The sequence below is a fragment of the Drosophila subpulchrella genome, unplaced genomic scaffold, assembly GCF_014743375.2.
Source record: "Drosophila subpulchrella strain 33 F10 #4 breed RU33 unplaced genomic scaffold, RU_Dsub_v1.1 Primary Assembly Seq16, whole genome shotgun sequence".
NCBI lineage: Eukaryota > Metazoa > Arthropoda > Insecta > Diptera > Drosophilidae > Drosophila > Drosophila subpulchrella.
The window spans coordinates 1286677-1430855 of NW_023665498.1; the positions used below are offsets into that span (position 1 = coordinate 1286677).

The following is a 144179-nucleotide window of genomic DNA, read 5'->3' on the forward strand; positions in this document are numbered from 1 at the left end:
AGCTTGCAATGCAGTGAACGAGACGTTTCCGACCCCATAAAGTATATATATTATTGATCAGCATCACTAGACGAGTCGATCTAGCCATGTACGTCTATCCGTCTGTCCGTCCGTTTCTACGCAAGCTAGTTTCTCAGTTTTACAGCTATGGGGCTGAAAATTTCCAAAAAGTCCTCTATCTTTTGCAGGTAGTATATATATACAACTATGTCTTATAGCTCCCATAAGAATAATCGGAAAAAAAATTTTAAGAAATTATATCTTTGGTGTTTTTAACATATAACCTCCTAAGCTTGGAAATAACATTTTTTCATTAGCTCTGAACTTCGAATTTAATTTTATCAGAATCGGACGACTATATCATACAGTCGAACGGAAAAGTGGTGGGAAAAAAATATGAAACAAATTATAGCTTCGGTGTTTTTTGACATATTATCTTATACTATTGGGAATATAATTGTTCGTACCCAAGGGCGCTCAACATGACCAGCACCCAACAAATCAAGAAGTAGCCAAGTTGGGATCAGTACCAGGCGCTCAGTAGCACCCACTGCAGATGAGAATTGCTGATCAGCATATTATATGTCTCACTTACTCACCGTCTTACCGAATCAACCCGCCAATGCAGTCAGCACATTTTGCAGTGTCAGCCGAGCCAACTACGCAAACTGTTACCATAACCATAATTCCCTGACCTACTTTAGAATATAGCTTATTTCACTAATCATTAGACTAAACTTCCGTGTTCCAAGTAGTATATAAGTATGTAGCAAATGAAGAATGAATCAGTTATCAACGCACCTCATAATTCAGCGGTTCTACTTCCTACCTCTGGGAATAGGGCTCGTAATACATTATCTCAACTAGCAGCTAACCACGTTAGCTCAACCTCAGCGCAACTCCAGCATCGCCTGTGGTCCGGCATCTCACTAACCATCGTTACCATTGCCGCGACGCGATCGTCCTGCAAGCAAAGCGACAAGTGCTCATTACCCCTTGTTCCGCGGTGTGACCCAAAAGTGTCTACTTCGGTTAGGCACAAACAATATTTTTTTGTATTTTCAGGAATTTCGAATTAAATTTATTAAGAATCGGACGACTCTAACATATAGCTGTCAAAGAAACGGTCAGAGAAATAATGAAATAATTATATTTAAAAAATATTGCTTTGTTGATTTTGATCGTATTTTGTTTTACTCTGGGATATAGAATATTTTAACTTTTCAGCATTGCGACTTTAATTTTACAAAAATATCACTGAAGCTAGCAACAATCCTTAAAAATTTAACATGGTGTTACTAACATCGATTATTATTTATAACTGCAAGGGTATACAAACTTCGGCTTGCCGAAGTTTACTTATCATCTCAGTAACGGTTGGTACTCCTGTATCACGAAATAAAACGCTACCCCAAGCATCCTACGTAGGGCTCCTATGATGCAAGTTTGTACTCTTCTTAACGAAGTGTCGCAAACGGTGCCCCAGCATGTTATTCCCCAATTAAGGATCGGGAGAGCAAAGGTTTTGAATGGCACTATCTGGTTGAAGTAGCCAGTCCATTTTGTCCAGTTTCGTCCTAGCTGACCCACAGACTCGGACGATCTGACTCTTCCAGCACAGACGGCGGTCTAGGGTAACACCGAGGTACGTTACTTTCTACTCATGCTTAAGTCTATCACCATCTAAGTAAAGGCTACGGGAGCGGCCAAGTCGCGTGTTGCGTTTTATCAACGTTCAGCGCAATATTCCATCGAGAGGCCCAACATTCGAAATCATTCAAGTAAGTTTGGGCACGCCACGAGGTCGAGGATGGGGTGCTTCCAGTGGCTAGGAATTGCATTCCTATCATCTGCGTAGGTGGCCAGAAGAGTACCAAGAGCTACTGGGCTTGGAAGATCCGAAGTGTAAATTGTGTACAGAACCGGGCCATGGACGCTTCCCTGTGGGACACCAGCTCGAATTTGACGTAGTCCAGAAAGATGTCCACGAATATCAACGGAAAACATCCTATTGTCCAGAAATAACAAAACGAGCTTCCAAAGTCCCTCAGGCAATAGTGCCATTAGCTTGTAGAAAAGCCCTTCATGCCAAACCCTATCAAATGCCTGTCTGACATCAAGAAAAACGGCCCAGCAGTATTTATGACCTTTTAAAGCATCTAAAATGTGGTTCACGACTCAGTGAACCTGTTCAAAAGCTGAGTGGCGACTACGGAAACCAAATTGATGGTTTGCTAGAGCATCATTAAACGTGTCAATATCCAGGAGCCTATTAAGTACGATCCGCTCAAAAATCTTGGAGAACGTGAACAGAAGACTTATTGGCCTTTAGGACTCAGGCGAGCACGAATCTTTACACTTTATGGGGACCAATGTCACTAGAGCGCGGTTCCAAGGGGATGGAAAATGACCAAAGTTCAGTGAAGCATTGAAGAGAGGGCAGAGCTGCGCAATGACAGAGTTAGGGAGTGACTTTGGAACTTTACCATCAATCTTATCCATGCCAGGAGCTTTTGTGGGGGCCAATCATCCAATCATCCACTGGTCGCACAGCAACGAGAGGACCGAATGAGATTTCAAACCTAGAAATTCTGGTTCGTACTTCCTGTGAATTTAATTTTACATAAATATCACTGAAGGTAGCAACAATCCTTAAAAATTTAACATGGTGTTAGGCTCACAGTTCAGGCCCACTGTTCAGGCCCACTGTCCGGCGAATCTGGACCCTGGCCCCGCCATGATACAATTACTGAAGGTAGTCCCGTCGGCAAAATCTCGTCTCTACAATGAGTGCGAGTGAGAGGGACTCGCCCAGTAAGTGCGAGCGAATCGATAATTGAGTGTGTGGATTAACCCTTAGATGGTGCGTGGGGCTTTAAGTTGCGTGTTGTAATAAAAAGAGTTGAAGGTTTTTTTTATAGTTTAATTTTTAATAATTTAGAATTTGACAACAGGCGTTGTTTTTGTTTTTGGCTTGCAAGCCGCTTGTTGAGGTTCTTAATTCTAAAATATATTCTAATCTTAAAATAAAACTTTTTTATATCTAAATTAATATTTACATTTTCCGCTGATCTTAATAATATTTGCTTAACATTTTTGGTTTTTTGAAAATCATCATTAACAAAGACTAAAAATAGTTGCTCCAATTTTTTTAGTTTTTCTATAAACTGGACAGACGGTCATTTTTGCACAAGGGTTAAAATTGCCAAGAAAATGGTCCGCAGACGTGCTCTCGCGTCAAGCAACGAACATGCACTGAAGCCGAACACGACCGCTTCGTGAGCCGACGGGACTACCTTGTATAATTCTACCATGGACGGGACTACCTTGTATAATTCCACCATGGGCCCCGCTATCCAACTGCATCGCTCTCCCGCTCTTTCGCGCTGTCGCGCTCCCGCTCTCCCGCTCTGTTCCCAGCTCCCCTCCGTGAAGTCTCCGCTGCGCTTTGGACCGCGGAACTGAGCTTTGACTTAAGTAGTTCGATTTTGGCATTAATATGGAATAAACCGCGGTCGCACCCCCGCCTATTGTACAAAGTGAACTTTTGCGTGACTACTTTTCGGTCAAGGGGCACTTAGCGTATCGAGTGATTTTCTTCACTACAGCCTAGACGCAGATCGCCGCATCCGACGCCCTACAGCCGCACCAGCAGCAAGCCGCCGAAGACCAGCGCATCAGTTCCCGCCGACGCCGCCAATTCCCGCCGTCGCCTCCCACGCCATTCTACCAGCGCCTAGGGTACCCCGCTACCCCCCGGCGTACATTTTGGTTCTTCGAGCCGGATAAGAGCTTTTTCGTCTTTTAATTGCCGGTCTGCAGTCAGCCACTCGAAAAAATAATTCGTTTGACTTTCTGTACGATTTGTCCAAAACCCAAGTCCGATTAAATCCGACAACGGCAATTAATAAATTACTTCGCCATTTTTTTCTTCGATTTTCCTTTTGCTACGTGCGGCCATATTGCCAATTTTTCCTACCCCTTTTTAATTGCATTTTGTCGCTCATCCATACATACATACACTTATATACAATCGAGGAAAAAATTCCAAGCTTAGAAAAAATATTGTGCAAATATAAGCCAAGCATACAGTGAGATTTATTTAATTTCCAGTGTTCTGCCAATTCAGGCCCCCAAAACTTTCCAAGATTTTCTCACTGTATATCCGCAGCCGTAAAGTACTTGTACATATTTTTTCGTTTTTCCAAATACAGTCCACATACAAATAAATCGAAAACGTCCACCACATACATACACATACCCCGCCGGCAATAATTATTTAATGAATTTTAAACCGGCGAACATTCCTTATACTCATTTTTCTTATGGCCTGTCACGTGCAGGTGACACTTCCCAAGTGAAATCACTTGTGAAAATCAGAATTTTTCCATGAGTTTTCACTTATGAAATCACTTGCAAGTGACACGTCCTAAGTGAAATCACTTGTGAAAATCAAATTTTTCCATAAGTTTTCACTAATGAAAATATAGAATTTAAAATACAGACAATTTTAATTACATTTTAATTCATTTTAATTAAATCGTTTAATTCAGATTTTCAATAAGGGGACAATTATTGTTAGTACTTCTGTTTTTTTGTTTTGTTAGTTTGTTTTTCACGTTCGTCATCGCCTTTCTCAAGCATGTGTCCGGGTTCTAGGAGTCCTTGGTCAACGAGGCTGAAAAAATGTATGGGCACTTGATTAAAACATGCGTTTTACTTTTCAATTTGTATATTTACCTTTTAGAGCTGTGTATAAACCCTTTGCGGGATTTTTTTTTTGGCACAAAACATTTCATTATCCACTTTCGGCTAACGGAACCCATTGAATACCTTCAAAATTTACGTACTTTAAAATAAGATCAATGCACAACATCTTAAACTTAATGTAGCACTTACCTGATTATATTATATTAACTATATAGAACGATTAAAGTAACTCTGCTGCGCACAATTAAAATGGATGCTTCCCTTTCAATCACTCAAACAGAATGCACAAAGTTTTCTCACCCCTTAACTTGATTTCTTTTGTTTTCTCTTCGCTGTTAACCACTGCTCTTATACCCTCTCTAAAGCGAAAAATATCCGACTACATAATTTTTACTTCTTGAGTAAAAAACACAATGTGAATTTTTAAAAAAATGTTAATTCCAAATTGTTTTAAATATTTAAATCAAATAAATAAGTAAACATAACATTATAAGTAAATTCAATTTACTTAATTTTACTATAATCAAATAATTTAATTTTATAAAACAATATTATTGGTTTTTTTTCGAAATATTAGTTGCTAGCCGAACATAACGGAGAGACGCAAAAAAAATAACGGACAGGCCGAAGTTTGTCTCTGCGAGCGCGGAGTGCAGGCAGATTATAAGACAAAGAAAGAGAGGGAACTTCCGAATATCTGCCTCTCTTTGTTGCACGGTCGTTTTCGTAGGCAGTCTTCTACGCTGCGTTGACTGCTCTGCTGACGTCAACAGCGGCACAGCGTTTTAGGCACAAAAAGAAAAACAAAAAAGCTTTTTGCCTTGAGCCATGTCACCGCGTCCCTACTGCTGAACTGAAGGGTATCTACACACATACAAATATCTACGTACATACAAATATTTACATACATACAAATATCTACATACATTCACATATAATTTTAACTCCACCATCCCGTTCCGACTAATTAAAGTTTTCCGTCGGTCATCCGGTTAAAAATAATAAAATAAAAATTACACTAACCGACGTGAAAATTTTTTGGTCAAACTTTTTAGTATTTTTTTCGGTATTTATCATCCATCCACCAATTTGTTTCGGTATATTCTAGTATTTTTTCCCTCGGAATATTAAATTAAATTAAAACAATACTCTAATACTATATAATCAAAAAATAGCATTCTCCGGCCAACAACTTATTGCCATATTTTGGTATTTTTCTTCATTCAGAAGTTTAAATAAAGGCGAAATAATATAATTACTCCACCGGGGACTACAGATGAACACATATTTGGTATTTTTTCCCCATTAATTTATTTCAAACGCAAATTCTGACCCAAAAAAGGTAATTATTTTAAATCCGCCCACACCCGATCTAACCGCTAAGTCCTCGTCGCTCCGAAAAAGGGTCACCCGTGGAAACGTCAAAATGGCACTAACACCTTCCCAAATTGCTCTAAGCAAATTTATTGAGGTCTCAGATCGGCTGAGTGAGTTTGAATCCAGAACAAACACTCCTTCGCCGATCCCTCCTACTCTGTCCATGCTAAACATCCGCCGCGAAGAAATACGCGCGTTATGGGACCGCATCAAGGCAGAATACGATGAATGCACCGGGTGCGTAGCACAAGCCGGAGACAGTGCAGCTGATAGTTTGCCAGTTCTCAAAGCTAAATACGGGTACTGCTATTCCGTTTACGAGAGATGTAGGGCTCAGATCGCGGATATGATAGCCCAGGCTCCCCAAGTTCAAGCTGTTCCTACCCAGACTTACACTTCCTCTGGCTGTCGGCTGCCTCCGTGCGATACCGAGGTTTTCACCGGAGATTATCTGCGGTGGCCGACCTTTAAGGATCTGTTTACGGCCATTTATATAAACAATCCAAGGCTGACGCCAGTCGAAAAACTGTTTCACCTAAATGCCAAAACAAGTGGCGATGCACACATGATAGTGTCGACCTCCCTCCTTACTAACGATGGCTTTCACTCAGCTTGGGCTAACCTAACTGAGCGTTTCGAAAACAAGCGGTTGTTAGTAAATAGCCAATTAAAAATACTTTTCAATGTGCAGTCCGTTAATCAGGAATCTGGGTCACCTATCCGAGAACTTCAACGCACTATCCAAGGTTGCCTCACGGCTTTAGAAATGTCCGGAATTGAAACCGAAAATTGGGATTGCCTCTTAGTGTACATGTGCTCCTCCAAACTTCAGAAGCTCACGCTATCCTTGTGGGAACAGTCCCTGCACAACAAGGCCGAGATTCCGACGTGGCAGGAGCTGAACGCCTTCCTTACGGAGCGTCACCGGACCTTAGAAGCCATAGACGACATACGTCCGTCAGGCTCGAGTCAATCTCTGCCAAAAACATCCGCCCCCACTGCAGCGCCTCGAAGAAAAAATTCTTACGAGACAAGGGTAGCACCCAAGCCCAAAGGATGTGACCTTTGTAAGAAGGAAAACCATCCTGTCCGCAAATGTGCACGATTTCTCCAGATGACGGTCGACGAGCGGTCGGCATATATAAAGAGAAACAGCTGTGTCTGAACAGCTTCGCACGAGGGCATCAGCTGCGTGATTGTAAAACCAGTTGCGTTACGTCGCCTTCGAGTCCCTCCCCGAGACCCAGATCAAGACCAAATACACCAGTTGCCACCGCTTCCGGGTCCAAGGGCTCTACAGTCCAAAATTACTTCGCGACGGGGTATAGATCCGTCTTGCTGGGCACCGCCATAATCGACATATGTCACCTGGGGTCGAATTTTAAAGCCCGTGCCTTGATAGATTCAGGATCAGAGGCAACCTTTATTTCTGAGCGGTTGCTCAAATTAATTAAGTTGCCTCACCAGGTAATCCGAGCCCAAGTATCAGGCTTAAACCAGACAGTATCCGCTGAATCCAAAAAGCTCTGTCAGTTTACCATCCGTTCTCCGACCAGGCCTGGCTTGCAAATGATCACGACAGCGTATATTATTCCTCAATTAGCTGGAAACCTTCCATCTTGTCCGATTCCGCAACAGTTTCTACGGGATCTTCCCGAACTGCCACTAGCGGATCCAAAGTTCTACGAGAGCGCACAGATAGATATTCTGGTCGGGGCCGACGTACTGCCATCCATTCTCCTAAGCGGCACCCGGCCGAATATTTGTGGCTCTCTCCTCGGTCAAGAAACCATTTTCGGGTGGATCCTAACAGGTCCCGTTCCTGCTCCAAGGGAAAAATAGTTTTCCGTTTTTTCCACACGGTTGACACGTCCCTGGATAGGCTTCTCACCAAATTTTGGGAGGTGGAGGATCTGCCAGTAAAAGTGACAAAATCATTCGATTTGACGTGCGAGGAAAATTTTCTCCGGACGACTACGAGAGACGAAAACGGCAGGTATGTCGTTAGTCTTCCGTTTCGTGATCCCGAAAACGTAAAATCCGCCCTCGGTCACTCCAGATCCTCCGCGTTGTCGCAGTTCCTAAGAACCGAGCAAAGCTGCGTGTGGTTTTCAATGCCTCCACCCCTTCAGAGAATGGGGTCAGTTTAAATGATATCATTCATGCTGGCCCAGTCTTACAGTCCGATCTAACTATCCAGATCCTGAATTGGCGATATTTAAGATACGTCTACAGTGCCGATATCGAGAAAATGTATTGACAGATATGGGTAGATCCGAAGCATTCCCCGTTCCAGCGCATCTTATTCCTCAACAGAGCGGGGCACATTCGAGATTTTGAATTACAGACGGTAACTTTTGGAGTCAATTGAATTCATATGTATGTAGACGATGTCCTTTCGGGAGCTGACTCCTCCGAGGCCGCTAAGCTCATTGTTCGCGAGCTACAAAGTGCTCTATATTCCGCGGGCTGTCCATTGAGAAAATGGACCTCCAACCACAAAGATTTGGCTGCAACATCGACCGGCCGGTGACCGAGATCGAAAAGCGTGCTGTCAAAGCCCATGTGGCGTCTATGCCGACAGAAGATTTCCTGGATCGCTTTTCCAAATTAGAGCACTGCGGGTCCTCGCGTAAGTCCATCGATTTGTCCAGCGATGTCGAAGACAATCACCGCTTTCCGGGGTCCGTCTAGAGGCCCAGCAACAGCTCATGATAATTTGCACTCAGCGCAGGTATTTTTCTGAGGAATACCGCTGCTTGAGTCAGAAGCGTCCTGTGCCCGCGGCAAGTTCGATTCTCTCCCTGCACCCCTTTCTAGAAAAGAAAGGGCTAATCAGGGCATGCGGCCGCCTAACGGCCCTTGACAGTTTGGAGTATGATGAACGACATCCTATAATCCTACCGTACGAATGTGCACTCTCGCGGCTTCTGGTAAAATGCACGCATCTCAATTTATTACATGGTGGTAATCAGTTAGTGGTGCGTCTCACCCGGTCCAGATACTGGGTTCCGAGAATAAAGAACTTGGTTAAGGCAGTGGTTATCCACAAAAAGAGATTGCACGTCCAGATGATGGGAAGTTTTCCAAAAGAGCGAGTGTCTTTTTCCCGTCCGTTCACGTACACAGGGATGGACTACGCCGGCCCTTTTGATATAAAAAACAAGGAAGAACGCTATAGTCGAGTACCTCGAATATCAGATACCCGTTACTTAGCTAAAGGGGCCAAAGGGAAATGGAGATATGCAAGCAGCAATACGAGATTGAAATGTGCCACCTACCGGCGGTAGACAGATTTAAGCGTTATGGGCGTTAAAAAAAAAAAAAAATTTTTTAATTTTTATTCTAGCATCAAAACTGTAGGAGCCACTGTTTTGGGCGGTTTGTGGGCGTTAGAGTGGGCGTGGCACTCTGCTGAAACAAACTTGCGCTGCGTAAGAAGCTCAGGAATCTGCACGCCAAATCTCAATAGCCTAGCTCTTAGTTTCCAAGATCTCAACGTTCATCCGGACAGACAGGCAGACGGACAGACGGACAGACGGACATGGCTAGATCGACTCGGCTAGTGATCCCTTTTACTCTACGAGTAACGTGTATAATTAACGGCTATAATAACGGGTATAATCATTATAAAAGGGTATGTGTTGGTTTTCGTTTGTTTTTCTACAAAGGCCATCCATCTAGAGCCTACATCCGACTTAACGACTGAAAAGTTTCTTGCCGCTTTCGTTCGTTTCGTATCTAGAAGAGGGTGTCCTCGCCAAGTCCAGTCCGACAATGGAAAGACCTTCGTCGGCGCTTCCACCGTGCTTTCCCGAGACTTCCTGCAAGCCGTTAAGGAGTCTGTGACCGATGCGTATAGTCATCAGCAGCTCACCTGGCAATTCATTCCTCCTGGGGCACTCCATATGGGAGGCCTATGGGAAGCTGGTGTCAAGAGCTTCACGACCTTGTTTTACAAGTCCACCGCTACACGGAAGTACACCTTTGAAGAGCTGTATACCCTCCTAGCGAGAATCGAAGCTTGCTGAATTCCAGACCGCTATCTCCCATATCCGAGGATCCAACTGATCTCTTAGCGTTGACACCAGGGCACTTTCTTGTTGGTGGACCTCTTCTATCCATAGTGGAATCTGAAGTAAAGGGCGAATCCAAGTCCATTCTGAACCGGTGGCAGCACTTACAGTCTCTCCATCAGCAATTACGCACTCGATGGAAGGACGAGTACCTTAAGGAGCTCCACAAGCGTGTCTGCGTGTCGGCGACACGGTCGTCATTAAGGAAGAAAATTTGCCCACAAATGAGTGGCGACTCGGAAGAATAGACTCAGTTTTTCCGGGAACCTATGGCAATGTCCGCGTAGCCGACATTCGTACGGCGCGCGGCATTGTCAAACGTCCAGTGACCAAGGTGATTCTGCTTCCAAGAGAGCCGTCCAAAACTACCTAGTAACGAGCCGCGTTTCTTATACACCTTATTCCGTAGCCATTATCCACGTCATTGCTAATCAGCCCTGTTTGTTTTTTCCTTATCCACACTCTAACCAGGAAAATGGCTCCCCGTCCACGTAGCGCTCAGGCATTGGATAACAGACGTACGAGAGGTACTCAGTCCTACCTATGCCGAGTCTGCCGCGGCACTTCTCCAGCGTCATAGCGTCAACGTCCTCCCGTCGGGACCGGGGAGGAGACGTTCGACACCGCCGCACTCATCGATCCGTGCACCCCGACAAGCTCCATCGATGCATCCCTGGCAGCCGCGTTTCTTTTGCCGACAACGAACGTGGGTGATGAGAGCATCTGCACGGTGACGATTCGGTCGAAGGTCGACGAGGCCATCAAGCTGGAGGTGGTCTTCAAGATCGAGCCGAACGTGCGCATCCGCCCCCCCATCCGTGCGCTCAGTGAGAGTGTAGTCAAGAAGTTTAAGGAGCTACCGCTCGCGGATAAGTGTTTCCATCGGCCAGCCATCATTTCCTTAATCCTGGGCGCGGACGTCTACCCGAAGGTGATACAGCCGGGCTTCCACATGGTCGACGAGGGACTGCCAGTAGCCCAGAAGACGGTGTTCGGGTGGATCCTCTCCGGCGCCTGTACGCAGGCTTAAGGCGTAGGCGACTGGCCGGTGTTCCGTCTCTTTTTGCAACGCTAGCGATTGCAAGGGGGGCGGAATGTTCAGGCCCACTGTCCGGCGAATCTGGACCCTGGCCCCGCTATCCAACTGCACCGCTCTTCCGCTCTCTCGCGCTCTCGCGCTCCCGCTCTGTTCCCAGCTCCCCTCCGTGAAGTCTCCGCTGCGCTTTGGAGCGCGGAACTGAGCTTAGACTTAGGTAGTTCGATTTTGGCATTCATATGGAATAAACCGCGGTGCACCCCCGCCTATTGAACAAAGTGAACTTTTGCGTGACTACTTTTCGGTCAAGGGGCACTTCGCATATCGAGTCGACTTTTCTGAGTTCTGACACGGCAGCCCTCCACCTTGCCAAGTCCAGGGTATGCCTGGTCCTCATCCAAACGCCGCGAAGTGTACGACCTTTTCTGGCCAAGACTGCAATTTCAGATTTCGAAGAAGCCCATGTTGGCGGCGGAATAGGTTTTGGCAATGACTTGATAGGCAGCAACAGAGAAATATATCAGGATCAGGAGCGGAATATGATCAGAGAAAAGGCCCGAACACTCAGAGATGGAAAGGTTGAGGCACGGGATACCTCTATACACTGCAAAATCAATGGCAGTCGGAAGATGATCATTGATTCAGGGAAAATGCGTGGGCTCCCCAGTGGCCAGAATCTGCATGGTTGAGCTGGAGACAACAGACAAACGATTGTTTCCACAAGGGCAGGACCGCCTGCAACCCCAGAAGCTATGGTGTGCATTCCAGCCACCTCCAATAATAAAGCGGCTGCCCACAGAACCCAAACGGCGGCGAAATCCTCAGCTGGCCACGAATGACGATGACCAGGAGGACAGTAGACAGCGCATAACGAAATTCTTCCAAATGACTTGGCCAAATTGATAGCAATGGCTTGCAGGTGATGTTCAGTTATTGTGGTGCTTAGGCTATAGTCCAGGGACGATTTGTTATGACAGCAGCACCACCACGACTTCTATCATCAGAGTGATTGGCGCAGTGCACAGCATATCCATGGATTCGAAAGAAAGAACGGCTGGTAAAATGTGTCTCTGACACTATGTCTCTGACTCTGAGATTAACAAAATGTCAATGTTACGTTCCTGGAGGAGATGCTCAACCTCCAAGGATTTGCTAACTAAACTGTTAGCGATCCCAATAACGATATTTAAAACGTAGTTAGTCATTGCGGCGCGTTGAATCAATGGCGTGCTTAGACATCACGCTCTGTAACATTTGCAGAGTCGTCGGCATCACTGACATAATTTGATCAAAGCGTTCCAATAGTTTTTCAATTGCCGCCGCTTGGCCATTCATAGCAGCCTCTTGCTGCTTTCGTAAGGTATTAATAAATTCCAAGAGCCTGTCCTGAGTAGGTTGTTCTACCACAGAGGTCTTAGTAGCGTACTTTATGTTAGGCTGACTTAGCGGTCGCAACACATTTTTAAACGAATTTGATACCATCAATGGCTGACTTGGGGAAATAGGAGGAGGCAAAGGAAACCAAGCATTCTGGCTCGGGAAAGAATTATGCCAACTTCTTAATGCCCCTCTTATAGAAGCTCGCAATCCTACTGGCAGAAAATCCGGAGAGCCAATTTTCACAGGACTCTGCTGCTCTTGACCGATGCTACGGCTGCTACTATGCCGGTCTCTTTCGACCAATTCAGCGGTTGTATCGCAATTTTCGACGACAGGCCTTTCGGAGCGTGGCTCATCTTCGACCACCTCAACACCAGAACGAAAACGTTGAAACCGTCCTTGTGCAATGGAAATGGAAACTGTATCGGGTCCATAAACTGCACAAATTTAATTGACGGCTTGGTGTACGTTTTTGCCTTTATCGTAGCAATACTGTAAAATATGCCGTATTTTCTCTTTATTTCGCACCATGTTTGCGACGCTATAACTCACGAACGACTAAAACGAAACTACAATAAATCAATCAAAATATCTTTCCAAAAAGTTTTAGCACGACCCGACGCGACGAATAAAACTAACTAACTCTTCAAAACAAATAAAATCATTTTTAGGCCTTTGTGGTTTTTATCGTAAATTTATAAAAGATTTCGCAAAAATTGCCAAACCAATGACTCTCTGCTTAAAGAAAGGAGCAAAAATAAATAAAAACGATCCTAGTTACAATGAAGCGTTTGAAAAATTAAAAACTTTAATAAGTAACGATCCAATTCTCATACATCCAGATTTTGAAATGAAGTTTGATCTAACTACAGATCCAAGCAATTATGCATTAGGGGCTGTACTATCCCAAGAAGGGAAACCCATTTGTTTTGCCAGTAGAACTTTAAATGAACATGAGTTAAATTATGCAGCTATTGAAAAAGAATTTTTAGCTATTGTATGGGCGACTAAGTATTTCCGCCCCTATCTCTTTGGAAGAAGTTTTAAAATATGCTCTGACCATAAACCACTTGTTTGGTTACACAATATAAAGGAACCTAATATGAAATTACATCGTTGGAAAATAAAGCTTAGAGAGTTTGATTATGAAATAAAGTACATCAAAGGAAAAGAGAATCACGTAGCAGATGCTCTATCCAGGATTACAAAAAAGGAATCAAAAGATAACAAAATTGAAGAAGTATTTCAAAATGAAGACGATGTAGATACTACTGCAGCAACATTGCATAGTGCACAAGAAGATAATGGCGATTGCATACAAATTACCGAACGACCAGTTAACGTTTTTAATCACCAACTTATATTTGAAAAGGGAAATCAAGACACTAACGAACTTACTCACTACTTTAACAAAAATATAAATAAAATTATTTACAGTGACATGACTGAGACTTTGGCGAAAGACATAATTATAAAATTTATATGTGGACACAATTTTGTTATGTACATTAATAATGACGAAGATTTTGCAATTTTTCAACGAGCCTATATGAAATTAATTAAACCAAATACTGGTACGAAATTAATGAAAACTTCAGTAGTACTTCCCAACTTGGCCACATATGCAGACATTCATGAAAAAATATTAGAAATACATGAGAAAACAATACACCAAGGTATTAAAAAGACTTATGACACTTTTAAAACGAAATACTACTTCCCAGACGCACAAAAACTTATTCAAAACATTATTAATAAATGTGAAATTTGTAATTTATGCAAAGCAGATCACAGAAAAGTTGCTCTTCCGTTTGAAAAAACTCCAGAAACCAAAAATATTCGCGATAAATATGTTATAGACTATTACTTTATTGACCAACGTAAATTTTTAACATGCTTCGACATTCATTCAAAATTCATTTCTATTATTGAAACAAAAACCACAGATTGGATTGAAAGTAAAAAAGCTCTTCTTAAAATCTTTAATATGATAGGTAAACCGAAAACAATTAAAATGGATCAAGATCCTGGCCTAGTATCTAAATCATTACAAAATTGGTTACAAAAGGAAAATATTAACATTGAAATTACAACTAGCAAGAATGGTATAGCCGATATAGAAAGGGTACATAAAACAATCAATGAAAAACTTAGAATTATTAATACACTTACGGACGCTGAAGATAAGTTAATGAACATAGAAAAGGCAACATACGTTTATAATCACGAAATAACCCACGATGCCACAGGTAAAACTCCTGCTGAAATATTTCTTTATGGAATAAAACCAAGCAAAAATATGCAAAAACAAAAAGAACATAAGATAGATAAACTTAATAAAGACCGCGAGGAACATGAAGTAGATCTGGAATACACTAAAGTTGAAAAAGAAATGAAACGTAAAGCTAAATTAGTAAACCCATTCAAAAAGACAGGAGCGTTAGAACAAAAAGACGAAAAGCACTGGCAAGAAACTAATAGGGGTCATAAAGTAGTAAAACACATAAGTAAATTTAAAAAAGCTAAAATACAAAATCTCTCTCCTCATTCCAGGGAAACTGACAGTACTGATTCTGATAATGAAAATGATCATGATAGTGACATGGACGAAAATACCATTGACAACAGCTCAACAAATTAGCATTACACCCATTACTTTGAACAACGGTTATTTACTTCTGAACACAGGGAAGTATGAACATCATATGATTAAAATAAATCAAACTAAAATATTTGAAACATATCAGGAATTTATAAAATACGAAAACCAATTTAAAAACGTACCAGACATTGCATTAACATTGAAACAATTAAAACATGAAATCAAGGAAAATACTTCGTCATCGAGACAAAAACGGGGATTAATTGACTTTTTAGGGACAGCTCACAAGTATCTATTTGGAACATTAACTGAAGATGATAAAAAAGAGTTGGAAGATTAACTACAAAACTTACAAGAAATGTTAATTGAAAACAAAGAATTTAATGAAATAATTCAAATAATAAATATACAATCAAAAGATATAAACAAACTCGTAAAAGATAAGCAAGAAGAAAAAGCTTTGCACATTTTTAGATATTCCTTAAATATATTCCTAGAATACATTGAAGATTTACAAATGAGTTTACAATTAACAAGAGTTGGAATATTTAATCCTAAAATATTAAAACATGAAGAGTTGGAGAACATAAACGAAGAAAAATTACTAACAATCAAAACTTCAGCTTGGTTAAGGAGTCAAACTAAAGACACTTTTATTCTGGCCCATATACCCACTTCATTTAAAGATACACAAAAATATAGAATTATTAAATATCCAGATAATATGGGCCGACGAATTGATATAAATGATAATTATGATTATTTTGTAAATGACGAAAATAAAGTATTTTACTTGGAAAATTCACCAAATTCATTAGGAAATATTTTAGACCAAAAATTTATGATCACTGATCAATGTATCTTTCAAATCCTTACTAATCAATTTGCGAAATGTCAACACACTGTTTTATCAGAAAATGAATCTGTAAAATATATTGAGCCTAACATCATTATTACTTATAATTTAAAAGAGACACAAATTAATCAAGATTGCGAAATGTTCAACAAAACAATTCAGGGTAACAATATAATACAATTAAGTCAATGTACTTTAGAATTAAGAGATATTAAAATTACAACATCAAAGAATATAAAAGAATATAAAATTATATTATCCAGCACTAATATTACTTTATATGGACCAATACGATTGTTAAAACTTAAAAACTCTCTTACCTATCAACAAAGACAAGAATCAATTTATAAGTGGATTGTTTTTACAATATTAATAATTATACTTTTAAGCATTACTACTTACATCATATTTACCTATAGGCGCCTAGCCAACAAAAAAGAAATTTTGTTTAAATTCAACAAGGATGCTGAATCTTCTAAAGGAGGGGCGATTGACGTATACGTAAATACCCTGAATACCAAACCCAACATACAACCTGTACATCCCGAGATACCCATTATTCCAATTGTCAATAACATAAGTCCAGAGCCTACTATCGCAGTTATTCAAATCAATCCGACATTTAACCCCTCAGACACAAATCTTTCCCACGCCTTCAATCGGCAGCACCACAATTATAAACACTTCTCACGCCTTTATCGACGACGGTAGACATAAACAATATTCAAACATTTAAACAAAGGGTCCAGCCTAAGAACCCATTCGTCAGCATAAAAGCTTTGGCCAATCCAAATTAATTAAAGAAAAGATGCAGCCAATCAAAATTCTCAATCAAAGTCCACTTTCGCTGCTCGCTTCGCTGTCACGGCTAAAAGCCATAGTTATAAGAATAATGCATTTTGTAAAATCAGTTTAAGATTGGGGAACTAACTTAAAAGAACTTTACCAATAAAAACTCCGCTGTATATTAAAATAAAAATCGCTTTTTTTAATATATCCCGAAGCAAAAAACATAATATATAAATCTTGATCTGATATGATATGATGATATCTTGATCAGCATCACTAGCCGAGGCGATCTAGCCATGACCGTCTGTCCGTATGAACGCTGTGATCTCGGAAACTATAAAAGCTACAATACTGGAATTAGACATTAGTCACTCTAACGCAAACAAACCACCCAAAACTGAGGCTCATACAGTTTTAATGCTGGAATAAAAATTTTAACTGAAATTTATTGTTCTCATTTCGGCTGAGGAACTTGTGAGATGGTTCCAAAGTCGCATAGCTGGGGCAACCGAGCGGGTCGCAGGTTGCGGATAGCGGACGACCTCTCTCGAGGCCAACTGTGAATAAGCTGGTGGGAGAAGTCAAACACGGAATCGTGGGCGAAAACCCCAGTAAATAAACAGTCCCGGACAGCCAGCGGGTATTTTGCAACGAAGCAATACCGACGATGCGAGTTGTTCAGCCGCATCTAAATAGTTGCTTTACACAAACCCACTCCCAACACAACACCTACCCATCTCCCCTCCCAAGCAACATCTCACTCCGGGCCGGACTACGGTGTAATACGGACCGTGCCAAGAGTCAGCCTGGCTGGGGGCCCGGATCAAAAACTAGCCCAGTCTCAAACGGTGTGCTCAGGGACATGGCGACCCCCTGTTCTAACTATCGCCTTACCCGGGCAGAGATCCGCGATGCCCGGGTAAGGCGATAGTTAGAACAGGGGGTCGCCATGTACGGACTTTTCCCCTTCTCCGCAACTCGTGGGACCAAATTATGGAACATACTAAGAAAACCAATAACACAACACAAAACACAGAGACGGGTACTCTCAAAAAACCCATGGATAAGCTGAACACTGGTTCCACCATCCATACCAGCACGGTCCAGAAAGGGCCGCATCCCAAACTGGGGATGATGGGTGGCAGAAAGCCAGCCGCAAACGCCTCCGCCACGTGCGCATCTGCGCCGAAAGCAGCGGTAGGCACTGCCAAGGCGCTCGGGCCACCCGCTGGAGCTAACAAATACACATACGCAGAAAGGCGGACTGCCGCCCAGACTCTGCGCTCACACACTAGGATCACCGTTGCCACACCTTCGCCTGAATGGCTAAAAGAGGTAGAGTGGGCAAGGAAGGTGCTTCCTAACTACGGGCAGGATAAGCCCACTCAAGAAGTTACTCAGGCGAAAAGGCAGCGATCCCTCGAACTACCCGGGCCATCGGCGAAGAGATCTAAGATCCAGCCATCGGTCTCTTTCGCCGAAATCACGAAGAACCGTGTACTACTCGGCCTGATTGACAGGGGAAGTCCGGAGGGCAGGATCCCCAGGAACAAGTGGAAGGCAGTGGAGTCCCACCTTTCCCTCATTTGCCTGCGCATGGTACGGGAGAAGCCAGGCACCTCGCCCTGCTGCATGGATGCGGGCTGGTACCAGGGCAGCGTCAAGGTGGTGGCCTGCGACAGTTAGCGGTCGGCTGACATGTATAAACAGGCGACGAGCAAGCTCGGCGAGGTCTACGAAGGGGCGAACTTCGTCGCGCTAGACTGGTGCGATGTCCCCAGTAGACCCCGAGCCAGGATCTGGCTTTCAGCAGCGATCAAGGCGCCGGAGGACATCCTCTTCATATTGCAAGAATGCAACCCGCACCTCCCCACGAAGGACTGGAAAGTCGTCAAGGTGGAGGAGCATGAAGGGGACGTCAACCAGGCGGTGTTGGTCCTGAACAAGGAGTCAGTTGCTCCGATCAAGACTGCTCGAGGAGTGCTGAACTTTGGGTTCAGTGCGATACACATCAAGGTGTATAAGGGCGACTCCAACGCCGCTAGTAGCTCTGCCGGCAACCCAGCCGAGCAGGTGCTTGCTGAGGAGTTGGAGGCATCTGGTGGGCTGGAGGATGGCTACTCTACCGATTCGTCGCTAAGCAGAGAGATGCGAGCGCTCGGACCGGCTATCGAGGACGTAGACCTCAGCGATACAGAGGAGGCCGACGTCACTGTGGTGGAGGTTGAAGCTGTAGATTTCACTAAGACTTCTACAAATAAACCTTCACCACAGTAAAGCAGCGTCCGCTGCACTTCTGCTTCGCCTGACCGATGGCGGAGCCGACCTAGTCCTTGTACAGGAACCTTGGGTAGTAGGAGGCAAGGTTGCTGGACTAGGAACAAAGGAATACAAGCTTATGCTTGACCACAAAGAAGGTAAAGTTCGAACCTGCATATTAGCCAAAAGGCATCTTAGTATATTTCTACTTCGCAATTACAGCAACGGAGACAACACCGCAGTAATCCTGGAGCTGCAAAGTGGCTCTATAAGGGTTCTATCGGCCTACTTGGCCTTTGAAAAGGAAAACCCCCCAGATGCGCTGGTCAGAGGACTGGCAGAGGAATGCGAAAAGCTCAAGCAAGGTTTCGTAATAGGCTGTGACGCCAACGCCCATCACACCCAGTGGGGTTGCCCAAGCAACAACGACAGAGGTGAGTCTCTTTTTGATTTTATTCTAAATACGAACCTATTCTTATGCAATGTCCCTACTTTCATAACTAAAGCTTGCCAAACGACCATAGATCTAACTTTGGTATCAGATTCACTCGTAGGCGCAGTCAAAAACTGGGCAGTCTCTGACGAGCACTCCTTTTCGGACCATAGATTCATAGGAACTGTATAAACTGAAGTTCTGACGAATATCCTCCCCATGGAACCGTCAGAAAGCATCACAAACACACAGGAGCTGGACGGAACAGTATATAAATTCACAGAGGCATGCAACACTTTCTTCAAAGTGGCATGCCCCACAGGGAAACGTAGGGGAAGGAAAAAAACCCCCCTGTTGGACCCAACAACTATCAATTCCAGCAAAGGCGGGAAATGAGGACACTAATTGGCTGAACTACAAGTATGAACTAGCCTCTTACAAAAAGGCCATTAGAAGAGCAAAACGAACGGCTTGGCAGACCTTCTGCTCTGACATAGAAAAAACAACTGATGCCGCAAAGCTCAGGAAAATACTCTCTAAGACAGCCGCGCCTTTGGGCTATCTTCAAAAAGCAAATGGATCATGGTCAGACTCCAGTAAAGAGTCCTTGGACCTGCTCCTAGACGCTCACTTCCCGGGGAGCCAACATGCAGGTCATCCTTCTGAAAGAGGAGCAGGAGAGGGAATCGAATTAGATCCACTCCTATCAGACCGCAACATGAAATGGTCCATTCATAGTTTCAAACCATACAAATCGCCGGGACCGGACGGGATAACACCGGCTCACATCCAACAAGCAGAACAAATAGCCATAAACTGGTTGAAAAAAATCTTCCAATCCATCCTGGCGGTAGGAGAACTACCATCAGCATGGCAAGGGACAAAGGTGGTTTTCATTCCCAAGGCAGGGAAGGCCACTCACACCACAGCAAAGGATTTTAGGCCAATAAGCCTAACATCATTCCTGCTTAAGAGCTTTGAAAGAATGATATGCCTACACATAAGGGCCACCGTAGACCCGACACAAATATCAGAAGCACAGCACGCTTACACCAAAGGTAAGTCAACCGAATCGGCGCTACACTTGGTGGTAAGCAGCATCGAAAAATCACTCAGCATCAAGGAATACACACTGATCGTCTTCCTGGATATAGAGGGAGCCTTCAATAACGTGCTCCCCACTGCTATAACAGAATCTCTCACAGAACTAGGGGTTGAGCCGCCAATGGTGAGGCCAATCCATAAATTGCTGATAAGCAGAATGGTCACAGCCACACTAGGGACCTCAACCAAGACTAGACTAGTGAACAGAGGCACCCCGCAAGGAGGTGTACTATCACCCCTCTTGTGGAATATCGCAGTAAGTAAGCTACTGCGGATTCTGGAGGGAGGAGGTTGTAAGGTCGTGGCATACGCGGACGACGTTGCCCTCATCTTTAATGGAAAATACCCACAAACACTTTGCGATCTTATGACCGCAGAACTTAAAATACTATCGGAATGGACGATAGCGAACGGACTCGGGGTAAATCCCTCGAAAACGGAACTTGTTCTATTTACAAATAGGTACAAAATTCCACAACTTAACCATTCCATTCTAAACAATTGTAATCTCTCCTTTAGCGATCACGCCAGGTACTTGGGGTTAGTACTAGATAAGCGCCTCGAATGGGGCTTAAACAACCAAGAGAGAACCAAAAAAGCGACCATTGCACTTTACTCCTGTAAAAAAGCAATTGGGCCAAGATGGGGCATGTCCCCTAGAATAGTCAACTGGATATACACAGCGGTAGTCAAGCCAATCCTACTGTACGGAGTGGCTCTGTGGTGGACCGCCTTGCACAAACAATGCATACTGACTTCTCTAAACAAAGTACAGCGAATGGCGGCTTTGTGTATTAGTGGAGCCCTTCGAACCACCCCGAATGAAGCGCTGAATGCGATCTTGAACCTCCCTAGCCTGGACTTAGCAGGCATGGAAAGGGCCAAATCGGCAGCTATTCGACTGAGGGACACAAGGCAGTGGAAAGCCCAATTTTATGGCCATGCTAAAATTCTCCAGCATGATAAATCGATTCCGAAGATCACGGATCTATGCAAATCCATCGAATATAGTCACACACCCTTTGAGGCCCTGATTCCTGATAGAGAGGAATGGGAGCAGGGCCGACCGGGCACGACGGACGCAATCTGTTTATATACACATGGCTCCAAATTAGAAGGACACGTTGGCGGAGGTGTATACTCCGAACAACTAGATATCAGGAAGTCATTCAGGCTCCCGGACCACTGTAGCGTCTTTCAGGCGGAGGTCCACGCTATAAAAGAAGCACTAACCTGTTTAGGGAACTTTAGCCTCCAGAGAGGACACCTAAACATATAAAGTGACAGCCAAGCGGCTATTAAATCGATCTACTCGACAAACACCAACTCCCGTACAATAGCAGACTGTCGCAGATCTCTCCACGAGATGGCAAATCAGTTTACTATCAGCCTAATATGGGTTCCGGGTCACCGGGACATCGTAGGCAACTGCATAGCGGACGAACTAGACAGGCAGGGCACTACCAAGCCTCTCCTTCCAGGAGAGGAGAATGTCGGTATGGCCATGGCTACTTGCAAGCTAAATGTAAAAAACTACTTTAACACACTAGCCAAAACCCATTGGCAAAACGCACCACAGTGTCGTATCTCTCACCAGACATGGCCTGTGATAAACAACAAAAAAACCTCGGAGTTACTCAAACTCAGCCGCACAGAGTGTAGCATGTTGATTCGAGCTCTTACAGGCCACTGGCTTGTTGGCGCACATGCCGGCAGGCTAAAAGCACCGCAAAATGATTTCTGCAGAAGCTGTAGGGATGAGGAAGATGTGGAAACGGTAGTACACCTTCTCCGCTTCTGCCCAGCCCTATGCAGACTCAGACTGAAACACTTATGAAGCCCCTTCATCGACGATCTTACCGAAATATCGGAGATTAATCTCAAAAACATAACTGCCTTTGTTAAATCTTTCGGGTGGAAGACATGCTGATCAGCTTAACACAGGCTGAAACTTCTAGAAACGGGACCCTAGAGATGGAAAAGACGAGTCTAAGTGTGTCGGACCGACAGCCGCCCTAACCTAACCTAACCTAACCTATTGTTCTCATACCTATCATATTCAATACCTATCGATTTGCAAGCCGCCCAATCCTGTGGCTTCAGAAATTGCATGTTCGAAAAAGAATTTTACTGGAATGTATTAGTCCCGTCAACAACTTCCGATTGACTCAAAAGAAGCTTGCCACGCCCAGTCTAACGCCCATAACGCTTAAATCTGTCAGCCGCCCACATAACCATATATTGAAATCGCGGGTAGGCGACTCATTACCAACTCGCTTTGCTGCTTGCATATCTGCCTTTGGTCCCTTTAGCTTAGTAACGGGCATCTGATAGTCGAGGACTATAAAGTTCTTCCTTGTTTTTTTTTTATATTTTTAAAATTTTTTTTTTAAACAAAATGTATCTTTTTTTAGTGAAATGCTTAGAGCCACAAATGTGATATCCTGATAAGGCAATAGCATTTGGCCTTGGGGCTAAAGAAGCAGCGATGCTTACACGCTAAACCCAGAGTAATTAAATAAACAAGATTTGCTTCAGTACCAATTTTATTAGGGCATATGTAAGGATTAGTTGGCTAGTTAAAAATACATTGCATTGCTGTAGACCTAACATTTTATAAATACAAAGTCAATATATTTGTGTCCCACACAGATTATGTACCTAAAGATAGAGCAGGTTGAGCTGCTGCTGCCTGTGGTCGCCGTCGGCATTTGAGGAAAATCCGGTCGATAACAAAAATATTGTGTTCGTTGACAAAAAGAACATGTACGTTTAAAGAAATTGGGGGTAATGAGCACATGTCGCCGGCACGGGGACGCTTTGCTGGCAGGATAATCGCGTCACGGCAATGTAATTACTGTAATGCCGGACCACAGGCGGTGCGGGAGCTGCGATGAGGTTGAGCTAACATGGTTAGCTGCTAGTTGAGATAGTGTATTACGAGCCCTATTCCCAGAGGTAGGAAGTAGAACCGCGGAGTTATGAGGTGCGTTGATGACTGATTTATTCTTCATTTGATACATGCTTATATACTACTTGGAACACGGAAGATTAGTGTAATGATTAGTGAAATAAGCTATATTCTAAAAAAGGTCAGGGAATTATAATTATGGTAACAGTTTGCGTAGTTGGCTCGGCTGACACTGCAATATGTGCTGACTGCATTGGCGAATCAGTGTGCCGTTAGGTCGGTGAGACGGTGAGTTAGTGAGACATATAATGTGCTGATCAGCAGTTCTCATCTGCAATGAGTGCTACTGAGCGCCTGGTACTGTTCCCAACTTGGCTACTGCTTGATTTGTTGAGTGTGGTCATGTTGAGTACCTTTGGGTACGAACATTGAACATTTAGTGTATAACAATCTTAATAGTTATGTGTATCTTCTTTACATTGACCTGAACAATGTTCCTTAACGGATGGAAGGAAAGTATCTGCAGAAGGTTGCCTGCAATTAAATACAATGATTAAAATTCAAGATTTTAAATAAATTAAGGTTTCTATACCTATCCGTTGATATGTGATATGAGCCAGGGGCTGAATTAGATCGACCTGCTCGGACAAATCTGTCTATCCGCATACAACTTGGTTCTAGGGATTTTCCAAAAGATTCTTTTACAAAAGGATTACCAAAAGAATGTTTTTTTTAACATTGTTTTAATCAATATTAGTGTGTCTAATTTGGGAATGCTGCGAGCGACGGAGTCTATGTCTTTGTCATCAACTTGTACCAAACAACAATTTTCTTCCTCTGTCGGCAAGGGAAAGTCCCCACCAGAGGTTACCCATTTGTTCACCTAAAAATTAAAAAATTTAATGTGTATAATATGCAACAATTAATATTTTTATGTTTACCAGTGGAATTGTGATTCTGTGCTTTGAATCTTTTTCCAACATTTGATCTATGCAACTTTTCAAATTTGGAGTAATTAAGTGGTTTTCTGGAAAGATTACACAATCTTGTTTTATTTTCTCGTACAGTACAGGCACGGAATCTGCTAGGAACGGCACATTTCCAAATATTAAAGAATATAGAGTTGCGCCTAGTGCCCAGACATCTGCTGCTCTTCCACAATATTCGTTCTAAATAGGAAAATTTAATTCATAAAGATTTAATTTCGAAAACTATTAAGGGGTTATATACCTTTTTTTAATTCAAAAAACGAAAATTTTTTTTTTTATGAATCCTAAAGTATATCCCCTAGAGAACATTTTCCCAAATTTTCATAGAGGTCCGCATAATAGTTCGATAGAAAAACAGCGTTTTGAGGCGCGGTTCGTCACGGCTGCGGACAGCGTCAAGCAACTTTGAATGCGATTATCTCAAAGTCGTGTTTTTCCAAAAGTGCCTTTGCTGTGGCCGCGATTGCACAAGAACTATTTGTTCGATCTTCTTCATTTTTTTTTTAAATTATTCGTAATAATTGTGCCGAGTTCGTGAACGATTCAGTTTTTATGCGCCAATTTTGATTTTGCAGATCAGAATTTTTTAATAAAATTTTTAGAACTCGAAAAATCAACTTTTTGGAAAAATTGTTACTGTATGCAGAAAAACCAAATAATTTTGAAAATAATCGTTCACGAACTGGATATAATACTATACTAATAACATTTTTTTGGTTTTTTGATTTCAGTTGACCTGCTGGACTTCCATCGTGGCCACCGCAAGCCGCTATAAAAAAAAGGGTTCCGAGAGAATTGCCATAACTTCGTAAATTATTTATATTTTTTTAAGAACAAACGCTTATTGTTTCGATAAAAACATGTACTATCAATAAATAATAACTTCAGTGTCATAAAATATTTGCTACACACCTGAAAAAAAATTCAAAGTTCCCTCAATTTTTTCGCTCAAAAAGGTATATAACCCCTTAGGAAACGCTATACCTTTCCTAGGACTAGAGTTTCAGGTGATCTAAAGGCTGGAGTTCCAGCCGTCGATCCATTGCTTATTTTAGCATCTTCTCCGAGAAATTCGTTGCACGCACCAAGATCTTCTATTTTGACATGTCCACATTCGGTTAATAATAAATTTCCAGGCTTTATGTCGGCATGGATAATTTTTTGGTGGTGTACTATTTGGGAAAATATATTTATGTATAAGTATTGTTTCTATGTATAAATTAGCAGTTATCTTCGACCATATAAACATTAACCGTGCAGCTGGTATTCAAGCTTGTGTCAGAAGTTTGGAACGCATTGAGAACACATTGTAGTGTGCATGCAAATGAATTATTTCACTTGCGAATAATTTAAAAAAAATTATTTTTATTTTTTATTCACTAAGTTACAACTGTACAACTATTCCTTAATACCGACTTTTATTTTACTGTTCACAATATATCTTCTATTGAACCGATCTTCTCGGATGCAAAAACGGACTCCCTGGCCAAGGGCCGATTATCTGGTAAACAAACCTCGGTTTAAGAGAATTGGGGAGCTCATTAAGAGTTGGTCAAGGGTTGGACTCAAGAGAGTCGGGAAATCGGATGATCAAATTCTCTGCTCGATTGCTAAACGGATTACGCTGCCGTTTTGGGGCTCGCCGGGTGTTGACCGGATGCTTGTGTTTACATTAGCTGGACCCAGCTTAGTTTATGTTAGGAGAACCGCGGCGCAATTGAATCTTAATAATGAACTTCGATTGAAGTGGGGGAGCTAATTGGGATTCTCCGGGATCGCTGAGTAAGGGGTTCCCAGCTAAGAATTGTTATAAGAAATTGTTTACGACTTGGGTAAGGCGGCTGGGCGCTCAAGCTGGAAGGCGTTCTCAGCTAAGAATTGTATATGAAGAGTTTGTTTATAAATTGGGCAAGGAGGCTGGGATCATGAGCTGGATAACCCTCCCCCTTCTAAATTGAATCGTCCCGATTCATTGGAAGTGTCGGATAAACTGAATTTAGATGATTTGTCAATTCGACTATAATTTCATCCTCAGTGGTATTTTCATTTTCGGACATATTATTTTCGGGGGTTATTTCAATATGAATTTGCCGTGCTTTGAATATTAGATATTTTTTGAACTTAAATACAAGCGTGATAATTACATATATTAAAGTTAATTTGATCAGTATTAACGTTATTGGAGTTTGTGTTTGTTTAATTTGAATAAATGGGTTTAATATGTTAATGTTATCGAATGAAAGTTCAGAATCATTTGATATAAGATATTCGGATACTAAAAAATCATTATACTGTTTAGCAGTGATATATTATATTATCTTATGGTCAAGATTAGAGTAGGGTATATTATTTATTGTAGTAGTACTATTAAAAGTAATTAAAAATGACCCATTTAAATGAGTATCATTAACAGTACTATAACCATTTATAAAAATGGGTCCTTCTTGGATTACGTCAATTTTTTTATTATATTCCCTGATTTTATTACAAAGGGATTTTTCTCCATTTAGTAGCCTAGTAAAACAAGTACTTTCTGGGCTTAAAGTGCCATAATTATTAAATATTTCTGTCTTAACATTAGAAGTTACATAATATCTATTGTTACATTTAGCGACATGATTATCAATTAACAGTTTTCCTTCATTGTGTGAGATGGATCTTGCGTTATACACTTCGCAACGGTTTGTTATGATGGGGTATTTTATAAAATTTACAATTTATTCTTGGTGTATGGCGATTTTATATTTTGATATATCTAATATGTCAGTAATTACTAAAGGTTTCTGTTCGTGTTTATATATTTCTTGGATTTCTTCAGCGCTTAGAATTTTAGTGTTGAAAACATCTATTTTTGCTAATGTAATTGTATCCATTAAATTCATCAGATCGTAAGTTAGTAAGCGAAGACGGTGTTTTCTGAATGGAAATTATTGGTTTAAAAGAACTGGTTGAAGATTCTCAGATAAAGTTTTTATTTCATTAAATAATTTAGAATTAATAACAAATTGATTGTTATTATTTTGGATTAAATCATCAATTTTATTTTAAACCGTTCTCAAATCATCATGATGGGGAGTACCTGCTATCCATTTCCAAAGGGTGCCTAATTCATTGATTCCTCTTTTTGCCCTACTTGGTAAAATTTGTGAGAGAAATCATAGGAAATTTCACACTGTAAATTCTGATTACTTTTGTTTATGTGTGTTGATTCGAGCTTGATCTTTAAATAAACTTAAATTAGTTATATGAAATAGGTCAGCGTATGAATCATAAATAAGAATGTCTTTTGTATCCTTGTAGAAGAAAAAATCATGGTTCGTGTAATCCGTTATTTCGGAATTGGTGGCCGCTACTATCAATAATACAAATATTATTGAATTCATTTTCTGTAATTTAAGACAAACTGTGTTTAAGATTTGATGTTATCTTTATGAATCGTACGATTTCTATTATTTATGATAACCTTATTGTGTAAATTCTCCTAAACTACTTGTTTTTTATATCTAGAGTAAAGCTTATTCCTTTCCCCGTGTTTTTTCTCATAAATGACTTCCCCTCGAGATAGTCCTTTTCCTTTCTACCTTTGTTGTGAGAACTTAACATTTTCTCTTGTGCCTGTTTTAATAACTGTGGAATTGTATCATGTTCGATTTTATTGTATAATATATCGTACGGTCGTTGGTTGGTAATGGAATGTATAGTCATGTTATATTTCTGATCTGCTCTAATTATAACTTCAGAATAATCAACTAAGTTAAGTTCATCTTTAATGCAACGAGCAATTTCTGTAAGGGTTGAATGAGCCCTTTCTATCTGTCCATTGGACGTACTATGGCGAGGATCCGCGAAATATAAATTAATACCGCATCTTTGTGCGAAGGATTTAAATTGTGTTGATGAAAAACTAGGCTCGTTATCCATCATTAAAGTTTTGGCAAGTGGAAATTGTTGCAATATTTCTGCAATTTTGGTTTTTATGTTGAGTTTTTTTTGGATCTCCTTTACAACTATGTATTTTGAATAAGAATCAATACAAGTAATGAACATTAAATTCTGAGCGTAAAAAATGTCAATATGCTGATTTTCTCCTTCTTTATTTGGGATGGGTGCTTGACCAATAGGAATTAGTACTGGGTGTCTATTATATTTGTTACTATTACAAATTGTACAGTTTTTTATGTACTCCTGTAGTTTTTTGTTCAAATTTGGCCAATAGTATAGTCTGTTAATTTGTTTGTAATTTTCGTCCAGTCCCCTGTGTGCTCTACAATGAGTTTCTTCGATTATTAATGCTCTGTCTTCAGGGTTTTCTACATCTTGGACAAATATTTTTGTATTTAGGAATTTATTTGTGAAATTTTCTTTAAGTGGATTTTGAATTTTGTATAAGTCTTCTAAAGTACAGTGAACACCTATAGTTACATTAGGAGGAATATATTCCCTTAAAATTGATACCAAATTTTCCGGGGTATCAAATTCTATTATATGTCTTGTATTTCCGAATATATTAACCATCTCATGTATTGTATACCTCCCCGTTGCTATTAGCAATTGTTGCTTAAACTGGTTTAAGGGTTTTCGGGTTTCTTGTATAACATTCTCAAAACAACTCTCTGCTGAATGCTGAGTGTTTTGATCTGAGACCGTCCCGTTACTGTCAGTTAGGTTGTTCATTTAAATTCTTGATAAGGCGTCAGCAACTACATTGGTAGATCCTGGTTAATAAATTATTTTGGGAGAGTAACTTTCGATGAATAAGTACCATCTTTTCATCTCGATGTTTGAATTTTTTTTGAGAGATCGAGAAAGACAGGAGTTGATGATTTGTATAGACTTCTATGTTGTTAACGCCGTAAAAATAGTTTCGCAAATTTGTAAATGCCCAAACTATTGCTAAAAGTTCTTTCTTATTGGTTGCATATATTTGTTCGGCATTAGTTAGAGTTTTTGAAATAAAGGTTATTGGTTTTCCTTCCTGAGAAAGAACAGCACCAATAGCTAGATCGGACGCATCGGTCGTTAAAGTGAATTTTTTATTATAATCAGGTTGTACCAATTCGATTTGTGCAGTTTTACGGGACATTTTATTGGATACCTTACCATTTTGACCTTCCAAATACTTTGTCAGAGGTTTTGCAATTTTGGCGTAGTTTTGCACAAATTTTCTGTAATAGCCGGTAAGGCCTAGGAAGCTTCTAAGCTCTCGAATGTTTTTTGGAATTGGATATTTTAAAATTGTAGATATTTTTTCGGGGTCTGTTTTGATTACATTATGAGAAACAACGTAACCCAGAAATGTGGTTTCTAATTTGAAGAACTTTGATTTTTCAATTGAAATTTTCGTATTTGCGTTCAGCAATATATTAATTATGACGATTAAGTCCTTGTAGTATTGTTCTATTGTTTTAGAAAATATAATAATGTCATCCATATAAACATGACATGTTTTTACTACTTGTTCTTTCAAAATGTCATCCACTGTACGTTGGAATATTCTGGGAGCGTTCGTTAGCCCAAATGGCATTCTCAAGAATTCATATTTTCCGATATTTATAGAAAATTAGGTTTTTTCAATGTCTGTTTCTTTCATTAAAATCTGGTGAAACCCAGATGGCATTCTCAAGAATTCATATTTTCCATTATTTATAGAAAATTAAGTTTTTTCGATATCTGTCTCTTTCATGAGGATCTGGTGAAACCCAGACTCCAAGTCGATCGTGGAAAAGTATTTAGCTTTCCCAAGGTTTGACAAAATCACCGAAGGATCTTGCATTGGATATCTGTCCGGAATGGTGTTTTCATTTAGTTTTTTTATAGTGTAACGAATTGATTTTGTGTGTCTGCTCGCTACGAGATTCGTGTGGCTAGCTCAGAAGATTGTGTGTTCGTCCCACCAAATTTATATGACGTGACTGCCCCGTAGATCAGTGAGAAAACAAAGGGTTCAAATGGTAACAGTGGGATTTATTCTCGTGGTATTAGTACAGCGGGTGTGTGGCTGGGCTGGCTTCGGTATCTCCTTGCTCTGGTTCTGCCGGCTGCTGGTGCTCTTCTTTCTGGCTTGTCGACGCGTTGACTCGGCTTCTGCTGGCTCCTTGGTTTCGGGACGCTCGTAGTGGCCGCCTCTGCTTGCTTGCCGACGCGCTGCCTCGGGGTCGCTTGTTGCGCCTTAGACTCGCAGAGAGTTCGGCCTTGTGGGCTTAGGAAAGCGTCACTGTTCTCAGACTAGGGTGAACAAGCCTTGCTCTCCAGGCCGACGCCTTTCGAGGCAATATCTGTCCCTTGCTCTGTCCCGGACGGTCCCGCTTGGTTCTTGCTCAGATCGCGCTGACAGTCAAGGCTGCCGCCAGGAAGCTGCCTAGCAGTTCACTTTGCTTTACGCCTAGCGCAGACGAACGTTCCACCCGGCTTCACCCTAATGCTTGACGTCCGCGACGCACCTGCGCTCCCCAATGAGCTCCGCGAGGCGTTGGTAGCGTGGCTGCCGGAAATGTCTGCTGGCGTCGCTGCACTCGTTCTGGCACTCGGGGAGTTGGGCAGTTCGGGAACTTCCCCGGTAATCTCAGGGCTCTACAGGCGACCGCCTCTTGAAGCCGCAAATCGATCTACCGCTCGTCCGTCACGCCAGGTCCTGCTTGGTCGGGCAAGGTACGCTGGGTCTCAGACAACTTCCCTCCCCAAGCTGACGGTTCTTCGTCGTAGGACTCTTCCGCTTGTCTCTGACAGACCCGCCGGGCGACTCGCCAGGGTGTGGTCGTGCCAAAGTTGGAAAACAAACGCCTTGACCTAGCCGTGTGATGCCTTCCGGAACTCAGCCACTTGTGTCTCAATTCGGAGATTCCTGATGTCCCAATCCCGAACGTCTCGACGTGGCGATCTTGCTCCTTGTATGCTTCCCACGGCGCTGTTTCCGACGATTCGCTTGGTTGTGGCTCCCCCGTAGATTACTTGCTTGACTGACTGTTTACTTGGTACTTTAACTGATCTTGAAGGTTTGACTCCTCGTGATCGACTGATCCAGCTGCCAGCGCTCTGCGTCCTTATATAGGGCCTCCGGGAACCGTTATTTCCCTTTTGCGCACGGCCCGCTGGATCTCTCCACTCCGGGTCCAAAGTCCGTGCCTCCTGGTTGACCCACTTGTCCTTCACGTACCGCTCCCAACCGATGCTCTGCCCACAGCTGCCGTCCCGCTAATTCCCGTGATGCTTGTGGCACGCCTGTGTGCCGCTCCACTGCCGAGATGTGGCACTTCTTCTCCCGGTCCAAAGTTCACGGGAGAGTCCAAAGTCCGGTGGAGTTCCGTTATCCGCTTTCGCACACGGAACTCTTGCCTTGCCCGTGAAGTCTCCATTCTCTCTCGATCTCCATCCTTGGTCTCCAAACTCTCTCGCTCTCCTTCATTGGTCTCCAAACTCTCTCGCTTTCCTTCGTTGGTCTCCAAACTCTCTCGCTCTCCTCGCCGCGCCTTTACTACGCGAATTCGCCGCGTATCTGGCAAGCGGCCGGCCATCTGCTGCTGTTTCTATTTGTGGGGAGTTATTCAACTCCTCACATTCCCCCCTTACTTCGGGAAACATTTTAAACTTGTTCCTACTCTCCGGCGTTTTCTTGTTTATCCTAGCCTTCGAGTTCTTGTGATTCCCGCGGTGCTCCCTCGTTGCTCCCTCGATGCTCCCACGACGCTCTTAACTCCGTTGAGTTTCTACAGCGCTGGTCATCCTCCTCGTAGCAACTTGAATCTCCCGCGCCGATATCTTTCCTGACTCCACTGGGACATCGATACTCGTGTGCTATCGATCCCCAGCTCGCTGCTCATCGCTGCGTTCTACTCCTTTTATTTGCTTTCTCCGCCTGGTCACACCATACGACGGTGCGGCGTTGCCACCTGCTCGTTGCGATATTTCCACCTTTGGCCGATATTACCATTTGACGTGTACCCATCGATCGCACTTTCATCTAGTGCCAATCGATCGCCTATCGAGGCGCCCCCTTCCCTGGCTCATGGTGATTTTGCAACTTTCTAGGTAAGTTTCCGAATTTCTTTACAATTTGTTTCCTCTCATCTTTTTTTTTCTCCCTCCCGGCCTTCACTCGTCAGCCTGATCATCGCGCATGAGTCGCTGGAAGGCGCTATTGACGCCATTGCCGACTGCGCCCCAGGCTTCAGATTCAACGCTGTCTTGGCGTTCTCCTCCTCCACAAGGCACAACTGGCCAGCACAGCTGGCGCACATCCTCACAGCCGGCCATTAGGGAGTACATGATCGTATCGATGGCCTCGTTTTCCAATAGCAGAGTGAACATCTCAGGGGACACCGACATGCCCCACACCTCGCTCCGATCGTCCTCCAGCTGCTGTTCCAGTGGCGATTCCGGCTGCGGTTCTACCAATTTTGACACCGTCTGCAGGATGAACCGATTGCTGAACATCGTGTTGCCCAATGCTCCAGCCGTTCCACCTCCTCGGCGTCATCGTGGGTGGGCGGGGCGTGGTCGAGGCGCTGCTGGCGCTGGCCGAGGCTGTGGCAGAGACGTCGCTTACCTTGTGGATCGCAATTTCCGCGGGGCACATCGACCGGCAGTGGGCGATAATCAAGTTTTTATTTCCTTCGGCCTCCCCTTCTTCCTACGGATCTACGGATCTACGGTACAGCTCTCTGATCTGTGCCGTCTTCCCCCTTCCCTGGCAGACTGTTGATGCGTATTTTTCTTTCCTCCAATCAGTCCCAATCGAGTCCTTGGACGCTCTGGTTTGCTCCCTTTGTGTTCTTGACGTTCTCCTGATGTCCTTTATGTGTTTCATTGCGCCTTTGTAGTTGCCCTGTAGTATCCCTGGAGTCGGTTTGTAGTATCCCTTTCGAATCCTTGGAGGTATCCTTGAAATTTGTTCTTAGTATCCTTTGGGAATCCTTGCAGGTATCCCTGGACTCTTTCCGTAGTATCTTTTGGGAACCCTTGGACGTATCCTTTGACTCCTTTCGTAGTATCCTTTGGGCGTCCTTGGAGGTATCCTTTTACTCCTTTCGCAGTATCCTTTGGGCATCCTTGGAGGTATCCTTGGACTCCTTTCGTAGCATCCTTTGGACATCCTTGGAGGTATCCTTGGACTTTCAATGTTGTTTTGCGTCGGTTGTGTCTGCTTGCTGTAGCCGCTCGCTTGTGTTTTCCGTTTGTTGCTGTTTTAGCTCGCTTATGTGGATGGTCCGCTCTTTCTTTGCGTTTATGTGTCGTATTTTGCAGATTACTGGTGACGCAAAACCTATGACTTGGTAAGGTCCGTCGTATCTTGGGGCCAATTTTGCTGCAAACCCCTCGGCCGCTTTTGATAAGTGGTGTTCCTTGGCCCACACGACGTCACCCACCTTTGGCGTCCATTGCCTCCTCCTTAGGTTATAATGCCTAGCCTGGTCCTGGGATGCTTTCTCCAGGTTCCGCCTTACAATCTCGAAGATTTCCCTGAGTTTGTCTGCATTCTCTTCCGGGGTCTCTGTCGGTCGTCCGCTCCCTACGGTTTCTCTGTCGTATAGGGCGCTCGGTAGTCTTGGTTCTCTGCCTTGGGTAATGAACGACGGTGTGTAACCTGTGGATTCTAAAACGCTCGTGTTTACTGCCAGCATGATTTCTGGCCATTTTTCGTCCCAGTCTCTTTGGTTCTGCCCTGCGAACTGCGCAATCATTGTTTTCACCGTCCTATTGGCTCTCTCAGTCGGGTTCTCCTGTGGGGTGTATGGAGCTGTGAACTGTTGCCTGGCTCCCAATTCGGCCAGGAAACTCTTGAAAGTTTTGCTGGTAAACTGGACTCCGTTGTCCGTTATGACTATTTTGGGGACCCCATACCTCGCGATTATGCGTTCTTTAAAAGCTTTCTTTAGGGATTCGGCCGTCGCGCTTCGCAGCGGCACCAACTCAGTCCACTTGGAGAACCGGTCTATCAATACCAGCAGCATTTGGTTGCCGTGCTTCGAACGCGGCAGGGGTCCGACGAAGTCCGCACATACCGTAGCCCATGGTTCCTCTGACACCTGCGTAAGCATTTTCCCAGCCATTTGCATCTGATTCGGCTTGAATCTCATGCATGTCTCGCATACTCGCACGTGGGCTCGGGCGTCTCTGTGCATTCCTGGCCAGTAGTACCGGGCTGCCAGACGTGCTATTGTCTTTCGGCTTCCTACATGGCCAGCCGCCGGTGAGTCGTGGTTCTCCTTCAGCACCGTTTTCCGTAGAGCTTTCGGGACGCACATCTTCCATGTTGCAACATCTTCGCTGCCCGCTCTATGAGGTATATTCCTGTACAGGGTGTTACGCTCCATCACGTAGTCTGGATACTTTTGCGGCTGGGTCCTTATCTTTTCGCGCATTTCCAGAATCCAGCTGCATGCTGCAGAAGCTTCCGCCGCCGAAGTCTCCTTGATCCCTCGAAGCGTTTCCGGCAGTGGCTGCCTTGACAAAGCGTCTGCCACCACGTTGAGTTGCCCTTTCCTGTACGCTATTTCGAAGTCGTACTGCTGCAACTCCAGGGCCCATCTGGCGATCCTCCCTGAAGGGCTCTCTATGCTGTTGAGCCACTTCAGTGCCACTTCCAGATACGGCTTGAGCTTTCGGATTGCCCAGACAATTGCCAAGCACTCCTTCTCGGTCGTTGAGTAATTCTTCTCAGCGCCGTTGAGCGTTCGGCTTGAGTAAGAGATTACCTTTTCGCCTCTTTCAGTTTCCTGGGTCAAGATTGCCCCGATGCCGTAGTCGCTTGCGTCAGTTTGCAAGATGAATGGTTTGTCGAAGTCCGGGCATGCCAGTACGGGGTCTGCGACGAGTCTTGCCTTCACCTCTTCGAACTCCGTCTGATGTTTCTGTGTCCACACCCATTTATTGCCCTTGCGTAGCAGATCGTTGAGAGGTTTGACTATTTTTGCGAAGTCAGGTACAAACCGGCGGTACCATGATGCTACGCCCAGGTACTGTCGGAGCTCTCTTACTGTCGATGGTGGTTCTAGTTCGGCGATGGCTGCTACCTTTTCCGGATCCGTGCCTATTCCTTCGCTAGTCACTCGATGACCGAGATATAACAGCTCTTTCTTGAAAAATTGGCACTTCTCCGGGTTTAATCTCAGATTTGCCTCCTTTAGTCGTCGGAACACTTCCTTTAGGTTGGCCTTGTGTTCTTCCAGCGAGCGACCGATCACTATTATGTCATCCTGGTAAGCGAATGCGTGAGGTGACATCTCGGGTGAAGTCCGAACGGCATTACCCTCCACTGAAACAGACCTTTGCCTGGTACCGTGAACGCCGTATATTGCCTGCTACTCTCTTCCAGTGGGATCTGCCAGTATCCATCCTTCAGGTCCAAACTGCTGATGTACCGCGCTTCCCTTAGTTGATCTAGGATGTAGTTTATGCGAGGCATCGGGTAGGCATACTTCACTGACTTCGCGTTGATCTGTATGAAGTCGACACACAGTCTTCACTTGCCTGTCTTCTTTTTCACCATCACGATGGGGGAGCTGTATGGGCTCTTTGAATGCTCTATGAACCCCATTTGGAGAAGCACGTCCACCTTTGTGTTGATTTCCCCTTGAATTTATGGGTTCTTGGGGTAGTATCTCAGCTTGATTGGCTTGACATCCTTCATTTCGATCTGGTGTTCTGCCATATTCGATGTTCCCGTCATTGTGCTGAAGTCTGCCAGCTCTGCTTCAAGGAACGCTCCAACTCGTTTACTTGTTGAACGACTGCTACTGATAGCTTCTCCTCGAGCCATCCGTTGTGTCGGTTCCTGGCTGGTATTATTATCTCGTGTCCAGCACACCTTATCTCGGTTCCGACTTGTTTCAGGAAGTTCCATCCCAACACTAATGGATCCACTACTCCGGGTAAAATCAACAGGCTCATGGTCACTTGTTTGTTGCCGAATTTGATCTCCACCTTGAGCTGCGCATCAATTCCGCCGCACCTTCCATCTGCCAACCTTTTTTTTTTTTTTTTAAATGCTTTGGTATTTATTTATTGAATCTTCTCTCTTTGGATACTAACAATAAATCAATATCAAATCTTAGACTAATTAATCTAAGTCACAGTCATTTGACTGATGTTGTGCTAAAGGGGCCCGAAAGTTATAGCTGGCTTGGCAGGTCGTTGCGTTGTAGACGGGATTGGCTGGAAACCCAAGTCAAGACTCTTGCGAGGCGATTGGGGTGCACAGAGAGTTTTTCGTTGTAGGACGCTTTTTGTTTGTCTATTTCATATTTTACGGTAAGAATGCTTAGGTCCCTGTGGATGTTTTGGTTGCGAATATACCATGGTGCCCCAGTGATAGTTCGCAGGATTTTCGATTGAACGCGCTGTATAATGTCTATGTTGCTTCTGCTGGCGTTTCCCCATAGCTGGGAGCCATATGTCCAGATGGGCTTGAGAGTGGAGTTGTAGAGCAAAACCTTGTAGTCCAGACGCAGGGGCGAACGAGCGTTAAGAATCCAGTGGAAGCTGCTGGCCTTTAGTTTTAGATGTACTTTCTTGCGTTCGATGTGTCTTCTCCAGGTTAGTCGTCTGTCAAGGTGGACGCCGAGATACGTTACATCGTTGACTTGGGGAATCTGCGTATTATTCAATAATAGTGGAGGGCATGTTTGCCTGTTGAGAGTAAACGTTATGTGTTTACATTTTTGTTCATTTATTTTAATCCGCCAATCAGATAGCCACCTATCTACTACGAGGAGGTGGTTTGCTAGCTGTGTTGTGGCTCGGCCTGGGCACCTCGAGCGACTTAAAATTGCGGTGTCGTCAGCGAACGTAGATGTTGTTAGCTGCTCGTTCGTGGGAATATCCGCTGTGTATAGGAGGAACAGGGTAGGCCCTAGCGCGCTTCCTTGCGGGACTCCAGCTTTGATAATGTAGTCGTCGGATGTTGTTGTGTTGCACCTTACTGCGAAGGTCCTGTTGTATAGATACGACTCAAGAAGCTTGTGAGTGTAATTAGGCATGTGTGTTTTGATTTTGTGCATGAGGCCATCTAGCCATACTCGATCGAAGGCTTGAGATACTTCGAGGAATATTGCGCTGCAGTATTCCCGATGCTCAAAGGCTGTGCGTATTTCTGATGTTATACTGTTAACTTGTTCGATTGTTCCATGGTTTTGACGAAATCCAAATTGATGAGCAGGGATAACATTGTGTGCTCCTAGATATGGTGTTATGCGAGTTAGAAGGCATTTTTCGAACAGCTTAGACAGACACGATAATAAACTAATTGGCCTGTAGGATGACGGAATTGTGTGGTCTTTTCCGGGCTTCGGTATCATAATGATAATAGATTTTTTTCATTTTGTCGGATAGTAGCCGAGAGTTATAATCCCATTGAAGAGCTTACAAATAACCTCAATGGCAGAGTTTGGAAGTTCAATAACCATTTTTGGGGTTATTTGGTCACCGCCAGGGGCCTTTTTCGGTTTCAGTTCCCCAATGACTTTCGCGATCTCCTTTGGCTGAAACAATGGTGGTAGGGAAATAGATTCAGATTCGATTTGTGGTAGGAAAAATGAACCAGTGGCAAGGTTCGGCTGGAAGACGTTTCTGAGATGTAAAGCAAAAGTTTCGGCACTATCTTCGTCGCTGCGGACCCAGATGCCAGATGAGTTTATTATCGGAGTGACTGTTTCGAGAGCTCAGATTTGGGTGATCCTCCACAGAGGATGTTTTGTACTGGTTGGCGAAAGTTTTTTAATGTACTGCAGCTGTGCATTTTCTGTTTCTTGCTTTAGAGCTCGATTTAGTGTGCGAGTGGCTTCCTTAAGACGTTGTTTTGATAACGGAGATCTGTTGGTTTGCCAGGCACGTCGCAGGCGCCTCTTTTCTAGGACTAACCGTTCAATTTGCAGATTAGTTTTGAAGTGGTTGGTTTGCACGTCCCTGCCTTGTGGTGTTGAGATAGTGGCTGCCTCCACGAATACTTCTTCAAGAGCATCGGTAGAGCAGTCGATGTCCGCTTCGATATTGAAGTGAGGGGTTAATTTGATGTGTGAGCTTACATACTTTTTATATTTTAACCAGTTGGTTCTGTGCGACGTCAGCCTGAGGGGGTGATCTGTAGTTTTTGTGCTTTGAAGAAGAGTTATTAGCACTGGCGAATGGTCTGACGACAGGTCCGAAAGCGCTTTGGCGCTTATTATATTGCGGGGAATGTTTTTTGTCACCGCAAAGTCTGTTAGGTCTGTAACTTTCCTGGGGTCTGTTGGCCAGTATGTGGGGCTGCCAGGGGAAACATAGTCTAATTTGTTGTTCGGTTTTATGATTGCATTGTATAATTGCCTTCCTTTGGGAGTCACAAGGCGTGATCCCCAGTGCGTGTGTTTGGCATTATAGTCCCCTGCAGCTATAAAGCGATCTCCAAGCAAGTTTTAGAAGTCCATGAATTGTCCTTCAGAAATTGTAAAGGAGGCGGGCAGTAGACAGCGGCTATGGCGATGTTTCCGTTTCCTGACTGCACTTTGATAGACGTGGCTTGCAAGTAATTAGTTGAAAACCTTTGGTGAAAGTGGTGCTTGATGCGTTCCCTGATTAGGATGCCGGTTCCGCCGTGGGCTTTACCATCTGGATGGTCTGTGCGGTAGAAAGTGTAGCCTCTTATTTGGAAGTTGTATTTCTTTGTGAGGTGCGTCTCTACCAGTAGCATAATGTCGATATGATTTTCATTCAGGAACTGTGTTACTTCAAGGTTGTGCCGTGAAACGCCATTGGCGTTCCACATTGTTATTCGTAGATTTGCCATCTGATTATTTGGACTGCTTAGCTGCAAGTAGCTGTAACACCATGTTCTGGTTTTGAACCAGTGTTTGCATGGTCGTTTTCATGAATGACATGAGTTCCATCATACTTTGTTGCATGGTGACCATCATAGTTTCCAGAGTGCTTTGCGACTGTACTTGGATCTGCTGAGCGTTTCCTAGATTAGACTGGAGTGGGTTTTCCGTCCCCGATCGAAGGGCATCGGCGTATGAGAATCCCTTCTGGGTATTTAGTTGACCAAATTATGATCTTGCAGCCGTGCCGAAAAATACTTGTAATCCTTTCTAGAGCAGCAATATTGTCCGCCAATTCTTCGCTAACGAAGCTCGCCGTTGTTCCGGTGTCGATTGTGGCTTTGTAGCAGTTCCCACCAATCATCACAGCTGCGGACAACTGCTGCTCCTCCTCGATTAGCTTGCCCGTTAGTTTGGAGAGGTTGCATTGTGCGATCCGCGCTCGCCTCTCTGCGGCTGAGATCGCTGGCCATTTCCCGATCGTTGGCAGCAATCGACGCTCCTAACACCCACCGTGCCGCATATCCAGCAAAACAGCAGCCGCTGGTTTCGACACCCTCTAGCCCAGTGTCCGTTCCCACCGCTTTTCCGACAGGCCTCCTGCGGGTCTGTGATATGGGTGGCATCTTGTGGCCTCTGTGTGTTGCTTGGCGGCCTCCACAAGGTATTGTTTGGCTGTCTCTGTTGCTGTGGGGGTGGTGCCCAATGGCCTCCGCGTGGTGCGTCTGTTGCCTGCTGTCGTCTGGCTTGGTGTGGTGGTGACCATTGGTCGTTTCCTCGTGTGTCCTGGTTATCTGTCTCCTCGCATCTTCTGCATGTAACCTGTGTTGGTGATGCCGACTTGGTCTTTGAGAACTTGTTCTCCTGTGCGAAAACTTCCCGTTCCTTTTCAAGTTCTTCGTACTCATCGGCTAGGATCATTAGCGTATCCAGGTACGACACTTTGTATGCTCTTAAGAAAATCCGTAGGCTTGGGGTGCAGTTCTCTTTAATGACCCTTAACGTCTCTTTCGTAGAATAGTTAAATGTAGTCATGTAGTCCTTGAACGACTCTCTGAAGCCTTGCTTCCGTTGCCGGACCTGGTCCGCCAGCCTGGTGAAGAAATCTCTTGGCAGAAAATAGGTGTGAAAGCTTTCTATGAGCTCTGCCCAGGTTCTCCATTGCTTGTTATTGGCGATGAACCATTTCAAAGCCCTTCCTTTAAGCAACTCCGGCATCGCTCGAGGGATCATATCAAGGTCCAAGCCGTACGTGTTGGCGGACCATTCTTCCTGCTCCAGGAACTCAATTGGTTTTTCCGCCCCGTCGAACCTGAACGACCATTCGCGGACCTGTTTAGCGACCTTTGCATAGTCCGACTGGCTTGGTCTCGGGGTCAGCGCTGCTGTTTTCTTTTCTTGGATTGATTCTCGCCTGTGGGCCTCTTTTTGCATGTTGTCAATGCTCAGGCTTGCCACCAGGTTGCCCCTTCAGCGTTCGTTAACGTAATACTTGGGCCGGCTCTGTCGTGGTATATCGCCTCCAGCTCGGCCCAGATGTCGACGAGTTGTGGATCGTTCTCTGTTTCTGAGTAGTATTCCGATAGTGCCTTCCTCATGTCGTCTAGCCTGCCCTCCAGGGCGACATTAAGCCTTTGTGCGACATGGGAGAAGTCCTCCTTCTTGAGGCGGTAAATCCACTTCTTGCCTTGCTCTCCAGGCCGACGCCTTTCGAGGCAATACCTGTCCCTTGCTCTGTCCCGGACGGTCCCGCCAGGGTGTGGTCGTGTCAAAGTTGGAAAACGAACGCCTTGACTTACTTGTGTCTCAATTCGGAGATTCCTGATGTCCCAATCCCGAACGTCTCGACGTGGCGATCTTGCTCCTTGTATGCTTCCCACGGCGCTGTTTCCGACGACTCGCTTGGTTGTGGCTCCCCCGTAGATTACTTGCTTGACTGACTGTTTACTTGGTATTTTAACTGATCTTGAAGGTTTGACTCCTCGTGATCGACTGATCCAGCTGCCAGCGCTCTGCGTCCTTATATAGGGCCTCCGGGAACAGTTATTTCCCTTTTGCGCACGGCCCGCTGGATCTCTCCATTCCGGGTCCAAAGTCCGTGCCTCCGGGTTGACCCACTTGTCCTCCCCGTACCGCTTTCAACCGATGCTCTGCCCACAGCTGCCGTCCCCCTGATTCCCGTGATGCTTGTGGCACGCCTGTGTGCCGCTCCACTGCCGAGATGTGGCACTTCTTCTCCCGGTCCAAAGTTCACGGGACAGTCCAAAGTCCGGTGGAGTTCCGTTATCCGCTTTCGCACACGGAACTCTTGCCTTGCCCGTGAAGTCTCCATTCTCTCTCGATCTCCATCCTTGGTCTCCAAACTCTCTCGCTCTCCCTCCTTGGTCTCCAAACTCTTTCGATCTCCATCCTTGGTCTCCAAACTCTCTCGCCCTCCCTCCTTGGTCTCCAAACTCTCTCGATCTCCATCCTTGGTCTCCAAACTCTCTTGTTCTCCATCCAAGTCTCCAAACTCTCTTCGCCGCGCCGTTACTACGCGAATTCGCCGCGTATCTGGTAAGCGGCCGGCCATCTGCTGCTGCTTCTATTTGTGGGGAGTTATTCAACTCCTCACATTCCCCCCTTACTTCGGGAAACATTTAAAATTTGTTCCTACTCTCCGGCGTTTCCATGTTTATCCTAGCCTTCGAGTCCTTGTGATTCCCGCGGCGCTCCCTCGTTGCTGCCCCGATGCTCTCACGACGCTCTTAACTCCGTTGAGCTTCTACAGCGCTGGTCGTCCTCCTCGTAGCAACTTGAATATTCCGCGCCGATATTCTCTCTGACTCCACTGGGACATCGATACTCATGGGGTATCGATCCCCAGCTCGCTGCTCATTGCTGCGTTCTACTCCTTCTATTTGTTCCTCCGCCTGGTCACACCATTCGTGCGTGATCGATGTTTATTCGCATATCGATACCGACGGTGCGGCGTTGCCACCTGATCGTCTGTATCGTCTAGTGCCAATCGATCGCCTATCGAGGCGCCCCCTTCCCTGGCTCGTGGTGATTTTGCAACTTTTGATCTTCCCGCACAGCTTCTGGCTGATCTGGCTTTTCCATTTTATCTTCTCAGCTCCTTCCAGCCTATGCCGTTCGTTGCCCTCAACCTCAAGTACAATGGCCCCAGCGTCCTTGAATAACGTCTGGCCTTCGTTTGTAGCAGAGCTTTTCTGCCCGTGGTGAGTTGCATTTTTGGTTGAACCGGCATTTACTTTTCTTTCCTTTTAGGGTTTGCCCGTGTTTTTTTTTCTGTTAACTGTTGGTGCGCTGCGTGTTCCTATCTCTTGTGACCAACGGTGTAGATACGGTGTAGATCTAATTCTGCACCGTCCTCCCCCTTTCCTCGGGTAACAACTAGACGAGCTCGTCCGGTGCTCCGTATAGAATCTCCGGATGCTACGGTGTATGTCTGGACTGCGCGCCTTGTTTTGCTTGTCTCCCTCCGCGCATACTCTCTCTACGTGGCGTAATCGGTTGACTCTGGCTCGCGCCCGACGCTAAAACCTGTTGCCTTGCGGGTGGATCCCTTATCGTTACTCGTGTCTTTGTGTCGTCCTCGTAAGTGTCCTTTCCGCCTGGCGTAATCTCGGATAACTCTGGCAACTGCCCGACGCTGAATCCTGTTGCTTTGCGGTCGGGATCACCATCCATCCTTATCCACGTCCTTGTGACCTATCCTTGTATTTGTCCTTTCTGCGTGGCGTGTGGATGACTCTCGCTTAGCCTGACGCATAATCCTGTGGCCTCGCAGTCTGGATCAACGTGAAATCCTTATCCATGTCCTTGTGCTATCCTGATTGTCCTTTCCGTGTGGCGTATGGATGACTCTCGCTTCGGCCTGACGCCTAATCCTGTCGCCTCGTACCTGTCGTTAAACATCTGACGTTTCTGCTGTCTGCTCGTTTTGTTGTTGCTTGAGCTCGCCAACGTGAACTGTCCTTTCTTCCTTCGACTGTGTGTGGCGAATTTTGCAGATCACTGGAGAGACGAAATCTACATCCTGGTAAGGTGATGCTCCTTGGCCCACACTATGTCGCCCACCGCTGGTGACCATTGCCTTCTTCTCAGATTGTAGTGTCTGGCTTGGTCCTGGGACGCCTTTTCCATATTTCGCCTCACGATCTCGAATACCTCCCTCAGTTTGTTGGCATTTTCCTCAGGGGTCTCCGTAGCTCGTCCAGTGCCTAGGGTTTCCTTATCATATAAGCTGCTGGGTAGACGTGGTTCCCTGCCCTGGGTAAGAAACGCCGGTGTGTGGCCGGTGGATTCCGATGTGCTCGTGTTCACTGCTAGCATAATCTCCGGCCACTTCTCGTCCCAGTTTCTCTGGTCCTGCCCTGCGAATTGCGCAATCATGGTCTTGACCGTTCTGTTTGCTCGTTCGGTCGGATTCTCTTGTGGTGTGTATGGTGCGGTGAACTATTGTCTGATACCCATATCAGCCAGGAAATTTTTAAATATGCGGCTTGCAAACTGTACTCCATTGTCCGTTATGACCACCTTCGGGACCCCGTACCTTGTGATTATGCGCTCCCTAAACGCCTTCTTGAGCGAATCTGCTGTCGCACTGCGTAGGGGCACCAGTTCCGTCCATTTCGAAAACCTGTCTATCATGACCAGCAGCATTTGGTTCCCGTGCTTAGATCTTGGTAGGGGTCCAACGAAGTCTGCACATACCGTGGCCCATGGTTCCTCCGGCACTTGGGTCAACATCTTCCCGGTCGCCTGCATCTGATTGGGCTTAAACCGCATGCAAGTCTCGCATTTTCGTACGTGGGCTCGGGCGTCTCTATGCATGCCTGGCCAGTAGTATCGGGCTGCCAACCGTGCAATTGTCCTCCGGCTTCCTACGTGTCCCGCAGACGGTGCGTCGTGGTTTTCCCTCAACACTGTTTCTCGTAGCGACTTTGGGACGCACATCTTCCATGACGCGACGTCTTCACTGCCTGCTCGGTGAGGTATGTTTCTGTATAGTGTCTCACCCTCAATAACATAGCCCGGGTACTTCTGCGGTTGGGTCCTTATCTTTTCGCCCATGTGCTTGATCCAGCTGCTCCCTCCTGAAGCTAATGTTGCCGATGCCTCTTTCAATCCTCGTAGCGTTTCCGGTAGTGGTTGTCTTGATAATGCGTCGGCCATCACGTTTAGCTGACCCTTTCTGTACGCTATCTCAAAGTCGTACTGTTGTATCTCCAGGGCCCATCTGGCGATCCTTCCTGAAGGGCTTTCGATGCTGTTGAGCCACTTCAGGGCCATGTGGTTGGTTACTACCTTAAAGTGGTAACCTTCCAGATATGGTCTGAGCTTCCGGATCGCCCAGACGATCGCCAAACACTCCTTCTCCGTTGTTGAATAGTTCTTTTCCGCGCCGTTCAGTGTTCGGCTCGAGTAGGAGATTATTCTTTCGCCCTTTTCGGTGTCCTGGGTCAGTATCGCTCCGATGCCGTAGTCGCTGGCGTCTGTTTGCAGGATGAAAGTTCTACTGAACTGGATCTGCCACGAGTCTTGCCTTAACTTCCTCAAACGCCATCTGGTGCTCTGGTGTCCACTCCCACTTACTGCCTTTGCGCAGCAGGTCGTTCAGGGGTTTGACGATTCTGGAAAAATCTGGTACAAATCGGCGGTACCACGACGCTACTCCTAGGTATTGCCGGAGCTCTTTGACAGTCGACGGCGGTTCTAGTTCGGCGATGGCGGCTACTTTTTCTGGATCTGTTCCTATTCCCTCGCTAGTCACTCGATGTCCCAGGTACAGCAGTTCCTTTTTGAAGAATTGGCATTTTTCTATTTTCAGCCTCAGGTTTGCCTCCTTTAGACTCAGGTTTCCCTCAGGTTTCTTTTGTGTTCTTCCAGCGTGCGACCGATCACTATTATGTCATCCTGGTAAGCGAATGCGTGAGGTGACATCTCGGGGCCAATTACTTGGTCCAAGACTCGCTGAAACGTTGCCGACGCCGAGTGGAGTCCGAACGGCAATACCCTCCACTGAAACAGACCTTTGCCTGGTACCGTAAACGCCGTATATTGCCTGCTACTCTCTCCCAGTGGGATCTGCCAGTATCCATCCTTCAGGTCCAAACTGCTGATGTACCGCACTACCCTTAGTTGATCTAGGATGTAGTTTATGCGGGGTATTGGGTAGGCATCCTTCACTGACTTCGCGTTGATCTGCCTGAAGTCGACACACAGTCTCCACTTGCCTGTCTTCTTTTTCACCATCAAGATGGGGGAGCTGTATTGGCTCCTTGAATGCTTTATGAACCCCATTTGGAGAAGCTCGTCCACCTTTTCGTTGATTTCCCCTTGAACTTTTAGGTTCTTTGGGTAGTATCTCTGCTTAATTGGCTTGTCGTCCTTCATTTTGATCTGGTGTTCTGCCATATTCGATGTTCCCGTCATTGTGCTGAAGTCTGCCAGCTCTGTTTCAAGGAACGCTGTAGTATCATCCAACTCGTTTACTTGTTGAACGACTGCTACTGATAGCTTCTCCTCGAGCCATCCATTGTGTCGGTTCCTGGCTGGTATTATTATCTCGTGTCCAGCACACCTTATCTCGGTTCCGACTTGTTTCAGGAAGTTCCATCCCAACACTAATGGATCCACTATGCCGGGTAAAATCAACAGGCTCATGGTCACTTGTTTGTTGCCGAATTTGACCTCCACCTCGAGCTGCGCATCAATTCCGCCGCACCTCCTATCTGCCAACCTAACTTGCCGTCTCGTCCTGGTAATCTTTCCTAGAGCAGCAATATTGTCCGCCAATTCTTCGCTAACGAAGCTTGCCATTGTTACGGTGTGGATTGTGGCTTTCTAGCTTTTCCCACCAATCATCACAGCTGCGGACAACTGCTGCTCCTCCTCGATTAGCTTGCCCGTTAGTTTGGAGAGGTGGCATTGTGCGATCCCCGCTCGCCTCTCTGCGGCTGAGATCGCTGGCCATTTCCCTATCGTTGGCAGCAATCGACGCTCCTAACACCCACCGTGCCGCATATCCAGCAAAACAGCAGCCGCTGGTTTCGACACCCTCTAGCCCAGTGTCCGTTCCCACCGCATTTCCGACAGGCCTCCTGCGGGTCTGTGATATGGGTGGCATCTTGTGGCCTCTGTGTGTTGCTTGGCGGCCTCCACAAGGTATTGTTTGGCTGTCTCTGTTGCTGTGGGGGTGGTGCCCAATGGCCTCCGCGTGGTGCGTCTGTTGCCTGCTGTCGTCTGGCTTGGTGTGGTGGTGACCATTGGTCGTTTCCTCGTGTGTCCTGGTTATCTGTCTCCTCGCATCTTCTGCATGTAACCTGTGTTGGTGACGCCGACTTGGTCTTTGAGAACTTGTTCTCCTGTGCGAAAACTTCCCGTTCCTTTTCAAGTTCTTCGTACTCATCTGCTAGGATCATTAGCGTGTCCAGGTCCGACACTTTGTATGCTCTTAAGAAAATACGTAGGCTTGGGGTGCAGTTCTCTTTAATGACCCTTAACGTCTCTTTCGTAGAATAGTTAAGTGGTCTCAGCATCGTCTGCATGTCGATCATGTAGTCCTTGAACGACTCGCTGAAGCCTTGCTTCCTTTGCCGGACCTGGTCCGCCAGCCTGGTGAAGAAATCTCTTGGCAGAAAATATGTGTGGAAGCTTTCAATGAATTCTGCCCAAGTTCTCCATTGCTTGTTGTTGGCGATGAACCATTTCAAAGCCCTTCCTTTTAGCAACTCCGGCATCGCTCGAGGGATCATATCAAGCTCCAAACCGTACGTGTTGGCGGACCATTCTACCTGCTCCAGGAACTCGAATGGTTTTTCCGCCCCGTCGAACCTGAACGACCATTCGCGGACCTGTTTAGCGACCTTTGCATAGTCCGACTGGCTTGGTCTCGGGGTCAGCGCTGCTGTTTTCTTTTCTTGGATTGATTCTCGCCTGTGGGCCTCTTTTTGCATGTTGTCAATGCTCAGGCTTGCCACCAGGTTGCCCCTTCAGCGTTCGTTAACGTAATACTTGGGCCGGCTCTGTCGTGGTATATCGCCTCCAGCTCGGCCCAGATGTCGACGAGTTGTGGATCGTTCTCTGTTTCTGAGTAGTATTCCGATAGTGCCTTCCTCATGTCGTCTAGCCTGCCCTCCAGGGCGACATTAAGCCTTTGTGCGACATGGGAGAAGTCCTCCTTCTTGAGGCGGTAAATCCACTTCTTGCCTTGCTCTCCAGGCCGACGCCTTTCGAGGCAATACCTGTCCCTTGCTCTGTCCCGGACGGTCCCGCCAGGGTGTGGTCGTGTCAAAGTTGGAAAACGAACGCCTTGACTTACTTGTGTCTCAATTCGGAGATTCCTGATGTCCCAATCCCGAACGTCTCGACGTGGCGATCTTGCTCCTTGTATGCTTCCCACGGCGCTGTTTCCGACGACTCGCTTGGTTGTGGCTCCCCCGTAGATTACTTGCTTGACTGACTGTTTACTTGGTATTTTAACTGATCTTGAAGGTTTGACTCCTCGTGATCGACTGATCCAGCTGCCAGCGCTCTGCGTCCTTATATAGGGCCTCCGGGAACAGTTATTTCCCTTTTGCGCACGGCCCGCTGGATCTCTCCATTCCGGGTCCAAAGTCCGTGCCTCCGGGTTGACCCACTTGTCCTCCCCGTACCGCTTTCAACCGATGCTCTGCCCACAGCTGCCGTCCCCCTGATTCCCGTGATGCTTGTGGCACGCCTGTGTGCCGCTCCACTGCCGAGATGTGGCACTTCTTCTCCCGGTCCAAAGTTCACGGGACAGTCCAAAGTCCGGTGGAGTTCCGTTATCCGCTTTCGCACACGGAACTCTTGCCTTGCCCGTGAAGTCTCCATTCTCTCTCGATCTCCATCCTTGGTCTCCAAACTCTCTCGCTCTCCCTCCTTGGTCTCCAAACTCTTTCGATCTCCATCCTTGGTCTCCAAACTCTCTCGCCCTCCCTCCTTGGTCTCCAAACTCTCTCGATCTCCATCCTTGGTCTCCAAACTCTCTTGTTCTCCATCCAAGTCTCCAAACTCTCTTCGCCGCGCCGTTACTACGCGAATTCGCCGCGTATCTGGTAAGCGGCCGGCCATCTGCTGCTGCTTCTTTTTGTGGGGAGTTATTGAACTCCTCACAATAGTCTATAACTAATCTGAGTTTTGCGGTACCATCTTGATTAAAACCCTTTTTTGGTACCACTAAAACTGGAGAATTATAAGGGCTTTTGCTTGGTCTTATAATTCCTTCTTTCATCATGCGACTAACTTATGAGTTTACGAAATCTATAGCTGATAGAGCATAGGGATACTGTTTGCTATAAATAGCTCTATCGTTGTCGGTGTTTATTTCACCGCGAATATCAGTCCTGAAAGGGACCGACATGTTTATCTTCGAGTGCTCTTTATTGATAGTATTTATTATCTCATTTTCCAAATCCATTCTTTGGTTCGCCATTGTTTCACTCATATTATTTATTTCATTGTTGTCGGATAATTCAACGACGGCGTGTTCAGGATTTTTTAATCCCAAACTTGTAATTTTGTCGGATACTTCGACGACGGCGTGTTCAGGATTTTTGAATCCCAAACTTGTCTTGCTTAGATTTGCCTCTTCAGACTCAGTTCTGATTTTGGCCTTTTCATCAAAGTATTTTCGTATAATAAATTCCTTTAATGGAAGAATTGTTTTTTCTTCAGATAAGGAAAGTTGGTTAAAAGAACTGTCATTATCAAAAATAAATTTTTCTTCTTTTCCCCCATATCTTATTACTTCTTTTTCTGTGTCTATTACAGCTCCTATTTTTTTCAATAGGTTGTAACCTATTAGAAAGTCTGATTTTAACCCATCTATTTCATAAAATGTGTAACGCGTATCGAAGATCGTTACCATGTGATAATATTTAATTATAGAATATCCATTAACCGTAGATACTCTTTTATATATAGGAAGCTCGTTTTTGTTTTTATAAATCCCTGTTCTGATATAGCAGGAGGTTGCTCCTGTGTCAATTAAAATTTTAAGTTTTTTATTTATCTTGCTATCATATCTTGTTAAGTAGGGTAATCCTACTCCGGATTCTGGCCTAAAAAATGGTCCTCTTCGATATTATTTAATCGCATAGCTTTTTTAGCAGGTTGGTTAACCGTACCTGTTGGTTCTCTTTTGTTCTCCTGCTTTTTATTTTGATTCCATTTTTTCTGGTTATAGTTGTTGTTGCTATAATTGTTATAACCCTGATTGTACTTTGGCCTATTCTGAATCTGTAAAGATTCATCTACTTCCATTGGTTCTGGCTTGTTTTTTTGAGCTTTATTGGAATTCCATTGATTATGGGAATTATATTGAGGATTATACTGTCTGCCCTGATTCCAATTATGATTTTTATTCTGATTATTATTGTTTCTATTTTGGCTATCGGGTTGGTTAAACCTCAAATTGTTAGTATTCCTCTGATTACTATTATAGTTATTATGGTTACCTTGCCTAAGATTTTTATTTGAGTTTTGGTACCCGAATAAATTTGACTCATAATTCTTGCGCTGTGATGATGTAAAGTTGTTTGCGAATTGGGCCCTCAAATTATTGCTTTCTAATTCGTACTATTACCATAGCGTTCGGTAAGTCTGGTGGATTCATAGAAAATATAACGTCTGAGATATGGCCGTTGTGGCCTGTTATGAATACCCTTAGTGCTGTCTTTTTGTCTTTTTCGTTCATTTCAGCAGTTTGTGAGGAGTTGAATAACTCCCCACAAATAGAAACAGCAGCAGATGGCCGGCCGCTTGCCAGATACGCGGCGAATTCGCGTAGTAACGGCGCGGCGAGGAGAGCGAGAGAGTTTGGAGACCAACGAAGGAGAGCGAGAGAGTTTGGAGACCAATGAAGGAGAGCGAGAGAGTTTGGAGACCAAGGATGGAGATCGAGAGAGAGTGGAGACTTCGCGGGCAAGGCAAGAGTGCCGTGTGCAAAAGCGGGTAACGGGACTCCACCGGACTTTGGACTCTCCCGTGAACTTTGGACCGGGAGAGGAACTGCCACATCTCGGCGGTGGAGCGGCACACAGGCGTGCCACAAGCATCACGGGAATCAGCGGGATGGCAGCAGTGGGCGGAGCATCGATTGGAAGCGGTACGGGAACGACAAGTGGGTCATCCAGGAGGCACGGACTTTGGACCCAGAGTGGGGAGATCCAGCGGGCCGTGCGCAAAAGGGAAATAACGGTTCCCGGAGGCCCTATATAAGGCCGCAGAGCGCTGGCAGCGGGATCAGTCGATCACAAGGAGTCAAACCGTCAAGATCACTCAGATACCAAAGTGAGCAATCAAACAACCAGACAATCTACAAGGGAGCAGCAGCAAGTCGAGTCGCCAGAGAAGCAGCGCCGTGGGAGCCTACAAGGAGCGAGATTGCTACGTCGAGACGTTCGGGATTGGGATACCAGGAATCTCCGAATTGAGACGCAGGTAGCTGAGATCCAGAGGACATCACACGGCTAGGTCAAGGCGGGCGATTAACCCTGTCCACAAAGTCCTGGCGTTACGCCTGGAAAGAGTATAACAAGCCAGAAGGGAGAGCGGTCGATCGGTAAGGTCTCGAGTGGAATTGTCCAGGAGAGCCCTACGGATTCGACTTGCGAGGTTCCGGAGCGGCGTGCCCGAACCACGAGTATAACAAGCCAGAAGGGAGAGCGGTCGATCGGTACGGTCTCGAGTGGAATTATCCAGGAGAGCCCTACGGATTCGACTTGCGAGGTCCCGGAGCGGCGTGCCCGAACCCCGAGTACCAAAAGCCACACGGAAACGTTCCGGACAAAAAGCAAAAGGGTGAGGCTAGGGTGGAACGTTCGTTTACACTAGGCGTGGAAGCGAAGTAAGGCGCGAGGCAGCTTCCTGGCGTTCCGCCTTGACTGTCCGCGCGGGGTGAGCAGAAACCCCAGTGGGAGCATCCGGGACAGAGCAAGGGACAGGCGGCGGTGTGTCGAAAGGAGCGATCCTGGAGAGCGCAGCTTCTGTTCACCCTAGTCTGAGAACGGTGACGCTTCCCTAAGCCCGTACGGCCGATACCCCTCGCGATTCCGAGTCGTTACCAGCAGTCACCAAGTCACGCGTGAGAAGTGAACAGCGAGCGAGCGTCTTCAGGGAGCTGCGAGGATCTTCAGGGAGCGGCGAGGATCTTCAGGGAGCTGCGAGTATCTTCAGGGAGCTACAGGACTGGAGCACCGAGTCGTCAAGGCGAGAGGTCGTCGAGTCAATCCGGACCGTCGGAAGCACCGAAGGTCACAAGCAACGAGTCAAGGCCAACCAAGCGACTAAGACACTTGTAATAATATACCCGCAATAAAACCCAATACGAACCCGTGAATTCTGTGCTTTCTCACTGAGCTACTGGGCGGTCACGTTAATATAAATTTGGTGGGACGAACACACAATATACTGAGCTAGCCGCACGAATCTCGTAGCGAGCAGACCATAAAAATCAGTTCGTTACATCTGGCGCCCAACGTGATTGTCCCAGCAGTGAAAGCAATTTAAACAGAATGGGGAAGAAGTGGATCTACCGGCTTAAAAAGGAGGATTTTGCCAATATCGCACAGAGGCTTAATGTCACCCTGGACGGCAGATTAGAGGACATGAGAAAAGCATTATCCGAGTATTACTCAGAAACGGATAATGACCAACAACTCGTTGACATCTGGGCCGATTTGGAAGCCACATACCACGACAAAGCCGGCCCCAGCATCACGTTAACAACCGCCGAAGGGGACAACTTAGTGGCAAGCCTGAGCGTTGACAACCTACAAAAGGAGGCAAACAGGAGAGAATCAAGCCAAGACAGGAAAACAACAGCGCTGATCTCGAGACCCAATCAATCAGACTATGCAAGGATCGCTAAACAGGTCCGCGAATGGTCGTTCAGGTTCGACGGGGCGGAAAAACCATTCGAGTTCCTGGAGCAGGTGGAATGGTCCGCCAACACATACGGCTTGGAGTTTGACATGATTCCCCGAGCGATGCCTGAATTGCTGAAGGGAAGGGCTTTGAAGTGGTTCATCGCCAACAACAAACAATGGAAAACCTGGTTTTCCACACATACTTTCTACCGAGAGACTTCTTCACCAGGCTGGCGGATCAGGTCAGGCAACGGAAGCAGGGCTTCAGCGAGTCGTTCAAAGACTACATGATCGGCATGCAGGCGATGGTGAGGCCACTTAATTACTCAGCTATAGAGACCCTAAGGATCATCAAGGAAAACTGCACCCCCAGTCTAAGGATCTTCCTAAGGGCATACAAAGTGTCGGACCTGGACACGCTGATGATATTAGCAGACGATTATGAAGAACTCGAAAAGGAGCGGGAAGCGTTCGCGCAGGAGAACAAATTCTCTATGAACAAGTCGGCATCGCCAGCGCAAGTAACATACAGAAGATGCGAAGAGACAGGAATCCAGGAGACACGGGGAAACGACCGATGGTCGCGACCTAACCGAGTACCACGGCAGCAGGCAACAGGAGCACCACGCGGAGGCCAATGGACACCACCACAACAGCAACAGATGCAACCAGCAAACAATGTTTGGAGGCCACCAAGTACAACACAAAGGCCTCGTGAAACGACACACATCACAGACCCCCAGGAGGCCTGCCGAAAGTGCGGCGGTCATGGACACTGGGCGCGGGGATGTCGGCACCAACGCCTGTTGTTCTGCTGGGTGTGCGGGAGAGTAGGCGTCAGGAGCGTTGAATGCTGCCAGCAGGCGGGAAGTGCCCAGCGATCTCAGCCGCAGAGAGGCGAGCGGGGGTCGCAAGATGCTACCTCTCCAAACTAACGGGAAAGCTGATCGAGGAGGAGCAGCAGTTGTCCGCAGCGGTGATGGGGGCACATACAAGGCCACAATCGACACCGGGGCAACAGCAAGCTTTATAAGCAAAGAGCTGGCGGACGACCTGGCTGCCCTCGGAAAGATTACGAGGATACGACGGCAAGTTAGGTTGGCAGACGGAAGATGTGGCGGAATCGATGAGCAGCTGGAGGTGGAAATCGCGTTCGGGAACAAGCGACTGAGCATGAGCCTGCTGATACTACCAGGGGTAGTGGATTCATTGGTGTTGGGATGGAACTTTCTAACACAAGTCGGTACCGAAATTAAGTGCGCTGGACACGAAGTGATAATACCGGCCAGGAATCGTCACAAGGGATGGCTTGAGGAAAAGTTGTCGGTGGCAGTCGTACAACGGGCAAGCGAAGATGACGACACGACGAAATTGCTGGAGGCAGAGCTATCGACTTTCAGCAGCATGAAGGGAGCATCAAACATGGCAGAGCATCAGATCACGATGAAAGACGACAAACCAATAAAGCAGCGATACTATCCCAAGAATCCGAAAGTTCAAGGGGAGATCAATGCGAAGGTGGACGAGCTTCTCCAAATGGGATACATAGAACACTCAACAAGCCCATACAGTTCTCCCATCGTGATGGTTAGAAAAAAGACGGGCAAATGGAGACTGTGCGTCGACTTTAGGCAAATAAACACCAAATCTGTAAAGGATGCCTACCCGATGCCCCGAATAAATTATATTCTCGACCAACTGAGGGAAGCACGGTACATCAGCAGCTTGGACCTAAAGGATGGGTACTGGCAAATCCCACTGAAAGCGGACAGCAGGCAGTATACGGCATTTACAGTGCCGGGGAAAGGTTTATTCCAATGGAAAGTAATGCCATTCGGACTTCATTCGGCGTCTGCGACCTTTCAAGGGGTGCTGGACCGGGTGATCGGCCCAGAAATGTCGCCGCACGCATTTGCTTACCAGGACGACATCATAGTGATCGGGCGCTCGCTGGAAGAACACAAGGCCAACCTAAAGGAAGTGTTCCGACGACTAAAAGAGGCAAATCTGAGATTAAACCCGGAGAAGTGCCAATTTTTCAAGAAAGAGCTGTTATATCTCGGTCATCGAGTGACTAGCGAAGGAATAGGCACGGATCCGGAAAAGGTAGCAGCCATCGCCGAACTAGAACCATCATCGACAGTAAGAGAGCTCCGACAGTACCTGGGTGTAGCATCATGGTACCGCCGGTTTGTACCTGACTTCGCAAAAATAGTCAAACCTCTCAACGATCTGCTACGCAAGGGCAATAAATGGGTGTGGACACAGAAACATCAGACGGCGTTCGAAGAGGTGAAGGCAAGACTCGTCGCAGACCCCGTACTGGCATGCCCGGACTTCGACAAACCATTCATCTTGCAAACTGACGCAAGCGACTACGGCATCGGGGCAATCTTGACCCAGGAAACTGAACGAGGCGAGAAGGTAATCTCTTACTCAAGCCGAACGCTCAACGGCGTGAGAAGGAGTGCTTGGCAATCGTCTGGGCAATCCGAAAGCTCAAGCCGTATCTGGAAGGTTACCACTTTAAAGTAGTAACCGACCACATGGCACTGAAGTGGCTCAACAGCAGAGAGAGCCCTTCAGGGAGGATCGCCAGATGGGCCCTGGAGTTGCAGCAGTACGACTTCGAAATAGCGTACAGGAAAGGGCAACTCAACGTGGTGGCAGACGCTTTGTCAAGGCAGTCACTGCCGGAAACGCTTCGAGGGATCAAGGAGACGTCGGCGGCGGAAGCTTCTGCAGCATGCAGCTGGATTCTGAAAATGCGCGAAAAGATAAGGACCCAGCCGCAAAAGTATCCAGACTACGTGATGGAGGGTAACACCCTGTACAGGAATATACCTCATAGAGCGGGCAGCGAAGATGTTGCAACATGGAAGATGTGCGTCCCGAAAGCTCTACGGGAAACGGTGCTGAAGGAGAACCACGACTCACCGGCGGCTGGCCATGTAGGAAGCCGAAAGACAATAGCACGTCTGGCAGCCCGGTACTACTGGCCAGGAATGCACAGAGACGCCCGAGCCCACGTGCGAGTATGCGAGACATGCATGAGATTCAAGCCGAATCAGATGCAAATGGCTGGGAAAATGCTTACGCAGGTGCCAGAGGAACCATGGGCTAGGGTATGTGCGGACTTCGTCGGACCCCTGCCGCGTTCGAAGCACGGCAACCAAATGCTGCTGGTATTGATAGACCGGTTCTCCAAGTAGACTGAGTTGGTGCCGCTGCGAAGCGCGACGGCCGAATCCCTAAAGAAAGCTTTTAAAGAACGCATAATCGCGAGGTATGGGGTCCCCAAAATAGTCATAACGGACAACGGAGTCCAGTTTACCAGCAAAACTTTCAAGAGTTTCCTGGCCGAAATGGGAGCCAGGCAACAGTTCACAGCTCCATACACCCCACAGGAGAACCCGACTGAGAGAGCCAATAGGACGGTGAAAACAATGATTGCGCAGTTCGCAGGGCAGAACCAAAGAGACTGGGACGAAAAATGGCCAGAAATCATGCTGGCAGTAAACACGAGCGTTTCAGAATCCACAGGTTACACACCGTCGTTCATTACCCAAGGCAGAGAACCAAGACTACCGAGCGCCCTATACGACAGAGAAACCGTAGGGAGCGGACGACCGACAGAGACCCCGGAAGAGAATGCAGACAAACTCAGGGAAATCTTCGAGATTGTAAGGCGGAACCTGGAGAAAGCATCCCAGGACCAGGCTAGGCATTATAACCTAAGGAGGAGGCAATGGACGCCAAAGGTGGGTGACGTCGTGTGGGCCAAGGAACACCACTTATCAAAAGCGGCCGAGGGGTTTGCAGCAAAATTGGCCCCAAGATACGACGGACCTTACCAAGTCATAGGTTTTGCGTCACCAGTAATTTGCAAAATACGACACATAAACGCAAAGAAAGAGCGGACCATCCACATAAGCGAGCTAAAACAGCAACAAACGGAAAACACAAGCGAGCGGCTACAGCAAGCAGACACAACCGACGCAAAACAACATTGAAAGTCCAAGGATACCTCCAAGGATGTCCAAAGGATGCTACGAAAGGAGTCCAAGGATACCTCCAAGGATGCCCAAAGGATACTGCGAAAGGAGTAAAAGGATACCTCCAAGGACGCCCAAAGGATACTACGAAAGGAGTCAAAGGATACGTCCAAGGGTTCCCAAAAGATACTACGGAAAGAGTCCAGGGATACCTGCAAGGATTCCCAAAGGATACTAAGAACAAATTCCAAGGATACATCCAAGGATTCGAAAGGGATACTACAAACCGACTCCAGGGATACTACAGGGCAACTACAAAGGCGCAATGAAACACATAAAGGACATCAGGAGAACGTCAAGAACACAAAGGGAGCAAACCAGAGCGTCCAAGGACTCGATTGGGACTGATTGGAGGAAAGAAAAATACGCATCAACAGTCTGCCAGGGAAGGGGGAAGACGGCACAGATCAGAGAGCTGTACCGTAGATCCGTAGATCCGTAGGAAGAAGGGGAGGCCGAAGGAAATAAAAACTTGATTATCGCCCACTGCCGGTCGATGTGCCCCGCGGAAATTGCGATCCACAAGGTAAGCGACGTCTCTGCCACAGCCTCGGCCAGCGCCAGCAGCGCCTCGACCACGCCCCGCCCACCCACGATGACGCCGAGGAGGTGGAACGGCTGGAGCATTGGGCAACACGATGTTCAGCAATCGGTTCATCCTGCAGACGGTGTCAAAATTGGTAGAACCGCAGCCGGAATCGCCACTGGAACAGCAGCTGGAGGACGATCGGAGCGAGGTGTGGGGCATGTCGGTGTCCCCTGAGATGTTCACTCTGCTATTGGAAAACGAGGCCATCGATACGATCATGTACTCCCTAATGGCCGGCTGTGAGGATGTGCGCCAGCTGTGCTGGCCAGTTGTGCCTCGTGGAGGAGGAGAACGCCAAGACAGCGTTGAATCTGAAGCCTGGGGCGCAGTCGGCGATGGCGTCAATAGCGCCTTCCAGCGACTCATGCGCGATGATCAGGCTGACGAGTGAAGGCCGGGAGGGAGAAAAAAAAAGATGAGAGGAAACAAATTGTAAAGAAATTCGGAAACTTACCTAGAAAGTTGCAAAATCACCATGAGCCAGGGAAGGGGGCGCCTCGATAGGCGATCGATTGGCACTAGATGAAAGTGCGATCGATGGGTACACGTCAAATGGTAATATCGGCCAAAGGTGGAAATATCGCAACGAGCAGGTGGCAACGCCGCACCGTCGTATGGTGTGACCAGGCGGAGAAAGCAAATAAAAGGAGTAGAACGCAGCGATGAGCAGCGAGCTGGGGATCGATAGCACACGAGTATCGATGTCCCAGTGGAGTCAGGAAAGATATCGGCGCGGGAGATTCAAGTTGCTACGAGGAGGATGACCAGCGCTGTAGAAACTCAACGGAGTTAAGAGCGTCGTGGGAGCATCGAGGGAGCAACGAGGGAGCACCGCGGGAATCACAAGAACTCGAAGGCTAGGATAAACAAGAAAACGCCGGAGAGTAGGAACAAGTTTAAAATGTTTCCCGAAGTAAGGGGGGAATGTGAGGAGTTAAATAACTCCCCACAGATACGCGGCGAATTCGCGTAGTAACGGCGCGGCGAGGAGAGCGAGAGAGTTTGGAGACCAACGAAGGAGAGCGAGAGAGTTTGGAGACCAAGGATGGAGATCAAGAGAGAGTGGAGACTTCGCGGGCAAGGCAAGAGTGCCGTGTGCAAAAGCGGGTAACGGGACTCCACCGGACTTTGGACTCTCCCGTGAACTTTGGACCGGGAGAGGAAGTGCCACATCTCGGCGGTGGAGCGGCACACAGGCGTGCCACAAGCATCACGGGAATCAGCGGGATGGCAGCAGTGGGCGGAGCATCGATTGGAAGCGGTACGGGAACGACAAGTGGGTCATCCAGGAGGCACGGACTTTGGACCCAGAGTGGAGAGATCCAGGCCGCAGAGCGCTGGCAGCTGGATCAGTCGATCACAAGGAGTCAAACCGTCAAGATCACTCAGATACCAAAGTGAACAATCAAACAACCAGATAATCTACAAGGGAGCAGCAGCAAGTCGAGTCGCCAGAGAAGCAGCGCCGTGGGAGCCTACAAGGAGCGAGATTGCTACGTCGAGACGTTCGGGATTGGGATACCAGGAATCTCCGAATTGAGACGCAGGTAGCTGAGATCCAGAGGGCATCACACGGCTAGGTCAAGGCGGTCGATTAACCCTGTCCACAAAGTCCTGGCGTTACGCCTGGAAAGAGTATAACAAGCCAGAAGGGAGAGCGGTCGATCGGTAAGGTCTCGAGTGGAATTATCCAGGAGAGCCCTACGGATTCGACTTGCGAGGTCCCGGAGCGGCGTGCCCGAACCCCGAGTACCAAAAGCCACACGGAAACGTCCCGGACAAAAAGCAAAAGGGTGAGGCTAGGGTGGAACGTTCGTTTACACTAGGCGTGGAAGCGAAGTAAGGCGCGAGGCAGCTTCCTGGCGTTCCGCCTTGACTGTCCGCGCGGGCTGAGCAGAAACCCCAGTGGGAGCATCCGGGACAGAGCAAGGGACAGGCGGCGGTGTGTCGAAAGGAGCGATCCTGGAGAGCGCAGCTTCTGTTCACCCTAGTCTGAGAACGATGACGCTTCCCTAAGCCCGTACGGCCGATACCCCTCGCGATTCCGAGTCGTTACCAGCAGTCACCAAGTCACGCGTGAGAAGTGAACAGCGAGCGAGCGTCTTCAGGGAGCTGCGAGGATCTTCAGGGAGCGGCGAGGATCTTCAGGGAGCTGCGAGTATCTTCAGGGAGCTACAGGACTGGAGCACCGAGTCGTCAAGGCGAGAGGTCGTCGAGTCAATCCGGACCGTCGGAAGCACCGAAGGTCACAAGCAACGAGTCAAGGCCAACCAAGCGACTAAGACACTTGTAATAATATACCCGCAATAAAACCCAATACGAACCCGTGAATTCTGTGCTTTCTCACTGAGCTACTGTGCGGTCACGTTAATATAAATTTGGTGGGACGAACACACAATATACTGAGCTAGCCGCACGAATCTCGTAGCGAGCAGTCCATAAAAATCAGTTCGTTACAAGTTAATGGTTTATTTCTGCCGTAAGTCATAATGGTTTTATTTATTAGAAGAGTTTGTTTTTTATTAACTAACCCATAATATTCCATTATGGACAGTTTCCCTTGACTTAGCACTCCTAAGTCTTGTTCAATTATATGGATTGGACGTTTGTCGCTAAAAACAAAGTACAACCTTGCCATTATGGCGTCAAAATTTAATACTGTCCCATTGTGTGTTAGGGCATCGTTTGCTGTACCAGTTACTTTGTTTCTTAAGATTGACAATGCAGAAAAGAATCTTTCGCTACCTCTAGCAAATTGCCCCATGGCTATTTCTGCTGAGTCTCCCAACTCACATATTTGTCTTCTTCTCCTTTAAATTCCCTGACTGATTTGATAATTTCGAATGAAGTTTCACATTTAATATTCGGGTCAATGACTTCTACTTGAAAATCTTCAACCTTTTTTATATTTTGATTTAGTTGTGCTTTTAAGCTCATGATCTCATTTCTCAATGGATTCAACTCGTTATTTACAATATGTGCAATTAAATCGCTCACTTGGCTATTAGCTTGACTGCTAGAAGCCATTGCAGGTTGGGGTAGAGGCATTGTGAGAATTCTTTCAAAATCGTTAATTAGGTCTTCCACCTTGTTTGATTTTATTTAAAAATTTTGTTGCTTTTAGTACTTAAATGAAATATAAAAACATAACATATACGCTCACTAATTGTCTACTTTTCTTCCTGGGATTAATATGATGTCTTCTGTTTTCCTTTGATGATCCTGCTGGGGTCGTCTTTCTTGGTTGTTTTAGCGAGGGATGGCCCTCAGCTCTTCCTTCAATTTATTTTTTGGTTGTTAATTTTTAGCGATGGATTTGCCCTCAGCTCTTCCTCCGGTTTGTTTTCTGATCGTCACTGTTTAGCTAGGGATCGCCCTCAGCTCTTCCTTCTTGTTGAATTTGTATTTTTTAGATTTGTTATTGTATTTGGTTTAGTTTAGTTTTTTTTTGTTGAACAGTAGGTTTATCTTGCCGATTATTAATTAGCTGATTTTTGTAAGCAAAGGGGATTATTTCATTTATTAAAAAAAAAATTTTTTTATTTTTTATTCACTAAGTTACAACTTTACAACTATTCCTTAATACCGACTTTTATTTTACTGTTCACAATATATCTTCATTTAAAGCGATCTTCTCGGATGCAAAAAGGGACTCCCTGGCCAAGGGCCGATTATCTGATAAACAAACCTCGGTTTAAGAGAATTGGGGAGCTCATTAAGAGTTGGACAAGGGTTGGACTCAAGAGAGTCGGGAAATCGGATTATCAAATTCTCTGCTCGATTGCTAAACGGATTACGCTGCAGTTTTGGGGTGTTGACCGGATGCTTGTGTTTACATTAGCTGGACCCAGCTTAGTTTATGTTAGGAGAACCGCGGCGCAATTGAATCTTAATAATGAAGTGGGGAAGCTAATTGGGATTCTGTGGGAACGCTGAGTAAGGGGTTCCCAGCTAAAAATTGTTTATAAGAAATTGTTTACGACTTGGGTAAGGCGGCTGGGCGCTCAAGCTGGAAGGCGTTCTCAGCTAAGAATTTTATATAAAGAGTTTGTTTATAAATTGGGTAAGGAGGCTGGGATCATGAGCTGGATAACTTGCATGCAGAGTACACACTGCACTATGGGGACCTTGGACTGTTTTTTGGCATTAATTCTAAGTTTACAAGTGCTCACATTTTTATAAGCTTTGATGGAATCGAATTATCAAGATCAAGAAGTAATGTCATATACTAAAACAAGAGAGAACTCTATAGTCGATGCGATTGACTATCAAGGTGCCGTTATTTTTTTGTGCTTGCATCCATTCATTTTTGAGCAACGCGTGCCGGCCGCACTTGCACTCAAAACGAATGAAGGAACAATCACAAGTAAAAAGGCAATACGGAATTAATAGAAGCAGGGCTCGAAAATAACTGCTATTTTTGTTTTTTCAAACACATAAATCACTAACCGCAATGATTTTTATATTTCAGATTTTTTTTTTTTAACTCATGAAAACATCGTTATTCTATTATTATATTCGTAAATAAAACTTATTTTCTGAGTTTTATTTTCCGCTTGAAAAATAACAGTTATTCGTTGAGTTTTATAAAAAAATCAAATAATAAAACTTCTTCTCTGAGTTTTATTATTTAGATCAAACATAAAACTAAATATCATATTGTGGCGGTTCTGTGGTTCATAGAAATGTGATTAAAAATTTAAAATACTAAATGCTCGGTTGGCTATTTTTTAAAAATTTATTCAGATACTATAGACCTCCGTTAGTATGTTTATTTTTATTAATTTATGTCGATTCTTACCCGTTTCCCCGTTTTCGGAACTAACACTGATGCGCTAGGCCAGTATAGGCAATTTATTTTTTTAACCGAAAGTGTACTCTTATATATAACTAGTCGGATATGTATGACTGTAAAGTCTGCCTACTATTAAAACATTGATTTTTCCCATGTGCGACATATATTAATAAAAATAAACATACTAACGGTGGTCTATAGTATCTTAAAAAATTTTTAAAAATAGCAAACCGCGCATTTAGTATTTTAAAAGACCTTTAATTGTATAGCATTATTCTGGGCTTGAAATCGATGGACTTCCAAAAATCGACAGGTGAGAATTTTAATTAATATATGTACATACGATTTGGAAAGAAAACTTAAGTATTTGGCACAAAGCTGCATTTTTATACCCTTGCAGAGGGTATATTGATTTCAGTCAGAAGTTTGCAACGCAGTGAAGGAGACGTTTCCGACCCCATAAAGTATATATATTCTTGATCAGCATGACTAGACGAGTCGATCTAGCCATGTCCGTCTGTCCGTCTGTCCGTCTGTCCGTCTGTCCGTCCGTTTCTACGCAAACTAGTCTCTCAGTTTTAAAGCTATCGGGCTGAAACTTTCCCAAAAGTCTTATATCTTTTGCAGGTAGTATATAAGTCGGAACCAGCCGGATCGGACAACTATATCTTATAGCTCCCATAGGAATAATCGGACAAATAAATGAAAAAAAATTATATCTTTGGTGTTTTTTAGCATATAACCTCCTAAGCTTGGAAATAACAATTTTTAAATAATTTTGAATTTTGAATTAAATTTTATCGAAATCGGACGACTATATCATATAGCTGCCATAGGAACGATCGGAAAATTTGTGGAAAATTAATATGAAAAAAATTATAGCTTCGGTGTTTTTCAACATATAACCTCTAACGCTTGGAAATAACATTTTTTATTTAGTTCTGAATTTCGAATTAAATTTTATCAAAATCGGACGACTATGTCATATAGCTGCCATAGGAACGATCGGAAAATTGGTAGGAAAATAATATGAAACAAATTATAGCTTCGGTGTTTTTTAACATATAACCTCCTACGCTTGGAAATACGATTTTTTAATTAGTTCTGAATTTTGAATTTAATTTTATCAAAATCGGACGACTATATCATATAGCTGCCATAGGAACGATCGGAAAATTGGTAGGAAAATAATATGAAACAAATTATAGCTTCGGTGTTTTTTGACATATTATCTTATACTATTGGGAATATCATTTTTTGTGTCTTTAAATTTAATAATTATAGCTGCAAGGGTATATAAGCTTCGGCTTGCCGAAGCTAACTTCTTTTCTTGTTTTTATATCCAACTGCTGCAGTTATGGAACATGAGGATAAATAAAACATTTCTGTCATAAAAAAAAAGAATAATTTATTTACAATACATGCGAATTTCCCAGTAACAATAGTTTTTCGAATAATGAATCAAGTCCAGCAAGTCCAATTTGTCCATTGGCAACTAACTCTAAAAATCAAACGTTTGTGCCAAAAACCCAATTTTTCTTTTCTCACCTGGTGGCTTTTTCAAAAAACAGCTCTTTGGAGGAAATTGAAAATTACTGTACAGACAGAGTTTCTTTAGGCGAGGACTTCGAGCCCATTGAATGGTGGAAAAGCTAGGAAAACTGAGAGAGAAAATAAATAGATTAGGACCTAAATCTATTGATCATTTACTTTTTCTCCATTCGTATTATAATACATTTAAATAAAGAACAAGGAAGAACGCTATAGTCGAGTACCTCGACTATCAGATACCCGTTAGTCAGCTAGCGGACCAACGGAATATGAAGATATGCAAGCAGCAAAGCGATATTGAAATGCGCCACCTACCGGCGGTAGACAGATTTAAGCGATATGGGCGTTAGAGTGGGCGTGGCAACATTTTTTTTGGATCAATCGATAGGTATTGACAAGGCCAACACATTTCAGCTAAAATTTTTTATCTAGCATTAAAATTGTGGGCGCCACAGGCTTTAGCGGTTTGTGGGCGTTAGAGTGGGCGTGGCATATTCGCATAACAAACTTGCGCTGCGTACAAGGCTACGGAATCTAAATCTGAAATCCCAATACTCTATCTTTGATAGTTTTTGAGATATCCGCGTTCATACTAACGATTTTTTGAAGTTTGTGGGCGGCTTGTGGGCGTTAAAGTGGGCGTGGCAAACTTGTTTTTATGTCAATCGATAGGTATTGAGGAGAACAATACATTTCAGTTAAAATTTTTATTCTAGCATCAAAACTGTAGGGGCCACAGTTTTGGGCGGTTTGTGGGCGTTAGAGTGGGCGTGGCACTCTACTGAAACTTGCTCTGCGTAAGAAGCTCAGGAATCTGCACGCCAAATCTCAATAGCCTAGCTCTCATAGTTTCCGAGATCTCAGCGTTCATCCGGACAGACGGATATGGCTAGATCGACTCGGCTAGTGATCCTGATCAAGAATATATATACTTTATGGGGTCGGAAACGCTTCCTTCTGCCTGTTACATACTTTCCGACGAATCTAGTATACCCTTTTACTCTACGAGTAACGGGTATAATAAAATAAATTTTAATAAAACGACCTGAAGCTACAAAAAATATGTTATATAATAAATAATTAAAAATTAAATAATATGCAATGAAGCAAAATATATAAGTTAAAAGTTTAGATAGTATTTTATTTAAAAAAAATACAAACTTTATTATTTGAGTTCAGATTTACAGCTAACTTTTCTTATGTTGATAATTAATAATGTAACCTAGGTGCTGCTGCCGTTTCTGCCGCTGCTGCTGCTGCTGCCTCTGCTGACGTTCTCTGCTATCGTCATTGAACATCGCTGCTGTTGTTGATGTGGTCGGTCCTAATTGGTTGCTGTCGCTGATATTGCTGCTGCCGCGGTGCAGGTGACCATTTCTTATTCTGATTGGTCAACTTAATTTGGCAATAATTGTTGTTGCCAAATGCACTCGGCGTTGGGTTCAATCACCCAGCGTTGAAGCTTTCGCACGATCGTAAGGTGGGAAGTGCAAGCTCAGCGCACGTGGCTGCTGAACTCAATTGGGGGCCTATTGGGCAACGTTCTGGCCAGTATAGGGTTACTGTTGGGAAATTGGTGCTTATGCTTTTCTCGCGCTCATAACCAATTTGTTTTTGTTTGGGATTTTGCGCGTGTGGCGATACTCTTACTTGAGCATTTAGCATTCTGGGTGTTAACTCCTCCCCCCTTAAACGCGACTGTCCTCGGTCGCAACGTAAAAGAGTACAGATCCGGGAGAGGATGGCTCTTCAGTTGTTTTCGCTGGAGCTGGCAAGCCTTCTGTTGGTTTGCGCCTTCGCATGAATCGTATGATCAGTCCTAGGGTAACTACAAATAGGATGATGGCGGATCCATAATTCAGGGAAGAATCTATAATTCCTTCGCTTCTGAGTTTCTCTAGTACTCTTGTGTTGTTTATGTTAAGTTCCTTGACCATTTGCAGTGACAGTACTTCATCTATTTTCGACTTTTCCGCTGTAAATTGAAAAAGTGGGGGTTCCGGTTCGACCGTGCTGGTTTCTTTTGACTTGTAGATGTTTTCTCCAATTGTTACTGTAGAGTTCCTGTATTGGATTATAAATGAGCCCTGTAGTTTTAAGAGTTTTTCGTCCAACGAGACAAATCCGCTAAAGTCGTTCAGCAGTAGAGTTCCTGGCAATATTTCCTCGACATCGGGAATGTGTTGATTGTTAACCGTTTTGCATACTGGTTCCTTAAGGTTGAGCAGAGCATTTACGCAAGTATCGTTACTTAAGTCTAGCAATTTTTCGGAATTACAAATAGTTTTATCGTTATGTGCCTCGCAAGGTTCTGTTATTGCGAATAGCTGTTTCTTAAATTCTAGTAGATTTTCATATTTTAGATCGTTAATTATATGGGCTTTTTTTAATGCTTTTACTTTTAATGTTCTGCAAGTATCTTTGTTAATTGTTGGTAGGCTAATAATGTAAATGAGGTCGTGGCCGTTGGTGGCAAGTTTGACTTTAGCAAATTCTAAAAGTTCTTCTATGTCGAAAAATAAACTGTTTTCTTCTTTAAAAATGTTTTCTACATTGTTGGTTTCTTTTGCTGAGAAAATGAATGAATTCACTGTGTTAGATTTTGCCCAAGTTATTGCGTACAGAATGTTTGTAATTTCTTCTTTAATTAGTTGTATTTTGTATTTTAAAATATTGGCTTTATTATTATTCCTTCCGAGCTTTGAGTAAATTTTATAATTGCATTTCTGGCATTACTGAGTTGATTTATTTATTCGTTAATTAGCCGGTTTATTACTACTTGTCTGTTATTATTTTCTAGCTGTTCATTTATCTAATTTTCTACGACCTCATAATCATGGTGATCTGGTGATCCTGCCAGCCACTTCCATGCTGTCCCTATTGCTTCTATTGCTTTTTTTGGTCTTTTTTGTGTTTGCAATCTGCGTAAGTCTGATTTGATTTGTTTTAGTTCGTACGACAGATATGGTTGAAGCGGGTGAGATGAAGTAAGTGATTTAAATGATTCCTCTAAAGTTGTAAGTGTCTCTTCGTAGCTGGTCAAGTTGAAAATGTGGATGATTTTAAACGTTCCGTCTTGTTTGGCTGCTAGTCCGGTTTCAAGTGTTGGTTGAGTTGGGAGTTTGAATAGTCGAGGACCGTGGTAATACCCAGGCAGGTTGGTAAAAATAGTCTGAAAAATTATGTTTTAATATTATTTTTATGAATTATTTTTCCGCTTTGAGTTTTAATGGTGGTGTTTTTATTTTCTGCTACTTTTTCTTTTTTATACCTAGGTGTTAGTTTTGACCCTAATCTTTTGTCGATTTTATCGTGTACTATTTCGCCTGGCCTGAAATGTCTTGGTAGGTTCTTGTTTTTGTTGTGGTATTCTAAGTCATAAAGTTGTTTCTTTTGAATTTTTAGTATTATTTCCTCTCGTTGATTTCTTAAACCTTCCGGTGTATTAGGGATTGTGTTTCTAAAAAAAATGTCTATGGGCTTTTCTTTTGTTACTGAATGTATTGATTTATTGTATTCCTGGGCCGCCTGAAAAAGTAAATCTTCAAATACCATGCTCCCGTTGTCTTATTTTAAGCACCTTAAAATTTCGGATAGTGTCGAATGGAACCTTTCTACTTGTCCATTACTTGTTGATGCATATGGGGCAGTGGTGTGCACTGAGATTTTAAGTTGGTCTTCAAGCATGAATTTTATAGCTGCAGAACTTAAAGAACGTTCGTTATCCATTATTATCCATTTCGGCATACCGAAAGCTATAAGCATTTCTCTTAAGGGGTTTTTAATATCCTCAGCTGCTCTTGACTGTAAAATTTTTACTTGAGCGTATTTGGAAAATTTGTCAATACCTGTTAATACGCTGTTTTTTTCTGTGATATAAATATCTACATGGACTATTTCTCCTGGATATTTGGGGATAGGTGTTGGTTGAATTTCGCCCTTTGGCGGATGCCTATCGTATTTAGATTCTTTACAGGTCTGGCAGGACTGAACTATTGCTTAAATTTTCTTTTGAGCTTGCGGGAAAAGATAATTCTTAAGTATTTGTATTTTATTTTCTTTCGCATCTCTATGCGCTCTCTTGTGTTCTAGAGTTATTAATTCATTTTGTTGTAATTCGGACATGACGTCGTCTACTTGTTTTCGCGTGAACCTTACTTTATATGAACTGAAATATGTGGGATAAATATTTTGTATTTTTCCCATTACTTCTTCGGAGGTAAAAATTCCGTTTATTAATCTGGGATCTAGTCTGCATGTTAGGATTGCTATTATTTGCTCTTCTGTGTACTCTCTTCTTTTTACTATGTATCTATGGTAGGTTGGGAATGGAATTTCAAAAGTATCTGAGTCCGTTTCGTCCATGAGTAGGAATAATTTATTTTTGAAAACATTAATGGGAGCTTCTACAGAAAATATAAGATTGTGAGATGAGCTTTCGTCGCTATGAATGGTTGCCGTGGAGCTGAGTGAATTTATTTCGGCCGGGGTCCTAGAAAGTGCGTCAGCTACTACATTAGCTACTCCTGGCTTGTATTTAATTTCGTGATTATATTCGCCAATAAGGTCTCTCCATCGTTTTAGTTTCGCGTTATGGTTATTGACACTATTTGAAAAACTTAGGGGCTGGTGGTCTGTGTATCCGTTTCGAATATCCGTAAAGATAATGTCTTAGGCTTTGAAGTGCCCACACGATGGCTAACATTTCCCTTTCGTTTGTTGCGTAATTTTCTTCGGTTTTTGTGAGTGTACGTGAGATAAATGTTATTGGTCTATGGTTTTGTTCTAAGACTGCGCCTATCGCATAACTTGACGCGTCGGTTGTAAGCTGAAATTCTTTTCCAAAATCTGGGTATGCTAGGGTGACGTCTCGGGAGATAAGTGTATTTTTTAATTTTTCGAAAGCATTTATTGCTTCCTTGTCTAAATTAATAGCTGTCCTGCTTGATTTATTTTTTGATATGCGACCTTCTTCTCCTCTGAGGAGAATGGTTAGTGGTTTTGCAATTTTTGCATAATCTCTAATAAATCTTCTATAATACCCTGTCATGCCTAAGAAAGATCGTAGATCTTTTAACGTTTTCGGAATCGGAAATTTTGCAATTGCTTTTATTTTGTCAATATTTGTTTTAACTCCGTCTTGTGAGATGGTATACCCAAAAAAGTCTACTTCGTTTTTGAAAAAATGACATTTCTCTATTTGTACCCTCATGTTGGCATTTTGTAGGGTTGAAAATACTTTTTCGAGGTTCTGACCGTGTTCTACTTCGTTTTTGCTAAAAACGATTATGTCGTCCACGTACACATAGCAAATTTTCCCTATGTATTCCCTCAGGATGTCGTCCAAGGCTCTTTGGAAAATAGATGGCGAGTTTTTTAGACCAAATGGGAGCCTGGTGAATTCATATTTTCCACCGTTTACTGCAAAGGCTGTTTTTTCGATATCCGTGTCCTTTAATGGGATTTGATGAAATCCACTTTTAAGGTCTAACACTGAAAAGTATTTATTATCCCCTAGCTGTGCAATAATTTCGCCAATCTCTGGGATAGGGTACCGATCAGAGATAGTGACGTCGTTGAGTTTCCTGTAATCTATTACTAATCTATACTTTTTTTCCTCGGACTGACCTGACTTTTTTGGAACTACCCAAACGGGTGCATTATACGGAGAACGTGAAGGTCTAATAATGCCATCTTCGAGCATTTCGGTTATTTGTTTTTCTACTTCCTGTCTTAGTGAAGCTGGGTATGGGTAGTGTTTTCCATAGACTGGGGAGTCTGATGAAGTTCTTATTTCTCCTACCACTTTAGTTGTGTATGCTAATTTTGTGTCTGGGTCGGCGAATAAGTTTTTGTGGCCTTGTACAAGGTTTTTTATAATTATTTTTTGTGACTCGGTCATATGACTGACTTGTGGTCCTATTGTGTTAACGGCTTGTGCGGCTAATTGGTGAATTTTAGTTTTCCTTTTGTTTTCAAGAATGAGTGTATCGTTTTTGACATCTATAATTGCGCCTAATATTCTCATTGTATCGTTGCCTAATATGCCATGGAATGTTTTTAGTGTATCTAGTAGAAAAAATTTCATTGGTTTATCTGAGATATTGGGGAGTTTAATAATCGTGTGTTGTGTAATATTATTGTTGCCTCCCACAGAGCTAACTGAAAAGTTTTTCTCGTTTGGTTTTGGGTTTGGTACCAGTTGTGGTTGGATGTAATTCTGGTTTGAGCCTGTGTCTATTAAAAATTTTAAGATTTTTCCGTTCCCCGTCGTTACTTTAAAATAAGGTAGTGAGGAACGATTTATTCTAAAAAATAGAGCTCGGACATGTCAATGTATTCTTGTTGTTCTGTATTAGTTTGCCAAGTAAATTCTTCTTGAAGTTCGCCTATGTTATTATGTTCTGCCATTTCGTAATATTCCTGCTCTGCACTAGTTGTATCTTTTTGCGTTTCCTGTTGTGTAGTAGTTTCGGACTCGGTTTGAATATGAAATTGTCTTGGCATCTTGCTAGTGTTCTGAACATTAGAAGTGCTGAGAGGTCGTTTCCCAGAATAATCGTTGTTCGCCGGCTTATTCATATAGTTAATATGACGCGATCGAATTGATTGATCAACTTCCATAGGTACTGCTTTTGGTTGGGGTCGGGGGGGCGGTGTCGGGGAAATATAGGGTGTTAATTGTCTTGCTTGGTCTGAATTAGCTTGATTGTAATAATTAGGTTGGATGGTTTGTGTGAAGGGGAATTTCCCGCTTGCGGCTACTACTTGCATCTGTTTAGGGTTGTGGTATAAATGGGGATGAAAATTTTGTTTCGCTCCTACCATTCGGAACGGTTGGTGGTAGTGTAGGCGGTTTTCCTGAGTAAATGTTTTTAGGTGTTTGATTGTTTCTAGTGGTCTGGTTCTCAAGCAAACTGCATAGGTGTAGTGCGTGCCCTAAGTCGTGCGGTTCTTTGATTGCTAACAGTTGAGCCAGATTTCCGTTTAGGCCTCTAACAAAAGTGTCTAGAGCTTTTTCCCTGTACATAGTTGTTAAAGATTGTATGGTTTCTTGTGAAACGTCCATGTTACTAACTTGGTTCAGGATGAGGGATAGCTGTTGGTAGACTGTTTGGTAGAACTCGACTATAGTATTGTTTCCTTGAGCGAGGGCATAGAGCTGGTATTCTAAAGTTTTAAGGTCTCGTTTGTCGGCAAAATGCGATGTTAGGCATTTCGAAATAGCTGTCCAGTCGAGTGGGGTGTTGTATGATTCTAACACTGCGTCTGCTAAAATAATTCCGTAATATTTTGGTGAACCAATTCTCCCTTCATAAATTTTTAAAACTCGTGCTACACTCTTTTTCCATGAGGAATATTCACTTTTGTTTCCTGAAAATTCCCTAAGCGATCGTACAATGTCCGGTATTTTGTCTAATTCACTAAGGTTGTGTGATAGTTCTCGTTTGATTGTTTGGTCTTTATATTGCGAAAAATCATTATTGGGTTTAATTATTTCTTTCACCAAGCCACTTAATTTGGTTTCTAAGACACCTTTTATTATTTCTTCGATATCCCTCTCGGTCATAAGTCGCGCATTGGTAGTTGCGGAAGGGCCTGTAAGGTTTCCTAGTCTGTCCGCTAAATCTTGGTCGGGCATTTTAGTTATTTTTTTGTGATCACGATATTTGAACAGTATGAATGAATTTATATTTTAAAAAAATTTGTCTGATAGTTACTCAGAATTCGGAATGAAATTAATTAATTATTTTGTGCTGTAAAAATTATAAGGTTTGATTTAGAGCTTAGAATTTAAGTGCTCTGTTTTTTATTTTATTTATTTTAGTTTACCGAACCGGCAGAATTTTTTTACTGCTCGTCGCGAAGCGCGGAACTTGTATCTTTCGCGAACTTTTATATCAGGTCCCTGTTCGGGCGCCAGTTAAAAGTTTAGATAGTATTTTATTTAAAAAAAATACAAACTTTATTATTTGAGTTCAGATTTACAACTAACTTTTCTTATGTTGATAATTAATAATGTAACCTAGGTGCTGCTGCCGTTTCTGCCGCTGCTGCTGCTGCTGCCTCTGCTGACGTTCTCTGCTATCGTCATTGAACATCGCTGCTGTTGTTGATGTGGTCGGTCCTAATTGGTTGCTGTCGCTGATATTGCTGCTGCCGCGGTGCAGGTGACCATTTCTTATTCTGATTGGTCAACTTAATTTGGCAATAATTGTTGTTGCCAAATGCACTCGGCGTTGGGTTCAATCACCCAGCGTTGAAGCTTTCGCACGATCGTAAGGTGGGAAGTGCAAGCTCAGCGCACGTGGCTGCTGAACTCAATTGGGGGCCTATTGGGCAACGTTCTGGCCAGTATAGGGTTACTGTTGGGAAATTGGTGCTTATGCTTTTCTCGCGCTCATAACCAATTTCTTTTTGTTTGGGATTTTGCGCGTGTGGCGATACTCTTACTTGAGCATTTAGCATTCTGGGTGTTAACTTATATATATGTTAAATACTAAATAATTAAAAATTTAGTAATATGCAATGAAGCAAAGAAAATAGATATGTTAACTAATAAATAATTATAAAGCAAGTTATAGGCAATGAAGCAAAATTATGTTAAATAAAACGTAAGATCAATATAAATAATTTGTTTCATTTAGCGACGCATTTGGAGCAGCAGGTAGTAAAAAAAACAAACCCTACAAAAAAGAAACCCTAATACTCAACATACTCAATAAAATTGTTGCCCTTATTTTTGTGTTTTTCAATTCACCCATCCTTCTTCCGACGCTAACGCGCCGGCATGCGCACAGACGCTTGTTCAAAAAAACTACCTGCTCTATATTGATGCTTGGTGCGGCACACACTTATGCATAATTGCGAGGCTGGCACTTATACTTAGTTCTCCGGTAGCAAAAAATCACCCTACATTTACCCGGTGCACCTTGAGTGCCGGTGGACTCTTGTAGTTCTCTGCACCACACCCTGCTTCACCTCGGAAATTTAGCTTCCACTTCTGCGCAAGAAACATCGCAGTCTCCAATAGCTCGATCCCTCTGTATTGCCTTCCTCCTCTATTGTACTTGTTGCACAGGATTTTAGGAATGATATTGTGCTCTTAAAAGCAGACAGCGTTAAATTAAAAAACCGTTCTGAGTTTTCGTTCCTTGTCGAGCTCTACTAGATTCGGGCTCTCAGCTGGACCTAATAACACCCCGATTAGCAAACCAGCTAGCAAAAATGATAGGATCTTCAGCATCTGTAAAAGGAATAGGTGATTCTAATTTAGTGATGAATGGTCACTCGGTTAATATATTAATGCAGTCTTGAACGTCCGAATACTCAGTTAACATTACCGCAGCAATCGCACCGAACATAACCGAGTGACAGCATAGCTTCAATGTCGTGATCGCAAACTGGAACATACCTCAAAGTATACAGTTATCTGACCCCAAGTTTTATGCCTCCCAGCGTGTGGACTTCTTAGTTTAAGCCAGCCTTATCTACAAGCTGTTGTGCGTTGGGCAGGTCAAACTTCGCCTTCAATTGCCTCTAATTCAAAAGACACGCATGGGTTCGGTTGTTTCTGGAGGTTATGGCTTCACACATGGCTTCTCCTTAATGTCGTCTCATGATCTACCCTTCGCTAGTAAGGAGAATAATTTGAATCGGTTTGACGATTTTGGGAAGTGGAAAGCTGCGCCAAACCAATTATACAGGCTACAAAGGAAGAGTTAGACTGGGAGGTATAATTCTTAAGGCATGTAGATCGCTGGCCAGCTGGTGATTATTCTGTTTGATTACCTGTCAAACTGAATTTTGATCTTTTGGTATCTGTTGTCCCTAGAGAGAAAGATGGACCGTCGGCCGTGTGGCACTCATAAAGAAATACCTTGTTTTAGTGCATATGTCATTAGTCTCTGCCGGTGACATCGGGTCTGCTTGCCTCATCATTGCGACCTAAAGGAAGATAGCTTCACCATAAAACTTCGCGAAGTTTTCGATGGATCTGCGGCCAGTTCATCTGGTTATTCTCTCAACAATGTGCTTATGGCCGGTCCCGTTATTCAGCATAAACTTTTTCCAGTGGCAATCACAGGAGACATTTGCAAAATGTGCCCAAGGAGGGCAGCTATTTGCAATGCATTCTGTGGAGGGATTCCCCTCAGGACTAATTGCGGGTGTTTAAGCTATACATTGTTACTTATGGAACGAAACCATAATCATTTCTGGCTGTTCGAACTATGCACAAGTTGTCATTAGACGTTTCCACTTGGAGCTGTGATCCTGATTCGCGATTTTTATGTTGATGACCTGATATCTAGAGCCAAATCTAAGGAAGAGGCTGTCAACATCATGGTCAGACATCCAAAGTTCTAGACAAGGGGTATTTTAAACTTACATTCTTACATTCAGCATCAACCCCCTGTAGGCGATCTGTCTTGTCTGCAATTGCGCGATTTTATGATCCACTCAGATTGGTTGGGCCTGTGATCACAAAATCGAAAATTTTCATTCAGCAACTGTGCAAGGAGAAGTTACCTTGGGACGAAAGCCTTCTTGAGTCTCACAACACATAATGGAATGCTATATGCAAGAGTTTTGGGCAGATTAGCCACGCGTCATTTCCCTGCTTGGTTTTTTCTCCGAATGCTGGGAGTGATTCATCCAGATTCAACATTTGTGTAGCAAGCCGAGAAGCTGCCACTCAATAGTTAACTGAGTCAGTGGAGTGGCGTAACGTCCCAACATCTTTGGATATTTTCCCACTGAACTGAGCAAGTCTTCTTTCTGGGCTTATGGAACTCAATTCCTCCGTGGCTCCAAAACTGACTGGCCGCCCCCAAACATCGCTAAAAAGCCAACACTTGAGCTTCGCCAAAGGATCCTGCTAATAAAGTCTCCATACGAAGACATAGTAGCCAGCTCCAATTTTCCCAATTCTTTTGATGCGCTCCAAATAGTTTTCGGATACATCTATAAGTTTAGTAATCACAGCCGTCCACCCCATGATCAAAGTGGGCGATCTTCCTTCGTCTTGTCCAGCGCTCTCATTCATGGGACGACAAAAAATCGTTGCAGTCGAACAGATTAGTACACTCATCTAGCTCGCTCGCATCACTTTCGCTTCTTATTGACCAGTTTTGGATTCTTGGAGTGGATGGCTGAGGATTTCGTCGCTAGATTTTAATGACCGTCACCCAATTATATTACCACGGAGCCATTCGGTCACTGGCATTGAATATTGCGGGCAGTTCCTCTACGTGCGAAACAAGCTTCCAGTAAAAGACTACGTTTGCGTCTTCCTTTGCTTGGCCGCGAAAGCTATTCATTTGGAGCTGATCAAGGATCTCTCGACGATGTCGTTTCTTCATGGTCTTAAACAATTTCTATGCATCAGAAGAGGCCGCGGCGAATTTGGTCGACAATGATACCAACTTTGTTTAAACTTAGACGCCTTTTCCTTAGCGACGATCACGAGAAATCTACATTGGTCTTTTGCCTATCGGTATCCATTGATTGGTTTTTTATTCCTTCGAGATCATCGCACTTTGATGGTCGTTGGGAAGCGACTGTGAAGATTGCTAAACAATATGTGACATATTTCTGCAGCTGTTAATTCTCGACCCTTAGTCCCGATTTTAGAGAAACCTTCTGATCTGTATGTGTTTACCCCAGCGGTGGCCCCTGACAAGAGTGCTCGATCTTCTGATCGGTGGAGCAACGCCGTGCTCGAGTCGCCGTACTGAAGACAGCAACAGGAGTGACAAAACGTCTGCTGCCGCTTAAAGATGATGTTGAAGCCCAGACTTCCAAGGGGGGGGAGAATGTCGGGTCAGCCATAGCATTTAATTATCGTCTCTTAATCCAAGCTCTTATATCAGCTGCATCGCAATCCATCTCTATCGATCTCGCTCTCTTGGTTTGCATTCTTGTGCTAGCCCGGCGTTCAGCTGGCTAACTCTTGTAAAGTAGTATGAATTTGTTCTCGACATTAAACACACTCCTTTCTCGCCGATTGAAATCTTTCGCTAATAAATAGTTAACCAGTATAATAATAATAAGTAACATTAAAAAAAGTCGTATTTCTTCAATTTAACAAGAGCCAATAAAAAAAAACCTATTAGCTCAACAGATTTAGAATGTCAGTATTATCTAAAACGAGTTCCAAGCTATTTGCTAATATATAATCGAATATTTTATAGTTTTTGAAGTGGTTCGTAGTTATATAGTTAAGAATTTTCTTTTCTAAATTGGTATATGATATGTTATTAGTTGTTGTTGTACCATTAGATGTTATAAGGAATGACTTGAATTATTGGGAGTTGTTGACAATATTGTCACCATTTATAGGAATGTTGACATCTTTGATAATGTCTACTTTTTTATTTGTCTCTCTTCTCTTCTTACAAATTGATTTATCACCATTTAATAGTCGAGTAAATCTAGTTTTGACCATACTTAAAGTGCAACATTTATAAGAGTTCTTTCATAAATTCAATCATTTAATAATATGTATTTGCGGATGTTGCGACTTGATTGCTTATTAAAATACTCAATCGGTTTGGGAAAGGGCCCAAGCGTGGTATATTTCGCGTCTGTTTTATTATGGAGTATTTTGTATTAATGATTAAAAGTTCCTTGTGCAGTGCGATTTTGAATACAGAGGTACCCCTTAAGACATTACTGGCCTTTGTTGGTGTTTAAATAATTCTTTAATGTCTTCATTGCTTAAAATTTTTGTATTAAAAACGTCCATTTATTTCAGGTAATAATATTAATTAAGTTTTGCAAGTAAAATTTTAATAATCGTAAGCGATATATTTTCGTTTTTAAATTTTGATCACTGAAAACTTTTTTGAAATCTTTAGAAAGAGATTCTATGACTTTGAATAAGTTGGAATTGATAATAAATGGCTTATTATATTCAATTACGTCATTGACTTTGTTTTGTACTTTAATGAAATCATCAAGCTACGGAGTTCAACCATTCATTTCCACACGGTGCCTAACTCAATTATTCCCCTTTTTGATATAGCTGATTAATTCGATTTCATCTATTCCTATGTTAGTGCAATGCATTTTATGCTTGAATAAACTGTTTTTTTTTCTTTAACTCACCTTGCCTACAGTGCCACTTATCTTCTTCTTCTATAGCGCCACTTGGCCTACAGCGCCATCTATCCTATAGCGCTTCCGGTTTCAATCATTTTTGACATGTATTGATAATAAGAACGAACTCTCAAATGAGCGCTTTACGGGTTTAAGTGTTTACCCGTTTGTGCGTGTTAGAGTGGGCGTGGCACCCTGCTGAAATGAATTTGTGTTGTGCAGAAAACCCAACAGCTTGCATTCCAAGTCCCAACACTCTAGCTCTAATAGATTCCGAGATACTGAGATACTGTTCATACTGACAGTCGGACATGGCTAGATCGCTAGGGATCCTGATCAAGAATATATAGACTTTTTGAGGTGAAATACCCTTCCTTCTACTTGTTACATATTTTCCGACGAATCTAGTATACCCTTTTACTATACGAGTAACGGGTGTTCATACCCGCGGGTGCTCAATATGACTAGCACCCAACAAATCAAGCAGTAGCCAAGTTGGGAACAGTACCAGACGCTCAGTAGCACCCACTGCAGATGAGAATTGCTGATCAGCATTTTATATGTCTTACTAACTCACCGTCTTACCGACTCAACGGTACACTGACCCAGTCAGCACATTTTGCAGTGTCAGCCGAGCCAACTACGCAAACTGCTACCATAATCAAAATTCCCTGACCTACCTACTTCAGAATGTTGCTTTTTTCACGTAGTATATAAGCATGTATCAAATGAAGTATAAATCAGTTATTAACGCAACTCATAACTCCGCGGTTCTACTTCTTAGCCCTGGGAATAGGGCTCGCAATACACTATTTCAACTAGCAGCTAACACACGTTAGCTCAACCTCAGCGCAGCTCAGCATCGCCTGTGGTCCGGCATCGCAGTAACCAACGTTACCGTTGCCGCGACGGCTTGCGAGTGTCTACTTCGGTTAGGGACAAAGAACGGCTATAAATAGCCCCTGTTTATACAACGCAGACAAATTCTTGAAATGATTGCAGATGAGCTTTCAAGACTAGACTCAGCATTTCGTGCATTGTGACTGAATTCATAGTTAACTTTCGTGTGTTATCAAATTCATGAAACAGACTTTACGAATATGTTCATTTCATAATATGATTTCTTGAAATAAGTCATAGCATAAACACATTATTTGTCGTATTTAAATTCCCATTGTGAACTTTGACTAGAATCCCTCTTTATATTATCTGATTTTATAAGTTAACACCCAGAATGCTAAATGCTCAAGTAAGAGTATCGCCACACGCGCAAAATCCCAAATAAAAACAAATTGGTTATGAGCGCGAGAAAAGCATAAGCACCAATTTCCCAACAGTAACCCTATACTGGCCAGAACGTTGCCCAATAGGCCCCTAATTGAGTTCAGCAGCCACGTGCGCTGAGCTTGCACTTCCCACCTTACGATCGTGGGAAAGCTTCAACGCTGGGTGATTGAACCCAACGCCGAGTGCATTTGGCAACAACAGTTATTGCCAAATTAAGTTGACCAATCAGAATAAGAAATGGTCAACTGCACCGCGGCAGCAGCAATATCAGCGACAGCAACCAATTAGGACCGACCACATCAACAACAGCAGCGATGTTCAATGACGATAGCAGAGAACGTCAGCAGAGGCAGCAGCGGCAGAAACGGCAGCAGCACCTAGGTTACATTATTAATTATTAACATAAGAAAAGTTAGTTGTAAATCTGAACTCAAATAATAAAGTTTGTATTTTTTTTAAATAAAATACTATCTAAACTTTTAACTGGCGCCCGAACAGGTACCTTATATAAAAGTTCGCGAAAGATACAAGTTCCGCGCTTCGCGACGAGCAGTAAAAAAATCCTGCCGGTTCGTTAAAATTATCCTGCCTAATCCGTACGAAAAAACACGACCACCGAAGCCCGGAAGTGCCACAATTAAAGTGCCGTTCCAGAAAACGCTACAAAGTGACACTCCTGCAAAAAGGACTTGTACCTGGTGGACATATCAGGCCAACTTTATTGCTGTGATTCCCTTTAGTACCCGTTCGGAGGGAACGTGCAAACAAAGGTGTAAAGGAGGTGCCCTAGTAGACCCGCATCCTGGAGAAATCACTGCAACGTGGGACAAAAAGGAAAAACACCAAGATTACCGGCACGAGAGCACACCGAAATATGATTATTTTGTAAGCATAAAATTAAGCAAATATTCCAAACAAAAAAAGGAAACAATAATTGTCAAGCGACAAACAAATTCCGTGAAAAGGAAAAGTATAATAACTAACGAATAATTAAAATGATAAACAAAGAATCAAAGAATTTTAAAATTAAATTAATTCGATCAAAATAATCGTTACCTATCAAATTTAAAGAAAAATATTTAAGGATTAAAAATCTATATTAAGAATTAAGAAAACACAGAGCACTTAAATTCTAAGCTCTAAATCAAACCTTATAATTTTTACAGCACAAAATAATTAATTATTTTCATTCCGAATTCTGAGTAACTATCAGACAAATTTTTTTAAAATATAAATTCATCCTTTTAATCTACTGTTCAAATATCGTGATCACAAAAAAATAACTAAAATGCCCGACCGAGATTTAGCGGACAGACTAGGAAACCTTACACGCCCTTCCGCAACTACCAATGCGCGACTTATGACCGAGAGGGATATCGAAGAAATAATAAAAGGTGTCTTAGAATCCAAATTAAGTGGCTTGGTGAAAGAAATAATTAAACCCAATAATGATTTTTCGCAATATAAAGACCAAACAATTAAACGAGAACTATCACACAACCTTAGTGAATTAGACAAAATACCGGACATTGTACGATCGCTTAGGGAATTTTCAGGAAACAAAAGTGAATATTCCTCATGGAAAAAGAGTGTAGCACGAGTTTTAAAAATTTATGAAGGGAGAATTGGTTCACCAAAATATTACGGAATTATTTTAGCAATCCGCAATCAAAGAACCGCACGACTTAGGGCACGCACTACACCTATGCAGTTTGCTTGAGAACCAGACCACTAGAAACAATCAAACACCTAAAAACATTTACTCAGGAAAACCGCCTACACTACCACCAAGAACCCACCAACCGTTCCGAATGGTAGGAGCGAAACAAAATTTTCATCCCCATCTATACCACAACCCTAAACAGATGCAAGTAGTAGCCGCAAGCGGGAAATTCCCCTTCACACAAACCATCCAACCTAATTATTACAATCAAGCTAATTCAGACCAAGCTAGACAATTAACACCCTATATTTCCCCGACACCGCCCCCCCGACCCCAACCAAAAGCAGTACCTATGGAAGTTGATCAATCAATTCGATCGCGTCATATTAACTATATGAATAAGCCGGCGAACAACGATTATTCTGGGAAACGACCTCTCAGCACTTCTAATGTTCAGAACACTAGCAAGATGCCAAGACAATTTCATATTCAAACCGAGTCCGAAACTACTACACAACAGGAAACGCAAAAAGATACAACTAGTGCAGAGCAGGACTATTACGAAATGGCAGAACATAATAACATAGGCGAACTTCAAGAAGAATTTACTTGGCAAACTGATACAGAACAACAAGAATACATTGACATGTCCGAGCTCTATTTTTTAGAATAAATCGTTCCTCACTACCTTATTTTAAAGTAACGACGGGGAACGGAAAAATCTTAAAATTTTTAATAGACACAGGCTCAAACCAGAATTACATCCAACCACAACTGGTACCAAACCCAAAACCAAACGAGAAAAACTTTTCAGTTACCTCTGTGGGAGGCAACAATAATATTACACAACACACGATTCTTAAACTCCCCAATATCTCAGATAAACCAATGAAATTTTTTCTACTAGATACACTAAAAACATTCCATGGCATATTAGGCAACGATACAATGAAAATATTAGGCGCAATTATAGATGTCAAAAACGATACTCTCATTCTTGAAAACAAAAGGAAAACTAAAATTCACCAATTAGCCGCACAAGCCGTTAACACAATAGGACCACAAGTCAGTCATATGACCGAGTCACAAAAAATAATTATAAAAAACCTTGTACAAGGCCACAAAAACTTATTCGCCGACCCAGACACAAAATTAGCATACACAACTAAAGTGGTAGGAGAAATAAGAACTTCATCAGACTCCCCAGTCATTGGAAAACACTACCCATACCCAGCTTCACTAAGACAGGAAGTAGAAAAACAAATAAACGAAATGCTCGAAGATGGCATTATTAGACCTTCACGTTCTCCGTATAATGCACCCGTTTGGGTAGTTCCAAAAAAGTCAGGTCAGTCCGAAGAAAAGAAGTATAGATTAGTAATAGATTACAGGAAACTCAACGACGTCACTATCTCTGATCGGTACCCTATCCCAGACATTGGCGAAATTAGGGGATAATAAATACTTTTCAGTGTTAGACCTTAAAAGTGGATTTCATCAAATCCCATTAAAGGACACGGATATCGAAAAAACAGCCTTTGCAGTTGTTGGGGCGGTGCGGCTTGATCGATGGAAATAGTTGAAGCCCCAAGACTGAATGGTACCCAAAAAACACGGGAGTACTTTTGGGGTTTTTTCGCGACGAGCGTAGGTGTTTATTAGTACACTTTGAAACATGAACTGCCTAAGCCTAACTTAACTTAAGCGCTCCAGAGCAGAGCGGAGACTTAGGGGAGAGATGGAGAGGGAGAGCGGACGGCAGTGCGAGCGCGCGAGATGTAGACATCTGGATAAAACTGCCGCTCGACACTGCCTCCTGAAATTAAACGCCCTTTTGACGTGAACATTCTCCCCCCCCCTTGCGAGGACACCCGTAGCAAGAACCTCAGGATAGTAGGCTCAGGAACACGTTGGAAGTGTAGATCGGTCGTCCGTATGTAGGAGAGTGTGGTGGTCCTTTCCACACTTGTGGCAGTGATGACCACTACGGCAGGAGTCCTTGGTATGATTGTGAGCCAAGCAATTGGAGCAGTACTTCTGGATATGTACTTCCTGGAGCCGATTCTGGGGGCTTAGCCGGAGAAAGTGTTGGCACTTCCGTAGAGGATGGATCTTTTGGCAGACTCGGCATTGGTAGGATTTAACACCTCGAGTACGTCTGCCATCCAAGGATAGGTATGGAACCCAATACTCGGATGGAGTATTCTTAGGAGGGACTTTTTGTACGGAAACTTGCGCTGAATAGGACGAAATGATGTGTGGAACTGAGGCGGTTACTGGCCTTGGAGGGTCGGATGGAATCGTCGGAGTAGTAGGGCCGCTGTTTCGATGCAGCAATGTGTGATGCCGATCTTGGCAAGTAAGACAGTTGTGAGCGCTTGTGCAATCCCGGAATTGATGGCTACTTGCAAAGCAATTGGAGCACAACTGCTTCCTTTGAATATAGGCTAGGCGATCGTCTACCGTCATCTGTAGGAAGCGTGGACATATACACTGGTCGGCATATATATTTTGTCATAGTATTCATTTGACTATCAGACTCTTGATCTAAGTACCGGTGCATTGTTCGAACTGAAAATTATGATAAAAGAGAAGAGCAAATCAATAACTGTTAATATGCAAAATATTTCGTCAATTGTGTTTTGTTTTTTCGTTCTGCTGATAAGAATGCCAGCAAGCAACGATTTTAGCAGTGGCATATATATTTTGTCATTGCGTGATTTAGTTGTTTCTAGGCAAGCTGAAAGTGTTGTTCAAGAATATTATTACAAGTTTTTATTAATATTGGATAAAGTCGATTTTTTAATATTTAAAATGGTTAAAAAATCTGAGCTGAGCGCCAAAATAAGATCGGAAATTGTGATCAAATATAACTTGGGTGTTTCTGTAATAAACATCGCTGAGGAATATAATTTGTCTCGTCAGACCATTTATTATCAAATCAATAAATATAAAAAATTTAATGATGTGATCAATGTTCACCGTAAAGGCAGAAATCGAAAGACTACAGCTCATGAAGACCGTCTTATCGTCCATGCTTTTAAGAAGGACCCTTTAAAAACACCAAAGGCTGTGTCCTTAGAGTGGGATGAGACTGCATCCACTTCCATAAGTGAGAGAACAATACGCAGGCGTTTGATTGAAGCAGATATGAAAACATATATTGCAAAACCAATTCCTTTTATCACCCCTAAAAATAAACTAAAGCGTTTGGAGTTCGCGAAAAGATACATCACCAAGCCCGCTTCATTTTGGCGTAATGTCCTGTGGACAGATGAGAGTAGTTTTGAATTCCACGCATCTCAAAAGAAAGTTTTTGTAAGAATTAACAAGAATTACCGTAAAAAAAATGCTCCTGTGTGTCAAAGAGTAAGTCATGGGGGTGGAAGCGTAATGTTCTGGGGTTCAGTTTCATATAATGGTGTGGGAGACTTGGTTCCCATAGACGGATCCATGAATCAGAAGCGATATTTAGAAACTTTAAACAATTATGCATTTCCCTCCGGCGACAGATTAATAGGAAAAGAATTTATTCTCCAACAGGACAACGCTCCTTGCCATAAGGCTAGAATGATTACTAGGTTTTTAAGAGATGTCGGGGTGGAAACTCTCGATTGGCCGCCACAAAGTCCTGATTTAAACATTATTGAAAATGTGTGGTCGCTAATAAAGCGAGAAAGAAGCACTGATCTGACCAGGACAAAAGCAGAAACCGTCACTGAGGTTACAATGAATTGGAAAGAGGTTCCCTTAAAATACCTTCAAACCTTGGTCGATTCCGTTCCGAATCGCCTGCAAAAGGTCATAGACACCAAAGGAGGGTATATTTTTTATTAATTTCCAGTTTCAAATAAATTTATAAAACAAATTAGTTAATTAAGATGAAAAAAGAAATTTTGTCAAAATACTTATGCCACCCATGAAATGACTTAGTTTTTAGTTTTAATTCAATTAAAAATCTAAATGAATGTTAAAAATGAAAATTTGTTATATTTATAATTTAATACAATGTAACTAAATGAATTATGTACAATCCATACATTTTTTTATATTTAAAATAAAAAAAAATTTAAACAGAAACTGAGGCATCGCCATGACAAAATATATATGCCGACCAGTGTACGCACGGGGTGGTTCTTCTTGGAACACAGATCGCAGCCCTTGGGTATCGGAACTAACCTTGTGTTGAAGGAATTTATTTTTGGAAATTCTGCCACTCGATTTGTGTCTTTGGACTGGACGTGGTGGAAATTGGCAGATCGGAAGCTATCGACGGCCTCAAGAGTTCGATGGCGCTCTGTCAAATATGAATCAAGCTCAAGCCACGTAGGAATTTCGGCTTTATTTTGGATGGATTGCTCCCATAATGAGAGAGTGAGCTTTGGTAGTTTTGTCGAGCACATATAAACCAGGATAGGGTCCCAATTCTCAAAATTAACACCGGAAAATTTTAAGGAAGTTAAGCAACCTTGAAAAGTGCGTTGAAGTTCCTTTAAGGCTGCTTCCGACTCCTGTGCTACGGATTGCACATTTAAAAGTGTTTTCAGGTGACTGTTTACCTGCAATCGCTTATTTTCGAAACGCTCAGTTAGGTTATTCCAGGCTGAGCGAAAGCCATCATTGGTGAGTGGGGATCTTGAAACTATGGAATGAGCTTCGCCACTTGTTTTTGAATTTAAGTGGAATAATTTTTCAACGGGCGTTAGACTCGGATTGTCTATGTATATTGCCGTGAAAAGGTCCCGGAAAGTCGGCCAGCGAAGATAGTCGCCAGAGAAAACCTCTGTGTCGATAGGAGGGAGCCGACAGCCATAAGACGTGGAATTTTGGGACGGAGTTACTGGAGCTTGAGGTATTTGGGAGGAGCCTTTTTGGATTTGTTCCATCAGCTGCGCGGCAAATATTTCGTAAGTGGAGTACGTTTGGTAATACGTGGACTTTAGTATGGATTTTGTGTCTGCGGCGCTCTCGCCTGTAGATATAATGCTGTCGGAGCATATGTCGTATGCTGCCTTTACCGTTTGCCACAAGGAATTGAGGTGATCGCGACGGATGTTACAGGCGGATAACGTTGGTGTAGGAGCACCTGGAGCGTTCACAGTGGCCTCAAAGTGGATCAGACAGTCAGCTGTGGCCATAAATCGGGTTAAAGCGGATTTTACTGATGTTGCCATGACGTTAAATAATTTAGAATTTTAATTCAGATGTAAGGAAACGGATTGGAATCAAATTGGAATTTAGGAACCAATTAAGATTGTAAATATATACGGTCACACTGTCGGATAGGCAATAAATATTTATTATATCGGATGGTCGGACTTATGTAAGGAATTACGGACTTTAATATTGTTTGTTTGAAAGGAACACTTTTTGTGAGCTCTTGACCCACTGTGCACTGGCGATATACGTATGTATGCACACTGTACATATGTACATATGTGGGGTGCGAATAGCGGAATAACGTTGCGGGAATTGAAAAGACTTCGCTTATGTTTGTATGTCGGTGCGTTTGTTTGTCACCTGCACAACTAAATTGCAAACGATTTGCTGGAGTAAATTTGTGGATATTGTCACTTTGTTTTTAATTTTAGAAATAGTTTAGCCGTATTTGTAGGTCGAGAAAAGTAGTTGGAGTGGACTGTATTAGAAAAAAGTAGTTCGAGTGGACTGTATTAGATTGTTTTTGTAAATATACACATGCAGCTGGAACACAGTACAAAATAAAGAGTGCAAATCTTAAGGGCAATCTTTATGATCGGGAATTTTTTACTGTGGCTGAGTTATATTTTACACACAATTGGAATTGAAAATATATTTGAGAAATATTTTTGTTGAATAGTAGCACTGAAATATCTTCTGGAATTGTTTCAAGTGTACAATTGTGGGCAAAGGAAACTGGAATATTGTCGGGCACAAGTAACGGAATCGAAATACATATATTAAATGCCGTTGCGTCGGATTAATCACTTTTGGATTTAGACAATATATCATACAGAAAGTTAGTCGAAATAGGGTTCGAAAAACTGGCGTATGACCGGCAATTATAGTAAGTGGAACTTATCTGGAGCGGTTCAAGCCTGCTGGGACAAAATCAAAGAAAACTCCAGGAGAGGAAAATCCAAAGATTTTGAAATCCGGCTCGAAGGACCAAAATGTTGGGGCGGTGCGGCTTGATCGATGGAAATAGTTGAAGCCCCAAGACTGAATGGTACCCAAAAAACACGGGAGTACTTTTGTGGTTTTTTCGCGACGAGCGTAGGTGTTTATTAGTACACTTTGAAACATGAACTGCCTAAGCCTAACTTAACTTAAGCGCTCCAGAGCAGAGCGGAGACTTAGGGGAGAGATGGAGAGGGAGAGCGGACGGCAGTGCGAGCGCGCGAGATGTAGACATCTGGATAAAACTGCCGCTCGACACTGCCTCCTGAAATTAAACGCCCTTTTGACGTGAACAACAGTAAACGGCGGAAAATATGAATTCACCAGGCTCCCATTTGGTCTAAAAAACTCGCCATCTATTTTCCAAAGAGCCTTGGACGACATCCTGAGGGAATACATAGGGAAAATTTGCTATGTGTACGTGGACGACATAATCGTTTTTAGCAAAAACGAAGTAGAACACGGTCAGAACCTCGAAAAAGAATTTTCAACCCTACAAAATGCCAACATGAGGGTACAAATAGAGAAATGTCATTTTTTCAAAAACGAAGTAGATTTTTTAGGGTATACCATCTCACAAGACGGAGTTAAGACAAATATTGACAAAATAAAAGCAATTGCAAAATTTCCGATTCCGAAAACGTTAAAAGATCTACGATCTTTCTTAGGCATGACAGGGTATTATAGAAGATTTATTAGAGATTATGCAAAAATTGCAAAACCACTAACCATTCTCCTCAGAGGAGAAGAAGGTCGCATATCAAAAAATAAATCAAGCAGGACAGCTATTAATTTAGACAAGGAAGCAATAAATGCTTTCGAAAAATTAAAAAATACACTTATCTCCCGAGACGTCACCCTAGCATACCCAGATTTTGGAAAAGAATTTCAGCTTACAACCGACGCGTCAAGTTATGCGATAGGCGCAGTCTTAGAACAAAACCATAGACCAATAACATTTATCTCACGTACACTCACAAAAACCGAAGAAAATTACGCAACAAACGAAAGGGAAATGTTAGCCATCGTGTGGGCACTTCAAAGCTTAAGACATTATCTTTACGGATATTCGAAAGTGGTAATATACACAGACCACCAGCCCCTAAGTTTTTCAAATAGTGTCAATAACCATAACGCGAAACTAAAACGATGGAGAGACCTTATTGGCGAATATAATCACGAAATTAAATACAAGCCAGGAGTAGCTAATGTAGTAGCTGACGCACTTTCTAGGGCCCCGGCCGAAATAAATTCACTCAGCTCCACAGCAACCATTCATAGCGACGAAAGCTCATCTCACAATCTTATATTTTCTGTAGAAGCTCCCATTAATGTTTTCAAAAATCAATTATTCCTACTCATGGACGAAACGGACTCAGATACTTTTGAAATTCCATTCCCAACCTACCATAGACACATAGTAAAAAGAAGAGAGTACACAGAAGAACAAATAATAGCAATCCTAACATGCAGACTAGATCCCAGATTAATAAACGGAATTTTTACTTCCGAAGAAGTAATGGGAAAAATACAAAATATTTATCCCACATATTTCAGTTCATATAAAGTAAGGTTCACGCGAAAACAAGTAGACGACGTCATGTCCGAGTTACAACAAAATGAATTAATAACTCTAGAACACAAGAGAGCGCATAGAGATGCGAAAGAAAATAAAATACAAATACTTAAGAATTATTTTTTCGCGCAAGCTCAAAAGAAAATTCAAGCAATAGTTCAGTCCTGCCAGACCTGTAAAGAATGTAAATACGATAGGCATCCGCCAAAGGGCGAAATTCAACCAACACCTATCCCCAAATATCCAGGAGAAATAGTCCATGTAGATATTTATATCACAGAAAAAAACAGCGTATTAACAGGTATTGACAAATTTTCCAAATACGCTCAAGTAAAAATTTTACAGTCAAGAGCAGCTGAGGATATTAAAAACCCCTTAAGAGAAATGCTTATAGCTTTCGGTATGCCGAAATGGATAATAATGGATAACGAACGTTCTTTAAGTTTGCAGCTATAAAATTCATGCTTGAAGACCAACTTAAAATCTCAGTGCACACCACTGCCCCATATGCATCAACAAGTAATGGACAAGTAGAAAGGTTCCATTCGACACTATCCGAAATTTTAAGGTGCTTAAAAAAAGACAACGGGAGCATGGTATTTGAAGATTTACTTTTTCAGGCGGTCCAGGAATACAATAAATCAATACATTCAGTAACAAAAGAAAAGCCCATAGACATTTTTTTTAGAAACACAATTCCTAATACACCAGAAGATATAAGAAATCAACGAGAGGAAATAAAACAAAAAATTCAAAAGAAACAACTTTATGACTTAGAATACCACAACAAAAACAAGAACATACCAAAACATTTCAGGCCAGGCGAAATAGTACACGTTAAAATCGACAAAAGATTAGGGTCAAAACTAACACCTAGGTATAAAAAAGAAAAAGTAGCAGAAAATAAAAACACCACCAATAAAACTCAAAGCGGAAAAATAATTCATAAAAATAATATTAAAACATAATTTTTCAGACTATTTTTACCAACCTGCCTGGGTATTACCACGGTACTCGACTATTCAAACTCCCAACTCATTTCACTTGAAACCGGACTAGCAGCCAAACAAGACGGAACGTTTAAAATCATCCACATTTTCAACTTGACCAGCTACGAAGAGACATTTACAACTTTAGAGGAATCATTTAAATCACTTACTTCATCTCACCCGCTTCAACCATATCTGTCGTACGAACTAAAACAAATCAAATCCGACTTACGCAGATTGCAAACACAAAAAAGACCAAAAAGAGCAATAGAAGCAATAGGGACAGCATGGAAGTGGCTGGCAGGATCACCAGATCACCATGATTATGAGGTCGTAGAAAATAAGATAAATGAACAGCTAGAAAATAATAACAGACAAGTAGTAATAAACCGGCTAATTAACGAAAAAATAAATCAACTCAGTAATGCCACAAATGCAATTATAAAATTTACTCAAAGCTCGGAAGGAATAATAGACAAAAAAGCCAATATTTTAAAATACAAAATACAACTAATTAAGGAAGAAATTACAAACATTCTGTACGCAATAACTTGGGCAAAATCTAACACAGTGAATTCATTCATTTTCTCAGCAAAAGAAACCAACATTGTAGAAAACATTTTTAAAGAGGAAAACAGTGTATTTTTCGACATAGAAGAACTTTTAGAATTTGCTAAGGTCAAACTTGCCACCAACGGCCACGACCTCATTTACATTATTAGCCTACCAACAATTAACAGAGATACTTGCAGAACATTAAAAGTAAAAGCACTAAAAAAAGCCCATATAATTAACGATCTAAAATATGAAAATCTACTAGAATGTAAGAAACAGCTATTCGCAATAACAGAACCTTGCGAGGCACATAACGATAAAACTATTTGTAATTCCGAAAAATTGCTAGACCTAAGTAACGATACTTGCGTAAATGCTCTGCTCAACCTTAAGGAACCAATATGCAAAACGGTCAACAATCAACACATTCCCGATGTCGAGGAAATATTGCCAGGAACTCTACTGCTGAACGACTTTAGCGGATTTGTTTCGTTGGACGAAAAACTCTTAAAACTACAGGGCTCATTTATAATCCAATACAGGAACTCTACAGTAACAATTGGAGAAAACATCTACAAGTCAAAAGAAACCAGCACGGTCGAACCGGAACCCCCACTTTTTCAATTAACAGCGGAAAAGTCGAAAATAGATGAAGTACTGTCACTACAAATGGTCAAGGAACTTAACATAAACAACACAAGAGTACTAGAGAAACTCAGAAGCGAAGGAATTATAGATTATCCAGCGAAAACAACTGAAGAGCCATCCCCTCCCGGATCTGTACTCTTTTACGTTGCGACCGAGGACAGTCGCGTTTAAGGGGGGAGGAGTTAACACCCAGAATGCTAAATGCTCAAGTAAGAGTATCGCCACACGCGCAAAATCCCAAACAAAAACAAATTGGTTATGAGCGCGAGAAAAGCATAAGCACCAATTTCCCAACAGTAACCCTATACTGGCCAGAACGTTGCCCAATAGGCCCCTAATTGAGTTCAGCAGCCACGTGCGCTGAGCTTGCACTTCCCACCTTACGATCGTGGGAAAGCTTCAACGCTAGGTGATTGAACCCAACGCCGAGTGCATTTGGCAACAACAGTTATTGCCAAATTAAGTTGACCAATCAGAATAAGAAATGGTCAACTGCACCGCGGCAGCAGCAATATCAGCGACAGCAACCAATTAGGACCGACCACATCAACAACAGCAGCGATGTTCAATGACGATAGCAGAGAACGTCAGCAGAGGCAGCAGCGGCAGAAACGGCAGCAGCACCTAGGTTACATTATTAATTATTAACATAATAAAAGTTAGTTGTAAATCTGAACTCAAATAATAAAGTTTGTATTTTTTTTAAATAAAATACTATCTAAACTTTTAACTTATATTTATAATTTCCTTATAAAAACTTAAATTAGTTGCGTGGAATAAATCGTCGTAGGATTCAAAAGAAAGAACATTCTTGTTGTCCTTGAACACAAAAAATTCGTGTTTCGAGTAAACAATTATTTTTGAACTGGTCAATATTATGATTGTTGAAAGATGTATAGAGGAATGCAATTTCTGTAAGTTAGAAGAATAATTTATTAATCCTCTATATTATCTTTGTGTAATTCTGTTTCTTTTATTGATTATTATTTTATTAGACATAACCTCATTAACTACTTGCTTTTTATACCTTGGTTTAACTTTATTTCTTTCCCCATATTTATTTCCATAAATAACTTGCCCTACATAGGTAAGGGCTAGGTTAGGTAGGTACGGTTTGAGACTGGACAACTAATCCCCCGCTTAGGCCACACTGGGCACCTTGTGATAATCTAATTAATCTCTGTGGAGATCCTTTTCCCTAGCTCATGGGTTATTGGGTTTCTCGAACCAGTTTGTTCTTTTTAGGAAACATAGGAGTTTGGGAATGCTTACGCCCTGTATGGCCGCAAGGTTCAGAAGTGTGTAGCCCCTAGGGTTTGAAAACGTTTGAGGTTATGCGCTGGGCAGAAGCATAGGAGTTCAATGTTCAATGCTCTCCTCTTCGTCTGTCTCCTTACAGCTGCGGCGTGAGTCCCTATAAGACAATGTCCCGTGAGGGCATTTATGAGAGTGGAAATGTCTTCCCTGTTGCATTGTAGGAGAGTTTTGGATTTTTTCGGGTTGTAGTTTGGCCAAGTGATTGTGGCAAGTTGAGGTTGTGTTCCATCGGTTGTTGGAGAAGGTGTACAATCTCTGCCTAAGGAGGAGCTTACAGGTAACCATGGACATACCCACCGTGTCCTTATGACGAAGGATATCGGCGGATGTCCCTTGTCTTGCTAGCTCGTCTGCTATGCAGTTGCCCTCAATATTGCGGTGTCCAGGCACCCAGATAAGTGGCCATCTCGTTAAGAGATTTGCGGCATTCAGAGATTGTTTTTGAGTTCGTTGTGTAGGAGTCGAGGGCCCTGAGGGCTGCTTGACTATCCGAGAAGATGAAAATATCTATGTCATGATGTACAGACGTGTCCAGGTGGGTAATGGCTTCCTGAATTGCCATGACTTCCGCTTGGAAAACACTACAGTGGTCTGGTAGGCGGAATGAGAGAAGACTCCCCCACCGGTTTGGGAGTTAAGCTTGGAGCCGTCTGTGTATATGTTGACGGCGTTTTCGAATTGGTGTGGGAGGTTGTAGCAGTCTGTACTTGTACTTTTTTTCGAAGTTGACTATGGGTGGAACGTAGTCTGTAAGGCGTGGTATGGATATCTGATTTGTTAGTATACTGGAGTGACCCGTTGAGCCTGTTGTCCAGGCCGCTGCCGCTGCTTTTAGCAAGTATGTCCAGGGGTTGAAGGTCGAAGACCTTGGAGCGCCCCACTGATGCAGAGCTCTGCGCTTCTTTGGATCTTGTGAAGGATCTTAAGGTTACAATTCTTTTCTAGGGAAGGCCACCAGACGATGTTTCCGTAAAAAGAATAGGTCCTACTGTTGCAGTGTATAGCCAGTGAACTATTGCGGGGGAGAAATCCCACTTTCTCCCTATAGCTTTTTTACAAGCGAAAAGTGCTATGGCCGCTTTACGCGTGCGGTCCGTGATGTTGTCTGTCCAATTGAGTTTTTTATCAAGGATGACACCTAAGTACTTTGCTTGGTTGCTAAGGGCTAGGCGCGTTTGGTGTAGTTTTGGGAGAGTTATATTTGGTATCTAATACTTCCTTGTAAAAAAAACAAGTTCGGTCTTTTCTGGATTGACTCCCAGTCCACAATCAGCAGTCCACATTGTGAGGGTGGATAGGGCTGTCTTTATCAGATTGCAAAGAGTTTGCGGGGAGTTACCCTGCAGTAGGGTAACCACGTCATCCGCGTAGGCTACGACTTTAGTGCCCGCTTCCTCTAGAAGTGATAGTAGTTTGCTGGCCACTATAACCAGTAGAAGAGGTGAGAGTTCACCCCCGGGGTTCCTCTACTGACAGTCCTGGACGAGTGGAGTACACTACCCTGCTGGTAAGCAGGTATATGTGTATACGTTCACCTTCCCGCTGAATCCGCATTGCGTGCATTTAGACTGCTGGTTTTGTTGTTGCTGTCGTCATGCCTACGGGAAATATTAGAGATGTTACCGCTGATGCAAACAGGGTGTTATTTTTAAAGCGCAAGGCAACTGCACTCTTTAATAGAGTGGAGCGTCTAGTGGACTCCTTATTAAGTGCAACGTTGTTTTCATGGGACAAGTCCGATCTTCACGTGCGGTTAGAATTGTTTGATGAGCTTCGAGAAACATTTAAAAATGTTCTCAACGAGCTCGAAGAATTGGATTTCAAGGAAATTGAAAGTGATTTGAGCGAGTGATTTAATGACGTTCTCGTAGTTCTTAAATCACAAATTCCTGCCCTTGGGCTAGAAACCATTCACTCGCTGGAAATTACGGATGGCAAATATGCTATTGCTTTAGATTTGTCTCAAAATAGATTTAATAAACTTCGTTTGGCATTTCAGGCACACATTACAGAGATCCTGAAGATAAAGGCGCTGCAGAGTGGTTTCAATTCGAAGCCCCGTGAGCTGTCCGTCTGTCAACGGAACAAAACGCAGGATGCACCGTCGTCCAAATACTGCTTCAAAAGTTGGATCCGGGAAGTCAGCAAAAATGGGAGGAGCGTCTGAAGGACCCTGCTTTCGTCAATTTCATTCCGACGTGGGAATCCATAGCAACCATTTTAGAGCAACGATGCAGGACGTTAAAGAGAATGGAGTTTGTCGTGGCAAACTATGCGCCGAGCAACCAGGTGGGAAGTAACAGATTTTCCAATACGCGTAGATCTGCATTTTTTGCCACAAATCTTAACCCGTGGATCTGTGCATTCTCAGAATTTAAAAAACCTTAGTCCTACGAATCGCCTTGCGGAGGCTAAAGGCTCGGCCTTTGCATAAATTGCCTTAAGACTGGTCATCAAGTGTGCAATGCAATTCCAGTAATTGCCGTACATGCGGATCTAAGCACCACACCCCGCTTCACCTGGGAAATTTAGCTTCTACTTCATAGCAGGAAACATCCCACTCTCCAGAAGCGGTTGCCTCTGCCTCACTTAATCATGTCATCTTGTTTGTGTCCTAGAACCTGTTGGGCTCTTAGCAACAGCCAACGTTTAAATAAAAAACCGTTCTGGGGTTTTCGTTATTTGTCGAGCTCTAGGGCTCTCAGCTGCACCCAATCACATCCCGATAAGCAAACCAGCTTCACACAAAGAATATTAGGACTTTAGCATCTGAAGACTCGCCTGGGTTGGGTTGTTTCTGGAGGTTATGGCCTCTCACATGGCTCCTCCTTAATGTCGTCTCATAATCTACCCTTCGCTAGTAAGAATAACAGTTTGGGAACAAATACCTAGATTTAGGGCATACCCCGCTGACATCGGGTCGTGCCGATACTTCTTGCCTCATCATTGCGTCCTAAAGGATGATATTCCACCACAAAACTTCACGTAGTTTTCGATGGATATGTGCCCAGCTCATCTGGCTTTTTGGTCCCGTAATTCAGCATAATTTCTTTTATTTGCTTTAAGAGGTTTAAACTGGGACACAGGAAGTCGATTGCCCTCTTATCATGCGAGGTTACGCCTGCTGGACTTACCAACCCTGAACCATCGTAGAAAGTGTCATGGAGTTATGTTTTTGCATAAATTAATTAATGGTGATGTTGACTCTCCCTCCCTTCTTAGCTCCCTCAACTGGAATGTACCCTGTAGAACAGTTCGTCGTTTTCGTCCGTTGTCTCTGCCAATTTGTAGATCCAATTATGCCCTTCATGATCCTTTTCGGGTTCTTTGTGACGACTACAATGCACTGTGTCACGTCTTACTGTTTGATAGCCCTAATGCAACTAATTATGATAAACTTATGTATTTTCTATCTTCCAATAATTTGTAAATTTCTATTTTACTAGCCATTCTATGTGAGCATGTATTTTAAACTGTCTATTGTTATGTCGTCTTTTTCCATGTCCGCGATTTCGTTTACTTGCCCAAATCGGTTTAGGGCTCCGCGCGTAACAAGCTTTGCTTGGTGTCGTAAGGGCCACTTGTTTGTACTGACCATAGTGCATCAACGTCCAAGAATAAGCTGTTGCAGATTCTTCTTCGGTTTCATTCACACCCAAACTTTTTATTGTTTGATTGACGGATATTTCTACGTCGGCGTGTTCAGGATTTATTGATCCCAAACTTTTCTCGCTATTTTGCACAAATATCAAATCTGTGCTTTCGCAACTTTTCTTATCAAAATATTTATACCCGTTAATCGTAAAGTAAAAGGGTATACTAGATTTGTCGGAAAGTCTGTAACAGGTGGAAGGAAGCGTTTCCGACCCCATAAGGTTTATATATTCTTGATCAGGATCACTAGCCAAGTCGATCTAGCCATGTCCGTCTGTCAGTCCACTCAAACGCCCACAAACCGCCCAAAACTGTAGCTCCTACAGTTTTAATGCCAGAATAATGCCGCCCACATAACCATATATTGAGATCGCGGTTAGGTGGCGCATTACAATCTCGCTGCAATGCGTATATCTTGCATATCGCCATCTCCCCTTGGTCCCTTTAGCACAGCAACGAGTATCTGATACTCGAGGTACTTGACTATGGCATTCTTCCTTGTTATACCCTTGCAGAGGGTATAATGATTTCAGTCAAAAATTTGCAACGCAGTGAAGGAGTCGTATAAAGTATATATATTCTTGATCAGCATCACTAGACGAGTCGATCTAGCCATGTCCGTCTGTCCGTCTGTCCGTCTGTCCGTCTATCCGACTGTCCGCCCGTTTCTACGCAAACTAGTCTCTCAGTTTTAAGGCTATCGGGTTGAAGCTTTCCCAAAGGTCTTCTATCTTTCGCAGGTAGTATATAAGTCGGAACCAGCCGGATCGGACAACTATATCTTATTGCTCCCATAGGAATAAACGGAAAAAAAAATTTAACTAAATTATATCTTTGGTGTTTTTTAACATATAACCTCCTACGCTTTGAAATAACATTTGTTAACTAGTTCTGAATTTCGAGTTTAGTGTTATCAAAATCGGACGACTATATCATATAGCTGCCATAGGAACGATCGTAAATTTGGTGGGAAAATAATATGAAACAAATTATAGCTTCGGTGTTTTTTGACATATTATCTTAAACTATTGGATATATATTTTTTTTTATTTTTAAGAATTTCGAATTAAATTTAATAATAATAACTGGAAGGGTATACAAGCTTCGGCTTGCCGAAGTTAACTTCTTTTCTTGTTTTTCAATTAAACTAAAGAAAAACAAAAAGTTATAAGAAATAATCAATGTTAGTAACACCATGTTAAATTTGTATTAATATTTGTGTAATGTTAAATTCGAAATGCAGAAAAGTTATAATATTCTATATCCCAGAGTAAAGCAAAATACGATTAAAATCATCAAAGCAAAATTTTTTAAAAAATAATTATTCCAATATTTCTCTGACCGTTTCTTTGACAGCTTTATGTTAAAGTCGTCCGATTTTCATTAAATTTACCCCGAAACTCGTAAAAATACAAAAACTGATTTTCCCAATAGTATAAGATAATATGTCAAAAAACACCGAAGCTATTGTTTGCTCAGGAAGCAGGAGTAAATATGCAACTTCGCGAACCCACTGGTTTTATTTAAAACATTGCTTAGCCGTCATCTATGTAAATTGTGCGTTTATTTCAAGAGCTTTTCTATTCAACCATGTTACCAACTCCCTCGTTTCAGATCTTCCCTATTACATTGGTATCGAGAGTTAGTATTTTATGGTAATCTAGTATTATTTTTAATCTAGTATTTTGTTGTATGATCGTTGCTTGCCGACTTGTAGGGGGTAATTTATTAGCGATTATCAGCTGTGCTACGCCCCTGCTCGCAGCTTTCGATAGTCGGCATAGCAACGACCATAGAAACAAAACAAACAGTGAGATGACCAAACAGCTATAATTTGTTTAATATTATTTTCCCACAGGAAGTACGAACCACAATTTCTAGGTTTGAAATCGCATTTGGTCCTCCCGTTGCTGTGCGACCAGTAGATGAAGAGGAGGTCCGTGATTATATAAAGCGATTGGCCCCCACAAAAGCTCCTGGCATGAATAAGATTGATGGTAAAGTGGCATTTATCACGGCATACAGTTGTACATATGCATAGGCAGTAATAATTAAGTATTTGGTGAATTTCGGCGCAGTGTGTTAGCATAGTTAACCATTTCGGACCACACGCATTGATCGTATTTATTTATATTTTCTCCGAAAATTAATAAACAATAAATTGTGCATTTTGGCGGTGTGTTGTTAACCCGTATGGGATCCACAAAAATAATTTGGAAGAGATTGTTGGTCAAATAAAATTCAATAGTTGGTGTACTTTGTCGCTGTGTATTTGGTATAACAACTATATACATAAACCTTTTCGAATTTATTAACCCGTATATGAGCAATACATTTTCTGCCTTTTAATATTTGGGAAGTTGATAAAAAAGCCATCGTTCCGTTAGCAAAGAAATCATTGACACTTGTGTAATATATTTGTATTTGCATTCTCTCTTATTAAATTAACTTACAATATTTTTCGAAATGAGTGAAAAAGAGATGGAAACAATTGTAAAGGAAGTTATTCCAAGGGCATATACAAAATTTCTGTTCGCAATGCAAAAACACGACAGGGTTATGGGTGACATAAGGAGGATGAAAACAGCACTCGAGGAGAAAACAATTTCTTTTGATCAATTCCTATTGGAATACCGCATGCAACTTCTTGAAGCCTACTGTGAAAAATTAATGGGTATCCAGGGAAACATAGATATAATAAACCCAAACAATGATCTAAAAGAGTCTGTTGAGGATATATGTATCACAAAGGCTTTATATCGGTCAGTAATGAAAGAAAACGAGCCGACAAAATTTAGTCAAGGGGATAGCGGTGGTTATCGTCATTCGTCCCAGCTACCAAAGCTTAACCTTCCCAAGTTTAGTGGAAAGCATGGTGAATTTAAAAATTTCATAAGCCTTTTCGAGAGTTTGGTCCAAAGTGACTCTTCTCTAAGCAACATTGAGAAAATCATCCATTTGCTTTCCTGTTTAACCAATGACGCTTTAGGGACTGTAAAGGCGTTTCAAATTTCGGACAGTAATTACGAGAAGGCTTTGGCCAGTTTAAAAAATGTTTATGATAATAAATGTTTGATCTTTTTCGACACAATTTCGCAATTATTCGATCTTCCCCATGTATTAAAACCCTCTGCATCAGGTTTAAAATCTCTTGTTGCTTAAATATCGGCTCTGTGTGCATCATTACAGTCACTGGAAAGTGAAGAAGAAAAATATAATGCCATTTTTATTCATATAGCTATGTCCAAAGTGGATCATGCTACAATTTCTCGCTTTAAAGAGCAGTTAGACTGCAACACATTACCGACGTGGTCCGATTGTGCAGTTCATTTGAATCGGCAATATCAGCATTTGGCTGCTGAGGAAGCAACTAAAAGCAAGGTCAGGCTACATAAGGTTCGAATAAAGGGTATTCGAAATCGTCGTTTTCGTGCTCGAAATCAGATCGTCGCATATTGCTCAGCGACGAATCGCAGCTTAGGCAGTTGTCTAGCTTTCGCCGCTCTTCCTGTGATTCAAAGATTCGATTTCGCCAAACACAATCGTTTGGGTATTAATTGCCTAAATCCAGGACATGCAGTAACGAGCTCTTTTAGATTCTGGTTCGCAAATAAATTTTATGGCCGAGGATTTGGCACAGCGTCTACAGTTAACCAGAGAAGAATCGCGTCTAAGTATCGCCACTGTTGGAAAGAATGACTCGATAGTACGACACAAAGTCCACACGTTGATTCGTTCTCGAGTAAATTCTCATAGTTTCGCAAGCGATTTTTGGGTTTTGAAATCGATTTCAACATATCAACCCGATCATGAGATTAATTTTGCGCAATGGCACATTGCACATTGCACATTGAGTTGGCGGACCCTCGATTTTACAAGCCCGCAAAAGTGGACTTACTAATCGGCGCAGAATCCTTTTTCGAACTGCTGAGCGTAGGCCAAATAAAGTTGGGATGGATCATTTGCTAGGATGGATTGTTTCGGGGAAGTATACTCAAAAGGGATCAAATAGAGCTCAGGTGTGCAGCGTCGCTGTCCATGAAAATATCGGTTCTTTCGACTCTCTGGTTGAACGTTTCTGAGAATTGGAACAAGTCACAGATAGATCGAAAGCTGTATATACAGCTGAAAAATCGCTTGCGAGCAACACTTTGAGCGCACCGTACACAGGCTTTCGTCGGGTCGTTTTGAGGTGAAGCTGCCATTTAAAAGGGACACAAGTGTTCTAGGCTTATCCTTTGAGACGGAAAAGCGCAGATTTCTTGCGTTGGAGCGCAGACTTGCAATTAATAATGAGTTGCATGACATGTATCAGGAGATCATGAGAGAGTATCTCAACCTTGGTCATATGCCATTGCTTCCAACCCCTCCTCCAGAACCCCACTACTATAACCCACATCAATGTGTCCTGAGACCTGACAGTAGCACCATCGAGCAAGACGTCAACTTCTATCTCACTGAATGAAACCTTAATGGTAGGTGCAACTATTCGGAGGGAGCTTTACGCAATTTTAGCAAGATTTCGATTGCACGAATATGCCTTAACGGCTGACATTTCGAAAATGTATAGGCAAGTTAACGTTGACGCAGAAGATCGGAACCTCCAACTTATCCTATGGAAAGATAAATCGACAAATGTTCTCCAAACCTATCGTCTGAACACGACATCGTCTGGACAGCCTCAGCTCCGTTTTTGGCCATCCGTTGCCTCTTTGAGCTATCAAAGATCTACGCTGAGTCATATCCTGTTGCATCGAAAGTGATATCCAGCGACTTCTATGTCGATGATATGCTTACAGGAGCTAACAGTTGGGAAGAGTTGGAAGTCATACGCAGAGAGGTGACTAAAGTTTGGAAATTAGGGGGCATCGATTTAGCCAAATAAGCCACAAGCATCCAAGTTTGCTGGCTAATAAGGAGCTAGAGAAGGCTCTTACATTTAATTCGTCCGCTTCAGTTAAAACACGTGACGTGTTTCATTATCACTTGGAAAATTCATTCGATTCTTTACCACCAACTAAACGCAATATCTTGTTCGTCACATCTCGGCTGTTTGATCCTTTGGGCTTCTTGTGCCCGTTGATCACAAGAGAAGAAGTCATTCTGTTGGAAGAAGTCATTCGTCGAGATTGCTAACTGCCAAATCGAGAGTGTCCCCTCTAAAACAAAATCAACTCCAAGGCTTAAGTTGTGTGCGGCACATCTTCTCGCCAAGTTATGAGCTCAAGTAGCTCCTTTGCTAAACAACTTCGAGTTGGAAAGTATTAATTTCTGGTCGGATTCGCAAGTTACTTCGGATTGGATAAAAAGGAATCCATCCACACTAGCAACGTTTGTTGCAAGAGAAGAGAATCCGACTGATTTGGTATACCGTGGAACAGACATAGAGGGTTTGAAATGTACTCTATGGGAAAATGGACCCTAGTTCTTGCTTCGAAGTCAAGATGAGTGCCCTCGTCTTCATCAGATTGAGGTCTCGCCTGATTTACAGCTGTCCGAGAACAAGAAAAGCGTGGCAGTATGTTTCGTGACAAAAGGCCAACCGAATGTGTTTGCTGATCTTGTTGAAAGATGTTCATCTTTTAATAAGTTACTGCGGATCATGGCATACGTAAATCGGTTTATTCAAGGAAAGAAACGTCATCGCGACGAGGTTATTTCGGCAAAGAGCTAAGGGTGTCGTTTCTTAGGCAGCAGATTTGGCTGATCAATGCGCGAGAGGCTTGTACGAAGATCGTCCGCGGTAGCGTCCACTGTTTTCGTTACAAGCCCGTGCTACTGGGTCAAATAATAGCTAACTTGCCCGCAGATCGGGTCAGGAAAGTTCGCCACTTTTTGGTTTGTGGGGTAGACTTCTGTGGTTTATTTAATGTTTCGCTGAAGATTCGTGGAAGCACAAGACTTACGTGACTTTCTTTGTTTGTTTTTCTTCAAAGGCTGTTCACCTTGAACTCGTTTTCGATCTATCTACTGACAGCCCTTTATCTGTTTTCAAAAGGATCGTCGGTCGGAGGGGTCTTCCGGATAAGATGTACAGCGAACACGCCACCAACTTCGTGGGAGCGAGCAAAGTCCTCGAGGAGCTGAACGCAGCGTTTCACCGCAATAAGGAGCAGATCAGAGGGTACGCGGCTCATCGAAATCAAACGGAATCCCCAGCAAGGTCGGCTCACGTACTTGAAGCGGTGGCGAATGCTGTCCGCTCTCAAGCAATTGTTTTGGCAGAGTTGGTCCAAGTCCAGCCTGCAGCAGCGCAGCAAGTGGAGCATCGAGGGCCCCGATCTAGTAATCGGGTGTTTAGTTCTCATTCACGAGGACAACCTGCAGGACGCGTGGTCGCAACAACACTCGGCAAAGACGGTAGAGTGCGTGTGGTCGAAGTTCGGACGGCTGGAGGCCTTATCAAGCGCGCTATCCACAAATTGGCGTTGCTGCCAGTTGGCAGCACAATCGAGGAGGTTAAAGCGCCGGAGGGCTTCAGCGGGGCCGGAATGTTGGAGCAGTAGAATAAATTCGTACATAATAGAAATAAATATTAAGTTGAATGTAAACATAAAGTTTGAGATAAGATAAATGTAATCAAGCCAGATTTAATGCAAGCTTGGATTAGAGTGCGCTCCAGCTTTCCATATAGCTGAGGCGTTCTCTTATACTGATAAGCTTTTCGTAAAGTCGTGAACTAACTCAGTCGCTCATTATCGCTGAGAATAGCCGCCTGCGCCAGCGCATTAAACTGGAATTAGAATTTTGATTGCTGCGTACTCTTCTTTCGCCGGTGTAAAATCCCTAGCCAGGTCGCTGAGTTGTTGTCGCCTTTTTTTGTAGTAACTTTTCCGCACCAGCAGCAAGCCGCCGAGGACCAGCGCATCAGTTCCCACCGACGCCGCCAATTCCCGCCGTTGCCTCCCACGCCATTCTACCAGCGCCTAGGGTACCCCGCTACCCCCCGGCGTACATTTTGGTTCTTCGAGCCCGATAAGATAAGAAAAGTTTTTTCGTCTTACTAATTGCCGGTCTGCAGTCAGCCACTCGAAAAAATAATTCGTTTGACTTTCTGTACGATTTGTCCAAAATCCAAGTCCGATTAAATCCGACAACGGAAATTAATAAATTACTTCGCCATTTCTTTCTTCGATTTTCCTTTTGCTACGTGCGGCCATATTGCCAATTTTTCTGACTCCTTTTTTAATTGCATTTTGTCGCTCATCCAAAATTCTAAGCTTAGAAAAAATATTGTGCAAATATAAGCCAAGCATACAGTGAGAATTATTTAATTTCCAGTGTTCTGCCAATTCAGGCCCCCAAAACTTTCCAAGATTAACTCACTGTATATCCGCAGCCGCTAAAGTACTTTAACATATTTTTTCGTTTTTCCAAATACGGTCCACATACAAATAAATCGAAAACGTCCACCACAACACATACCCCGCCGGCAATAATTATTTAATAAATTTAAAACCGGCGAACATTACATATATACAAATATCTACATATATACAAATATCTAAATACATACAAATATCTACACACATACAAATATCTACATACATACATTTAACTCCACCATCCCGTTCCGACTAATTCAAGTTTTCCGTTGGCCATCCGGTTAAAAATAATAAAATAAAAATTACACCAACCGACGTGAAAATTTTTTGGTCATTGTGTTTTATTTACCACCATCAAACTTTTTAGTATTTTTTCGGTATTTGGTATTTACTCCATAAAATTTATTTTATCCAGGGAAAATAATACTAGCACTCAAACCCGTCCACCAATTTTTTTCGGTATATTTTAGTATTTTTTTCCTCGGAATATTAAATTAAATTAAAACAATACTCTAATACTTGTACTAAATAATCACCAAATAGCATCCTCCGGCCAATAACTTATTGGCATATTTTGGTATTCTTTCTTCATTCAGAAGTTTAAGTAAAGGCGAAATAACACAATTACTCCACCGGGGACTACAGATTAACACATTAACAAAAAAAATACCAGCACTAAAAAAAATATATACCAAACTTCATCCCAATTACAATATACATATACCAAAAAGGTTAAATATTAAAGTATTATTTCTCCACGGGTGATATACGAACTCCTTACTCACCGTTCCTAATCCGTATCATTGGGTTTAATTCCGCAAAGTAAACCAGGTCGGTACTTGCTCCAATTTTCTATTTCTCTGATCCACTACTTTTTTCTGTCGACACCTCGTTCCACAGTTCCAGAAGTGGGCCAGGTTTCCTATTTATTCGACATAAACAAAGGCGAGCAGATCCGACCCAAAAACAGTCATTTTTTAAATCCGCCCACACCCGATCTAACCGCTAAGTCCTCGTCGCTCCGAAAAAGGGTCACCCGTGGAAACGTCAAAATGGCACTAATACCTTCCCAAATTGCTCTAAGCAAATTTATTGAGGTCTCAGATCGGCTGAGTGAGTTTGAATCCAGAACAAACACTCCTTCGCCGATCCCTCCTACTCTGTCCATGCTAAACATCCGCCGCGAAGAAATACGCGCGTTATGGGACCGCATCAAGGCAGAATACGATGAATGCACCGGGTGCGTAGCACAAGCCGGAGACAGTGCAGCTGATAGTTTGCCAGTTCTCAAAGCTAAATACGGGTACTGCTATTCCGTTTACGAGAGATGTAGGGCTCAGATCGCGGATATGATAGCCCAGGCTCCCCAAGTTCAAGCTGTTCCTACCCAGACTTACACTTCCTCTGGCTGTCGGCTGCCTCCGTGCGATACCGAGGTTTTCACCGGAGATTATCTGCGGTGGCCGACCTTTAAGGATCTGTTTACGGCCATTTATATAAACAATCCAAGGCTGACGCCAGTCGAAAAACTGTTTCACCTAAATGCCAAAACAAGTGGCGATGCACACATGATAGTGTCGACCTCCCTCCTTACTAACGATGGCTTTCACTCAGCTTGGGCTAACCTAACTGAGCGTTTCGAAAACAAGCGGTTGTTAGTAAATAGCCAATTAAAAATACTTTTCAATGTGCAGTCCGTTAATCAGGAATCTGGGTCACCTATCCGAGAACTTCAACGCACTATCCAGGGTTGCCTCACGGCTTTAGAAATGTCCGGAATTGAAACCGAAAATTGGGATTGCCTCTTAGTGTACATGTGCTCCTCCAAACTTCAGAAGCTCACGCTATCCTTGTGGGAACAGTCCCTGCACAACAAGGCCGAGATTCCGACGTGGCAGGAGCTGAACGCCTTCCTTACGGAGCGTCACCGGACCTTAGAAGCCATAGACGACATACGTCCGTCAGGCTCGAGTCAATCTCTGCCAAAAACATCCGCCCCCACTGCAGCGCCTCGAAGAATAAATTCTTACGAGGCAAGCGTAGCACCCAAGCCCAAAGGATGTGACCTTTGTAAGAAGAAAAACCATCCTGTCCGCATATGTGCACGATTTCTCCAGATGACGGTCGACGAGCGGTCGGCATATATAAAGAGAAACAGCTGTGTCTGAACAGCATCGCACGAGGGCATCAGCTGCGTGGTTGTAAAACCACTCATAGTTGCTTTACGTGCCGCGGCCGCCATCACACCTTACTACACAGAGGCAACTGCTCCCAATCGCCTTCGAGTCCCTCCCCGAGACCCAGATCAAGACCATATATACCAGTGGCCACCGCTACCGGGTCCACGGACTCTACAGTCCAAAACAAGGGAGAACGCTATAGTCGAGTACCTCGACTATCATATACCCATTACTCAGCTTAAGGGACCAGCGGGAAATGAAGATATGCAAGCAGCAAAGCGAGATTTAAATGCGCCACCTACCGGCGGAAGACAGATTTAAGCATTGTGGGCGTTAGGGTAGGCGTGGCAAATTAAATTAAATTTAAATTTCAGTAAAAATTTTGTATCTAGCATGAAAATTGTGGGCGCCACAGGTTTGGGCGGTTTGTGGGCGTTATAGTGGGCGTGGCATATTCGCGTGACAAAATTGCGCTGCGTACAAAGCTACGGAATCTAAATCTGAGATCCCGATTATCTATCTTTGATAGTTTCCGAGATATCCACGTTCATACTTACGATTTTTTGAAGTTTGTGGGCGGTTTGTGAGCGTTAAAGTGGGCGTGGCAAACTTTTTTCGGGTCAATCGATAGGTATTGATGAGAACAATACATTTCAGCTAAAAATTTTATTCTAGCATCAAAACTGTAGGAGCCACAGCTTTGGGCGGTTTGTGGGCGTTAGAGTGGGCGTGGCACTCTACTGAAACAAACTTGCGCTGCGCAGGAATCTCAGGAATCTGCATGCCTAATCCCAGTATTGTAGCTCTTATAGTTTCCGAAATCTCAGCGTTCATACGGACAGACGGACAGACGGACATGGCTAGATCGACTCGGCTAGTGATCCTGATCAAGAATATATATACTTTATGGGGTCGGAAACGCTTTCTTCTGCCTGTTACATACTTTCCGACGAATCTAGTATACCCTTTTACTCTACGAGTAACGGGTATAATTACTTCGCGACGGGGTATAGATCCGTCTTACTGGGCACCGCCATAATTGACATGGGTAGATCCGAAGCATTCCCCGTTCCAGCGAGGGGCACATTCGAGATTTCGAATTACAGACGGTAACTTTTGGAGTCAATTGCGCGCCATTCCTCGCCATTCGAGTCCTGCAACAGCTGGCAACTGACGTGCAGCTCAGCCATCCAAGAGCGAGCAACGTAATAAGAAATCATACGTATGTAGACGATGTCCTTTCGGGAGCTGACTCCGCCGAGGACGCTAAGCTCATTGTTCGCGAGCTACAAAGTGCTCTAGATTCCGCGGGCTTTCTATTGAGAAAATGGACCTCCAACCACTAAGAAATATTAGCTCATATCCAAAGCGATCATCTTCTGACAACAGACTTCCAAAACTCTCGGCGTACGATGGAAGGCGACGTCCGATGAGTTCTTCTTCGTCCCACCAGATTTGGCAACGGAAATCTCCCCCACAAAACGCCAAGTCCTTTCCCAAATTGCCAAGCTGTTTGATCCAGCAGGCTGGCTCGCTCCATTTGTTGTGTGTGCCAAAATCTTTATGCAAGAGATTTGGCTTCAGGATCTAGCTTGGGACGATAAACTTCCAATTGAGCTGTGCCAAAGGTGGAACAGCTTTCTCCAGAGCTATTCGGTCCTAGACCAGGTCAGAATACCCAGATTGGTTTCCTTCCGTCCAGAGTTCCGCGTAGAGCATCACGGATTCTTTGACGCCTCGCAAAAGGCATACGGAGGTGCGATCTATGTGCGCGTAGAGGTGGGTCATAAGACGATGGAGCACTTGCTCACGGCCAAGACGCGTGTGGCGCCAGTCAAAACGGTGTCCCTTCCCAGGCTGGAGTTATGTGGGCTCTCCTTTTGTCCGAGATGGCCGAAGCCATTCTTCCTAATATGCCGAGGCTGACCTCAAAACTCCATTGTTGGACCGATTCCACGATTGTGCTAGCATGGTTAGCCAAACAAGTTGGCCATTGGACAACGTTCGTTGCCAACCGGGTGACGAAGATCACCGAATCCACAGAGGCAGCCAATTGGTCACACGTTCAATCCGAACATAATCCAGCTGATTTGGCTAGTCGAGGAGTTCCCCTTCAAGAGCTGGTGGATAACCCGCTTTGGTGGCATGGACCCACTTGGCTGCAACATCCACGCGATCTTTGCTGCTTGAGTCAGAAGCGTCCTGTGCCCGCGGCAAGTTCGATTCTCTCCCTGAACCCCTTTCTAGACGAGAAAGGGCTAATCAGGGCATGTGGCCGCGTAACGGCCTCCGACAGTTTGCGGTATGATGAACGACATCCTATAATCCTACCGTACGAATGTGCACTCTCGCGGCTTCTGGTAAAATGCACGCATCTCATTTCATTACATGGTGGTAATCAGTTAGTGGTGCGTCTCACCCGGTCCAGATACTGGGTTCCGAGAATAAAGAACTTGGTGAAGGCAGTGGTTTACTTCTGCAAGGTCTGCTTTATCCACAAAAAGAGATTGCAAGTCCAGAAGATGGGAAGTTTTCCAAAAGAGCGAGTGTCTTTTTCCCGTCCGTTCACGTACACAGGGATGGACTACGCCGGCCCGTTTGATATAAAAAACAAGGAAGAACGCTATAGTCGAGTACCTCGACTATCAGATACCCGTTACTCAGCTAAAGGGACCAAAGGGAAATGGGGATATGCAAGCAGCAATGCGAGATTGAAATGTGCCACCTACCGGCGGTAGACAGATTTAAGCGTTGTGGGCGTTAGAGTGGGCGTAGCCATGTTATTGTCGATAGGTATTGACGAGACCAATACATTTCACTTAAAATTTTTTATCTAGCATGAAAATTGTGGGTGCCACAGGTTTGAGCGGTTTGTGGGCGTTAGAGTGGGCGTGGCATATTCGCGTAACAAACTTGCGTTGCGTACAAGGCTACGGAATCTAAATTTGAGATCGCAATTCTCTATCTTTGATAGTTTCCGAGATATCGACGTTCATATTTACGATTTTTTGAAGTTTGTGGGCGGTTTGTGGGCGTCAAAGTGGGCGTTGCAAACTTTTTTTTATATGATGGACGTTGATGCACTACGAGCAGTACAAACAAGTGGCCCAACGACACCAAGCACGTGCTTGTTACGCGCGGGGACCTTTTATCAATTTGGGCAAAAATGCGAGTTCGCGAGGAAGATACAAAAAACAAATAGAGACGGGACACAAATGAAATTAAAGAAGCAACTAAGAATGAAGCAAATGAGTTAAAATATTAGTTTTTAATACCGGGATAGAAGTTGGTGTGCAAATTAAATGGTAAACGTTGTTATAATTATTACATAGACCGCAAAAGGGCTCGTGCAGACAAAAATTTGATGTACATCGTGGCAAATTTAGGGGATAATAACTTCATGTTAGTCTAGCAGGGACATTGAAAGTTAAGCGGTTTACTAGTTATACAGAATCAATATCACCTCTTATAAGATTTTGCATAAAATTAGTACCAAGCATTGTTCTACGATTTACAAGTGTAGGTAAAATAAGCAATAGTAATCTACTCTGATAGGAAGGTAGCCTTACGTTTTGATCCCAGTTCGAACTACGAAGGGCAAAAAGAAGAAATTTGTTTGTACCGACTCAATACGGTCAATGTGCACTTGATATTGTGGACTCCAAACCGAAGAACAATATTCCAAAATAGGACGGACAAGGGAGGTAAATAATATTTTGGTTGTATAAGGGTCATCAAATTCTTTTGACCAACGCTTTATAAACCCAAGAGCACTCATGGCCTTGTTGACAGTGGACATTATGTGGCAGTCAAATTTAAGTTTTGGGTTCAGAAGAACGCCTAAGTCATTAACGGAATATATACGGTCGAGAGACGTATTTTGAAGAGAGTAACTAACAAAAGTAGGAGTACCCTATAAAAAGTCATAACGTTGCATTTAAGGCAGTTCAAATTGAAAAGGTTGTACTCACACCATCCCTGAAAACAATCAATATCTGACTGTAAGTTGAAACCCGACGCTATATCGTTATATGATAAACAAACCATCAGTTCTGCATTAGGGACGCGGTGACATGGCTCAAGGCAAAAAGATTTTTTGTTTTTTTTTTGTGCCTAAAACGCTGTGCCGCTGTTGACGTCAGCAGAGCAGTCGGCGCAGCGTAGAAGACTGCCTACGAAAACGATCGTGCAACAAAGAGAGGCAGATATTCGGAAGTTCCCTCTCTTTCTATGTCTTATAATCTGCCTGCACTCGGCGCTCTCAGAGACAAATTTCGGACGGTCCGTTATTTTTTTTGCGTCTCTCCGTTATGCTCGGCTAGCGACTAATATTTCGGCGGAAAAATTTTCGTGGCGCAGCGACATGTGAATGTCCTAATATTTTAGGAGCATTATTGTATATCGAAAAGAAAAAACTAATAGTGTTTTATAAAAGTGAATTATTTTATTATAGTAAAATTAAGTAAATTGAATTTACTTATAATGTTATGTTTACTTATTATACATTTTTGTTACAATATAATTTTTTAGCTTAGTTATAGAAATTTAGTCCGTTAAAATTGATTTCAATATTTAAAACATTTTAGTATTAACATCTTTAAAAAATTTCATATTGTATTTGTTACTCAAGAAGTTAAAACTATATAGTCGAATATATTTCACTTTAGAAAGGGTATAGATGCAGTGGCACGCGCCTACAGCGAAGAAAAAACAAAGGAAATCGAGTAAAGGGGTGAGGAGAAGACTTGGTGTATTCTGTTTGAGTGATTGAAAGGGAAGCATCCATTTTAATTGTGCGCAGCAGAGTTACTTTAATCGTCTCTTTAAGTTAATATAATAAAGTCAGGTAAGTGCTACATTAAGTTTAAGATGTTGTTCATTGATCTTAGTTTAAAATACGTAAATTTTGAAGGTATTCAATGGGTTCCGTTAGCCGAAAGTGTATGACGTAATGTTTTGTGGCAAGAAAATCCCGCAAAGGGTTTATACACAGCTCTAAAAGGTATATATACAAATAAACAAATAAAACGCATTTTTTAAACATATGTTTTTTCAGGAGCGTTGGCCAAGGATTCAGAGGACCCGGACAAAGGTTTAAGAACGGCGATGACTAACGTTAAAAATAAGCTTACGAAACAAAAAAGCAGAAACAATAATTGTCCAATTTTTGAAAATTTAAATAATACCATCTAATTAAAATGAAATTAAATATGTATGTATTTTAAATTCTATATTTTCATAGGAAAAATTCTGATTTTCAAAAGTGATTTCACTTGGGACGTGTCACTTGCAAGTGATTTCACAAGTAAAAACTCATGGAAAAATTCTGATTTTCACAAGTGATTCACTTGGGACGTGTCACCGGCACGTGACAGGCCATACGAAAAATGAGTAGGACTTCGAAAAATTTTCATTTGAATTTTTACTTGTGAAAATGCGGACATCCCATATTATTTTCTATATGGAGCGTCACTTGTTCGTCACTTGAGCAAGAGGACATGTCCCACGTGATTTCCAAGGTTATTCACAAGTGAAACTTTTTTTTTGGAACTAAAGGGTTGTTTGGTTCATATGGACGGAAACTTTAAAGTGCACTTCTAAGTTAGTGGTCGGATTTTTTTCAAGCTTTTACGATATCAACAAACGTCTTACAGTCACCACATTGTTAGAAAATTCCACATTTTCAAAATTTATTAATTTATTACAATATAGTCAATAAAGCGTATTTATTTATTCGGCAAAAAAAAAACAAGGAAGAATGCTATAGTCGAGTACCTCGGCTATCAGATACCCGTTACTCAGCTAACGGGACCAAAGGGAAATGGAGATATGCACGCAGGAAAGCGAGATTGAAATGCGCCACCTACCGGCGGTAGACAGATTTAAACGTTATGGGCGCCAGAGTGGGCGTGGAAAATTCTTTTTTGGATCAATCGATAGGTATTGCAGAGACCAAAATATTCCAGTTTATCTAGCATGAAAATTGTGGGCGCCACAGGTTTGGGCGGTTTGTGGGCGTTAGAGTGCGCGTGGCATATTCGCGTAACAAACTTGCACTGCGTACAAGGCTACGGAATCTAAATCTGAGATCCCAATTCTCTATCCTTGATAGTTTCCGAGATATCAACGTTCAATTTACGATTTTTTGAAGTTTGTGGGCGGTTTGTGGGCGTTAAAGTGGGCGTGGCAAACTTTTTTGGGTCAATCGATAGGTATTGATGAGAACAATACATTTCAGTTAAAATCTTTATTCTAGCATCAAAACTGTAGGAGCCACAGCTTTGGGCGGCTTGTGGGCGTTAGAGTGGGCGTGGCACTCTGCTGAAAGAAACATGCGCTGCGTAAGAAGCTCAAAAATCTGCACGCCAAATCTCAATAGCCTAGCTCTTATAGTTTCCGAGATCTCAGCGTTCATCCGGACGGACTGACAGACGGACAGACGGACATGGCTAGATCGAATCGGCTAGTGATCCTGGTCAAGAATATATACACTTTATGGGGTCGGAAACGCTTCCTTCTGCCTGTTACATACTTTCCTACGAATCTAGTATACCCTTTTACTCTACGAGTAACGGGTATAAGTAAAACATATAACACCCAAATTGGTTAGGCGCAACTCGAGAAATAATTAAAAAGACCGAGATACCAAAAAATTCTATTTAAAAAACCTCAAAATATTTTTGACTTCTTTTTCGAGATCTAAGGGTACAACTCTACAAGGAACTACCAATATCATTCTTGGCAGATCTGCAGCTTTACTAGCTTCCACGTTACGGGCGAACAAAATTTAGCTATTTCTCGATGTTTTCCCGATAAACTAGTGGGACAAAGGTTTAAGAACGGCGATGACTAACGTTAAAAATAAGCTTACGAAACAAAAAAGCAGAAACAATAATTGTCCAATTTTTGAAAATTTAAATAATACCATCTAATTAAAATGAAATTAAATATGTATGTATTTTAAATTCTATATTTTCATAGGAAAAATTCTGATTTTCAAAAGTGATTTCACTTGGGTCGTGTCACTTGCAAGTGATTTCACAAGTAAAAACTCATGGAAAAATTCTGATTTTCACAAGTGATTCACTTGGGACGTGTCACCGGCACGTGACAGGCCATACGAAAAATGAGTAGGACTTCGAAAAATTTTCATTTGAATTTTTACTTGTGAAAATGCGGACATCCCATATTATTTTCTATATGGAGCGTCACTTGTTCGTCACTTGAGCAAGAGGACATGTCCCACGTGATTTCCAAGGTTATTCACAAGTGAAACTTTTTTTTTGGAACTAAAGGGTTGTTTGGTTCATATGGACGGAAACTTTAAAGTGCACTTCTAAGTTAGTGGTCGGATTTTTTTCAAGCTTTTACGATATCAACAAACGTCTTACAGTCACCACATTGTTAGAAAATTCCACATTTTCAAAATGTATTAATTTATTACAATATAGTCAATAAAGCGTATTTATTTATTCGGCAAAAAAAAAGGCGCAACTCGAGAAATAATTAAAAAGACCGAGATACCAAAAAATTCTATTTAAAAAACCTCAAAATATTTTTGACTTCTTTTTCGAGATCTAAGGGTACAACTCTACAAGGAACTACCAATATCATTCTTGGCAGATCTGCAGCTTTACTAGCTTCCACGTTACGGGCGAACAAAATTTAGCTATTTCTCGATGTTTTCCCGATAAACTAGTGGGTTTTTCCAAAAGTGGTGGAACTTAAGTGGCTTATATTGAGGTGTAAAACACCATTTAAATATTTCCAAGACATTTAAAATAAGTTTGGATACGGACAAACAAAATTCAGTGCAGCGTTAGTTGTTCTGAACTGATAAAAGGGGTAATTTTTGTTGATTAATAATTTTAAAACGTGAATTTTTACAACAATGTAATACCGTTTTAGAACAATAAAAAAAATCTGAAAAATATATTTGTTATATTTTTGGCTCTAATTGTCAAACTATAGTATCTAGACAAATTATGTTAAGACGGCGTGCATAGTATGTCATAATACATTTTCAACGACATTTAGCAAATGCTATAGTTTAAGTGGTTCGGAAAGTACAGCCTTTTGAAATTGAGCTATTTATGGCGGTTTTCCCGCTAAACTATTTCGATAAGTGGTAGAACTAAAGTTTCTTACATGCAGCTAAAATTTCTAGGACACTAAACAACTTTTTGGGACAAACACAATCTGACCAACAAAATATTAATTTTGAAAAATCTTGTTTTTAAAATAACCTTTAAACGGAAAATCTCACTTTATGATAATATGAGGTGTCATTCGACGCATTTTGTCAGCAAGAATCTAAAAAGTCTAATAAAATGGCCCGTGCTCCCCCACCGGCCCAATCGCTTAAGTATTCCAAACTGTCACTTTTACACTTTTACTGATTTTTCTCCTAAACCAATTGACATTTTTTAAGTGTTGGTATGCAATCAGTTAAGTCTTTGCGATACTTTCAGTTCAATTCTGCGGCTATATATAGTAGTCGCCTTCGTACATTCTCCTGGTGCGCTTCGTCACTTCGTGCACTGTCGTCCACAGTGATTAGATTAGCATATATGAGCTTTATTTCATTTACTAGAATGTATTACAAGCTTCTGCATAAAACTAAGGGTTTAACTTACAATATTCTAATCCAAGTAACGACTCCCGAAAAATTCTCCAAGCTCTTTCTTCAGACAGTGGCTTATCTGTTGGAATTCTTAGAACTTCTCCTTGCTGCACCAATTCAAAAACCATGTATAATGAATCCTCCTGCGGGTCATCCAACACTTCTACCAACTTTACAACGTTAGGATGATCAAGTTTTTTTAAAACAGCTATTTCTCTGTAAACTCGATCAAGCGGTGATGTAGTTTTCCTAGGTCCCCGACGCATAAGTCCAGCTTGTCGTGCCAGACGTTTCTTCGACAGAATTTTCATAGCATAATGTGTTGAGTATAGGTATATATATTCTTGACCAGGATTGCTAGCCGAGTCGATCTAGCCATGTCCGTCTGTCCGTATGAACGCTGAGATCTCGGAAACTATAAGAGCTAGGCTATTCAAATTTGGCATGCAGATTCCTGAGCTTCTTGCGCAGCGCAGGTTTGTTTCAGCAGGCTGCCACGCCCACAAACCGCACAAAACTGTGGCTTCTACAGTTTTCATGCTAGAATAAAATTGTTAACTGAAATGTATGGTTCTCATTAATACCTATCGATTGACCCAAAAAAAAGTTTGCCACGCCCACTTTAACGCCCACAAACTTCTAAAAATAAGTACTTCTAAATAAGTAAGTAAGTATGAACGCAGATATCCCGTAGCCTTGTACGCAGCGCAAGTTTGTTACGCGAATATGCCACGCCCACTCTACCGCCCATGCAGTTGGCGCTCACAATTTTCATGCTAGATAAAAAATGTTAACTGAAGTGTATTAGTCTCGTCAATATCATCGATTGATGTAAGTAAAGTATTCCACGCCCACTCTAACGCCCATAACGCTTACATCTGTCTACCGCCCGCTAACCATATATTGAGATCGCGGGTAGGTGGCGCATTTCAATCTCGCCTTGCTGCTTGCATATCTCCATTTCCCTCTGGTCCCTTTAGCTGAGTAATGGGTATTTGATAGTCGGGGTACTCGAATACAGCGTTATTCTTTGTTTTTATTTATCATATACCTTTCTAAACTTCTTTCACGATATGTAGGATGTCGGAGATTTTTGTCAACTAGAAAGCAAATGAAAAAGTAAAATATACAAAAAAACAAATTTTACAGGTTTACACTGAGTGCTACGATAAATGTATGAGTGGTCGCTTCTAGTGTGCCCACAATATATTTTTTTATTTTATTCGGGCCTAATGCTATTAAAAATGTATTTTATTCAAAGCCAGTAACAAAATTTTTCCTCGGGTACCTTTTACGATCCTATGACTCCACCATAATTCCTCTTTGGACTTAAATATTAAGAAGGCTGTGACTGTGCATGGGTCCTTAACCTTTTGATTTTGTTTTTATCCTGTAAACAAAAATATTGGGTAATAATACTATTTTCATCAACATGTGACCTGCATTTTAAAAATTTGGATTGTTAATATTCCTTTTTCCACCAAAAAAACTGGTTTTTATGCCAAAACCGTGGTTGGTTGTGGAATTATGGTCAACTACTAGTCCATATACAGTTGCGGCAACAAAAATGTGTAGGCCATTCTGCTTCTGCTACAAAATTATTATAAAAATAGCACTTTTAACTGTTTTCGGCTTAAAACTTAATTTGCTGAAATTTTTTGGCTGTTTTTCGTTTTGTTGTATTAAGAATAAGTACGACTAAGTGAATTCGTAAAATAATGAATAAAATAGTGTCACCAATGGGTCATGAAGCGCACTGTAAGGATAAAAATAGAATGACATTCAAAAAGCTAATTTATAAATTCAATGCAAAAGATAAGTTAAGTTGAATCATCGAATTCTTTAAAATAATGATTAGTAGTTACCTAAAAGAAGAACACAAAAGAATAGAATGTAGTACGAAAGTTCCAATAACGCCATAACTGTTAAAAAGTCATGTACATGAATGCAAGTAGGTCCCGTTTAAGCCGCCTATCAAGTTGAATTTTTTTATAATTGTAAGTATATAAAAAGTTGGATATGATGTACGTAAACAAAAATTATGCGCTTGACGTCCAAAAAAAAAATCTCCCTAGACTGCAGAGCATGGATGAATTTGAAGGACGAGTCTTAAATAAGTCCCACAATAAAAGGGAAACTCTTTTATGGTCTGGCGGCTAAAAATTCAAATGTTTAGACGAAAAAGACTTTCAATTCACATCTAATAAACTACAAAATCCAAAATTGAGTCCTCAATTCACATTTGCAAAGAATAATAATGGTGAAGCATCATGGTATTGGCATATTCTCGTACTATAATGATGGTACCATATCGTAATGTAAACCCATATAGGATAAACATATTCACTTTAATAGCCCTTGAGCTATTTTGAAAGAGTCACACAACCATTTTGCCAAGGAAAGATTCACTAGACACTAGTGACGTTAAAGTCGGTCGTTGTTGTTGTTGCAGCCCAAGATTTATAACAATATTTTTTTACCTTCAGATGTATAAAAGCATACATTTCAATAAAAAAAAAATTTTCAAATCGCGTTATTTTTAAGTTTTTTAAGCCTTTTCTTTAAGTGGTGCTATTTTTGTTGCCGCTACTTTGCTACTTTTTTGATAAATGTATCGAAATGTTAAAAACTATCCGCATTGCGGGCGTAACCACGTTTATTTTAGTTAATATATATGTTACCCTACTTACCCTTACAAACAGAATAAAAATATTGAAAAACAAGAATTGAAGTTAGCTTCGGCAAGCCGAGGCTTATATACCCTTGCAGCTATAATTATTAAATTTAAAAACACAAAAAACGATGTTCCCAATAGTATAAGATAATATGTCACAAAACACCGAAGCTATAATTTGTTTCATATTATTTTCCCACCAATTTTCCGATCGTTCCTATGGCAGCCATATTATATAGTCGTTCGATTTTGATAAAATTAAATTCGAAATTCAGAACTAATTAAGAAATTTTATTTCCAAGCGTAGGAGGTTATATGTTAAAAAACACCGAAGCTATAATTTGTTTCATATTATTTTCCCACCAATTTTACGATCGTTCCTTTGGCAGCTATATGATACACGCTCTCTTGCGCGCTTCGCCACTACGTGTACTGCCGTCCACAGTGATAGTCGTCCCATTTTGATGAAATTTAATTCGAAATTCAAAACTTGCTAAAAAATGTTATTTCCAAGCTTAGGAGGTTATATGTTAAAAAATTCAAGACCAATTTAAATTGAAATTCAAAACTTGCTAAAAAATGTTATTTCCAAGCTTAGGAGGTTATATGTTAAAAAACACCAAAGATATAATTAAAAAGAATTTTTTTTTCGATTATTCCTATGGGAGCTATAAGATATATAAGTTGTCCGATCCAGCTGGCTCCGACTTATATACTACCTGAAAAAGATATAGGACTTTTGGGAAAGTTTCAGCCCGATAACTTTAAAACTGAGAGACTAGTTTGCGTAGAATCGGACGGACAGACGGACATGGCTAGATCGACTCGTCTAGTGATGCCGATCAAGAATATATATAATTTATGGGGTCGGAAACGTCTCCTTTACTGCGTTGCAAACTTCTGACTGAAATCATTATACCCTCTGCAAGGGTATAATAATTGTTTGTTATTACACCAGTTTACAAAAAAAAAATCGACTAAACACGCCTTGAAGGCGTCCTTGGTTTTCCGGTAAGGTACATCTTCCTGATTAAGAAAAGGTCACCTAAATTTGTTTCTATGGTACCAATTTTTTTGAAAGTGTAAGAAAAGTTTTTCGCACTTTTTTATTTTCTAACTGGAGTTTTGATAAACCGAACTCGGTCATCAAAGACTCATTTTACAGGTAATAGAATGCCCTTTAACTTTCTTATACACAGCATTGAGTTCCATTCATTAGATTCGTCAAAGTTGAAAAAATTGACAAAATGCAAAAACGCTGGCATAAATGGCTTCTTTAAAAAATAAAACACGCCAAGTTCAGTATTCGGGAGCAGCGGCCGTTAAACATTTTTTTAAATTTTCAGTGTTGGGGAACGTAAGAATTTGGTGCAAGTTGTTATGCATAACGTCGGATTCCTTGCTATTAGTGCTAGGCAAGCTAAAAAGTATGCGATTGCAGTTACGAGGAAATCACATTTGTAGCAAGGAAATAGCAAAGAAATAATAACAAAAATGTTTAACAGCCGCTGCTCCCAAATACTGAATACTCAATGCTGTGTATAAGAAAGTTAAAGGGCATTCTATTACCTGTAAAATGAGTCTTTGATGACCGAGTTCGGTTTATCAGAACTCGAGTTAGAAAATAAAAAAGTGCGAAAATCGTTTTTTACACTTTAAAAAAAATTGATACCGTAGAAAGAATTTTAAGTGCCCCCTTCATAATCAGGGAGATGTACCTTACCGGTAAACCAGGTCGTCTTCAAGGCGTATTTCGTCGATTTTTTTTTTGTAAACTGGTGTTTTTAGCAGTTAAGCTCTGAATATTATACTGTAGGAATTTTAAAGACATTTAAATGTTAAAATTTTAAGTTTCATTTTTAAATTAAAACAGATAGACAAATAAAAAATTAAAAAAATCGAATAGAATAATAACATAGATTAATAAATAAAGAAAAGGGAAAATAAATAAAAAATTATTTCATTTAGAAAAAAAAATGGATTATTATTTAAAACTAAACAAGTTGATTAATTTTAAATAAATCAATTTTTTAATTTGTAAGCGCAATTCTGTTTCTTAAATTCTCTAAAAAGTTTCTTGATTCAGGTACTAAATTGGTTGTTTCATTGACTGGAAATGAGGATATTTCAGAAGCTAATTGAATTAAACTATTTTCCGCAGCTTCAAAAGCTGGATTGTCTTTAGTAGGCTGACTAGAGGGTGAGCAACTAGGTGGATTAGAATGAATGTGAGAAAACTTTTCGTTTAGAGTGTACTCGTGTTCATGAAGAGCAGCTTTCCAGCTGAGCATAGTGTCGCGGTAATTTTTCTCTTCATTTTTCTTGTTAAGAGAGCTTTTAACAACTTTGTGAAAAGGGTTCTGTGAAAATATGTTGGGTAACTATTTTGGTATTATTTTGGAATGGCGGATTTTCTTTGCCATGTTGGCTGGGGGAGTTGGGTTAAATCGTTGGTGTCGAATTCGTCTAAAATTTGGAAGAGAGAAGGATACCTAATCTTCGTTTCGTGATAAATTTTCAAGAGTCATACACTTCTGAATAGCGTACCCTCTCTTACGAGCAGTGCAATCAGGAGAGGTGGCTGAGTGGTTTGTTTGCAGTTAGCATAAACTAGTTTACTGCATTGTTGTGAAAAAGAACATTTACTACATTTTTGTTCAGTTTGCTTACAATGCCGAGCAAAATAATTAAATCTAAAGCAACGAAAACATTGACTAAAAGCAACAAATGGACTAACAATAACTTTGGTGTACAAAAAAAAATCTCATTGGGAATTTAAGTACTTTTTAACAGAATCTTAACCCTAGGAGTGCTGACAAAAATATCTTTATTATTTCGGTCCTTAGTCTTCACACGAATTATTTCTTGTATAGGTACCGGAATACTTTGTCGGAATATTAAAAATAATACCCATTTTATAATTGAAATGCTTGAGAATTTTAGGTTCGTAACCATTATATTTAAGATTAGAGGACAGGGAACTATTAGCTGCCGCTGCTGACTTGCGCTCAGCCTTGCAGCGCCCATAACCAATCTTGTTTACTAAAATAATATCTTTAATGTTTAATTTTAACAGGACACCATTTAGTTCAAGGGGATTCATAGAAACTCTTCTAGCTGTATTCTCGTCATCGTTTTCACCAATTTTGTCTATGTAGACCACAAAGGGTCCTTTGTGAGCGCTGCTGTACGAGTATCCGTTGTTTCCAAATTTCCGTTTTCTCTCTTCTCTTCTTTGATAGCATTATCCGTTATAATTATTGATGGACGTTGATGCACTACGAGCAGTACAAACAAATGGCCCAAAGACACAAAGCACGTGCTTGTTACGCGCGGGGCCCTTTTATCAATTTGGGCAAAAATGCGAGTTCGCGAGGAAGATACAAAAAACAAATAGAGACGGGACACAATAGAAAATAAAAGAAGCAACTAAGAATGAAGCAAATGAGTTAAAATATTAGTTTTTAATACCGGGATAGAAGTTGAAGTGCAAATTAAATGGTAAAGGTTGTTATAATTATTACATAGAACGCGAAAGGGCTCGTGCAGACAAAAATTTGATGTACATCGTAGCAAATTAAGGGGATAATAATTTCGTGTTAGTCTAGCAGGGACATTGAAAGTTAGGCGGTTTACAAGTTCTACAGAATCAATATCACCTCTAATAAGATTTTCCATAAAAATAGTACCAAGCATGGTTCTACGATATACAAGTGTAGGTAAATTAAGCAATAGTAATCTACTCGGATAGGAAGGTAGCCTTACGTTTTGATCCCAGTTCAAGCTACGAAGGGCAAAAAGAAGAAATTTTTTTTGTACCGACTCAATACGGTCAATGTGCACTTGATATTGTAGGACTCCAAACCGAAGAACAATATTCCAAAATAGGACGGACAAGGGAGGTAAATAATAGTTTGGTTGTATAAGGGTCATCAAATTCTTTTGACCAACGCTTTATAAATCCAAGAACACTCATGGCCTTGTTGACAGTGGACATTATGTGGCAGTCAAATTTAAGTTTTGGGTCCAGAAGAACGCCTAAGTCATTAACTGAATATATACGGTCGAGTGACGTAGCAGACAGCAGCTCTTATAATACTACCACTTACTTGGCTGCTTGAACTTGGATGACTTACAGGATCATTGACCTCTTTCATCTCCACTTCTTCACTTTCCGATTCCACTAAATTTTTATCCGTACATTTTTTCTTTTTTTTTAAGGGTGATAATTTCGGCCTTTTATAATTGCTCAATTCCGAGAAAGGCCTTTTAACCTTGGCCCCGGAGGAGGCCATTTTTCTTAAGGTAATTTTACACGTAATTGATTTTTTTTAACCAATAACAAGAAACAAATATTAACTATTAGTATTTAAACGTATATATTTCTTTATATTTTTGTTTTGAAAAAAACAAAAAAGTAAAAATGGGGTGCTTAAACACCTCCGTTGCATGCAACAGGTCACACGCGAATGTTGGTATTCCTCTTCCAATCAGCGATTTGTAACCACGTGCCGTCGCCAACATATACACAGCTAAGCGGACACACAACTCCACACTGCATAGTCTTCATCCATCTCTGTTCTCTAATTCGCATACCGTTGAAAATAATTACATGCATACGCATTACCGCTGCTCAGGAAACTTTTGCTGAAATTTGAGTCCACGCATTTGCAAATTTTGTAACGCCAAGCTGCACTTTAGGTATTGATAGGCCTCTTTTACCTTGTCGCACAAAGTAAAATAACGCTCAACGCCATGAGCCCAACCTACAAAGACGACACGAACCCCAGCGACAAGCTGCCTTCTTTCCGGCAACAACGATCAAAATTCGAGGACAACATCAAACGATTTGCTGACCGCGTAGAATTCAACTCAAGGGAAACAGCAAAATCTCTAGACGGCAATGGGCAGGTTCTTGAGTCATACTTTCGGCAGCTATCTAAGCTGCAAACTAGAATCAAAGAGTTCGATTTCGACGTCGGACGCGCCGTAGGTGAAATCTCACGCACACCACTCCCGATTGCCGAGTTTAAAATTGACACACTTCGGCGGTACCTACAGCAACTACAAACGTAGTACGTAGTGATCCTCAGATCGAGGAACGAGAAACGCCAGCTGCGATTATTGCAATTCAGCTTATCATTTCATATCTCACTGCAAGTCCTTAGCTAAATTGAAGTAAGCTCAACGCAAGAAGTACGTAAAAAAGGCATAACTCTGCTTCAACTGTTTACGAAAACCTGAGTGCCCGTCGAGTTCAAGGTGCAGGGTATGGCAAACGACGCATTACACTCTTCTAAATGAATTGTCAACAAATCAAGATCATACGGCATCCATCGGACGTCTTTCAATAGTTTCGCTTCAGAGTCAGACAGCAGCTCTTTAGCCAGCCGTTTCTCTTCAAGCACTTACCGCAAGAAAGAGTCTCATACCAACAGCGGTACTCCATATCAAGGCTATGTCCAAGAGTTGTTAGACTCAGGGTTGGAGTTAAACTTAATTACGAAGGAGACTGGCAAGCGTTTAGTTATCATAATGCTGCGTCAGTCAAGCTATCAGTGGTATTTCGGATACTGCAAGGCAAATCAAATACAACGTACACACCACTATCAAATCACGAGTTTAGGATTTTGAGTGGACATTGAATTTCGAGCTGATCGCATCAATTTGTGCACAGAAACCTAGTAGCGGCCTACTTTCCTACTGAGCCTAAGCGATACAAATGCAATTTCGTTCAGAATCAGCCATGGAAGGTAGAGGATTACCAATCGCCCCGACGAACGCTTATCGTATGCTCTGACAACTGCATTACAGTTCGATTTCCATTCAAGGAAGAGGAAGGAGTCCTACGTTTAATTAATTCGCAAATACATTACAACAGCTCACATGTGACTCAAAAAGGGCATTGATAAAAAAGAGCCCCATTTCTTTATTTGTCACGATTGTGTGCTACGACCTCAGAGCCTAGCCACAAAATTGCGAATAGTGTTTGATGCTAGCGCGAAATCGTCGTTCGGCGTAGCATTGAAAGAAATACTCAGGATAGGTCCTACCATCCAACAAGACCTAATTAAGACAATACTTTCACTTTGCCTCCATCGTTATGCCTTATCAGGTGACATCTCAAAGATGTACTGTCATTTTGTAATCGACGAGCGGGACATTTCAGCTTCAAAACTCTACTTTCTGACCGGGGATCTGATCAAACATGACCGAATATTTCATACTTATTATGCAGTTGGGTTATACAACTAGTTCGTTCACATACAGGGACTAAAAGAATATTTACTACAGGGAACTTTCTTTTTCTTAAAAAATATTTCCCATCCCTAAAGCAAACAAAGGCTTAAGGACAATATCAATATCGCCAGTTCCTGTCTTAGACAGAAACTCGCTTCTAAACGAAAAACAATCCGGACTTCGTAAAAAAAGAAGCCGAAAAACTGCAATATCTGACATTTTAGAAGATATTCGCCAGCAAATTGAAAACTACTGTGTAAGTTTCAGACGCTTCTTGACCATAGCAAGGCATTTGATTCTGTTAATCATAACATAGTAAGCACTAAATTAAGAAATATACTCGATTTCTCAGGTACAGCAGTCAAACTTATTGTTTCACATCTGACTTACAGATTGCAGGAAGTCTCTGGCAACTACATATCATATTTATATAGGCGCACAACTGGAATTTCTCAGGGATCAGTGTAAGGGCCTTTTTTTTCTCCAAATATGTTAATAATTTACCTAGTATTCTGTCCGAATGTAAAATTCAATTATTCGCTGATGAAGTCGAAATCTATGATATGAACTTGAAACGCATTAGTTTGGGTTCGATAAAAAGCTTGTGTTTTTTTTACGATTGGCAAGTGCGGCCCCCGAAGTTAATGGCAAAGGCAAAGACAAAATCAAAAGCAAAGGCAAAGGCAAACCACGGTTTGGATACCTTCTATATACCCTTCTAAAATAAATCCTCCTGATTTAATATGAATTTATAATAATAATCCCCTAATTCTGTTACAAAATCTCCTTGGTTAACAAATTTTTCCTGTTTCATTTTTATAATCGTTAAAAACAAGTTTTTTCCTCACTTAAAGTGCAGTAATTATTAAAGAGTTCGTTCTAAAGTATAGACATTTCATAATTTGTGCTAGCGCATTTTGCGACTGACTTGCTTATTACTAGTTTCCTAAGTTTTTAAGTTGCGATTTTGAACACAGAATTATCTGATTCTGAATCTATTATTTCTTAATAAAAACATTAATTAGTTACGTGGAAAAAGCATTGTAGGATTCTAAGGTAAGAGCATCCTTGTTGTCCTTGAAAAGAAAAGATCGAGGCTCGAGTTATCAATTATTTCTGAGCTGGCCAATATTATTATTATTAAAAAAATGCATTAGTGGAGAGTAGGGTAAGAATAGTAAGAAAAATTTGGTTGGGCATAGCATCTATATAAAAAATTCATCACCATGAAAGTGGCATCATTGGAAAGCCTGTTCTTTTTACCACTTTGAAGTCAATTGCAAAGTCTTCGAGAAATGTTGCAAAATGTAAAAATACTATTTTAACTATACTTTTTCCAGTACTGGAGTAAAAATAGTTATAAGTTTACTTCCGCTGTAAATGGTATGTGGTAAAATAATTTTTTTTTTTTATTTCCTGAAAACTTGTTGGTGTCAATTTTTTTTTTGGTCGACCCCGACCACGCTTTACACTGATTGATTTAGTACTACGAGTTCTCGTTAACAGGTGCAATTACCACTGGCATCACCACTGGCAGTATTACTGGCACCATGGAAACTGCATATTTACAAAATCCGTATTATTAAATATTACCTTCTACTATCCTTGCCCCACAGGGAGTGTTTTGAGTTGTTGCATTATAACACCAAGTAGCAAAAGCACAAAAAAAAATTAAAAACCGGTACGCGTTTGGCATAACATTTAGCTACAGAAAAAAAAAACATTACAAAAATCTTACGAGTTACCAATGAATAGTCAGTTAGAATAAATTCTCCTTTTAAGCAAGGAGCTACTTGTATTAATGTCGAATGTGCCCTTTCAACCTGGTCGTTTGAGGTACAGTGCCTCGAGTCTGCGTAGTAGAAAAATATTTAAAGATATTGGTCATTAGTACTTTGACTTGGGGAAATTGTTGAAGTAATTACATTACCTCATTTTCGATGATTAATTTATATTAAGTTTATTTAACTTCTAGGAATTTTGAACACGCGTCAATACAAGCTAAGCAAGTTAGACCCTGCGCATTTAAGTTTTTATTGGAAATTTAATTGGGAGTCTGTTATATATTGTTTCATTTTGTAAATAAATTTAAAAAATAATATAATCTACTGACTTGTGCATAATTTTGGCCTAGTCCCCTATGACCTCGGTTGTGTGTGATGATATTAATATTATTATAGCTCTATCTTAAGCGTTTTCAACGTCTTGTAGAAATATTCCTTCATACAACATTTTCATGTGTCATAGCACTATATCTATAGCACTGTGAAAAACTAGTTTAATGAATTCAATCGCGGCCGACGCTCGCTCGAAGACGAAGGTCGTGAAGGTCGTCCAAGAACATTGATGCCGTGAGTGAACTGAAATTGCAAGACCATTTTATGAAATACCGTGAGGTAGAGGCATCCTTGGGCATTTAACCACCAGCTAACATTCGATATTGCATGAACACCTGGCCGAAAAAAAGGTGTATTCTCGTTGGGACACAATATGACAATCGCTCAAGTAAGGGCCCGTGTTGATTGGTGCGAAGAAATTCTGTAAAAATACAATCGCGGATCGTTTTAAAAGATATAACGTTGAAACACCGCCCAAGGAAATAGCATGAACATCCTAATGAACATCAATACTGAAATTCGAATTTCAGGCGCAATTCTGTTATCGGTCTAACAGTGCAAAGCTATGACTAATAAAATAAAACATATTTTACCATGGATTTTATCCAAATAAGGCTTATTTGGTTCAAATGGACGGTAACTTTAAAGATCTGCACGTCTCGATTAGTGGTCAAATTTTTTTTTCGCGTTTTTATGATATCAACAGAAGCCTTATGGCCACTAAATTGTTAAAAAATTATACATTTGCAAACTTTTCCAAGTTGTAGCTCACTATACACTCATTGTAGCCTATTCATTTATTCGGCGAAATTAAACATTATAGATGTAAACTAAATCATATATCATCTAAATTGGTTAAGGGCAACTCAAGAAATGACTAAAAACACGGAGAATTAAGGGTCCAGTTCTACCAGGAACTACCATCATCCTTCTTGGGGCAGTTTCAAAATATTATGTTGTAATTTAGTGTAATCTGGCTGAAATAATTCAACCTGTACTATTAAATTATATTTCAGCTCGTTAAAAGCTTGTACAGCTGAGTCTTTAAACTGTATTAAAAATGTTGTAGACATTGTTTAAGAAACCTTTCCATTTTCCCATCCTAGATATTTTGTAAATGGTTGAACAATTTTTGCACAGTAATGGACAAATTTTCGGTAATACCCCGCTAGGCCTAGAAAACGTCGGAGTTTTCCAATATCAAAATAACCTGGAAATGCGGTATCTAATTTTAAGAATTTAGATTTTTCGAGAGAATTTTTCATATTTGCTCGTGTAAAATATTAATTATTTTAATTAAATCATTATAATGTTGTTCATTTGTGTTTGAAGAAATTATAATACCATCCATATAAACATGGCATGTTTTTCCCACTTGTTTTCTTAAGAAACATACATTGCTCTTTGAAAAATTCTGGGTGCGTTTGCTAACCCAAAAAGCATTCATAAAAATTCAAATACTCCATTATTGATAGAAAATGCTGTTTTTTTCAATATTTGAATCTTTCATTAACATTTGGTGGAATCCTGATTCCAAATCATTTCTTGGATTTCTTGGTTTTAATATCAATTCAATTGGAGCAGCGAAAGTGCCGCTTTAACTTCTCGTGAGTTTCTGATTTAAAATTTCTTCTTAGGAGCTAAGGTGAACTAAGTCTTGTAGCTGCGCTGCCAACAGCGACATCGGAGGGACGGTTATATATTCTTAAGTATATAGCTATGCTCGCTTAGGCTGGAGCGCAAGGGTATATGCACATACACTTGAGCTCTGCAACAAAGAGTTAAAGTGTGCTCCCTTTAAGTACTCTTGGTACAGTATTCAATATGTGTGCATACTACATCTCCCTCCTTTTGAAAAATAACGTAACATAAAGAAGGTCATTTTCAATTTCAATTTTTTTTTGTAAAAATTAATTAAGAGTGTTCGTACCCAAGGGTGCTCAACATGACCAGCACTCAACAAATCAAGCAGTAGCAAAGTTGGGAACAGTACCAGGCGCTCAGTAGCACCACTGCAGATGAGAATTGCTGATCAGCATATTATATGTCTCACTAACTCACCGTCTCACCGATTCATCGGTACTCTGACCCGTCAATGCAGCCAGCACATTTTGCAGTGTCTGCCAAGTTAAGAAACATCTACCATATTCAAAACTCCCTGACCTACCTACCTACCTACCTCCTTTAGAATATATCTTATATTACTAATCATTACACTAGCCGTTAAGTTCAGTACATCCACCCGCCCTAGAAATCATAGCTCTTTCCACTTTCTCAGGATACTCAGCTTAATCCAGCTTTACAGGATTCACAGGATCGTCAGCTTCATCCAGCTTCACAGGATACTCAGCTTCATCTAGCTTCATAGGACACTCAGCTTCATCCAGCTTCACAGGATACCCAGCTTCATCCAGCTTAACAGGATACACTTCTCGATCCAGCGTCACAGGATCGTCAGCTTAATACAGCTTCACAGGATTTACAGCTTCATCCAGCTTCACAGGACACCCAACTTTATCCGGCTGCACATGATTCTTCATTTCCAAAAGACACAATATGTCTATTTCAATTATAGAGGAAACAAGTCACACAAGAATCGATTTACACAATCGATTACTAGACAACCAAATTGAGCTACAAGTACAAGCTCCAACAGCTCATAAAGAATTATGGCAAGGATTCGGTCGAACGACGCCACGAGACGGCTATTTTTCCGGTAAGCTAAGTCAGTTAAACGATCTCTGGCAGCAGTTTTGCGACCTAGATGAAGAAGTCCAACAAGCGGCATTACCTACCTAAAGTGAATACGCTTCAGCCTATAGACGGCTCTTCGCGGCCACTAAGGGCCTTACATGACACTATCAAAAACTCAATGAGTACTCTTAAAGACATCGATGTCAGCACAAAATCCTGGGATCCAATCCTGAGTTTTATCATCAGAAAAAAACTAGACCAGCAGTCTCCAACGTTAAGGAGTGTACTGACGTTTATTGAGCGGCTCGCTTGCATGCTGGAGACGATAAGGGCTCAACCTACAGCAACACTCCGCCATCAGTCAGTTCACAACGAAGATAGCTGTAAGATTTGTCACCTAGGACCACATCATCTTGGAGCATGTAGGCGTTTTCAGGAAATGGATCCCAAAACACGGCATCAAGCCATTACTCAAGTAGGATCATGCACAAATTGTTTGTTTACATCTCATATGGTTGAAAACTGTGGCCACTTGTCGAGTCTGCCAGCAACGGCATCATTCACTGTTACACAAAGGACCGACTAGCAATCCAGTAGCCGGCGCAGCAACCGTTGCAGGCTACGACAACCCTAGAGGATATACTCTACTCGCGACCGCCAAGGTATCTTTACAAGGGCCAACCGGTCAACTACAAACATGACTCACTGTAATAAATGCTGGATCACAGGTGAATCTTATCTCAAGGAGGATGGCAGATCTGCTATCTCTTAAGGAAATGTCGTCACCGATTGAAATATCTGGAATCGGAGAAAAAATATCAACAGCAATTGGATCAATACGAAAGCTCTCATCATGTACATCACGTTTTGAAACACTAATACAGTAGTATGCATGTATCATTGTAGCGAGTACCCACTGTACCGACACTAACATTGTGTTACAGTGTACTTAAAGAAATACAAAACTCTCGGCCGCTAAACTCGTGCGGCCAGCCAAAATAAGAATGCGACTCAGAGCCCAACTTATGGGAAGTGCTAGTGTCAGCATATTCCCATGGCCTGAGTACATATAATGAATGCATATACAACTTCTCTCGCGCTCTCGCTGCTATCAGCCAAATACATTTGTGAGCATATACTTTAATATATAAATTTTTTTTTTTTTTTTTTTTTTTTTTTTGTGTTAGTGGTGGTTTAAAGCATCGAAAGCCAACTCGGAGCTGAACTAGCTTGCCGAAGTCTGGGACTCTAACCCAGTAAAAACTCCACCCCCTCCCCGCTTCCCCGGCGGTACTGCCGTTAGGTATTACTTCGCCGGGGGGGGGGGGGGGGAAGGCCCTTAGGGCTCTCTAGGATTCTATCCTATTGGAATTTCGCAGTCTTTCTGCGATGCGCAGTTTTTTGAGTACTATTGTGGCCATGTTGCATACCGCAGACCAATTTACTTCTGATTCAAGCATAATGTCCACCAGGTTACAAGCGGCTGGCGTCCTCCCAACCCTTATGCTCAGATCTCTTCGTTCATTTTCGAGTCTCGGACAGACAAAAAACACGTGTTCTGCGTCTTCATTATCCGACTCGCAGAGTGGGCAGATAGTATTCAGATAGTATTTAAAGCATCCATGTCCCGTCAACAGTTGCGTTAAGTAGTAGTCCATGTCCATGCTTCCGTCCCAGCCATCTCTGCAGTTCTGGGATAAGCTTATACGTCCATCGTCCTTTGCTACTATTTACCCACCTCTCTTGCCACTTAGCAATGGTGAGTTCTCTGCACCTTTTCCGTACGGATTCTGCAGTTGCGACCCCTGTGCTGCCCGCGCGGATGTTAGCTGATTCCACTGCCAGCAGATCAATCGGTATGCCTCCCGATATTACCAGCGCCGCGTCATGGGATACCGTGCGGAACGCACAGCATACCCGTAGTGCACACAATCTCTGCACGGAGTCGCCGTCTTGCATATAACTTCCATTTTTTGTGGCTCGAGCCCATATGGGAGCAGCGTACATCAGCGTCGATGTGACGGCACTAACCAGTAATCTACGTCCTGGTTGCCTTGGTCCCCGAGTGTTCGCCATAATTCGCGAGATCGCGGCCGCGGTCCTACTTGCCTTGCCACTAGCGTACGCTAGATGTTCTTTGAAAGAAAACCGGTGGTCGATCATGACGCCCAAGTATTTTAGGCTTGGACGCGATGTAATTGTGGCTTCTCCAATTTTGATAGTAGCTGCCTCCACTTTCTGCCTGCTACTTATCAGGACTGCTTCAGTCCTGTGCGCTGCCAAGGCGAGTCCCTTGGAGTCGAGCCATGCGCTTGCTCGTTTCCCCGATTCATTGCAGATTCCTTCCGCATCTGGGAGTTTCTTTGCCGTAACCACTATGGCCACGTCATCCGCGAAACCAATGAGTCGTGCCCCTTCGGGCATCGTGATCCTAAGTATCCCATCGTACATGACATTCCATAACAAAGGGTCTAGGACTGATCCTTGGGGAACTCCCCCGGTGACCCTGTGGGTCGATTGCCCGGAATCAGTATCGTACAGGAAGAGTTGAAAGCGTTTTTTACTTCCAAAGTTGCCGCTAAGCAGTACTGCTTAGTGCCGTACAACCACCTTTTCCCCTCAATGGCTTTATCTGCGATTTCACACAGTTTACCGACGGCGTCGATGGTGGATAGCCCCTTCCGAAAACCATACTGCATCTCTGAGAGGCCGTTGGTTTCGACAAGGACACCTTCTAGCCGAGAATTTTACCCACCGTGTCCAGCATGCAGAGTGGCCTATACGAAGAAGGCTCCTCCGCGGGTTTTTCCCCCTTTGGTATGAGTACCAGCCGCTGTGTTTTCCAGCGGCTAGGGAACACACCTTCCGTTAGGCATGCGTTATACATGTCAACGTACTCTTTAGTATTTGCTTTTATGGCAATTTTGAGAACTTTATTCGGGATTCCATCTGGTCCCGGTGCCTTGTCGTCCAGTATTGTCTTCAATACCTGGAGGACTTCTTCGGCACTTGTGAGCTTTATGCTCGCCCTGTTCACGATCAGTGAGGTTCGCGCCATACCTTCTTGCTCTGGGAATAGTGTTTCCACGATCCTTTTTAGGCTGGCTGGGCATGTCGGTGATGGCCGACTAAATACCCGCAGCCGTTTTGTGACGAGTTTATATGCGAAGCCCCATGGGTTGGAGTCTATTTCCTCGCAAATATTGTTAAAGCACCTGCGTTTGCTCTCTTTTATAGTTTTTTCCAGGGCTCGTCTTTTTTCCCTGAAGTATATTTGGAGTGCCTCAAATTCGGGCCTTCCTCTTGAGCGTTGGTATGCGCGTCTTGCCCTGTGGCAGTCTTTCCTGGCTTCCGCAATGGATTGGTTCCACCAGTAAGCAGGTCTTCTTCTTGATGGGGTTTTCCCTCTTCTCTGCATAGATGCATCACAGGCTACCTTGGTGTACTCTGCGATGTGGTTTGCCCTTTCTTCAGCTGAGCCGCTTGTGGAGAGGTCCTCGAACAACATCTGTACCATCTCCACGTCTAGCGTTTCTATTTTGTACCCTGGCACGGTCTTAGGGACTCGTGGTGGGCCACTTCTAGAATTTATCGTGCAGATTATTGCTGCATGGTCACTACCCGTGTAGGTGTCACTAACCTCCCAGCTGGAGCCCGAGGCCAATCCAGTGTTCACAAATGTGAGGTCAATGATAGAACTGGTGCCGGCTCTTGAAAAAGTCGGTTTTGTTCCAGAGTTCAGCAGCACTAGGTCAAGTGCGGCGAAGCTCTCAAGTAGAGCCTTTCCCCTCGCGTTGGTTCGGGGGGAGCCCCACTCCGTAGCCCAGGCATTAAAGTCCCCGGAAATTACGGCGGGGCGATTTTCCCGGGCGTCTTCTGCAATCTCTTCGAGCGCAGATGTTGCCTGGGGAAGGCTAAGGCTTGGCGGCAGGTAACAGCTATAGAAAGCTATACCATTCACTTGGGCCCTAGCGAAGCAATTTCCGCATTTTTTCTTGCTAATCTGTCGCCTTGGATTACCGCAGCTCCATATTGCCGATTTTTTGCTATTATTTGTTACCCATTCTCCGGAATTTTTATTCCTGTACTGCTCGCTTATGAGTGCCATGTCTACGTTTTTCTCGATGACATTTTGCTCTAGCAACGATTGGGCAACCTCGCAATGGTTTAGGTTAATCTGAAGGAACTTCATTTACCCCTAAGCCCTTGCATAGCCCTCCTGAAGTACGGGCATTTCCCATTCATTGTTGGGTGATCGCAATCTTTCTCCTTTTTGCGTTTGCATAGCATGCAGCAGGCCTTTGCTTTGCAGCCTCTGGCTTGGTGCTCCTTTGCGCCACAGTTGTAGCAGCATTTTGAGCAGTCCTCCTGGACCCTGCAATTCCCTGCTACATGGTTAAACTCCATACATTTAAAACACCTTTTAGGTGTTAGCTTTGGGCGGACTCTACACCAGGTCCATCCAGCCTTATTTTGCCCTTCTCCAAGAGTCGCCTCCCTATGTCGGGCATAACTCTTAGTGTGGCGGTTTGGGTGCCTCCGTATGCCACCCTTAGGTTTACCACCGCGGACTCTGGCAGTTCCACATCAAATTGTGATTGAACCGCACATAAGATGTCTGCTTTGTCGGTGGTCTCATCGATGTCTTTTACCTCGATCAGCATTGTCTCAGTCAGCGCTCTGACGTCGACATTGTTGCCCAGGACAGCCTTCATTGTGGTCTGAAGCTCTACGGTTTTAGGGTCAGAAACCTTGTTTAGAATCACTAGGAGTTCCCCCTTTTCTTTTCGCCTAACGGCCTGTACTGCTTGTCCTAGCTCCTTAAGCTGCGGTTCAGCCTTAACCTTTTTAAGGATGTCGGCATAGAACCCTCCAGCAGAGGTTGCGATGACTATCGCGTCGTTCCGTGGCGGTCAATATATACATGACGGCCGCTGCCAATGTTTGCAGGCAGCGCAGCCGCAAATAGCTAGCTGTAAGTCACTCGAATTATGACCATCAATCAATAAAGAACAAGTTTGGCCGTTGGCCACTATAATCAAATCTTTTACTTTATTCTAAAGAAGATAACACACATCAATAAATTGGATATAATTAATACATGGCGACCGTGGCAGTTATGTCGCAGCCGAAGCAAACAAAGTTTTAAAGTGAAGTGCAATTAAAGTGCAACAAAAACCGAATTGTGTACACACAACAAAAATAAGTGCACCAAAAAAAAAAAAAAATTGAAGAAAATGGTTATATACAGATGTACAACAAACAAATGTTAAAGAAATGATGCAAATGCTGAGGAAATGCTATTAAAAAAAAAATCTACGTTACTGCCTGTGAAAGGACCAGCACCGGCGCCGCCTAAACCCATAGGCCAGGGACGACCATAAGAGGATAAAAAAGTGTGGGAGGCATGGCAATTCCTTCTACACCAACGTTGGAAAAGTAATGAACATAAACGACGACGTTGGACTGGACAAAGCTGCTCCTGTCGAGCAAAGGGATGCACCGAGTCTAAAACAAGCTCAAGAGGTGTATCCCAACGATGGACCACGCCCCCTCACAATAGCTGAGTACAGGGCACGCCAGCAGAAGAAGAACAAACCAAAGAAAAAGAGGAGCGGCAGGAGAAATAAACTCTTGCGCCAACGGAGGTTGGCTAAGGATGAAGAAGCACAACTACACAAGGCCGAACTAACAAAGATTGAGGACAAACTTCGTACTGGTGCGAAGTAACGTAACCAGGCTGCATTAATTGCCAATGCCTAAGTTACCTTTAATATTAATAACTTACACTCAAGCCGATGCGTGAAAACGCTGCTTGAAAACTACTAACCCCTTGTTAGGCCTTGTACTAAAATCATATGGCAGATATTTTAATTATATAGAGCGACAAATTGTAAATCTGCCATGTGAAAAATTACTATCCAAAATACTTTATTTTCTTTCCAAATTTTTCTTTATGAATAATAGTATATCTAAATCAAAAGATTCGCCACATATACTTGGCATAAAATATAGAATTTTGGAAAACATTCCCAAAATGGGTTTTGTAGACACAAAAGTTGTCGATTCAACGGCGAACGTCGTTAATAAAGTAGAACATATTAGGTAGTACTAGAATTTCAGTGGTGTACAAGAATAATTCATATCCATATTATAATGGAATGGAGTGAATTATATAAGGATCTAAATAAATTAAAAAGCGATTTCGAAAATTCATATAAATCATTAACGCAAAATAGATCAATACAACAAGCCACTATAAATAAACATGCAGAAATATTAGTAACTCGCTTCAACAATGCGCGTATACTAATACATGAGCAAAGAGATCGACTAGATAAAAATCGTTGGTCTGAAGTATCAAAATTTCTGACCAGGCTTCGATCAAACCTAATAACTATAAAAGAAAGGTATAACTTAAATATTTCAATACCGACCATTCTGAACACCCCTCTGAAAGTAGAAACTGGGGACAAATTGGAATCATCAGATCCACCAGAAGTCGACTCAGTACATGTAGAAGAATCTGAATTTGACAGCCCAGAAGTAGAAGAGAAAGATTTAAATAATCTCACAATTCCAGCTGTACTTTTTTCAATCTGAATTATCAGATCAGGAAACAATTGATTTCGATTGCGAAATCGAACAACACCAAATAAGAACAATGACGGACGAAACTGTTGCCCAACGGGCATATATTAAGGATATAGCATATGCTATCCCTGAATTCAACGGACAAAAAATCAACCTTCAAAGATTCATAACAGCCTTGAAATTAGTAAACCTAACCAAAGGCACATTTGAAGAAATAGCAGTTGAAGTCATAAAATCAAAAATAGTGGGCTCGACCTTGTACAAAGTTCAAAACGACAGAAGGACAGACGGACATGGCTAGATCGACTCGGCTAGTGATCCTGATCAAGAATATATATACTTTATCGTCGGAAACGCTTCCTTCTGCCTGTTACATACTTTCCGACGAATCTATTATACCCTTTTACTCTACGAGTAACGGGTATAAAGATCCGTTTTATAAATATCTTTTGTTTTTGTCTGAGACATTTTTTCATTTTCCTTATATTTTCGGAAAAAACAGCAAATAAACAAAAAAAAATACGGTTTTTACCGTTATTTTCCAAGATCCCGTTATTTGCGCCAACATTGACTATTTTTCCCGTAATCAGGACCCAAAAACACGTTGATATGAAAAGTTTGAAAAAAATCAGGCGTTGGAGCTAAACGGAAGTTTATCCTTTATTTCTTATTGCAGCAGCAGACTCATCTTTTTTAAATTGGTCCAATTGATTTTTTTTCGTTTGTCAACAAACCCAGCTTCTTGACAGTAAGACCAAGGACCATAGAATACCAAGATGCGTAACGAGGAGTAAGAAAATGTACACAGGCGGCCTAATTTTTGCAAAGCAACCCTCACACGTATGGTAATCTATTTTTAGAATGCCGTTGGTTTGATTCCTTCTCTCCCTCTCTCTTGCTATCTCGCTCACGACACTCCGCGCTGTAAAAAAGTCAAAATTCAATTTTTGTCTCAATTGTCGGTTCTTGAATTATGTTGACGAAAAGGAATCGATCTAAAAGACGCATTGCTCATGTCATTTATAAGTGGGCTGTGGCGCTCTGCGTATGTTGGTGACCCGTGAATAATGAATTTAAGTTCCATGTTCGAGTCCACTCTGAGGCTGGATTCAACTTAATTTTTTTTAATATTTTTTTTATTTTAATATTTTTTAGCTGTACTTTTTGACAATTTTTTTGTTTAATATTTTTGATAGATGTTTTATTTTTTCTTGCTTTTTATTTTAATTATGTTTTTTGTACTTTTTTTTTAGTTTTTTTATGTTTCTTATTATTTTAAATCATGTTTTTATTGCCGAAATTTTTTTTTAAATGTACCAACTGGTACTTTAGGAATTAATCGCTCCTATAGATATATTTTTTTTGTGTAAATTACATATCAAAGGTTCTTAAAAAATATCTAATTACAATAAAAACATGAACACAATAAGCAATTCACTTTGAATCAAAGCGTAATGTGTACTCGAGAAAACAATTTTTCATTATATTTTGTTGAATATGGTAAGTGCTTTCCATATAAAAAGGAAATTTTTTAATAAATAGATTAAAGCTTTACTGTTCAAAGATCCCCAGATATTTATTTATTTATGACGAAGTATATTTAGCTTATTGCTACTTTTACATTTGTCTGGGGAGTCTAGCCACTTACAATGCTTGTACAGCAAAACTCTAATCAATTTATCTAACATTTTATGTGAATAGCACTCATCCTATTCATTAATTGTCTTAAAAAAAAGACCGATTGCATAAAAAAAAAGTTGTTCCCAGTCGGAGTTGAACTCCGACCGGCAATTCCCGGGGTTGAGCGACTAGACCCCTGGCCTACAGGCCATTGACAAATGCGAGATTGAGCCCTTATTACAGCAGACCACACAAAATGATACACCATCACAACCAAAGAGCTTTACTCGGAAAACGCACACTAGCAAGATCGAGAATCCACATCGAAAATATACACCAAAAATTTTGCTGTACATTCCGTTGTATGGCCGTTACTCATCTTGTAGTTTATATTATATTTGGTAAGACCATGCTACATTCATTGCGGATAAATTCGGTCTCATGACAAAGAATACGATTTTTCGACTAGTGAAAGTTTTAGCCGATCTGAGTACTACGCCTGAAGGCACCGAGTCGGGGATGGGCAAGATTATAAGTTGGATCAAAGAATATATTTTATAAGAATTGACTAAGTTATGGACTGGCACTTAAAGGCTAGTCTTCACATAAAAATTAAAACAAAAAACCGAAACTCGTATGCTTTCTATTAATTAATAAAATACGCAACCACAAAGTACCCAAAAAAATTGTTTTAAATTTTTTGCTGCTGATTCTGTGATAGGAATGTTGTCATGGCGGTTTCAAGATGTGCTATTTATAATTTTAAACTTCACTGAGACACCCAGCTTTTTCTTATTCCGCTTTGAACACTGTGCCCTTACGGACTCCATTTCATGCTGTCCAGCTCTGGCGCAGGTTAAGTATGACCGTATACTTATAAAAACCCGTATCAATTTCTGTGTCAATCTAAATCTATTTCACAGTGGTATTTTTTGGGAACGTTTAAAAAAATAGAAATAAAAATCAAATATTCCATCAGAATTAGCTGAAATCAAGGGTTGAATAGACTTTCGCAAAATGCACTTATATTTTTTGTTCCAAGTGAATACGACGGCTTTTCAAGATATCTTAAGATCTTAAAACGACACAAAATCAATGTTAATACACAATATAGAGTTTGAAAACAGTAAAAAAATAAAGACAATTATTAAAAATAAAATTTGTTGTGCATATTTTTCGGTTTTAAAAGTGTACGAAATCGACTAGAGTTGCCCATATATATTAAACGGAAAATTTTAAAGGACATTTTATGGAACAAAGTAAGTGTGCGAATAAATCTAATCCACCTGGCAAACTAATGGAAACAAGAATGATGAAGACCAGATATCCGTTGAAAAAATAGGTTTTTGAAAAGTGATTATATACCGAATCTTTTTCTTTTCTCCGGTGGAGCTACAGAAATCACTTTAAGCTGATTTAACGTTAATGGTGTCTGTACATTTTAGGATTTGCCTAATTTAAAAACATCAGCTCCGATCAGCTTACGATTTTGGTAATAGTTTTAAATTTAAAGTTCCCTTAAAACTACATTATATTTTGTAATCTAAAACCCCGATCAGCTAAGACAAAATCATACAAAATTTTTGATTAGATCTCAAACTTTAAATTTATAAGAAACTACCCATCCTCGCCGCGACGTAGCTTGCCACAATTTGCAAAGCATTGCTAGTATTAGAAAAAGAAGACAACAAAAAAGTGGCTAAAAGCTTTAAAAACCAATCGTTGGTCAATTTATTTAGAGAAATAAAGTACTTTTGTACAATACGTAGTGGAGTGTAGGGTAAGGTGACGAGTAGGGTAAGGTGGTGGTGGAGGTTGGTAAGGTGACGAACTCGACAAATCTCATATGGGCGACACGTCAAAAATTCAAAATAACTAGTCGATTTCTCTTATCGTGCCGACAATGTATTTGCAATAATTTTGTAAAGAATTCGCGTAATTTGTTCGTGAGATAAGTTTGAATAAAAAGATGGAATACAAATTTAAATTTACCGTTAAATTTGTATTCAATTATTGTACATTAATAACCTTTCTGCCTTAAACTTTTGAAAAATATTAATTTTGGAAGAGTGACATTCAAGAAACGAATCGTTCGTCACTATACTTCGTTAGCTTTGTTAATCGTTTGCGTTTTTAAGGGATTATAATGATTCTGGTTACCTTTTCAACTGAATAGTGCATTCAATAGATGCTACCCTAACTGTATAATTTATCTGACTCTGTTTATGGAGTGCCACAGATATTTTAAAGCACTGATCTAGTCTGAAAATTATATTGAAGCTTATGAGAAATCCTCCTCAGTTCGGAGCTGTTCGATTTCTGTGGCCCCCGATTATCAGCATTTCTAAGCGAATTAGTATTCGCTTTTCTCATCTAAAATGGAAATTTTTATTAATTACACCCGTTATTCGTAAAGTAAAAGGGTAACTAGATTCGTCGAAAAGTATGTAACAGGTAGAAGAAAGCGTTTCCAACCTCATAAAATATACATATTCTTGATAAGGATCACTAGCCGATCTAGCCATGTTCGTCTGTCTGTCCGTCCGTATGAACGTTGAGATCTCGGAAACTAAAAGCTAGAAAGTTGGGATTTGGCATTTATATTCTTGAGCTTCAGCGCAAGTTTGTTTTGGCAGGGTGCCACGCCCACTCTAACGAAAACAAACGTCCATAGCGCTATTTTGAATACAATTTTGAAAAATTTAAATAAGTTTCTGTCGTGATTATCAATGTTCAACTACAAGATAATAATGGTTCAATTCGAGTTATTCATTAAACAGTTATAAGCAAATAAAGTGTGCAATCTTTGGAACAGACGGCTTGCTACTTGTATATCTCTATCTCCCTCGCAATCCCTGAGTGTAGATACCGGAGTGACTATCAAAATCGCCAAAAATTATAGAAACCGGACTATCCATTAAAAACTTATAAGCAAAAAAAGAAATTGACGCTTGCTGCATATCTCCATCTCATCGCACTCGTCTTAGCTGAGTAACAGACATTGAAAGTAGATTGCATGACTATAACGTTTTCTCTTGCTTTTAGTTTCTATACCTCTGCTTATGTATGACCATACTAGAATTGATTATGTATTACACATATTTGGCGCATTTTTATGTTCTTTTTGTTTTCTGTTTTAATGTTTGAAATTGGTTTATTATTGTTTTCTTTTATTCTATCTACCGTATATGGCCGAGCATATTTAAAATCTAACTTAGTATGACCTCTTTCGTTCTTTAATAAAACTTGATCTCCTACATTCAATACTAAAGCCTAGTACTCAGATCGGCTAAGATTTTCACTAGTCGAAAAAACCTAGTTTTCAAAGTTTACCCGCAATGCATGTGGCATGGTCTTACTGTCAAGCAAACAAATCAATTTGAGCAATTAAAAAAAAGAAGAGTCGGCTTGTGCACAAAGAAATGAAAATAAAAATAAATAAAATGTTCAACGAATGTTTTTATTTATGTAAATTAGAAGTTTAAGGCTTCCTTCTGGCCCCACGGATGCTTTGCCATCTTTCCCGCGCCATCTTCCATTTTCCATTTTTAATTTTTAAATTCCCCACCGCTTCTGCACGAACACCGCCAAAGATTAAATTTCTTATTCTTTGGGCCGCGGCTAACGGCGTTCATCGAAATTCACTCGCTAAATCTGGTATTTTTTCTGGTATTTCCTTAGCTCATCTGAGTACCCCGCGCATTTGCCTCTCGCTCACTCCTATGGTTAGCTCGCGGTTTTCGTCGATGTGAGTACTAGGCTTAAGTTTAAACAGCCTTTATCTTAATTGATTTCGTGTTTCTGTTTATTGGTTTGTAACATTAATCTTATCCTCTTTTAAAAGCATGTTTTAATCATAATTTTGATTCCTTAGAATAGTCATCTACAGGGTCAAAAGTATTTTCACAAAACAAAAGTTAAATATACTCATAATTTGCACTTACTTCTTGTAAACTTTGGCATTAATGGAAAGGTAATTTAAATTTAACCTATTAAATTTAACCCATTCAGTACTTATTGAAAAGGACGAATTTGTGCAAGCATCTACTTTTAAAACTTTTTTCCTCGACTTGAAAACTTTAATTTTTTGATGCAAAAAGTTTCTTCAAAAAAAATAATAGTAACTGCAAAAAGAATTTTTCAAAAATCATTTTGCTTATATTTTTTATGATTTTTTGAAAATGTTTAGAAACATGAGTTTGAGCCATAATTTTCTTTTTTTCATACAAATTTTTTCCGACATTGTCACCTTCAAACAAGGAAGAACGCTATAGTCGAGTACCTCGACTATCAGATACCCGTTAATCAGCTAAAGGGACAAAAGGGAAATTGAGATATGCAAGCAGCGAAAGGAGACTGAAATGCGCCACCTACCGGCGGTAGACAGACTTAAGCGTTATGGGCCTTAAAGTGGGCGTGGCAAATTTTTTTGGATCAGTCGATAGGTATTGACGAGACCAATACATTTTAGTTAAAATTTTTTATCTAGCACAAAAACTGTGGGCGCCACAGGTTTGGGCGGATTGTGGGCGTTAGAGTGGGCGTGGCATATTCGCGTAACAAACTTGCTCTCCCTACAAGGCTACGGAATCTAAATCTGAGATCCCAATTCTCAATCTTTGATAGTTTCCGAGATACCCACGTTCATATTTTCGATTTTTTGAAGTTTGTGGGCGGCTTGTGGGTGTTAAGGTGGGCGTGGCAAACTTTTTTTGGGTCAATCAATAGGTATTGATGAGAACAATACATTTCAGTTAAAATTTGTATTCTAGCATCAAAACTGTAGGAGCGACAGATTTGGGCGGCTTGTGGGCGTTAGAGTGGACGTGACAAACTTTTTTGGGTCAATCGATAGATAATGATGAGAACAATACATTTCAGTCAAAATTTTTATTCTGGCATTAAAACTGTAGGAGCCACAGTTTTGGGCGGTTTATGGGCGTTAGAGTGGGCGTGGCACTCTGCTGAAACAAACTTGCGCTGCGCAGGAATCTCAGGAATCTGCATGCCTAATCCCAGTATTGTAGCTCTTATAGTTTCCGAGATCTCAGCGATCATACGGACAGACGGACATGGCTAGGTCGACTCGGCTAGTGATCCTGATCAAAAATATATGTATACTTTATGGGGCCGGAAACGCTTCCTTCTGCCTATTACATACTTTCCGACGAATCTAGTATACCCTTTTACTCTACGAGCAACGGGTATAAAAAGTAAACAACGGATTTACATTAAACTTTGGCATAATGTATTATCAAATTGATGTAATTGTTATTGATTAATAAAATTTCTTTAAAAAAACGACATTTTGGACAATAAACCGATCGCCTAGACCAGTGTGGGCCAAAGCGGAATTGTACTCTACGTGTAACAGGTCTTAAAATATGGAGATATGAAAGTAAACAATGGAATTCCTTTAAATTTTGGCATAATGTATTATCAAATTGATGTTATTGTTATTTATTAATAATATTTCTTTAGAAAAAATGAAATTTTGGACAATAAACGGATCACTGTGGGCCAAAGCGTAATTGTAGCGACTTTAACCCGGCTCTTTTTAGCGCATATATGAAAAATAAAGCCCCTGAAACAAAAATTGATCGCTGCAGCAAAAACAACAAGAACTTCCAGTTTGAGTTTACTCGAAAAATCTGGGTTCCATGAGTAAATCAGGGATCAAAATGTTTTTCTATCTGGGGTGCTACAGAAATCGTTAAGCATCAAATATTTTAACATTACTTACATTCTATAAAAATTAGACTGCAAAATAAACTGTGTATATGCATTGCTGATTTCATGAAATGGGCCAATTACCGGGTAAAGCTATTTTTAGCGCTCCGGCCTTTATCAACTCATTTCGGATGTGTCGCATAAATAATTTGATTTCACGCTTTTAAGAATTCAATAAACTCATAGCATAACAAGGAAGAACGCTATAGTCGAGTACCTCGACTATCAGATACCCGTTACTCAGCTAAAGGGACCAAAGGAAAATGGAGATATGCAAGCAGCAAATGCGCCACCTACCGGCGGTAGACAGATTTAAGCGTTGTGGGCGTTAGAGTGGGCGTGGCAAAGTTTTTTTTAAATCAATCGATAGGTATTGACGAGGCTAATACATTTCAGTTAACATTTTTAATCTAGCATAAAAATAGTGGGCGCCACAGATTTGGGCGGTTTGTGGGCGTTAGAGTGGGCGTGGCATATTTGCGTAACAAACTTGCGCTGCGCTCAAGCCTACGGAATCTAAATCTGAAATCCCGGTTCTCTATCTTTGATATTTTCCGAGATATCCGCGTTCATATTTACGATTTTTTGAAGTTTGTGGGCGTTATAGTGGGCGTGGCAAACTTTTTTTTGGGTCAATCGGTAGGTATTGATGAGAACAATACATTTCAGTTAAAATTTTTGTTCTAGCATCAAAACTGTAGAATCCACAGTTTTGTGCGGTTTGTGGGCGTTAGAGTGGGCGTGGCACTCTTTTGAAATAAACTTGCGCTGCGCAGGAATCTCAGGAATCTGCATGCCAAATCCCAGTATTGTAGCTCTTATAGTTTCCGAGATCTCAGCGTTCATACGGACAGACGGACAGACGGACATGGCTAGATCGACTCGGCTAGTGATCCTGATCAAGAATATATATACTTTATGGGGTCGGAAACGCTTCCTTCTGCCTGTTACATACTTTCCGACGAATCTAGTATACCCTTTTACTCTACGAGTAACGGGTATAAAAATATAATAGCTGCCATAAAAAAGTCAATAGCGAAATAAAACGAAAAACGCTACAGTTCATTGTTTCGATTTGAGTATATAACGCAAGAAAATTAAATTGTATAATATTTATACTCTTGCAGAGGGTATCATAATTTCAGATAGAAGTTTGCAACGCAGTTCACATAGAAAAAGGGTAACAATCCCCGTTTGCTATTGTCTCCTCAGTTTTGAAAAGTGCCAAACGATAGAAGACACGGACACTGGGCAAGAGGATGCCGAAATCAGCGCTTGTTGTTCTTCTGGGTGGGCGGGTGTCAGGAGCGTCGAGTGCTGCCAATGAGCGGGAAACGGCCAGCGATCTCAGCCGGGGAGAGGCGAGTCGGGTTCGCAAGGTGTTACCTCTCCAAACTAACTGGCAAGTTAATCGAAGAAGAGCACCAGTTGTCTGCAGCGGTGACGATGGGGGGCAACAGCGAAGAGCTGGCGGACAATTTGCTGCTCTCGGAAGGATTACAAGGACAAAACTTCGAGTTTGGATGGCAGATGGAAGATGCGGCGTAATAAATGCACAGCTCGAGGTAGAAGTCGAATTTGGGAACTCTGCCTGCTGGTGTTACCAATATATTCTTACATAAGTCGCAACCCAAATAATTTGTCCATGGCACCTGATCATAGTACGGGAAAGAAGCCGACATAACGGATGGGTCGGGGACAAATTATCAATAGCAGTCGTTCAACAGACAATCGAAGGAAATGATACAACAAAAATCCTGAAGACAGTGAGTCGACTTCAGGCAGATCAACGCACAATTCGTAAAAAATGCCTACCTTAATCTTCGAATAAACTACAACTCTATCAACTAAGGGAAGCACGCTATATTAGCAGATCCGAATGATGGATACCGGCAAATCTGCTCTGGAGTTGTATCCGGTATCTTTGTCAAGGCATCTAGTATCGGAATTGCTAAGAGGCATAAAAGAGACGTCGGCGGCGGAAGCTTGAGGAGAATGCAGCTGGACTCAGGAAATATGCGAGAAGTTAAGTGGTAGGTTTGAAAAAATATATAAAACCAAGAGAGAACGGTATAGTGGACGGCCTCAAATTGTAGATACCCGTTACTTAGCTAAGAGAAGTGCGAGGGTAATGGAGATATGCAAGCTTCAAAGCGACTGTTCTTAATATTAGATATTGAAAGTGCCACTGAACTATTCTATATAGTGTTAAATACTTTTTTTAATGGATGCGTTCCTGATAGGCTTCCTTTAAAGCTAAACAGGCCTCCTTGGTTTACCAATGCGCTTCAAGAACTTAAAAACCTTAAAACAAACACTAAAAAGTATAAAAAATCGGGTAAGCCATCTGATTTTTCGAAATATGTGGTGGCTCGATCGGATTTTAATGTACTCAATAGTCATTGCTATTCTATGTATTTAAGTCGATGTAAATTTGAATTTTTAAATGATCCAAAGCAGTTTTATAACTTTGTTAATGCTAAGCGGAAGTCGTCGGCATTGCCTTCATCGGTAGGTTTAAAGTCAATGGAGGCATCGACGGATTCTGAAATTGCTGATTTATTTGCCGAGTTTTGGTCAAATTCTATTTTCTATTTCTATTATTTTTACCCCTGTAATTACGGAAAGTTCTCTCTTAAGAGACTTAGCAACAACAACGCCAACTTATTCTCCCGGTCCAGATGGACTCCCCGGGTGTGTGCTTAAGTTTTGTGCGTCATTCATATGTAAACCGATTCTTAAACTTTTTAATTTGTCTATTTCATCATCAGTTTTTTCTACTATCTGGAAGGACTCTTTTATCATTCCACTTCCTCGCTAATATCACCGTGTCAGCATGGTTTTGTTAAGCGAAGATCGATCACCACCAACCTTCTTAAGCTGTCATCTATTGTAATAAATGGATTTTAAAAAAAACGAGGAAGAACGCTATAGTCGAGTACCTCGACTATCAGATACCTGTACTCAGCTAAAGGGACCAAAGGGAAATGGAGATATGCAAGCAGCAAAGCGAGATTGAAATGCGCCACCTATCGGCGGTAGACAGATCTAAGCGTTATGGGCGTTATAGTGGGCGTGGCAATTTTTTTTTGGGTCATCTATTGTAATAAATGGATTTAAGAATAAAATGCAGACTGGCGTTATATACACAGATTTTAGTAAGGCCTTTGACTCTGTCAACCACTCTTCTCTTATTTAAATTAAATCAGCTTTGGTTTCCATGTAATCTATTAACTTGGATTTCAAGTTATTTAAATGGTAGGACTCAGAGGGTTATATTCAAGAACTCTGCCTCAAAACTGATCTATGTGACATCTGGAGTGCCTCAGAGTAGTCATTTGGGCCCTTTGCTGTTTACTTTGTTTATTAACGATCTTCCCTCTATCATAACACACTCTCGTGTACTAATGTATGCTGATGATGTTAAGCTTTGTTTATCACATAATGATATAGCGTCGGGTTTCAACTTACAGTCAGATATTAATTGTTTTCAGGGATGGTGTGAGTATAACCTTTTAAATTTGAACTGCCTTAAATGCAACGTTATGACTTTTCATAGGGGTACTCCTACTTTTGTTAGTTACTCTCTTCAAAATACGCCACTCGACCGTATATATTCAGTTAATGACTTAGGCGTTCTTCTGGACCCAAAACTTAAATTTGACTGCCACATAATGTCCACTGTCAGCAAGGCCATGAGTGTTATTGGGTTTATAAAGCGTTGGTCAAAAGAATTTGATGACCCTTATACAACCAAATTATTATTTAAATCCCTTGTCCGTCCTATTTTGGAATATTGTTCTTCGATTTGGAGTCCACAATATCAAGTGCATATTGACCGTATTGAGTCGGTACAAAAAAAATTTCTTCTTTTTGCCCTTCGTAGTTTGAACTGGGATCAAAACATAAGGCTACCTTCCTATCAGAGTAGATTACTATTGCTTAATTTACCTACCCTTGCAAATCGTAGAACAATGCTTGGTACTATTTTTATGCAAAATCTTATAAGAGGTGATATTGATTCTGTAGAACTTGTAAGCCGCCTAACTTTCAATGTTCCTGTTAGACTTACACGAAATTATTATCCCCTAAATTTGCCACGATGTACATCTAATTTTTGTCTGCACGAGCCCTTTCGCGTTCTATGTAATAATTATAATAACCTTTATCATTTACTTTGCACTTCAACTTCTATCCCGGTATTAAAAACTAATATTTTAACTCATTTGCTTC

General features: G+C 42.0%; 1 protein-coding gene across 1 annotated transcript; it reads right to left on the minus strand.

Moving 5' to 3' along the window:
- Positions 1–23720: 23720 nt before the first annotated feature.
- On the minus strand, positions 23721–112618 carry LOC119559046 (calcium/calmodulin-dependent protein kinase kinase 2). The gene is given in 6 exon segments (XM_037872174.1): positions 23721–24067; positions 24126–24265; positions 24267–24416; positions 24475–24702; positions 25507–25694; positions 112291–112618. Coding segments are annotated over 6 exon segments (1086 nt in total). The 5' UTR covers positions 112589–112618; the 3' UTR covers positions 23721–23985.
- Between the last annotated feature and the right edge of the window lie 31561 nt (positions 112619–144179).